The sequence below is a fragment of the Choloepus didactylus genome, chromosome 8 (assembly GCF_015220235.1).
Source record: "Choloepus didactylus isolate mChoDid1 chromosome 8, mChoDid1.pri, whole genome shotgun sequence".
In the NCBI taxonomy this organism is placed as follows: Eukaryota; Metazoa; Chordata; class Mammalia; order Pilosa; family Megalonychidae; genus Choloepus; species Choloepus didactylus.
The window spans coordinates 123,517,664-123,638,446 of NC_051314.1; the positions used below are offsets into that span (position 1 = coordinate 123,517,664).

Consider the following 120,783-nt stretch of genomic DNA (forward strand, 5'->3'; position numbering starts at 1 on the left):
GGAATCCTCCAATATTTCAGAGAGAGAGAGAGAGACTAAGAGTGAGTTGAAAGGACTTCATGCTTACCAAGAAAAGGAAACAAAAGCAAAAAACCCTAGATCTCAGTGAAAGAGCATCAAAGGTTAGGTGGGAAAAGTACTTAGAGAAGCATTAGTAAATGAATGGATTTACTCTCGAGGTCTAGGGGATAATCAAAGCTTATTCTATCTTTTTAAAAATTATTTTATTGCTATGAGCTCATCACTTATGACTGATAATTAATGCTCAATGTCTATCCTTTGCCTAATTTAACACTACTGTTATAGCAAGGAATTAATATTGAGGGGAGGAAAGAAAGAAGCAGGAAAAATGAGGTTGGGAATGGAAAAAAAAATCTCTCCACTGGCTTTAATTCAGGTTTCTGACTCAGGCCTCTGTTGTAATACTGCTACAGATAAGAAAAAGCCATAGATAAATTTTATTGTTGTGGAGTTAAAGAATTTGAAAACAGGGTCTCAAATTCTGCTTGTTTGCAACAAATTAAATATATAGTGTTTTAGTCACAGGTAATTAGATTTATTTATGTGTGCTGCTTATAGTGCCTAAATTAAAGTGAGTCATTAATAAATCCTTATTAATTGATTTATCATGATGAACAACTGGTGTCGGTCCATATACACTGCAACAAAAAGTTGATTTCACTGTGTTAAAAATTACTTCATGGATGAACCTTGAAGACATAATGCTGAACAAATAAGCCAGGCACAAAAAGAGAAATATTATATGCTACCACTAATGTGAACATTGAAAAATGTAAAAAAAAAATGGTTTATAATGTAGAATGTAGGGGAACTAGTGATAGAGAGCAATTAAGGAAGGAGGAATGATAACCCAACAAGAACAGATAAACTATCGAGGGTAAATTTAATGTTCTGGGAATGCCCAGGAATGATTATGGTCTGTTAATTTCTGATGGTATGGTAGGAACAAGTTCACAGAAATGTTGCTATATTAGGTTTCTTTCTTGGGGTAGAGTAGGAACATGTTGGAAGTAAAGTAGTTATCTTAGGTTAGTTGTCTTTTTCTTACATCCTTGTTATGGTTTGTTTTAAATGTTTTTTATTGTGGTTTTTTTTTAATTTTTTTTGATATAGTTGATTTAAAAAAAGAGTTAATTAAAAAAAAAAATGAAAAAAAAAAATGCAGAGCCCCCTTAAGGAGCTGGTGGAGAATGCAGGGGTGTTGGCCTGCCCCGCCTTGATGGTTGCTGATGTGCTCACAGACATAGGGGACTGTTGGTTTGATGGGTTGAGCCCTCAACCACAGGACTTGCCCTTGGGAAGACTGTTGCTGCAAAGTAGAGGTTAGACCTCCCTACAGTTGATCCTAAGAGCCTCCTCCTGAATGCCTATTTGTTGCTCAGATGTGGCCCTCTCTCTCTAGCTAAGCCAACTTGGCAGGTGAAATCACTGCCCTCCCCCCTACATGGGATCTGACACCCAGGGGAGTGAATCTCCCTGGCAACGTGGAATATGACTCCGGGGAGGAATGTAGACCCAGCATCATGAGATGGAGAACTTCTTCTTGACCAAAAGGGGGATGTGAAAGGAAATGAAATAAGCTTCAGTAGCAGAGAGATTCCAAAAGGAGCCAAGAGGTCACTCTGGTGGGCACTCTTATGCACAATATAGACAACCCTTTTTAGGTTCTAGTGAATTGGAGTAGCTAGCAGTAAATACCTGAAACTATCAAACTACAACCTAGAACCCATGAATCTTGAAGACGATTGTATAAAAATGCAACTTATGAGGGGTGACAATGTGATTGGGGAAGCCATATGAACCACACTCCCCTTTGCCTAGTTTATAGATGGATGAGTAGCATACATCAGAAGCACCCAGGTGATGAGATTGCTGAGCCCCACCCCTAGAGATTCTGATTCAACAGGCCTGGATGGGGCATAAGAATCTGCATTTGTAACAAGTTCCCAGGAGACACTGGGATTCCTGGGCTCAGCACCACTCTTGGAGAATCCTTGTTCTAAGACTGTGTCTAGGGCATCAAGGTTATTCAAAGCTCCCCAGGTCTTCTACTGTTGAACCAGGGTTAAAAGCTGCCTCTCCAGACCCTTGCTATTGCAAGTGTGTGGTTAGAAGGACCGCATCAGTCAGCCTCACTGGGAACTTGTTGGAAATGCAAAATGTCAGGCCCCACCCAAACCTACCAAACCAGAATCCACATGAAAGCAAGATCCTCAGATGATGCATGTGCATATGAAAATGTGTGAAGCACTTCTTAGCCCATGGAGAATTCTTTTAGGGAACTCTACCCATCTTACTATAATTGTTCTTTCTGGTCACTGAACTTTGAGAACTCTCAATTTCTCCTTACTGAGCCAAAGAATCATATTTCAGCATTTTTATCTTGCCCACAACTTCCTGTATTTCTAGTTTTCCCCCATTCTTCTGATACCACCCAATATTCAAAAGAAAATATCCCTTTCTGTGTTTGTGGTAGACACTGGTTGCTCACCCAAAAGGCTTCCTCCTTTTCTTAAATTATAGAAATTGTTTTTTGTTTGGACAACAAGCTGCTCTTGGATGAACTGTGATTTTTTAAGCTAATCACATTATCACATTCCACAGTGATTGGTTGTCTACAGATCAAGTTCCCTGGAGCACAGCTTCTCAGATGGAGATTAGTGTGTAGAAAGTTTACTGGGCAAGACACTCAACACTGATACCTGTGAGGGAAGAGGGAAACAGAACTGTAGGGACAGAATTGAACTCAAAATGTGTCAGAGGATCCTATGGGGAGCTCTGGTACTGGAATGGTTTTTCAGAGTTGTCCCATCTTAAGGCAAGAGAGCCAGACCTTTACATCACCACAGCAACCATTACTGGAAATCCAGCTGCCCAGGGGGAGGAGGTGGGACTTGGGGAAAAAAAAATCCTTTCTGATGCCAAGGGCAATTCCCAGAGCTGGATTCAGCTGAGATTCAACAGCCACCAACCCTCCCAGCAGCTAGGGTTATGAGTGCCTCTTCCATGAATGGGATATCGAGAGCACACACTGTGTATCCACTATTTGGGTCTAGCAGTGAGAGACAGGAACCAGGTATGGCTAAGGAGCTATATGGGGATATATCTTATATATTGTCTGGAATGATTTTGCTCTCCAATGAAAGAGAGAGACACAAAAGAAAATTCTTCTATTGCTGACTCCTTTCTTCCAGATTGGGATATTGTTAGGAAGAAATAATCTTTGGCACTTCAGGAGCCAGACTGTGTCCAATAAAGGGAAATAGTATGGGTACACTAAGGAAGCCGATAGAAAGGAGTGTAAGAAACAGCCTTCATGGCACTGGTGAGCTGCTGAACAAATCTGGGTACTACCATCCTCAGAAGTTGTGCTAAATAAGATGATAATTATCCAATTTTTTAAAGTCTCAGTTAGTACTTCCCTCTGTTACTTGCAGCTAATAAATGTGCTCTTGTCGTCTCACCATTCATTCCTTTTCCAATTTCTTTCCCTTTTTCGCCTATATTACCTTCATATAAAACCTCCCCTATCTCCTTTTCTGAAGTCGTCTTAGATGGCTAATTCCAGGAAAATCATTTTGGGGAGGGGCCAGGGCAAGTTCCCACTGTGTGATTGTCCTGTGAACAATCACCCATTGTCCACAGTAGTGTTCTTCATGACGTAAGACTTTGGTGTATATGTCTGTGTGTACATGGGTGTGTAATATTTTGTCTCTGTAGGGAATTATCCAATGCTTCCTATGTATCATGCACTGTGCTAATCACTTTAAATATACCAACTTATTTAATCCCCACAAGCTTATTAGCTGCTCTTTTTATGATTCCAGTCAATGACAAGGCAAGAGAAGCACAGGGAATTTAAGTGATGCATCCAAAGTCACATATCGGGTGAGCGGTAGAACCAGGATCTAAACTGTGGCTGGGGGATTCCAGGGCCTTTGCCCTTCTCTATAACTGCCTCTCAAGGAGAGTTCTACACACAAACCAAGTTTTTAGTATATAAATATCTACAGGAGAGAGTGAGCAAAGGTAGTATATTCTGATGGCTACAAGAAAAGCATAACATCTTTTAGGTAAAGGAGTTACATTTGCTACAAACTTTTCCCATCAGGGATGTGCTCATTCCCAATCCCACTCTGCCTGAAAGACAATGGTTCCCTCAGCCTGCAAAAGCATCCTGGAAATTTTTATAACTTGTGGCAACGTTGATGCTAAAACCAATGTAGATTTACAAATGCCTTATTATTTTTAGTAATGGTAATTCCTAAGAGAAAACTGTGAGCTCTACCCCTAACACAGCCCTTCCCTGTGTTTCTTCTCTGCACAGACACAGGTCTTGAGGGAGAAGACAGATGGGCACTGCTTAGCATCTGCTGCATGAAATATCCATCCGCTGAGGTTGCCAGGAGAGGTCTTGTCAAGAACAGTCTCTGCAGAAGGCAGAACAAGTTCCCACTTGTTACATGACTAAGGGCTAGTTCCTGGCACATTTCTCCCAATATCTTTAGTCTCCATCTAAGATGAAACAATACGTAACACTGAATATTACACAAAGTGGTTACCCTCAAAGGTTTCAAAATGTTTACAGTTCTTTCCAAAAGTTTTATGTTTTCATAATATGGAAAATTATAAATACCACTTAGGCAATGACTTTAAAGAAAATGAAGTGGGAAAGGGGAAAAGAAGCAGGACAGAATAGAAGTTAGACTCCAAAAATTGACTTTGGAACTGAGAAAATACTGTTTCACTAAGACTAGAATCATAATTTCCTTTTCCTTTCCTTTTTTCTTTTCTATGTTTTATTACGTATATGCTCTTCAATCATTTTGTATTATAGACAAAGGTGTCTGGATATTAAATGTCTTTGAATATTAAATACATAAATATTTGCTGGAAACAATAGCACATGCTACCTAGTGTAAATACTATTGCAAGATATTAACAAGGGTATCAGACTTGAACTTACGTATCAGTTATTTGTTTAATTTTATAATTACTGAGCTTATTTTCTTGATTTCATAAAGGGAATTGCTGCTTTCTTGAAAACTTTTTCCCTTAAAGGCTACCCTAAATGCGGCTTTGGCTAGAGTCATGATATTGAAATTAGTTGCACTGATTCATATCTGGTTTAGAACTCTTTTTTATGGTAATCCTAAGGAGGCCTTATTCCAAGATTGCACTGTTACAGTTTGTGATGAAATACCTTTCATTGTTTCTGCTTTACAAGATGAGGAAACGGACATTGGAATGCATGTGAGTAGAAAAAGGGGGATTTCCCATATGTTGGGAATGTTATGCCCATTTTGCCTCACAGAAAATTCAAACTGCCATTTTCTCCAATTTCAGTACAGCCTTAACTTTACTAGTAATATTGTTCCTTTCTTGTAAATGGTGAAATCTTTGTCCATAGCAGAAGAGTATTTCCTCATGCAGTGCACTGAGAATCAGAAACAACTGCTCTGCATTTTCTACAGGAATAGCAGTATCAGTCATTGGATTTATCCTCTAAAGGCTGTGTTTGTCTCTCTGTGTGTGCACGCATATTTTTATGTCTTTGATGTTTCAGTTTTAAACAGATTATTTTACCTAATGTAGAAGGTGTGTTTGTGTTATATATACATACACACACATACATATATATATGCAAAATATATTTTTGAGATCGTGGGAGGCATCTAAAAGCAATGAGCACTCACAGATGCAATTAACTTACTATCAGAGGCAGATGTGAATAACATTAAGAGAATCATTCCATAAATATTAGAATTCCAGGAAAGAGGAAATAAACCATAATTCCAAACATAAGCCCAAGATAGAAAGTTAAAAAGGAAGGTATCATAAATTTTAGTTGCCAATTGATAATCCAGAGGATTCTTAGGTGGGTGAGCCAATGTAGTGAGCCCAAAGGTGAACATATACTTACTTACCAGAAGGCTATACATTGAAATATTTAATAATTATGATTGTCTACACTAAATCAGGTAGACCAGATTGCATGTGTGTATAAATATAAATTTAATTCACCTTACAAAAGGGAAGTGTTCTAAAAGTTCCCCCTCCTACTTGGCAAATTTACATATTTTCAGTGATTCATTTTTTTTTATGGAATTTCCCACGTTAGCCTTCCTGTTCTTGATTATAGCTTTGGACTTCAAGATTAGATGATAGTCTTAGAAAGCATTTGACTTCTGCTCACTACACCTCCTTACTGGTGTGATTTATGTTCTGCATTTTAATTAATAAAGATGTTCTAAACATAAGCACATGATTGACTGTGCTCTTCAAATATTAAGATTCAGATTTTGCCTTGGAGTATTTTATGGCAAGGGGCATATAACTCCAAAGGATGAATAATGGACAAGTAAAGACAGGTAGGTTTTGCTCTGGCTTTCCATAAGGGACAGCATAAGTGATCACCAACCTGAGACTGTTTCCCATCTGTGACGTAAAGAAGAATTCATGGATTAAAGGCATAAAGTCCGTAACTTTAGTGAAGTGAATCTGATGAATTTTCTTTAGGCTTGGAGGTAAAGAAGCACACAATATCAAGCTGTCTTTTTAGAAAAGGTAGGTAAAAATATAATACAAAAATGTAAACTAATATGTCATTAAGTTGATCATCCCCTGGATACCAGATGATGACTTATTTAATCCTTTTTAATTTTCTCGAATATGCAGCAGTGGGAACCCAGCAAAAGAAAAGTTGAAAACATGCATCTGTTTTTTCCTGCATCAAAATATCAGAGTCTTCTCTTTGGACAAAAGGATAGCACTCCAATAATTTTTTTTTCCTTTATAATTCTGGGGGTCAAAAGGGTTTAATTACCCTTCATACCACAGGGAGGGTTTAGAGAATGGAGAGAAGCCCTCTTTTGTGCTGGGAGAGTTATTAAATATTTGAAATAGCACTAGCATTCATTAAGTGGCTATATAAGGGCCTATTTCAGCCATTGAGAAACAAACATTAATAAAACACACAAGCTGCATCTTTGAGGCTCTCGGAGAAGTGGCAGACATAGCATAAAAATAAATATTTGTAGTATAACATGACGTTGAGTAATAGAGACATATACTTGAGTTATGGAAGCTTAAAGCAGCAAAATTAATTTCAGATGGGGGTTCATGAAAGTTTGAGCTGAATCATGAAGAATAAGGAAGTGTTTCTATCTGGCAGAAAGGAGGGAGACAAACTAACCAGAGAATATAACACATAGACCACATAAATATGCATGGAGAGATGGAAGAGTGTAGCACTGGTAAGGAATTCCCAGTAGTTTCATTGACTAAAGCACAAAGCATCTGTAGGGAAATGGTAGGCACTGAAGTTGGAAAGGTAGGTAAGAAACTTCTGAAGAATAAACTTACTAAAGAGCAGGAAATGACTTTGTCATGCATGACGAAATCACAGCAATCTTGAGATTGCCTTCCAAGAGCTTCTGGTATAGAACAAACCCCAGAGGTAAAGAAAGACAAATACATGGCAGTATTCTAGGAACAGAGATAAGAAAATGCAATGCCATGCAAGCCAAAAATGAAGAAATAAAAACTGAAAATAATGCTTCAATAAACTTTTCTGCCAAGATGTCTTTATTTCACAGACCATTAGACTTTGATCAGGCTCACTTGCATCCCACTCAGTTTCATCTCAAGGAGTGTCCTTGACTATGAATATTAGGGAGATTTCTTTATCTCCCAGAAGTCCGTTGAAGTTTCTAGAGGCAAATTGCTCCACCACTTTCCTGAGCTCTGTTTATCAAGGCATAAAAAAGGGTGCAACCTTGGCAAAGTAATGGGGCAAGAGACATCACAGGAAGTAAGACAAAATGGCTAAAGAACATTTTGTTATTCCTTTCTCAGGAGCATTGGGTACTAGCTTGCCTTATGTTTACATAGGTGACTGTATCTCCATTTCAAGGTAACAGTCTAAGAATCTCTAAGATGGCAGCTTCCCATGACAAATAAATTAGTCAATAAGTACCATTTTGTTATACATCTTGCTATGTTTGTAAACCTTTTGGAGCAATAAACAGTAATTCTTACAATAATAAATGTTGTTAGTTATCTTCATTTTTTGTATCTTCAGTGTTATATTAAATAATTGAGATTTGGGATTAATTATTTTCTCTTGATTTAGAAAATTGCCAGGCATTTTTTTGGTGTGCAAAGAATACATCTTATGGAAAATACAACCTAAACAGCTACTAATAAAAGAGTACATGCAAATACTTGAATCTGTTTTTAAATGTGAGCTTCCTTAAGTCTTTTTTTTATCATTATTTATTATTTGTTTCCATCATAATTACTGTATGGAACTACTGTCAGTCAGAAATGAGTACTGAGTTTTCAACACAGTTTTAGCTCTCAAGCAGGAAACAATTGTTCAGTACAATACAAATTGATTTGCAGTAATTGAATTTCTTGAAATGAGGTTAATTTATGTTAACACAAACTTACTCAGAGGTTTGTATTTTAAGTCTGGGAAGTGCTGATGCAAGACTTTTCGTAAATGAGATGGTGATATTCAAACAACACACCTAATGACATGTAACAGACATGGGTACTGGAAGGTGACTATCATTAAAAGAAAGTATCCAATTGGTCTATGAATGACTCAGGAAATCATGACCAAAGCTACCACATGAATATATAGCTCAACAGTTGGCTTTCCTGGCCAGTGAGAATGTTGGAGCTCCCAGAACTCTGATCTGCACCTGGATCAAGGATCATAGTCTGTTGGCTTCTTTTTTATTTTGCGGATCATGGTGTGGAAGAGAATACTTCTGGGCATTTTTCTCTTTCATCTGTCTCTTTCTCAGTCTACTAATGTGTAAGTGATTACATAGAGTTTTATCGTTACATGTGGAAACCAAATAGAATTTGGTGATAAAAATTCAAACTTTATTACTATTTTATTGCAGTAGTTGGATTTTAGATAATATTACCATTTTACAAAATGATTCAAATTTGCTAATTTGTACAGCAAATTCCAAATTTGAATGGCACTGTTCACTTCTGCCTAGTAGATATCCAGAATGCTGGTTAAGAGTTATAACCACTATAAATACTATACTTGCATTGTGGAAGAGGCATCAGGCTGCTGCTGGGGAAGGAAGTCGGGAAAACAGTAGGCAAATATGAAATGAAATGTGCAGTTTCAATTCAGGAGCAAAAACATTGTGTGGGGACACTCACAAGGCTAATCTTTATAGAACTAATGACTTAAATTAATTGCTGCTCTGTGTAATTGAGATTTTCCTTTTGGGTCCAGAAAATTCAATGCATAGGCCAACATTTTCCTTTTCATACATTCTGTGCCCTCAGATTTGACTTTTGTTGTATTGCTAACATTAAAATGTAGCAGTTTTCTTAAACTCCAAGAAACTTCCGTTAACAAAATAATTGCTAAGTAACTAGATATTTCTCTCCACTTTCATTTTTAATACTCTTGCTTAATTTTTATAGGCAGTATGTTCTGTTGGTCCCTTCTGTTCTGCAAGAAGGCTCCCTGGGTAGAGCTTGTGTCCAGCTTTTTAATCTTACTGAATCTGTAGTTTTGACTGTCTCCCTCAACTATGGTGAGGTCCAGACCAAAATACTGGAACAAAATGTTGTAGAAGAGAATTTCTTCAAACGCATCAGCTTTGAGGTAAAGTACTTCATTCTTCTTTAATGAAAAAGAATATTGCAGACGCATGAAAGCTACCCACATCACCAACTTTATAAGAACAGAGACAAGACCATTTAGCTGTGTGTGTTAACTTCTTTTGATTTTTGAAAAAATAGTGTGGTCCTCAGTTTGAGATGATAAGTACAGTCTGAAGTGGTGATGAGGGAATAAGACAAACCATGTAGCTTTACAACAGAAATTGTTTGAATGGAATGAGATATGAGAAGAGAAAGACTCTTGTATGGAGAAGAAAAGTTTTTAAGAAAGATGAAGGAGAATTAATTTAAAAGGGTGAGATAAGAAAGTGGTCAAGCAAGAGAAAGAATCGAGGTCAGTTATTCAAGAAACAGATAAGGCAAATTATGGATTAAAACTTTTAGTAATACTTAACCACAGTTAGTGGTTGGGATGTCTTGACAAAACACCAGTCTCATAAAGTATTTAATTTGCTCTCTAGGTTCCTGAGGCTGGAACTGACCCACTGGCACTCATTACATTCTCTGCTAAAGGAGCCACTCTGGACCTGGCAGAGAAAAGGTCTGTGGCAATCCGACTCAGGGAAAATGTGGTCCTTGTGCAGACAGATAAACCTATCTACAAACCTGGACAGAAATGTGAGTGCACCTAAATTACCTTATCCTCAGCTAATATCATGTGACATATTTGAACTGATGGTAAGCAATACAAGCTCAGCAGACTGGTTGCATTAAAATCCATTAGAGAGCTCACTTAAAAATGCAGATCACATAATCTCAAGGCCAGAGATTCATTTTCCACAAGTCTGGTGATAAGGAGTTTTGAACACTGTATTTTTAAATGGCTCCCTAGGTGGTTCTGATACCATCCAGGTTTGGGGATTACTTTGTTTTAGTTAAAGCAAGCTTAGGAGCTCACAGTTGAATTGGAGGTAAAACAGTGGCCAAGGGGATCAAGAACATATTAGGAGACACCCCTAGGGACTAGAAAATTTCCCCAGGATAGAATGATCAGTATGACACTGAATTAAGCTGAAAGGCCTCCTCTCTTCCAACTGGGTCTGCAAGGAGTTAGTGGACACAGATATCTAGAGTCAAAAGAAAGACATTTTTGATGAGATGAATGACGCATGAGAAAGCACAGGGGTAGAATTAATCCAAAAACTGCCATAAGATGAAAAGTGACATATAGGAAGTGAAAGAAAAAAAATTTGAAGGGAGAAAAACAAGTTGAGGTGGATAAAATCGTTGAAGGGGGCAGAAAGGCCATTTGCATGCCAATAAGTAGGGCCCACTGAGAATCACTACAGGTTTGAAAAACAGACCATGATGGCAGCCATCTGAGGAAGATTATTCAGACCAGTGTGCAAATTTTGTTGAAGCACAAAGAGAGTGTCTCAACCCATTGATATCTCTCTGCAGTCTTTTGATGAGCAGTTCAACAAGGGCAGTAGGCATGAAAATGAGGAAAAAAATTAAGTATCTTTCTATATTCTTATTATTCATATAGGCCTATTTTGGAATAAAAACAAAATAAAAAGTTTTACTCTTTTTGATTGATGACATGGCCGATTTTTTCATTTAGCTTGCAATTATATTCAAAGATTCCTAATATATATGCAATATAAAAATTGTCACCTGGCCACCATACTCAGGTTTAAATATTTATTGATGTGAAAAGAATATAAAGCTGCATATTTTATTTTTGAGATATGTCTTGAAAAATCCCATGCATTTATACTTTTGAAGTTTAATAAATGCACACTAGCAAAGCTATCCTCGTATAAGTCAATTTTTACATTTATTTATTCATTTAAGCTGAAAGTATTTTTAATATTCATAGTATGTCTTCCTCAAAGCATTTTAACTGTCTGACAAAATATTAAGAAAAATAGTAGTATATCAATTTGTGTCCCCTGTGATATATTCACTCTTTCCCAAACACTTTTGCAGGATTACTAGCTCTAGTTTTGAAGCAAGAATGAGAATATATTTTTTAAAGTGATGGAGTCTTTTTAAAAACAAACACTTATTTTTCTTTCAACTACTTCTGCCTTATTTTTCTTTCAACTACTTCTGCCTAGTTGTTTCCTCCAAATATCACAAGGACTTGGGAAGCTACAAATAGTGGTTCTCAAACCCTGGTTAGCAAAATATTTACTTAGGAAGTATGTGAAAAGTCAAATTACTCTGAGGGTGAGCATCAAGAGTTGGACTTTTAAAAATAATTTTCATCGGTGGTTTTGATGCTGAGATTCAGTAGACACACTCTGAGAAATCCTGACAGGAAAAAAAAACTTTTTGATGTTTTGCCCACTGGCTGGCTGACTAGCACTCAACAAGTGAGGCAGGTATGGTGAGTTGGGGAATTATTATAATTAGAGCTGGCTTGGATACAAACATGCTGCAATCTCAGTACGTAACCTGAGGGAGTTGATGAAGGCATGTTGTATTTGGAGCCCTTCCCTTCACTTCTCCACCCTTCTAATCCACCTTTCCCTGCCCTCTGCCTCATGCCATCACTTCACGGCAGCCAGGAAAGGAAGCGTTCAGTTCAAGACTGAGGTACCAGAGGGGAAATGAAGGATGAGACAAGAGAACCAAGGAATGGCTCAGTTTTAAATTTGGGGGAGCATCAACAACTGTTGAGCAAAGATCATGAGTTTAGATAATGCAGGAGTTACCCAAGAAGAGGATTATGTATAGTTGATACATGGAGAATGCCCAAGTTCACCTACCCAGTCTACCCCAAGTACCAAATCTACCACGCAAAATGAAACCCATATGGCTGAATCTGATAGGCTAATCTCTTTGATAGGCTTTATTTCCTGATAAAGATATTTCAAGGACAGACAGGGCTGGGCATAACACAGAAGGTTTATAGGATTCTTGATAAGGAGAATTGGGGAAGCCAGGGGTTGGTAAACATGCTACTACTTCAAACAGCCCATTTTCTGTCTTGTACAGGACTTAATGTACAAAGAAATGGTTATAATATAGCATGGGATATGAATAATCAGCCTTAAACAACTGAGAGAATATCCAATTTCCAAACAATTGATCTTCAGTGATTGAAATTTAATGCTGCAAATAATCATTGTTTAACTAAGGTCATTCTCCACTTTTGCTAAAAAGTATATTGCCTTATTGACTATGACTTTATTTTAAAGCTTCAAAGCCCATTTAGAATGTTGTAGCTTCCTATGTGGCCACCATTTGCATTTTGATGTCTATATACATTCCTCTTTCCTTCTCTCCCTGAGAAATTGCAAGAGATATGACTCAATCCAGACCAAATATTCTATAGGAAGATAGTGATAGTTAAGTTATTGCAAATTTGGCCAATTAACCTTCTTAAAGAGAGGACCCATAAATTATCTAGGTATATATTTTTTAACTTTGTAATTTTCAGCTTCATATTTGGTAGCTATCATACTCAGAAATATACATTTGTAATTCATGAATTCATTGAAGTCCTGGTTTGCCTGGAATTATCTGCCAGGCTGAAAACTGCATACTTGCTTTCCAGCTTTTCTTGAATGTTGTCATCACTTCTGTCCAAACTTGCCCCAAGATCAAAGGAAAAACAAACTATATAATTTAACTCAGACATCAGAAACAAGGACAGGATAATCCCAGAAACAATCTATTCACCTGCTATTTTACAGGCAGTGCCTCTGGGAATGGCCTTAAGAAATTTTGAATTAGTCCTATATAGTATAATTTCAGCTTGCAAGAAGTCACACCCATAAAATAATTGCCACCAACTTCTTGATTCCTAAAATTGTATAGTAGAGTTTCATTGAATTGAATCATGGAATATAGTAAGAGTTTCATTGAATCATTGACTAGTTTTTATCCCTGCCAGAACATAAGATTTATAACAATAAGCTATTTTCTAATATTTAAACTTTAAATTCAATAAATTTTCATTCCTCCCTTGAAAATACACACTCAGAGGTAAATCTATAAAGACACTGGGCATATGACTTGGTGAAAAAAAAGGTTAACCAAAAATCTGAAAGATGCTTTAAGCCCCTAAAAGAAACATCTTAAACTTCGTAGAATTGAGAAGGGGCAGTTATTTGAGCTTACCTGCTAACCCAGAGAAAACCATAGCATTCCTACTCCCTAGAAAACAATACTGTACCTACACTGACAACCACTAACATTGCCTGAAGAAGTAGTTTTGTGTCATTTTAGCAATTTTGTAGTCTCATGGCCATTGTTTCACTAGAAATATCTGTGATGTACATGAACTTGAATTACATGTGAAGCGAAAATATATTTATATGCACAATTTTAATTAATGAAAATATCCTCCCCAATTTTTTTAATGGGCTATTTTTTATGGTTTTCATAGTTTTACAGCTGGCAAGTTGAATATTATAAGCTATTTAGCTATAGCTGCATAGGGGCTATACCTTAAATAGTACACAGAAATACATGTCACCATTTATCAAGATAAGTCCTGAATTAAATGAGCTTTGAATTGAGATTTTCAAGAAGACATCTCTCACAATAAGAATGCTCTCCCTATAAAATAAATAATAATAAAATTTATCTATATGTGATCTGTTATTATGTAGCTATCTCAAGTATTTTGTGGGTGGTTGATATAATCCTAAAATACTTATTGTGGCCTATGTTAATTTTAAAAAGAAGGGAAAATACAGTGTCATTAAAGAGACTCTACATGGAAAATACATGCATAGATGCAACACATAAGCCATATATAGAGTGTTTTGGGATATCATTTCTATAAGTAACTCATAGTTTAACTTGTTTCCATCTAAGGGGATTTTTCTTAATTTTCTCTCATGAACATGTATTATTTTGCATTAAACTATTTCCAGTAAAATTTAAATATCCCCTATACTATTGACCTTATGAGAATTTTTTTCTTAATTCCATGCAAATTTGTCCTTCAAATCAACAGTGAATGATGTGGTAGTAAAATACCTGGTAAAATCTTCATACTTTAATATGGTTGAAATAAATCAACTCAATCGACAAACGTTTATTGAACCACCCTTGCTGTGTGCTGGGTAATCTGAAAGACTATGTCCATACAAAGGTGAGCAACTAAACAAAATTCATAAGCAGGAAACTGTCTAGGGAGATCAACATCAGAAACATCTATAATGCAATGTGTAAACTGCCATGTGGTGGCCTGGACAAAGTATGGTGGAAAGACAGAGAAGAAAGTGACTAATACTTCAGGTAGTAAAAGAAGTGTGTCACTGGGTTGCAAAGGAATGCATTCAGAATGAAAAAGGGATAGGGCAACGCAGTCTTCAGCATAGTGGGCTCCAGTTTAGCTGGAGAGAATTTAAAAAGGAGTTATGCCAAGCTTCCAGTGGTGAGGCAAAACAGAGGTGCTACTCTTGATATGTTGGGGGGGGGGGGCGGGGGAAGTGCTAAAGTTATCATAGAAACAGCAATGGAGGAAGTGTGATTAATGCTTAGAATGGAATAACTACAGAAGAGACATGCCATGTGGCATGGAAGGGGTGGCTGGATAAAAGGCCAGGCAGGACTTTCACGAAAGTAAAGTGTGGGGCCTGTTTCACCACATTAAAACATATTAAGACATTAAGACACTGACTTCGTGCAATAGGAGGTTTTCCTCAGAGAAGAGACGTGACCAGATTTAGATTTGGGAAGGTAGCTCTGATAATCATAGAAGGATTAGCTAGAATAGGACAACACCAATGGCAGGGATCCAGCTGAGACTATTGCAAGAGTTTAAACAAAAGATGACTTCCTTGAAGTAAGGCAATGATAGTGGTGGAGTAAAGTTTTTGAATGACTGAACTGACAAAGTGGTGGAAAGATTAGGACTAGAGGGGAAAAAATGGTTTAAAATATTTGAGCAGAGACATGAATAAAGTGAGGGTGTGAACCACAGGTGGGTAAAATCATTCTGGACAAGAGAAATAGCAAGGGTAGATGCCGCGAGATGGCTTGGGAAGTTAGAGGAATGCAAGGTTGAGACTATTGCTTGAGTCATGAGGGAGAAAATAGAAGGAGAGAAGGTGAAAAAGGTTGTAATATATACATGTGGATGTAGCAGAGTATGGAAGGCCTAATTGGGCAATATAAAGTTCTACATGTTTTACTCTAAGTAAAGTGGAGAACTATTGAAGGTTTTTGAGCAGAATAAATATACAATCAGGGAGATAGGAGCATATTGGAAATCTGGGAAACCAACTGGAAGGCAAAAGTACAGGCAAAAGACAATGATGGTTTAGAACAAGATGTTGGGGTGAAGGTGGTGAGAAGTGGTTGCCTTCTGGATATACTTTGAAGGTATGTTTTGGTGTTCGGTATAAGATAAGGATGGAAGATAAGAATGACTTCATGGTTCATGGCCTGAATGACTGTGAGGACAAGATTGCTGCTTACTAAAATAGAGAGGAATAGGGCAGAGCAGTGTTTTACTTTCCTGACTGCTGAAGCAAATACCATGCAATGGGTTGGCTGAGACAGTGAGAATTTATTGGCTTATGATTTTGAGGCCAGGAGAAGTCCAACATCAAGGCATCATCAAGGAAAGTTTCTCTCCCAGAAGACTGGTGTTCTGGGGCTGGCTGCTGGTTATCCTTTATCCTTGGCTTTTCTGTCACACGGACTCTTCTGTATTCTCTTCTCTCTTCCAGATTCCATTGGCTTTCAGCTCTGGTTGCTCCTGGATCTCTCTCTCTCTCTCTCTCTCTCTCTCTCTGTCTCTTTCTCTCTGTGGCCTTCCCGATGAGGCCTTTAGTAATAAGGTGAAGGTCCATCCTGCATCAATTGGGCCACACCTTAACTGAATAACCTCATGAAAAGGTCCTATTTAAAATGGGTTCACACCCACAGGAATGGATCACGTTTAAGGACACGTTTTTCTGGGGGACATAGCTCCAAGCCACCACAAGCAAGCTTGTGAAAGGAAATTGAGAATTCTTTAAGTTCAGGCATACTAAGTATGAGATGTCTTTTTAAATATCCAGGCAGATGTATCAAGGAGGAAGCAAGATTTATGTGTCCCTAGATTAGAATGTTTTCTTACTTGGTGACATGAAAATGTGGGAAGTCATCTACAGAGAGATCATATTTAAAACCATGGAATTTGGTGAGATCAGCATTTCTCAGCTAGTCCTGTGACAGTCTCATTGTAGCCCAAGACTATATCTTTCATTTTCAGCATTTGACACCCACTTGTGCACATACACATACACACACATAACATAGGTTACCAATAAAGATTTTTTTAATAAATGTATGAATAAATGAATTGAAGCCAGGAGAGAGTCAATAGCCTGGAAGAATCAGGTTAAAGAAATTAAACTCTAAATGTGTCTGAAAAATACACTTAAAGGGTCTAAAGTATATGCAGAAAGATGACAAAATAGGATCTAATCATCAATGAGTGACTTTTTTGCAAAGTACAATAGCTCTGGTGGGATGAGGCATAGATTTTGACATGGTTCTTCATTTTCCTTAAAAAGAAAACTAAAGCATCCATGCATGTGCCACATTTTTCCTTGGAAACTTAGTTGGTGGGTAGGAAGACCATTAGCCAGGTGAAATCATATATATATAATGTAAAATAGGACAGCAACCAGAAAGTCATTAGATGACCTCAACAAGAATAAAAAGAGGTTTCTTAAAATTAATGGCTTCTAAACTAATAATTTCTCACTTTTGAATTAAAGTGCAAGGAAAAAATGTTTAGTGAGAGTTGTGAATTTAGGAAGTTACTCCTCTTTTCAAGTCACATGGACGGTGAGAGGTCTCCACTGGAGAGCTCTAGAGGAAAAGAGGTAAACTTGGAGCAGAAAAGAGATGGAGAGTGTGTTCTGTGAGAAAATAGGGGCAAAGGGAAACATCTTCAAAAGTGAAGGTATTTTATTGACAGCACAATGATGAGGATTTGATAAGGGCCACTGGGCTTTGAATTGACTTGGGGATGGGACATAGCCACATAGGGAATGAGAGTGTGGGAGAAAACAGGTGACTGCAGAGGCTTACACTGTGGATTGGTTTGTGAAAAATAGACAGAAAGGCATATTTGAATTAAGTAAGCACAAGATTTCTGTGGGGAATTGTATTAAGAATTAAACTGTCTGATCTGCCTCCTCTGTCTTTTGCTTCTCTAATGAAGTAATTACTTAGCTTGACCACATTTTATGATAATGCATAGGAGAAGAGAGGGAAAGAGGAGATGGAAATAAAAGAAAGACAGGAGGTTCTTTACTGAACTCCTTCTTGTTGGCAATATAATTTAACATATTCAACATGGCAAGCCCAGTATCTGCTCTATATTGCATAAAATGTGTGTGTATCTACTCAACACACATTGCAATATTATATCCCTTTCTGATTCACCTAAGTTAGTCAATTTAGTGTGAAGGCTGCTATGGCACAAAATATACTTTATTCACATTACCTTTATTTCCTTCTCTAGTGTTGTTTCGAGTTGTATCTCTGGATGATAATTTGAAGCCTGTTGACACATCGGTAAGTTGTAATTGGGAATAAGTAGATGTTTATGGATATTTTTGTTTCCCATGTCTTGAAATTAGTCAATGAAAATGAGAGAAGCGAGTCTAAATTATTGGTTCTGTGTTCCTAATGGCCCATTGTGCTCCTCCCTAAACCAAACTCTTTCCTTTTCTCTTTTTCCTCTTTCTCTCTCTCTCTCTGACCAACAAAATTAAATATATTTCCCAATTACATAAATGTCTGTAATATGCTGAACACTTACAAATTAGAGAGTCCTGTGCTAGGCAATGTGAGATCCAAAGATAGAGAAGAAATTCATTTTAGCCCTCCTCTTCCCTAGAGTGATTGCATTTGAATAGAGGTGGTTGGAGAAGTACATAAATGACCATAATAAAAGTGACATTAGAAAATTGTAAGCAAAACACATTACTGCATCCTGGACATCTGGAAAAATAGTATCTGCATATAGTAGGCTCTTAATATTAAGAATGAGTGAATGAATGAATGAAATCTTTATGACCTCTTCATATTGGAGTTATCAGGGGAGGTATAATCTTAGGTCAGGTTCCCCAGAATCAGGTCCTGAGACAGGGAATAATGAACAAAGGAATTAGTAAGAAAGAGCTGCCAAGAGAAACAAATAAGAGACTGGGGAAAGCAGGACTGGGAAGGGGAAGAAACCAAGCAAAAAGAGCAATAGAATTGGGATAAAGTTTCAACTTTTGCCTGATCTGGCAGGAAGTTGCAGAGGATAAATTACACTTGAAAGTGTGTCCTACTTCTAGGAAAGGAAGCTAAGCTTTCATACTCCAGCATCAGGCAGTTATTGGCCATGGGCGGCACCCAAGGTAGAAGTAAATTCACAGGAAATCACAAGATGATTAAGGACAGGTATCTCAAAAAATTCACAAGCTGTTAAAAGCAATGCACAATGAAGCTGAGGGTAAGTACAAACAACCAGGAACAATGATCTGAGGGATCTGAATGGAGCACTGGCCAGATCTGCTACAGGTGTCATGGAGTAGGTGAAATTAAAAAAAATTCTTAAAGAGAATAGGGAGGATGATTAAATGATTAAATTATGGATAGGACACTACTATAAACAGATAGAAAACATTAAGGCAGGCATGGGGTGGGGAATTAAGAAGATTTTGAGAATAGCAATAATCCAACCTTGCTGAAATATAATAAGCATAGAGAGTCGTGGAGAATACAACTGGAAAAGAGGATCAGTGCCATGTTGTGAAGGTATTTGAATTGCAGCTAGTTAGGAAGAGAAGTTTTGTGTTAAGAGCTCAGAAATATAGCAATTGGGTACACGTTCCAGGGCCTCTTCCAATTTCTTCAGAAAATACTCATTATTTACACTAAGGTTTTTTTTTCCTGTTGTTATCTTTATTGGATGATTATCCAATTCTGTCTTTAGAAATGACTGCATTTACATGGGCACAACAGTATTAATGAACTGTTCCTTCAAATGTGGGCCGTAGAAAAGATGATGACTTGACCCAATTGATTCTGGGGAGCAGTTTCTATGGCATGGCAAATTGAATCAGTTTATGTACAGCACTCAAAACTAATGTAGCTGTTCCAAAACAGTGGCAGTTAACAGATTACATGGTTATATATTTCCAGGCCAATATTTCTAAGTTCTACAGCTATTTCAATTTAACATTCCATTTAAGTAAATGTCAATGTATAGCTGGTCTTTTATGAGACCTGGGGAATTCATAGTAAATTTGACTGCAAAAAAAAACACAACTTAGTAAATTTGACTTGCAAGTGGACCAAGATATGGAGTATGTATGGAAAGTTTTGATTTTTGGTGGTTTTTTTTGGTCCAAACTAAACATCTTTCTTTTCTTTCAAATGTGCATAACTTCATTGCCAACTCTGTCTTCCTTCTCCCTTAAGTTAGTGTTTTATAGCACAGTCAAACATTCTATTTTTCCAGACAGCTCCCTTTATATCAGGAAGTTTCAGATCTAGAACTACTTCTGCTTTCAGGGATTTTGGATCTGATAATGGAGAGATTTATGAACCAAACTACAGAAGAGAATATAAAGGTGTTGTTTTCTAGGTCCTTGGCTGGTTGTGAAAGATTTAGCTATAGACAGAGTCATTAGTTACTAAAACATGATTAATCCCATTCTAGTCCTTGCTTTTGGAAAAAAATCAAGCAGTTTAGATCAATGATAATGTAATTATACTAGATTCTTGTACACCAGTCTTTTGAAGTGGCTCAAACTCAATAAAAACTAGAGGACAAATTTAAGTAGCAAATCCTCAATTTGTTGAATGCAGTGGAAGCCACCTGCATTGGAAGTATCACAACAGATACCAAAAAGAAACAGTACTCTAACTTCATTTATCATTATTGGATTTTTCTTCAATTGCTCCGCCTCTTCCATGGCACTTGTGGATAATATACTGTTTATTTCCCTCCTACGAGGTGATTTCATGAAGATCTCTCTATGATTGAGTTAATAACACAGTAACTCTATTCAGTGCCATCTCAATAGTTCATCAAGAAGATTCCATTTTCCTGAGTTTAGAACAACAGATAGGGCTTAGTCTAGCTGTCTTACTTTTAAGTTTCAAGAATTCTGGACAATGGTTAAGAATCCTGATCCTTGTATGTGTGTGTTTTATCAGTGAATGAATGTTGTGGTTACTGGGAAGGAGCACTTAGCAGCTTGAAGAGTGGGTAAAGGGCCCCTGGTAGGCATTTTTTAAATTCTAACCTTCCTGTTCACATGAGGCTTCTGGTCTAGGGTTCGATTCCAGACTTGCTGGTTTCAGGGTCTTAACAGAACGTGCTCAGAGACGAAAAGCAAACAGTTGGCTCTGTAGGTCTAGAGGGGAAAGGAGTGGTGGGCCCTGGTGAGAGCTGAGAGGATGCTCGAAAAGAAGTGGCAGGAAGAGGAAGAAGAAGAGGGAGAGAAGACTTAGGACAAGAGAAGCTGGGGCAAGTGCCTAAGCTAATTTACTTGTCTAATAAAGAAATGACAGGGTCCATGGGAATGGTCAAAAAGTGAAGACAATTGAATTAGTTCTGGATACAGAAAAAATCATAGATTGGAGTATTTCAAAGAGGGGCAACCAGCAGTGTAAAACATCACTGCTGCCAGATTGAAGACTGAGCACAAGCTCTGTCAATAAAGAGGTCATTAGTTGTCTTGGGGAATAATTTTTAATGTTGGAGAGACCTAAGGTTAAATATCTGAGTAAGGAGAACCAAGAGACAACAGTGGTAGTTCTTCTAAGATGTTTGGTAGTAAAAGAATGATGAGAAATATTGTCAACTTCTGGATTAGTTTGCTCTTCTGGATTCTTTCTCCTTTTTACCACCAACTCATAGCTCTCTGCTCCATTTCTTCATTACCTTTCCTCAAACTTCCCACCTTTCTCCCCACCCTTCTCTTTTCCTTCCCTCCTCCCTCCCTCCCTCTTCCTTCCTTCCTTCCCTCCTTCTTTCTCTTTCTCTTTTTCTTTCTGAATTAATTCTTTTTCCCTCCAGTGCATTTGTTTTGCTGCTCTTCACCTGGATGAAAAAGATATCCATTGTATCATGCACATTATTAAGCAGACTGATATGCAAATACAAAGGATATTATATGATAATGCCTCATAAATAATAAAACTGTACATTCTGAGGTGGAGGATTTCTCTGTGGAATGGAGCAGCACACTACAATGAGATCCTAAATTACATTTGCAGTCTAATATTTCATCAAAAATTTAAGGCTTGAGCTGAATATTCTTATCCTATTGACTTGCTCCCCACGCCTGCCTGTGAACAAATACCTTCTGAGAGAATGATTGGGTATCTTCCACCAGCAACAGATCTAGATTTACCCAGTTCCCCAAATGCACTACATTGACATGGCTAGACATTGATCACTTCATGCTATCCTCCTTCAGTTTTCACTGATTTGGGTTTTTTGTTTGTTTCATTTTATTTTCTTATAACGGTTCACTTTCATTAAGTAGTAACTATTTTCAAGGCAACTTTAAATCAACAAGTGTTTTTGACCTCCCAACTATGTGCATTACTTAATGTGAAGGGAAAGGTATGGTATTTCATCCCCATCCTCAGTTTCCCTAAACCTGTGTTGGGAAGACAAAAAAAAAAAAAAAAAAAAAAAAAAAACGCATCAGGGAGGTACAGTATAATGTTGTCCTTGATTAAGTCATACAGACCATAAATGCTACAGAAAGGCAGTGGAAGATAATGACTCAGAAAAGAGGGTATTAAGTAAAGGGTTGGAATGTGGTAAAAACCTTGAAAAAAAAAAAGGTAAATTAAAAGAAACTGGATGGTAAAAAGCAAGGCATTCTGGCGGGGGAGAAGTGAGAAGTATATGAAAAGTCTTGAACACCAGGCAGAAGTGTTTCAGCAAAAGCAATAGATACTCTGACTTTTAGTCATAATCAATATTTGTTTGAAATGTCCTAAATTATCTGCTCGTTTCTTTTTAATAACAGATTTTAATCAACCCCTTTGCTCAAAGAGGAAAAATCTTGAGTTCACATATTAACATTACTTTTATTTTTCTTTCAGTATCCAGTGATTTTCCTCATGGTAAGATAACCACTATTTTAACTATTGTTTTCTCATTTTTTAAAATATTTCCTCAAACCTCAAAATCAGAATGAAGTTTAAAGAGGAAGAAAAATTATTTAAATTGTCACAGAATTATTTATTTCATGTAGCCATCCTCAAGGGACCAGAAATATTTTTTCTGTACAGTTCACATTAACAACCTCCTGTTAATAACACTGACAATTAGACAGGTATGATTTCACTCCATCTAATGTTTATTTGTTGAACACATGTTAACATGCAGTTATTGTTTTATGCACTGGGGATAAAATGACTCACCCTTAGGAAATCAGAGATGAGTACAGAAACTAGAGTTAACTATCCTAAAATATGTATTACAATATGTATCTGTATGGACTCTGATGGGAGGGAAATCAATTTTCCTTGAGGAATCAGAGGACACACCCATGTTTTGAATGCGCAGGTTAGAATCTCAACAACTGGAAAGTTCCTTGCTGAAATTTTCAGATAAATGAGAAAAAAACTCCAGTGTGCAACAAAATACACTTTCTTCATTCTCAGGATCCATATGGCAATCGAATACAACAGTGGGTGAATGAGCAGTCTGTGAGGGGGATCGTGCAACTTTCCTTCCAGCTGATCCTGGAGCCCATCCTTGGCCGGTACAACATCATCGTGGAGACGCTCTCTGAAAAGAAAATATATCACTCCTTCTCCTTGGAAGAATATGGTAAATAAGAGCTATAAAGATATTACCTGCTAGTACTAAGAAAAATATTAAAATCTCTCTGGTTTTGGCATGGGCACTTTTATTAAATAGCATATTGTTAAGTGTGTATCTGTATATCTTCCATTCTGCCTTCCTTATACTCTGCTTATTATCCCAGGATCCTCCGCCTACTCTGATTGTTACCCCCTAGTTCATCCCATAATCCTCATGCAACTCTCTGCTAACCCAGGGCCCGACCTGCCTTTTGTGGCATCTGGAATTCAGTTTATATGATGGCTTCTGGTGTGCTGACTCTTGTTTTTTGCCACTGTTATGCCTCAAAGCACTTTTTGTGAAAGGGGATGAATTAAAATTAGTTATGTGAGGAGGTGCTCTCATTATCTCGTAAAAGCCTCATGCAAATTCTGTTGTGGTATCATTATTCCCATTCTACAGATGAAGCTCTTTAGGGACACTTTCCCTACGTCAACACCTGGGAAAATACAGATATAGAATCCAAATCTACATTGTTCTATCCAATTCCAAATCCAGCTCTTACATACTCTGAACCCTATTTATTGACAGAAAATATAAGCATAGAGCCATGATTTGTGAAAGGGATATATGAATGTACTTGTGTTAATAAGGTTTTTTTTTTCTTTTTACTGACAGTGTTACCCAAATTTCAAATGACTGTGGATGTACCAGCAAACATCTTAGTTGTGGATACTGAATTCAAAATAAATGTCTGTGCCTTGTAAGTTTGAGTCATGCACAATAAAATGATGTATTCATAGAAAGATACTAGGATGGAATGAAGAGAGCTAAAAAAAAAAAAGCTAAAATGGAAAAGTATAGAAAGCAAGGGGGAAAGGGTGAAAAGGATATCGTTGACTATGAATTCTTGTCATATTTCAGTAAATATTTTATTACATGTTATGACACATGGTTTTAGGTAATAGTTTTAAGACTACTGACTACTATCTTACATCCCAAGTTAACTCATGCTTTTGCATCATCCAAGTACAGTAGTCACTAACCACATGTGGATATTTTAATTAATTAAAATTAAGTAAAATTTAAAACTCAGTTTCTCAGTTGCACTAGTCACATTTCAAGGGCTCACTAGTCACATGTTGGTAGTGGTTATTGAATTCTGGAATGCACAGACATACAGCATTTCTGTCATCACAGGAAGTTCTATTGGACAATGTTGGGTGAGGAGGATGTATCCTGTTCCCTCTGACACTTAATTCAATCTTCATATATTACATGATCAAAGAAGAAACTCATAGTTCAAAAAGTATTGTAGAGAAAACTGCTATAAGTAACTTCTCGGTAATTCTGTTGCACTGAGTGTAAGGTTCAAGAGCAGACAGAGACTAGGGCAATACAGAGACATTTGGCAGCTGGGCATTTCAAGCTGCCTTCTACCTCCCTCCTCACTAAGTTAGGCAGTATTAGAGGAGCTTGGGTAACCAGGAGTGACAGCTAGAGAGCAATAAGAACACTGTCTCCTCAAACCTGACGTGAGAATTGATTCTTTCCCTGTCCACAGCTCGAATCTCATGGGCATTACATTACATTGCTTTTCTCTATCTTTTTGGAAAGGAATGAGGGAGGGAGGGGGGGAGGGAGGGGAGGAAGGAAGGAAGGAAGGACGGAAGGAAGGAAGGAAAATTCCACACTGAAAGTCAAGGTTAGAGGTCTGCCTCTTCCCCAGCATGTGCCTGCTTTAGACTGGGATTCTGTAAAGGAAAGAAAGGGCATGGCCAACTATTTGATGTCTCTAGCTTGTGCTTCACCCCCAAGGTTGGAGTGGGAGGAGGCAAAAGTGCCATTTTACTTGGACTGGAGAGGCAGGGAATTGCCAGGGTCGCCGGCAGCACCCTTGAGGAATGGAAAGCAGAAAGCTCCCATGACCAGGTACTACCGGACGACAGCTGGCTGTGTGTCAGCTCCAGTGTCGCACTCACTGGAGGAATTCTGCTGTAAGCAGAAGAGGCACTCTGGAACAAAACAGCTGGGAATCCCAAACACATAAACATGAATCATCAAACACTTGAAGACTCCAACAACTGAAACCAAAGTATTAAATTAAAAAAAAAAACAAAAACCCAGCACCTTATACCTAAGAAAACAATTGAAGATCAACCAGAATATGAATTTAGAAATAAGATGCATTTTAGACATTCAGTGAGTGAAAAGGGTATCTTTTAAGAAATAATCAAAGGTCATGGAATTCAGCATATTGATTATTAAAATAAAAAATATAGTCAGCCAACTAGAAGAATGGATAATTCTGAGGAGAGAATTAGTGAACTGGAAGACGAAATTGAGGAATTCTCATAGAATGTAGCCCAAAGTAAAAAAATACATAATGAAAGAAAAGTGCAAGCATGTGGCTAGGAGTCCCAGAAGGGAACTCTGAATCAGTCAGGGTTCTTAACTACCAGCAGTAGGAATCAAGTTTTTCGAATCTTTAAAGGAGAGGAATTTGCTGAAAGTTCTCACTGGAAAGGTTTGAGAACCAGCATCAGAAGATAGACCCCAAAAGGCAGTTCTAGGGTGTAGCAAGGACTCCTGTCAAAATTGTACCAGAATCTAACTGGCTAGTATACAGTTGCTGCTGCCATATTACAAACTGTGATATCATTTAGCAAAATGCACATAGAAATTAAAAATGTATAAATATTTGTATGTATTCATATCTATACCTATATCTATGTCTAAATATATATTTATCAATCAAGAGAGAGAGAAAGAGGAAACTAAGTTTTAACCTTTAGGTCAAAGGAGATTTTTAATTTTCTATTTGTTGTTTGAATTTTTTAACAATGAAAATATATTTATATACTTCTGTGCAATTAAAAATAAATACAACTTACCTTATAAAAGTAAAATTCATGCAAAATTAATATATGCTCATTATATGGCGTATTTTAAAAACAGAAATAAATATTATTTTTAAGGTAATATAAATATGCATTAAATAAATGCTAGCCTAACAAATTAGTCAATAACTGTTCTATTTATTTCCTTTTTTATTAAAACTGTGTTTTTTTACATTGTGATTTAGTGACATAAATGTGTGATTTCTTCATGTTTATTTTCAACCATTTTAATTAAAAGCTATTTTTGCTTAAAGCATTCACCTCAATTTTAGTCAGTCCCATTGTTTTAGATTTCCTCCAGAAAATACTATCTAAGGTAATTGGCTATTTAAATATAGTTTGCAGTAGTGGTTGCAGCCACTAAAGAAAAGTTTCAAAACAGCCCAGGCGGATTAATAACAACACTGACCTCTGTAATTTTGTTATTCTCTCCCATTAGGTATACCTATGGCAAACCTGTGGAAGGGAAAGTTCAACTTAGTGTATGCAGGGCCTCTACATATTTCGGTGTTTGTAGCCATCCTATCAACTCACTCTGTAAAAATTTTACCACTGAGGTAAGAGATGCATCTGCAAATTCATAAGTAAATTTTTGCATTACTTTTATCTTCACTTTCCACTTGCTCTCCTTTCCCTTGTTACCCTGTTTACACCAAAAAATTATACTTTTCTTCTACATTCCTATTCCCATTTGTAAATTCTCTAATTATTTTGTCTTGATACTTTCAGTGGTAAATTTCAATTCTTAATTATAAAATGATTCCAGATTAAAACCCCCATACTACCAGTGTAGAAATGTTCACATCCTCCACTTTACCTTGTGCTTGTGGCTTTAGTCAGGAAATAAGAAAATGTTCGTATGTGTCAAAGAATATTAAACAAGTGATTAAATTATTTTTTCTCTCAATCGATTCTCATTGGAAATAAATTTGGATAGAAGTTCCAGAAGGGACATGTATATGTCAGAGTTCTTAATTACTAGCAAGGAGACTCAACTTGTTCAGACTTTCAAAGGTGAGGAATTTATTGAAAGGACTCATTGGGAAGATTTTACAACCAGCAATAGAAAATGGACACAAAACGCAGTTTTAGTATATTGCAAGGACTCCAGTCAAACTCGTGCTAGAGGCTAACTGCCTAGTATGCAGTTGACATCACCATATTACAAACAGTGTGATACCATTTATCAACACACACACACACACACACACACAAAAACACACTCATATTTCTAGTCTTCCCAAAGGCTTTTGATTGATTAGAAATAATTAAGAATATTGTGGCTTTTAAATTTAAACTTTTTATTTGAACACGAATAAAAATAGTAATAATGATAATAATAGCTAACATTTAATAGATGTTTGAAGTAACAGGCACTGGGCTAATAATTCATATACATTTAATTTTCAAAGCAACCTTATGCTTTGAAAAATTTTTTTTATTACCACTCATTTATAGATGAGTAGATTGGAAGGAGAGGTTAAGTAAATTGCTCAATATCACATATTTAAGTAACTAGTGGGGCTGTATCCCCAGACATTTCATGGGATGGAAAATTTTCTCCATTTGTTCACTCAACAAATAAATATTGAGGTCCTTTAAGATGTAAACATTATTTTATTTAGGGGCTACAATGTTGAGCAAGACAGAATTTGTCCTGGTCCTCATGGAGTTTGCATTTTACAAAACAGTCATTATCTTTAAAATGTGCACATTCTAGAAGAAAAATGAACGATGCAAGCAAGTACACAGTGTAGCTAGATCCTGGAATGGATTATTAAAAAGGTTATATAACATAAATGGTCTCCAGGAGATTTGAGAACTCTGTCCGTTTAGAACACACACTGATGAGTGCAACAGAAGAATACACACTGATATGTAGAAAGCAAGAGTACAGGCTCAATGATTCATCCAGTTGTTCACTTTCAGGTTTAGTGAAATGGTTCTGGACTTCTCAGCTTGTGGAAATGGTGCTAGAGCATGGGGTAGTTTCAGGTACATTCTGAAATGGCCGTAGGTCTTGACAGGTCTTGATTTCCTCATCTCATCACAAAATGAAGGAGTTGGAAAAGAATTCAATCCCCTCCTCCCATTATAATAGTGTATGGATCTATGAACACATGTCATGACTGTACTGGATTCCTTTGCCATATTTACCAATTCTCTCTGCTTAACTCTGTTTATTAATTGTGAATTTTAAAATGTTCACTTAGTGAAGCATTTTAAATTGACCAAATCAATTTTGACTGGAATTCAGGAGAATTGAATAAAATAATAATAGTAGTAGTAACAATAATAATAATAATGCACCTATTATTTATTGAAAGCTTACTAAGTACCAGTCACTATGATAAACACTTTCTGGCCATTATCTTATGTAATACACACAACTCTTCGAGCTCCTTATTAACATCCCCGGTTTGTATGAGGGAATAAATGGCAATGAAGATTCAAATCCTGGTGTTTGACTCTGAAGCCTGTCTCCTTAACTGCTATGTAAATTCTAGTTCTATAAATATCCAAAGCATGGTGACTACAAAATAAAAATCAGTTTCAAAATTGAAAAAGAATGTGAAATAACAGACTTTCAAATTTTTGTGTGAATAAGGCAACTAGAGTTGATTCATTGTCTTGTGAAATAACAAAGCAATGGCACTATGAAGTTTTTTTTTTTTTGAGAGCTCAGTATTGTAAAAGTTAATACCTGTTAAAAAATCAAATGGGGTCATAAGTAAACACATGAACTGAAATTTTTAGTTAAAGTTATGTGATAGATTACTTTATGAAACTAGAATTTGGGTAATACCACATTCTTCAAGTTGCTCCCCAGAAGTTGCACCTTTTCCCTAAAACTGTTATTACGGTCTTTTCAAATTTAACTGTCTCTTGTTGTTATACTCCTTAACTTTTCAGTTAGGAAAAGATGGCTGCGTCTCCCAGGTTATTGACACAAACGGCTTTGAGTTAAATCGGGAAGGATACAGGAATTACTTTGAAGTGCACACTCTTGTCACAGAAACTGGAACAGGTAATAATTTCAAAGCAGTGAGACCCCAATGGCGTCACTGTCCAGTTTGCATTGCCAGCTGGTGACCAGCTGCACAAGGTTGATTTCATCATTTTCCTCCCCCCAGGGTTTGTCATCAGTTTCTCAGATCCAAAATCTGTATGTTTCTTATCCCAACCAAAATTCATTGGATTCCTGGTGATGCATGTTCAAATATTAGATTCAAATGAAACTAAACTAAACCAAAAGTCAGTATGCCAATTTATTGATTTGTACTGTGGTTATGTCTTTTCAGATATCAGCACACTCATTTCCTTTACTGATTCCACCTATTATTTGAGAAATTTGGTTGATGATATAAAATTAGAAATTTATAGAAATTGATGTAAAAATAGAATGAGAACAAAGATAGTGTAATAGTTTGGGGAAAGTATTTTACCATACCTCTAAAAAAATCCAATGAAGTATCTTTATCTCACAACCAAGAACATTTTTCCAATGACTAATTTCTTGTGTCTCCCTGACCTAGTGTTCCTCCCTCTCCCTTAAGTACAGAATGATAAATATGATTCCTTAAAATCCTTTTTCTGTGCTGACCACTTCCTTTCTGTTACTATTGCCTTTCTTAATGTATGCATATACAACATATTTCAGTGAAATTTCTGCATATGAGATATTAGACATTTTATATGTATATCCGTATTCAGAGTTTTAGAGGCATCTGTCACCATCCTCCTGAGGAAATTCAAGTATTAAATAAAACATTTAATAATCATTAATAATTAAATATTTTATTAATAATTAAATATGTTAATTAATAATTAAATATATTTGACACCTTGAATTAAATAAATAAAAAAGAATGCTTCCTAAATGATGATATATACATCCCTAAGAGGAATATTATGCAGCAGTTAAAAATTAAGTTTTCAGAAAGGCATCACAGGCTCACAATATAATGTTTAAAAAGATATAAACCTACATATGCATACATACTTATAAATACACATAAAAATATGCATGTATATATGTCATATATACAATTATATTAATACAAATATATCAGTTAAAACTGATAGGAAATAGCCTAAAATGTTCATTTTTGTTTTCTTTGGTATATCTGAAGTTTGGTAGTTTACACTCTTTAAACTTTTTAATTTCCAATAATGTACATATACTTCTACTATTAATAGATTAAACTGTATGTTTTAATGAAGCAAACAGCAAAAGAAACCTTGATAAACAATTGCTTAAGAATAATGAAGAATAGTGGGGAATCAGCAAAGTTACCCATCCAGAAGGAATGTGAGGGATTGGATGATTATCAGCGTGATGAAGAGCAGGACAATTAGTTGAGAATGACAAGCTATTTGGATTTTTTTCTGTTTTTGTTAATTTTCTTTTATAAAAGATATGTATTCAAACTGCTTAGGAAATGGAAACTACTAGAAAAAATGGTAGGTGTTTGTGGGGTTTTTTTTCTATAGTTTTGTTTGGCTATTGTTTGTTGATATTTTCCTAATATTCTTCTTTGACTGTAGGTGTGCAGCTTACAGACAACAAGTATATATTCATAGATTCATCACTGATAAAGATTACATTTGAGAATATGGATAGGGTCTACAAGCAGGGACTCCCTTATATGGGTCAGGTAAGAGATGCAATACTTTCTTTACATGTTCATCCATGTATTCACTCATCTTCTTTCATTCATTTGTTTATTCATTCAGTCATTCACTCATTCATTCATTCATTCATTCATCCGACAGCTATTTCCTGAGAAGTTACTATGTGAGAAGCTCTGTGCTAAGCATTGTAGGGTGATATATACTGTAGGTTTTCACAGGTCTGTCCAGGTTTATGAATTTCGTTAAGGTGTCATTATTATTAGTGTCCTTTTTCATTGTCAAAATGTTCAAGTTTGGGCAAAAAATTGTATAGTCCCTGTAAGTATTGGGGATATAATGGTGAGCTAGTCAGGCACTATCCCTGCCCTAATTCTCTCTGTTAAAAAAATAAACTTTACTTGCTACCGATGATTAAAAAGAATTCACTTTCAATAAACTGGAAATTATAGAAAAGTTCAAGAGAAAAACTATTGCCCATTATATGATTACCAGAAATAAACAATGTCAAAATTTGGTGAATTTCCTACACATGGTCTTTTTCCCTCAAACTGAGATCGCACTGAATAAAATTTTGTATCCATCCTTATTTCTCTTAAATAAATATATTGAAAAATTTCCCAATCATGAAATGTTTTGATAACATTCCCATGGCTTTATAATGTGCAATCAATAGGACATACCGTAATTTAATAAATAATAATTCAATAAATAATCTCTTCTTTTGACATAGGTTTTTTTCAAAATTTTCGAAGATTTTAAAACTAGCAACACAGTGTCAAATTGCTATACAGTTTAAAAAAATTAATTTACATTTACAGCTACATGTCAGCTTAATACAACTCAACAGGATTTAGCATTATCATATTATTGATATTTTCTCTGATGTTACAAAAAATTGCATCTCATGATTGTTTTTATTTATACTTCTTTTTATGTTAGTAAAACAACACAATTTCATGTGTTTATTATCTATTTGATTTCCTTTTGTAAATTCATGACTTTTCTCACTTTTCTTGTGGAACATAATAGGTTTAATTAATGATTTGTGCTTATTATCTATAAGGAAGTTTTTTTTTTGCTTGATTATACTTGATTTTTTCTTATATTTTAATTAGTCTCATAACTTTCAGTTATTTATAATAGTGCCATCTTTCAATTTCTCCATGGTTATGCTTTAATCCTGACCAACAGAAGAAAAAAATGAACAAATTATTTCCTTTTACTTTATAATTTGCTATATTTTTGAATGGGTAATACAATTACATAGTTCAAAATTCAAAATGGCTAGAAAAGCAACACAGTGAAAATTCTTTGTCACGGCCCTATTTCCCAGACACCTAGATTCCTTCCCTGCAGGCAGAAAAAGTTACCAATTTTATACATCATTTCAAATACATTTGTATATGCATATAAAAGAAAATGCATATTTATATATTCTTTCATATCTTCTTTTTTAGTGAAAAAAAAGTTTATCATGTTACGTACATTCTGAATCTTGTTTCCCCCCACCCTTAACAATGTAACTTGGAGATTGCTCCATATTAGTACATAAAGGGGTTATTCATTCTGTCTTACAATTCCATTGGAAGTATCGTAATATTTTAAACTATTCCCCTATTGATGAACATTTATGTGTGTTTTAAAAGTTTGCTGTTGCAACTGATGTTTCAATAAATCAGTCTGTAAAGCATCATCTCACACAAGTGCAAATACACTTAGAAATATAATTTCTCAGTCACAAAAAAAGGTATGTGCTTTTGCAATTTCAATAGATATTGCCAAATTACTGTAAAACCAAAGTCTTACCAATTTACCAATTGATGTTCTTTAATTGTTTATTCCAATGTCCTTTTTATGGACATTGGGTTGTTTCCAGTTTGGCACTACACTGAATGTCCTGTAAATGCATTGTTAAGTCATTTCATTTACATATGCTTTCATTTCTCTTGTGCCTAGAAATGCTGGGTCATAGGGTAGGTATATACTTAACATTACAAGAAACTGCTAGATAGATTTCTAAACCAGTTTTGCCATTTTTACACTCTCACCAGCAATGTGTGAGAATTCAGTTGTCCATTATCTGTGCTAAAATTTGGTGTTGTCAGTCTTTGTATTTTAACTATGGTTTCTGGCATATATTCTCCAAGGTGAGATTACTGGGCTGCTGTGTATATGCGTAGTAAATTTGACTAGATACTACCAGATTGCTCCCATGATAGCTGCACTGTCTTCAGCAGTAGATAAGAGGTTCCATATGCTAACAGTCCCAATTACACTTACCATCACCCGATTAATCATTTTTAAATAATCTATTGGAAATAAAGTGATTTCTCATTAGTGCTTTAATTTGCATTGATCCTATTACTAATGTGGTTGAGTATCTCTTCATATTACTTATTGAATCTTCTCTTCTGGGAATTACCTGCATTTCTATTGGTTTCAGCCTATTAATCATTTGCAGGAATTTCTTGTTTATTTTAGATATTAGACCACTTTTGCATTTTGGATATTGTTAATATCATTTTCCATTTGCCATCTATCTGATGACATTTTTATGGTGTCTTTTTTAAAGGCAAACTTTAATTTGATTGTAATTAAATCATTTAGTTTTTACCTGAAATTGTGCTTTCTGGGGCTGTTTTAACAAATCTTTCCTTATTCTAAGGTCTCAAGGATATCTGCCAATATTCTCTTCTATTATCTTTGTACATTTACATTTTCAAGAGACATTTTATTATAGACAATTTCAAATATATAAAAAATAAGAGAAAATATACATGAATCACCCCACCAAGCTTAAAAAATTATAAACTCATGGCTAAATTTGTTTCATCTGTATCGTAGCCACTTAACTTCTTCTACCCAGTTACTCTTTTCTCCCAAGTTATTATAGACATCACATCATGCCTTCAGTAAAATATTTCAATATGTGTCTCTAAAAGATACGGACTATTTAAAAGTATTGCCTCATTTCCATTATTCCATGTAAAAATTAAAAATAAGTCCTTAAAACAGTCAATTTTCAAATTCTCCAGTGGTAATTTTTAGATATATTTTCAGTTTGTTTATTCCAAGAAGATAGAAATAAGGTCCATACATTATATTGGTTGATATAGCTCTTAATCCTATTTAAAATATATAGAATCTTCTTCCTTCTCTCTTTTGTTACATTGAAATGTATTTATTGAAGAAATGGTATAATTTATTCTGCTGCATTTTCCTAAAGCTGGATTTTTCTGACTGCATTCCCATGGTATCATTTAACATTATCCTCTGTCCCCTGTATTCCGTGTAAACTGGTGTTCAGGTTTTGAGGCTTGATCAGATTGAAGTTCATTACTTTTTAGGGGTGGTGGTGGGCAAAAATACTTTATAGTGACATTGTGTAGTTTTCTCAGGAAGTACAGTTTCTGTGTTCACACCCACAGGAATGTGGATTAAGACTAGAACATTTCTCCTGTGGAGTGCATGACTCAATCTCCAACAGCAATGAATATGATCAATTGGAAACAGAAGATTTTAAAAAGATAAAATTGAGAGTAGTTTATCAACAGTTGAAAATGTGGGTGAAGGAAAAGAAAAGATCTAGGATGCCCCTGGATATTTGAGTTGGGTAGCTAAATGAATGGTTGAGCTATTCAATGAGACTGACGAGAGAAAGAAAAAAGAAAAGATTGGGTAGATTGATAAATAATTCAATTTTGAGGGTTTCTGTAGATCTTTGTGGGTGGGAGAAATAAAGTTTAGGGTCATTAAGATATTTATGGTATCTAACTGTGATATACTTGATAGAAATAGATGAAACTACCCAGAAAGTGCATACACATCAAGGAGAGAGGCGTGCCATCAATATTGATTTCTAACTTCACTAAATGCTTCATAAATTTATTTTCTTCCTCTTGCACAGATTAAATTGCTTCATCCAGACAACTCTCCCATTCCAAATGAAGTCATCCAGTTGCATCTGAAGGACAAAATTGTGGGCAACTATACCACAGATATAAATGGCACTGCTCAATTTTCCTTGGATACATCTAAGATTACATATCCAAATATCACTTTGATAGTAAGTAAGCCAATGGCAAGCAGAGAAGAAAACACTGCATTTGCTAGCTATGGGTCTATGTTAAATGATATTTATGGAACATAGATGGAAATGTACATCTTGGTATGAATCTAAAGTGTTGCAAAATGGTTAAATATTAAGGAAACAGATCCTATGGAAAGCAGATAAAAGAATTACTAATGAATCCTGGCCAAAAGGCAGAAAGATAGCATATATATTTAAGTGTAGGAAGGGGAATTAAGTGAAAATAAGAAACACTTCCCCACTTTCATGATAGAAATAGGAAGGCAATTGCATTTCAATAGAAGGAAATATTTGGGAAATCCTGCAACCTATCATGAAATAATGCAAAGAATTTCTGTAGATATTTTCAAGAAAGAAGAAACTTAATAATTGTAATAATTCAAAATCAGTCCTTTCTAGGCATTTTTTTTTCTATTGATTTTTTTTTATTGAGATATATTCACATACCACGCAGTCATACAAAACAAATCGTACTTTCGATTGTTTACAGTACCATTACATAGTTGTGCATTCATCACCTAAATCAATCCCTGTCACCTTCATTAGCACACACACAAAAATAACAAGAATAATAATTAGAGTGAAAAAGAGCAATTGAAGTAAAAAAGAACACTGGGAACCTTTGTCTGTTTGTTTCCTTCCCCTATTTTTCTACTCATCCATCCATAAACTAGACAAAGTGGAGTGTGGTCCTTATGGCTTTCCCAATCCCATTGTCACCATTCATAAGCTACATTTTTATACAACTGTCTTCGAGATTCATGGGTTCTGGGTTGTAGTTTGATAGTTTCAGGTATCCACCACCAGCTACCCCAATTCTTTAGAACCTAAAAAGGGTTGTCTAAAGTGTGCGTAAGAGTGCCCACCAGAGTGACCTCTCGGCTCCTTTTGGAATCTCTCTGCCACTGAAGCTTATTTCATTTCCTTTCCCATCCCCCTTTTGGTCAAGAAGATGTTCTCCGTCCCACGATGCCAGGTCTACATTCCTCCCCGGGAGTCGTATTCCACGTTGCCAGGGAGACTCACTCCCCTGGGTGTCTGATCCCACATAGGGGGGAGGGCAGTGATTTCACCTTTCAAGTTGGCTTAGCCAGAGAGAGAGGGCCACATCTGAGCAACAAAGAGGCATTCAGGAGGAGGCTCTTAGGCACAAATATAGGGAGGCCTAGCCTCTCCTTTGCAGCAACCGTCTTCCCAAGGGTAAAACTTATGGTAGAGGGCTCAACCCATCAAACCACCAGTCCCCTATGTCTGTGGTCATGTTAGCAACCATGGAGGTGGGGTAGGCGAATACCCCTGCACTCTCCACAGGCTCCTCAAGGGGGCACTACATCTTTTTTTTTTCCCCCTTGTTTTTCTTTCTTTTTTTTTTTTTTAACTTTCCCTTCTTTTTTAAATCAACTGTATGAAAAAAAAAGTTAAAAAGAAAACAAACATACAATAAAAGAACATTTCAAAGAGACCATAACAAGGGAGTAAGAAAAAGACAACTAACCTAAGATAACTGCTTAACTTCCAACATGTTCCTACTTTACCCCAAGAAAGTTACATAATATAGCGACATTTCTGTGAACTTGTTCCTACTATATCCATCAGAATTTAACAGACCATAGTCATTTCTGGGCATCCCCAGAACGTTAAATAGCTTATCTGTTCTTCTTGGATTATTGTTCCCCCTTCCTTAATTGCTCTCTACTGCTAGTTCCCCTACATTCTACATTATAAACCATTTGTTTTACATTTTTCAAAGTTCACATTAGTGGTAGCATATAATATTTCTCTTTTTGTGCCTGGCTTATTTCGCTCAGCATTATGTCTTCAAGGTTCATCCATGTTGTCATATGTTTCACGAGATCGTTCCTTCTTACTGCCGCGTAGTATTCCATCGTATGTATATACCACATTTTACTTATCCACTCATCTGTTGAAGGACATTTGGGTTGTTTCCATCTCTTGGCAATTGTGAATAATGCTGCTATGAACATTGGCGTGCAGATATCTGTTCGTGTCACTGCTTTCCGATCTTCCGGGTATATACCGAGAAGTGCAATCGCTGGATCGAATGGTAGCTCTATATCTAGTTTTCTAAGGAACTGCCAGACTGACTTCCAGAGTGGCTGAACCATTATACAGTCCCACCAACAATGAATAAGAGTTCCAATTTCTCCACATCCCCTCCAGCATTTGTAGTTTCCTGTTTGTTTAATGGCAGCCATTCTAACCGGTGTTAGATGGTATCTCATTGTGGTTTTAATTTGCATCTCTCTAATAGCTAGTGAAGCTGAACATTTTTTCATGTGTTTCTTGGCCATTTGTATTTCCTCTTCAGAGAACTGTCTTTTCATATCTTTTGCCCATTTTATAATTGGGCTGTCTGTACTATTGTCATTGAGTTGTAGGTCTAGGCATTTTTAAAGGACCCCCCAGACATTTCTATTGATAATGGTAAATGTCCATGGTTAATCTCCTTGCAATATTTCCTAGAAACTTTGCCGTCTTTTGGCAAAGCTCCATATTATCTTACTAGCAAAGGCAACTCCTGCATTCATAGGTTTCTCATATTGTAGTGAGAGAAATATATCCATAGACATACTAACAGAAATGTAATTGTAGGAGAGAATAGAGTAAAAATTTTAGAGAAATATTAATAAATCATAACTTGAAAAGAAGGTAAATTGCAAAAGTCATATAGTGGTCACTCTAGGGGACAACTGGAAACTAGGTTTGAGGAATTAGGTTAGCCTTAATGGAGAAGAGCCAGGAAATTTTCATGTACAGATAGAGCAGCATGATGATAAGTCATCTTATAAAATATTCTTTGACTTCTTTCCCTTTACTCTATAATGCCTGTAAATTTGACTCTTTATCTAGGCAACCTACAAGACCAATGAAAACTGCTATGCTGATGGCTGGGTGTTGCCTCATTACCCAGAGACAAAATACTTTGTACGTCGATTTTACTCCAAGACGAATAGCTTCCTAAAGATTGTCCCAGAGAGGAAAGAACTGAGATGCAACCAGCAGAAGCAGGTGATGGTGCACTACCTTCTCAATACGGAAAGCTTTGAAGACAAAACCTACACAGCGACCTTCAATTATCTGGTATGCACTAAAATATTCTTCCACAACCAAAATCATTTCTTAACTTTCAAACTTCTTTGAACCTGTTATAAACCTTCTTACTCTTATACCATGATAATGATAAATTTCAAAGTAATTTCAAAGTAAACTCAGAGAGTTCTGAAGTATATTGTATTTCTGGGAACTGAAAGTGCTTGGGTATATCTACAAGAAGTCATTGTATTTCTGGGAACTAAAAGTGCTTCAAGAAGTGTGAAAAGAGTACAACAAAATGTCTCCTGTTGTTCAAATTCAGAATCTTAGAATAAACTTTTGATACTTCTCTTTTCACCCTATTCATTGAATCACCATATTGTGCCAATTGTTCTTTATATTCTCTCTCACATTTTCCTTTTCATTCATCAATTCCATATATATTAAAATATTTCAAACACGTGAGATATGGGCACCAATCAAATGGAATAGACAGGTTATAACTCCATTAAAAGCACTTTGCTAAGCTAATAAGAGGTGGCTTATTTAGATTGGCGGTCTGGGGTGTCTGTTGGGGAGGACAGGACTCTGGGGAGTTCAGAGCAACAGTTCTTTGCCAACCATATGGAAATGCTTCACTATTTTAGCAACAATATTGCCCTAGTGGTGTGTGAGGAACATCAAACATCCTGGGGAGAGAAGTTGAACCTCTAAATAGTTTTATAAAGACGTCCAACATCCCCTGATTTGGGGTCCTCTCCTCCGCCCCCCATCTCACCCCTGCTCACCTCGGTACCCCATAACTGAGTTCAGCCACTCCTGAGTTCAGCCATTCTGCAGTTTTGTGGGGTGAACTGGCTTGTTTGTCATCAGCTTCCCTCCTGAAGTAGCTTAGGTTTATCCCTTCTCTTCTCTGATAAGGGCTTAGCAATTACTTCACCTAATTTCCATTTTAAATGATGGCTCAGGGTTACATGTTTCCTAAAATAATTAAAGGAGTTTGTCTTTCTATTCCTCTCCCTCTCCCTTCCTCTGTCCCCCTTCCTTCCTCATTCTCTCTTCTTCTCTCTCTTTCTTCTTTCTTTCTCCCCTCTTTCCTTCCTTCCTTTCAAATTTCAGTTTTCCTTGCTCTTTCCAAGGGCTTTTTTAGAAAAGAGAACATACAGCTCCTCAATCTAGAAGTCTAGAGTAATTTCTTTCCAAAGCAATTAGGATTATTCCACTCCCCTAATTGAAATCCTTTCTATTTCTATTAAAATAAATATCAAACTCCTTCCCCCTTGCCTCCAATATTTACCCCTCTATCTTTCGCAGATCTTGCCAATGCCATTTTTCATTGTTCTATCCAATGGCTCTTTTATTGCAGACACAGAGGGCTTACATTTTCTTGGACAGCCATGCTCTTTTCTGACTCAGGAGCTTCCCACATTCTTTTCCTTCTGCCCATCATAATCTTCTTTCCCAGCTGCTAACACCATGGCCCCAACTGCCTGCACTCTATTTGCTGAGATGATCCTTGTCATCATTCATTCTTAGCTTAAATGAAACTTCCTAAGGAAAACTTCTCTGATCACCCAGACAATTCAAGTCACGAGGCAATTCAATTGTACGCATCCTTTCATAACGAACTTAATGGCTTTATTTCTCCTCCTGTTTCTTATCAAAATCTGTGCTTATGTCTTTATTTATGTGACTGTTTGCAAATTGCCACCCACCCCACCCCCCCATTCTGTAACCTCCTTGAAGTCAAGGACTGTGTTTGGTTTGTCTACCATTGTATTCCTTCACCTAGTATGGTGCGTGTCACAGAGGAAGCACTCAGTAAAATAGCATAGCTGTGTGAACTTGGGTAAATGCCTGTACCTTTGTTCCTCCTCAGTTTACCCATCTATTATAATAGTTCCTATCTTACTATTTTGAGGAGCCAATGAATTAATATACATAATAGTACTCAGAATATTTCCTGAAAGGCTCATTAAGTATTGAGTCTTATGCTTTTTTGCAACTATTCTAGTACCAAATACAATATCTTGCAAATAGAAGACTCAGTTCTTCTTTTGGAATTAGTTACATAACCATGCACTCCAGAGAGTTAAAGCAATTTTAGAATTCAGTGAAATACAGACCAGAGTAGGATTACCAGCTCCAGCAGTTTCAGGCTGTATGATCTATGGTAGTTTAAATTTTCTCTAAGTCTCAGCATCTTTTTAAAAACAATTCTGAAATTTAAATGTGAAATTCAATGGTTTTCTTAACACAGTTCATGTCTCCAGCCTTTGCTTGCGCCTTTGAGATTACAATTAAAGTATGTTGATGTACCTTTGCACAAGGTAGCTGATAAAGGTAAAGTGAGAGAAGATTTCTTCTGGGACACACTTCCATTTTCTTTTATCTCTTAAAATTTTGAGTGGATATGGATGGGTATTTCTTGCTTATACCTTTTGCTTCAAACAAGTCCATCATCCAGAAAGATCTTACAACACTGGGAGACTCTGGATAATGCCTTTGTGCAACTATGTTTCATTACAGTAAATAAATTTAGTTATAATTCAACACTTTCAAATATGAGTGGAAATTTTTTCGCTGTGTCATAGGGATCTACCTGTTTTGGAATGTGGAACATTAAATTGCTTTAAAGTAAATGTATACATGACTCCTGATTTCTCTTGAATATAATTATTAGGGTTATAAGCTCATTTTTTGGTATTCTGATTTACTGGTGAACTTGTTCAATTTTATTGTTTAGAACCAGAAAAGAGGTAAATGATAGAAGTCTATAATTGGATGAAATCTGGATACTGTTCCCTAAACTTTATCATCGTATTTTCATTCTTCTAGGTAATTGCAAAAGGTATGATCATTCTTCATGGACAACAGAAAATCGAGATCAGTGATGATGGTGAGGCCCATGATTTTGGCATAGAATTGAATACAGATAGAATGTATTAATGGGGGGGTGTTTAAAACATTTTTTTAAAGTCACAGCCTACAATTTTAGGGTTTTTTACTGCGCAAAAAATAGGACTTTGAAGTTTGAAATGTTAAGCTATGTCCAATTATTGCTTTCTTTTATAATTTATGAAAGAGGTTGGTCAACCCCTCTCAGAAATGCTTCATAAATTAATTTGTCGGGTTCACTGGCAGTGGTTGAGATGGCTAGAAGTCCATGGAGACTTTCTGCTAGCTGAAAGAGTCAGCAGTTTCACCAAGGCATCTTACCAACTTTATCTTCTCTTTTCACAGTTGCAAAGGGAGTATTTTCCATTCCTATAGAAGTTAGCACCGAGTTGGCACCCTCTGCAATTATGTTTGTCTACACCTTACATCCTGAAGGAGAAATGGTCACTGACAGTACCAGACTCTACATTGAGAAATGCTTCAAAAATAAGGTGAGGAAAGAAGACAAAAAAATAATTCTCCTTCAGAATTGTTCAAGTTGTTGGAAAACTAAGAATTTGGAACATGTTGGCTTTAGAAAACTCCCAATTTCTCTCAGAGTTGAAACACGTAAAATGAAAGAAAACTAGTATGGTAGAGTTAAGACACTGGAGGGTTAAAAAATGCCAGGGTTATGGCATCCATTTTGGATGTTGTCCCCGTTCTTCTAAGTTGCAGATGCCATAGAGGGTAACTCGCTGAGAGGACACATCTACATCGTGCATGTGCTTGAAAAAACAGGGTAGTCTGAAAGATTTCTCAAATGACTTGCCATCCCCTTGCCTTTTGGTCTCTTTTCATTTTCAGGTCAACTTAAATTTCTCTGAAGAAAGGAGTTTACCAGGATCTGAGATCAGCCTTCAAGTCTCAGCTGCCTCAAATTCTCTTTGTGCCCTGTGGGCTGTAGATGAAAGCATATTGCTGCTGAGGAACTATGGTCAGCTGTCAGCACAAAGTGTAAGTGATTAAAACCACTTTTATTTACCATCAAGGGAATAGTTTTATGTCTTCAACTTAGATAAAAATGGGAAACCTTAAATAAACAAGGGAACCAAAAGATAGGCCAGAATCTACATGGAGTAAAAAATATTTTAGGTTAGAAATCACATGAAATGGACTACACAAATTCTTTTATGGTAAAAGGAAGTTAGACTTCAAAATAAATAATATTCACTGAATATCTAGTATTCAGTGGCCACTCTACTGACTATTCTGATATATATTATTTAATTTTATTCTCATATGAACCCTATGGAAAGAATTTTATATTTCCATTTTGACTAATGAATAATCTTAGGCTTTGGGAGATTCAATAACTTAACCAAGGGCATTGTCTGACAGTAACCTTGAATAAGTCATCAAAGAATGTTGTGTGTTCCTTTATCTAGAGGTTTTTAAGATCCAGTTAAGTCTCATCAACCTTTGTTGGTTTTAATGTAATTAAGCCCGTAATTGTTTAACTGATTACATAACATCTCAAATTGTTTAAAGGTCAATGATCCTGTTACTTTCCTAGTAAATATTTGGTATAAATATGGTAACAATTTTCCATAGGATTTTCATAGGATTGTAGATTGTATATATGTTTCTTGTGGGAAGAAGGATAAATTATTTTCTCTTAAAAATCCGTGGTTGATTTTCCTCTACCATTCAGGTATATAATGAGCTATATTATAAGGAACTGCATGGCTATTATTTCAAAGGACTTAATTTAGATGATGGCCGTAAAGAACCATGTCTCAATGATGAACAAATCCTTTACAATGGAATTTATTACACACCTGCATCAGCTGACTTTGGAGAAGATGCCTATGATCTTGTGAAGGTAAGACAACCATGTGTTGAAATGGTTAATGTGTGTGACAAAATATAAATAAGCAAACTGGAATGACAATAACAAAGAAATATTCATAGCATGCTTTCTTTAGGAATTCTCCAGGGATTAATTTATAATACAAAAGAAATAATATCTGAAAGAATTATCAGTTTTCCTGACACAATGTTGAATGCATTATGAACTAGGTATCTAATACAAATCCCCAAACACTTTGCTCCTACATCTGCCCCACAAATTGAAATTCTACCCTATTAACATATGTGTGTGTGTGTGTGTGTGTGTGTGTGTGTGTGTAAGTGTTTCTAAGTGGGCTATTCTTCCTAGTCCAACAAAAATGCCAAATTCAAGGTAGCAGGTGACAGTAGCGGAAGATACAAGGGTGTTTTGGTCCCCTCTCATTTAAAGATTTTCATCAACATCTGTTAATTAGGAAAAACAGAGCAAAAGTCACTAGAATTGGGGAAAATAGGGGGATTGAAAACATGAAATTTGGAAAATGGCTGTGAAGTATCTCTAAATATGTAACCATAGAAATGGTGAAATAAGTAAGAGAGGGGAATGAAAAATACATAGAGAACAAAAAAAAATGGTCTGTGTTGCTAGTCTATATTGTTACATGATCTAAAACTGATCTTATCTTGAAAGGCAATGGGATTAAAAGTCCTTACCAACTCTCATCTCCGGAAACCAGTACTGTGCAAGAATTTCGAATATCGTGACTTTGTTGAGCCAGGTTAGTCCTCTTATAATCTAGAGGGCAGACAACAGCTTACAATTTCTTACCTCTTATAAATTGATCTGGGAAAAGGGAAGAGGTTTTTTGTTTGCTTATTTTATTAATTCAATGCCCCCATGATATTGAATATTGGGAACATAGTGAGAATATAAAGTCTATTAGAGAATATATTGGGAATATGGCAGGTAAATCTTTATACTCAGGGAGTTCACATTGAAGTAGGATGCAGAAAATATATAAAAATATAAAAAATATACATAATTTCAGATGGTAATAAGTACTCTAATAGTTGATATTTAGTAAGTGGTTACTATGTGTCAAGCAATATTCCAAGCATTTTATATATATTAATCCACATATTGTTCACAGCCCACAGATTAGAAACTATTATTTCCAATTTACTGATGGTGAAAATTATGCACAAAGAGATTACATAACTTGCCCAATGCGAGAGAGAATTATTGGAAGAAACAGGATTGTAATTGAGGCACTCTGGCCCCAAAGTACAGGTTTTTCACCATTATATTGTACTATATCTCAAAGAATTACCATGAAGAAAATAAACAAGATAATGAAAAAAGAGTGGATCATGAGTATGCTATTTTATATAGAATAATCATAGAAAACCCCTGTGAAGAGGTGACTTTTGGTTAGAAATTTAGATGACATCAAGGAGTATACAAAGAAATTTCTGAAAAAAATTGAAAAATAGAAAATAATTATAAAGACATGATGCAATGAAGGGAAAACAGATAAGTAAAAACTGTATGAAGAGATATTTAATGTCACTAGTAACATCAGAAAAAAATTAAAGGAACATCAAAAAACCAGTTAACACATATACCAATGGCAAAATGTTTTAGTTTTCTAAATACTAAGCTACTAAAACAAATACCATCCAGTGGGGTGGTTTATCAATAGGAATTTATTGACTCATGGTTTCAGAAGCTAGAAGGTCTGCTTCTTCCTGGGGTTGGTTTCTTCTGGCTGGTTGGCTGGCAATCTTGGGGATTTCGTGGCTTTTCCACTACATGGCACTGTACATGGCTATATTTTCTCCTTTCTCCACTGGCTTCTTTTGACTCCTGGCTTCTGGCTGCTCCCAATGGCTTCTCTCTCCATCTGACTTTCACTCTGCCTGTAAAGGACTGCAACAATCTATATTAAATCCCACCCTGATTCAGTTGGGCCACACCTTAACTGAAGTAACATCTTGAAGAGATCTTATTTGCACTGGGCCCACACCCACTAGAATGTAGACTAAGACCAAGAACACGTCCAAGCTGGGGTGCACAATTCAGTCTAATACACACACACACACACACACACACACACACATACACACACAAGAAAGGAAAGAATGAAATAACACTAATTATATAAATGAGATAAATGGAATCACTCCACATACTGCTAGTGGGACTATATAATGGTACAATCACTCTGTGGGAGACGATAGTCCTTAAATTGTATATGCATATACCCTCTAACACAGCAATTAAATTCTGGGGCATAAACAAAAAAACATTTTTACTCAAGTCCACAAGAGGATGCGTATGTTATGGGGTATCCAGTACATTGTTATTTCTGCTAGCATGAAATGGAGACAAGCTAGACAGCTGTTACCAAAAGAATAGATTAAGTAATACATGGTAAATACAACCTATGGAATATTTTGCAGCACTAAGAAACAACATGAGTAAGATTTAAGTACATTTTTAAGTCGAAAAAGTAAGAAACAGTGAGATCTAAATTACAATGTCATTTATATGAATTTAAAATAAATGAACACACCAAACAAAATTATTACATATCTGTGAAGGACATATCCAGGATTTATACAAAATACATTAGTGTGTTAGACAATATGGTGTTTTAGGAAAAAGGGCAGAGACATTATTTTCATATCTATGTTACATGGAGATTAATACATATTATTTTATATTTGTTTATTAACAGACAAGTTTTTGTAATGCATTTAACAAAAACAACAAAAACCAATTATTAGAACATACATAAAATTCCTACTAATTAGTAAGAAAAGTTCTAACAATGCTATGGAGCAATGTACAAAGTAAATGAATAAATGGTGCACAGGAGAGAAAATACATATGGCTAGTAAACATAATAAAATATGTTCAAGCTTATTAGAAGTTCAGGAAATATAAATCAAATGTGGTACAATTTCAACCTCATAAATTTGGCAAAAAAGTTTTCTTTTTATTTCTGATAATGTGGAATAATAGATACTCTCATGCCATTTGTTGGTGAAGATACAAATTAGTCTTCAATAAGTTTTTTTTTAATTAAATTCAGTTTTATTGAAATATATTCACATACCATATAATCATCCATGGTATACAATCAACTGTTCACAGTACCATCATATAGTCATGCATTCATCACCCCAATCTCTTTTTGAACATTTCCCTTACATCAAAAAGAATCAGAATACGAATAAAAAATAAAAATAAAAAAGAATACCCAAATCATCCCCCCATCCCACACTATTTTTCATTCAGTTTTTGTCCCCGTTTTTCTACTCACCCATCCATACACTAGATAAAGGGAGTGCGATCCACAGGGTTTTCACAATCACAGTCACCCCTTGTAATCTACATTGTTATACAATCATCTTCAAGAGTCAAGACTACTAGGTTGGAGTTTGACAGTTTCAGGTATTTACCTCTAGCTATTCCAATACATTAAAACCTAAGAGGTGTTATCTGTATAGTGCATAAGAATGTCCACCAGAGTGACCTCTCAACTCCATTTGAAATCTCTCAGCCACTGAAACTATTTCGTTTCATTTCACATCCCCCTTTTGGTCAGGAAGATATTCTCAAACCCATGATGCCGGGTCCAGATTCATCCCTGGGAGTCATACCCTGTGTTGCCAAGGAGATTTACACCCCTGGGAGTCAGGTCCCACATAGTGGGGAGGGCAGTGAGTTCACCTGCTGAGGTGGCTTAGTTAGAGAGAGAGAGAGAGAGAGAGGGGGGGGGCCACATCTGAGCAACAAAGAGGTACTCCGGGGGAGACTCTTAGGCACAATTATATGCAAGTTTTAACCTCTCCCTTGCAGTAATGAGCTTCATAAGGGAAAGTCCCATGATAGAGGGCTCAGCACATCAAATTGCCAGTCCTCAATGTCTGTGACAACATCAGCATCAGTCCAGGTGAGGAAGTCCAACTCTTCTGCATTTTCCCCTAGTTCCTCAGGGGAACCCTGCAAATGTATTTTTATTCTCTGCCCAAATAACTTCAGGATGTGTCACTGCTTCACTCTAACCTATACAAATCTACCATATCTCACTTCCCATTCAAAGTGCCATCTAATTGTGGTATTTGTACAAACTAACTGTAGAGTTATACTGTTTAGAAAATATAGATCCTGCACCAAATAAACGTCTCTTCCCTTGGTCTCACATTGAAGTTGAAGTTTTAAAACACAGTCAGTTTCAACCTTTACCCTTTGGCCCAGTTTGCTCTAGTCTTAACCAGATCTGCTACATTCATATCTCTAATTGAAGTCTAGACTCTTTTTCAGCTGCTTTTTTTAACAGCTGCTGTATGTGCTAATACTGACATACATATCTGCCGAGCTCCAGCTCTGAGTCAGGTGTCACACAGATACCCAATGTTCCACAGACCAATCAGGTTATACACTAAGGGATCAGCATCTCAAAGTTTGGAGATAGCCATTACAATTCAGGAATAGATTTTACTGCTTTAAGAGTTTACAATCTAGGGACCATTACAATAATCATTCCCCTCTTAGGCTGCATTCTAAGATTCAATTCTGAGTTTACACATTGAAGTTAGTCCATACTGGTGTTTGCCTTTATTTCTGATTTACTTCACTCAAAATGCTGTGTACAGGATGCATTCACCTCCTTGCGTGTCTCACAGCTTCACTCCTTCTCATAGCGCTCAATATTCCATTATATGCATACACCACAGTTCACCATCCTGCTCCTAAGTGTACCCTTAGGCCACCTCCACCCATTGCAAATCATGAATACTGCCTCCATGAACACCAGTGTGCAAATGTCCATTCGTGTCTCTTCTCTCAGATCTTCCAATTACATACCCCATAATGAGGTTGCAGGACCTTATGGCCCCCACATACTTAGCTTTTTGTGGAAACACCACACTGACCTCCAGAAAGGCTAAACCATTCTGCCTGCTCATCAACAGTAGATAGGTACATCCCTATCTTCATGTTTTCTCCAACACTTTTACTCCTATTTATATTTTTTCCCATAATTTTATAGAGTTATATTCACATACCATACATTTATCCACAGTGTACAGTCAGTTGTTCATGGTATCATCATAAAGTTGTACATTTATCACCACAATCAGTGCTTGAACATATTGATTACTACAAAAAAAAGTTTTTTGCATGTTTTTTTAAGCAAATAATACAAAAGATGATAAAAAGAAAAATAATGTCATACAAAACAAAAAGGACAGAAAACAACACAACTACCAAGAATCTCGTATCCCTCTCTTATATCCCCCATCATACACACTTAGCTTTGGTATATTGCCTTTGTTTTATTTAATGGAAGCATATTACAATGTTACTGTTGACCATAGACTCCAGTTTGCTTTGATTATGTTTTTTCCCAAATATGCTCTCTTTTTCAACACTCTTCATGGTTGACATTCATTTGTTCCCCAATAAGCTTTTTGATGGTATTTATTGTAAAGAAAAAATGTGTATACCCAATGATCCAGAAAGTGTGCTTGTTAGTGTAGACTACAGAAAAATAGTCATACACGAGAATATCAGTAAACAAGGATATTGATAAAAACAGAAAATAACCCTGAAAATTTGCCCATCAGGAGAGGTATAAGTAGTACCATAAAATAAATTAAAATAATGAAGTAGATATATCCATGGAAACATTAGTATAGCTCAAAAATACAATGTTGAGAAAAAAATCAAGGTGCTGAATAATAAATATACTACCATTTTAAAATTAAAAGAGCATAGAAAACACTGACATATTTTCTATGGATACATCTTAGAGTACACACCAGTGGAGAGGTGAAAATCAAGGTTGGCGGTAGAGGTCAAAGGGGGCTTTGGCTTTATTTTTTGTGTTATTATTATTTTAGAATATGATGCATTCCCATATTACTGATGTAATGTGTTTATAAGTACAATATGTCAAAAAAGTCAATGATAGATGATCACAGGGATGAATAGTTAATATTGTCTACCCTTTACTAAGCATAAAATATCCATAAATTATTCACTGAATCTAAGGCATATAAAGAGGTAGGCTCTTAAAGCTTCGAAAAAGATTATTGTGAGACTAAGTGAGTTAAAATATGTAAAAAGCATTTTGAATAGTGACTGAAACATAGTAATAATTCAGTAAATAACTGCGATTGTTAAGCCTTGTGTGCAAAACGTAAGTTCATTTGCAGAGAAGTGAAATTTGAATTTTTCCATAGAAATAGTTTATTTTTTAATAATGTGTTTTGTCTTCTTCTAGAATTTAATGCAAAGTTGACTGCAGGTGATGAGACTTCATTCTCTGATAAATCTTACAGCGAGACTCTGAGGAAATCATTTCCTGAAACTTGGGTCTGGAATCTTATCACAACTGAGTGAGTTTTTCTCTTGTTTTTCTTAATTATTCTTTTCTTTTTACCTGAACAAGTGAGGAACAATATTCATAAGTATTTCTCAGCCTTATCAGAATAAATATGTACAAAAGCAAAAAAATTAATAAAGTGTGTCAAAAATTCTTCAGAGCCTCTGATAGTTACTACTAAGTCCTCTCTTTTCATTCTTTCACTTTATCATCTTTTCATTTTTCCTTATATCTTTTTCTTATTCTGATTTTGTTGGAAGAAAAGTTATATGAGGGACCATGAAACTGAAAGAAATTTTGTTTTCTGTTGTATGACATGGTGAACATAATAGTTACAAAATACATATGGCTGTAAGAGAGAAAGGAGAGAGAGGAAAGAAAATGTAAAGGAGGTAAGAAGAGATAATGAATGGAAGAAATAATGAAAAGGAGGAGGAAAGGAAAGGAGAGAGGTTGGGAAAAATGAGTTTCTAAGTAGGAACCATAATACATTCAAATATATGACTAAAGTGAACATTTTGAACTTAAAGACTTATTACAGAGCTTATATTTCTAAAGTTGTCAATTAAGTTGGATAAATGTGGCAAAAATAGCGTATAAGTAAATTAATCATTAATGTATGTATCCTAAGTAAATTAAATAAGTCATTAATTCATTTACTCCAACATTTCTAAATACTTTGCTGTTAAAGATCACATATCATGTCTATCAATAATGAAAAAGAGAAATACACAGAAAAAAGTATCTCTCCCAGTATTGTACAAGTGAGAAATCAATGCCTGTGTCAAGTATCTCAATAATTTATAATTTGGTGAGGATTATAAGAAAAGATAGATCATCAATAAAATTCAAAGGAAAAGATGGCTCAGAATTAAGAGACAGAGTAGAGTCTAATGTAAGTGTAAATGAATAGAAGCCAGTACGCTGAACACTGGGCTTGCTTTTGAGCTTCCTTATAGATAAGGCATAAAAAGAGCTAAACAGAGGAAGAACGGGATATATAAAAAAAATTTCCTGTTGTAGTTGTATTAAGGTCCTCTAGGGAAACAGAATCAACAAGAGATATCTTTAAATATAAGATTTTATAAAAGTGTCTCACACAATGTAGGTATGCACAAGTCCAAATTCTGTAGGGCAGGCAGCAAACTGGAAACTCCAATGAAGATGTTCGATGAACTCCTCAGGAACGAACTGGCAACTTCGATGAACTCCTCAGGAAATTCTTCGCTGGTTAGCTGAAGAAGAAGTGAAGGTCCTTTATCTGTCTTGCTTAAAAGTCTTCAACTGTTGGATTAAATACAGCTGACTGCCTTCTCTCGTTATGGAAGACACACCCTTCATTGATGTAATCAGTCACAGCTGCAGCCAACTAACCAATGATTTAATAAACCAGCCTTCTGGTTTATTAACCAGCCACAAATGTCCTTGCAGTAATGGTTAGGCCAGTGCTTGCTTGACCAGACACCTGGACACCATCACCTGGCCAAGTTGACACATGAACCTAACCAACACAGTAGTTTACCTGAATATTGAACAAAGAAAGGGATATAAGGCTCTGATTAAATGGAATGATCTAATTATTTCTTATAGGGTAGCAGATCTCTTCAACTCTTCTGTGTTGTCTCTATATCTTCTCCCTTAGCTCCACAGGGGTAGCCAAACTTCCTCTTACTGTTCCTGATACCATTACACAGTGGAAGGCCAATGGATTCTGTATGAATGATAAAGATGGATTTGGCGTCTCCGCAACCACCTCCCTGACTGCTTTTCAGCCCTTCTTTGTGGATCTCACTCTCCCCTATTCAGTTGTTCGAGGAGAAGAATTCACTGTGAAAGTCAATGTCTTCAATTATCTGAACAGATGTATTCAGGTACTTCCTTGAGTAAATAGCAATTTCTTCTGTAAATTATCTTCAAGTTTGAAGTTTACGGTGATAATTGAACTTTGGAGGTGCTTTGTTTTTCCTAAGTTTTACAGTTTCTTTTGAAGATGTCATATCAGTCAAGATTCACCAGAGAAAAAAATACCAAAAGGATATAGATTAGATAGTTAAGTAGGTAGGTAGAGGAGAGATAGATAGATAGATATTTATTTTTAGTAATTTGCTTACATGATTGTAGTGGCTAGTACATCCACAGTTTGTAGGCAGCCCAGCAATCTGGAAGCTCAGTCAGAAGTTGATGTTGCAGTCTTCAGTCCAAAATTCGTAGGCTGGCATCCTGGAAACCCAGGAAGAATTTTATGCCACAGAAGTGAAGCAGAAATTCTTTCTCTAGGAAACCTCATTTTTTTAAAATGAGGTTTTATTGAGATCTATTCACATACCATACAGTCATACACAGTATACAATCAACTGTTCATAGTACCATCATATAGTTGTACCTTGATCCCCCCTATCAATTTTTGAACATTTTCCTTACTCCAAATAGAATAAAAACAAGAGTAAGAATAAAAGTAAAAAAGAACATCCAAAGCATTTCATTCCGCACCCCATCCCACCCTATTTTTCATTTAGTTTTTGTCCCCATTTTTCCACTCATCTGCCCACACACTGGATAAAGGGAGTGTGAGCTGCAAGGTTTTCACAATCACACTGTCACATCACATAAGCTACACTGTTATGCAGCCGTCTTCAAGAATCAAGGCTACTGGGTTGCATTTCCACAGGAAAACCTCATGTTTTGCTCTTAAGGTCTTCAACTGATTGAGCAATGCCCACCAACATTATGAAGGGTAATCTCCTTTACTTAAAATCAACTAATTGTAGATGTTAACCACATTCCACAAGCTACTCTCACAGCAGCACTTAGATTAGTGTTTAATCAAAACAACTGGGTGCTACAGTCTAGCCAAGGTGACACAATGAAACTAATCATCACAGGTCTTGATTAGCTTTACCAGCCATTCAGTGTGGAGTTTAGAAAAATAAATTAGTATAACTGGGTGACTGGCTGGACATACTCTGAGGTATAAATTGTCTTGTCTCGTTGCATGTGTGGTGTGGGGAGGAATGATTGGATGAACAGATGTCTAGAACTTTCAATTCTTCAAGATAGCCAAGAATTTTATGTATAAGAGCCCTCCAAAGTAGAGGGATTTATTAAATAATTAAGCTGGATGTTATTAAATTAAAATTTAAATCTCTTTACATTTCACCTTTAAATTACCTGAGGATATGTAGAATTTACAAATGACAGCTTAGTGGTTTCATGGGCTCTTGACGGTTGGGCAATTACTGTGGAAAAGCAGCAATTTCATAGAAGAAAGAGCAAAGGCATTTAATCCTGACTTCACATCTTGGTTTTTGCACTTCCTGGCACAGTTGCTTTGAAAAAAATATTTAACCTCTCTAAACCTCAGTTTACCGCTGTGTAAAATAGTGTCAATAACACATATCTGACTGAGTTCTTATGAGAATTGAAAAAGATAATATAAATGAAAAACCTTACATAACATATTGCAAGTCATAAGCATTTGGATTATTTCCTTTCTCTTTAGCCTTTACCCAAATAACAAACTTTAGTAATGGCTGTTATAATAATATGGCCTTTCTAAACTTCTATTTCAATATGAATTTCAATATGGCAGGATGCTCAAACCCAACCCTTTATTGGCATCCAATTATTTGATCAACCTCAGTAAACAGTAAGTAGTTAACAGAATTATATAACCAAAATACCAAGTAAGATACTTGACCAACATATTCTTGATTTAAGTGGAAGTGTTTACTGAAAAAAAAAAAAAATCAGCTGTGTAAAACATATGTAGCTTATTCGGAGACAGAATTCATAGTAGCTATTTTCTAGGGAAAAAAAATCATTTCTCACATTAAAGGAAGCTTTGTTCATTTGCTTTCTTGCTTGTTAATAAAGATTTTATCTGTAAGCCTGAGATGGAATGCACTGTTCTAGATATTTTATATACATACATAACATCTGTGAGAATAGATAACAATGGCCTTAATTTATAGATAAGTGAGAGGAAACGAGGCTTACAGTATGAGAACTTGATCAATCCAGATTGAACAAAACACCTACTTATTTTGTGGTAGTTTTCTAAAGTAATATATTGTTCTATAAGAGCTAAGTATTGCTTTTTCAAAACAATAAGGCATAAATCAGATTATAATAATTGTGTAGCAGGACTTTGAAGGTTTCCCCATGGCTAGGAAGCTGTTTTTCCCATAGCAGAAAATACAAAGGGTGAGGAATTTCCTTTATAACCTCTTGGACACGCCTTGCTGTATTATGTATATGTATGAAAGGACTGAATCCTTTCTCCCTCTTCTTATCTGGCTCTCACAGATTAGTACTGTACTGAAAGCATCTAGTGCGTACCAAGCCAGACTTCTCTCAACTGAAGATGAAAATGTTTGTATATGTGGCAATGAGAAAAAATCCTCTGTTTGGCTGGTTACCCCTCATACACTGGGTGAGATTGTCATTTACTACATATTTTCACATTCCTTTGTAAATCTTCCTCAGCATTTACATTAGGCTATTTCTCTTCTATAGTTAATTCATACATTGCTTGGGGCCATGTGTCCATCTTCTCTTCCTACTCTATAGTCTTTTAACAACTCAAGACCACTTTGACTGCAGACAAGGGTCAGGGGTTGGAATCGAGTGTTAACTTCAAGAGCTCATATTTTCCATGCCAAATTCTTCTCTTTCTTCTGTAAAATTTCACTTTTATATATAATTTAATTTAGAGCCCAGAATGACCTCTGCCTCCTTGAATCTTATTCGTTGGAAGCAACCCACAGTAACTCTGACATTTGTATTTCCTGCCATAGGTACGGTCAACCTCACTGTCACTGCTGAAACCCTGCAGAAGAGCATCTGTGGGAATGGCTCATCCACGGCCTTGGATATTGGCTGGAGGGATACACTGATCAAACCATTGCTGGTAGAGGTATGGCCTCAAAATAAAACTATGGGCCTTGAAAATCTGTCTGTATTTCATAGCAGACAGAAATAGGAGTGAGCCACTTATCCAAAGAGACAGGACAATATTTCAATCAAATATTTGGGAAGGAAGACAAGGAATAGATATTTAGTCGCTCTCTGCAGAGGACCTTTACAGCCGAAGGTATAATATTCTTGAAAGGGAGTGATAGAATGTTGTAGCCTGAAGGATTTTTAAGAAAATCCTTGCCTTTAATTTTAGAAAGATCAAGTTATTCTGTTACCACATGCAAAATCAAATGGTCCATTTCTGTATTGTCTTGGGCTTAAGAGTTCATGTACTCATTATCTGGGATAGTATTTTATGGCTGATTTGTTCTTTTCAAACATTATTATTAATTTATGAATATTCTAATTTACTTCATATATGAAATTGATCACAACTTCTCTCTTTTCTTCTTCCAATGATTAGCCTGAAGGTATTGAAAGAGAAATGACACAGGGCTCCCTTATTTGCACAAATAGTAAGTAGACACTTTTACATGGGCTTGCTAATATGGCACTAGTGAATGAAAGACTTTTGGAATTAACTCTTTTATTATTGATCTTCTTAGGAAAATGGCTACTGGGAAAGTTTAAACTACTTTCATGTAATAAAATTTAAATATTCCATAAGCAAAAGCAAACTAAAAACTCTAAGTTCCTCTTATTCTCTCCTCTCCAATTTGAAAGTACAAGTACACAGGCTTTCATTCAACTCTTAATCTCTACCCTTTGGTTCCTCTTCATCCAAGCTTTGATTTCTTCATTCAGAAATAATTACTATGATTATAAAAGTTCTATCTCTAACCAAAGTAGAGTTGTCTCTCTCTACCTAGCATATTTCAATTCAGTAGGGCTTTCTCTTGTCACTCCACCTGGGTGCCAAATTCTTGCAAGTCTTTCTTCTGATTACCAACATTCAGAGTCCACTCCCTATCCAGGGCTTTGACCCATAGCCATTGCCTAAAAATCTTTCTATTCCTACAACTGCAACAATTAGATTGCCCTATATATAGTACCAAGCCACAACTGGATTTTTCCATTATCTAAAGTATTTTGTAATTACTGCCATCTCTAGTTTTGTTTTTTGTTTTTTTTGTTTTTTTTTTTTTTCATTCTAAAATTCCAGAGCCCTATAGTTGGAGAAGCCAAAGATCTCATTTCATTTTCCAATGTATTATCACCTTAAGGAGTACATTCAGATAGTGGGGTACTTCAACACCAGTGTGGAAATTATACTGACCTTGAATTTAAAAAACCAGGGTCCAGAGTCTGTGCTTCATTATGGTTAGTTATGTGATCTTCCAAATCTCTTATTTTCTTTTGGCTTGAGCATTTTTTTCTGTGCCAGGGAGGGCAATATATCTGGCCTATCCATCCATTAAGTTATTTTGTGAAAATTCCAATAAATAATATGCATGCATGCAGGCAGTACATTTTAATGTAATCTCTAAAGTTAAGGTTTTGTCATGTGTTAAACAGCAAAAATTTTAAAGTAAATCTTATTAATTTTAATTGTAGGAATCCCTTTAGCCTTTTTTTTCTGATTATTTTACAGGTGGGAGTGGTTAATAAGGAGATATTAACGGTTTTACTAATCAAGAGGATCAATTACAATCACAGTTAGAACCCTGGTCTTTAAAATAAATGAGAGTTCTGAATTAATAAATTCACTTTACTATTTCCTAGGATCCACAGTGTCTCAGCCAGTAGTGCTAACTCTACCTGACAATCTTGTGAAAGATTCATCTAGAGCTTATTGGTCTGTCCTTGGTAAGTCTGCAATACAGTGCAATACTGGGGAGTTATACAAAGGCTCAGAGAAAAAAGAAAAATTATACCTATATCTGCTAGGGTCGTACTTGTGGGTTTTGTCATCTGTTTGGTGCTCCATTTCTATCATTAGAATTTGAAGATTGAGGTGTAGTGAACTAAACACAAAGCCATACTAAGAAAATAAATGCCAGCGCCACAAAGGCACACACCTTGTGGCTCTTTTTCCCTAAATACCATTTTAACTCTGGCTCATAAAAATCAAGTCCCAGCATTAGCCCTCCTGGCTGGTATCTCATTTCAGACCTCCTCTGTAAAGAAAAATTCTGCTATTTTCTCATAAACCAGTGATTTTTAGAGCATGGCATCCTGAACCGGTTAACTGCCAAATTTCACTCTTTCATGCACAGGAATTGTAACACCCAGGTAGGCGCATACACTAAACAAAGGTCCTGGTTCCTGTGGGTCAATGACCAGAGCAAGACAAAGCTTTTTGCTCTTCACTTGCAGGCCGTATAAACCTAGAACCTCAGTAACCCACTAAAAACTGAAAAGGCTAAAAGTTAATCAACAGCAACTACAGAACACTTTCTAACACAGAAAGGAACATAGAATATAGATGCTAAAATTAAAGTCAATATATACCTATCATTGTTCCCTGTTGCGAACGAGAAAACTGCTTTCTTGGTCCACTCAAGATTTCAAAGACAGTTTCCTTCTTTTTTTAAATCCTGGACTGTTTATCCCCTATCCTTTACTTACCACCTACATATAACCCATAGTAAATGTTTACAATAGAGATTCAAAGAATACAGTGGAAGAGATTCTGTACTCTGGGTGGGATCATAGTCAAACCCTAAATTGTTGCAGCAGGAAAAGTGAGACAAATGCTCCTCAGGAATAAAACGGAAGACATTTCATATCATTTCATATCAAAAACAATTCCCAGGTTCAAAACCAAAAACAAAAAAAACACCTGAGCTTTTAATTTTAAGCAAATCAGTCCCATCCATGTATCACCAAAATGATGCCCTATAAATACAAGTCTTAGACACTACACAATTTCATGACAGTCATTGGAAGCTGTTCTTATTTTTTGCAATCTTATTTCCAAATGCTTCAATTTCCATCCAGACTACAGAGGTATTTACAGTGGTTAAGCCTCGTGGATAAGAGAACTAGGTCTACAAGCAGACTTAGCTTTGAATCCCGGATTCACCCCTTGCTGTATCGATCTGGGCAAATTGCCCTCTGCCTCCTTTCCTGCCCTTTAAATAAGGATAATAATATTATTTATTGCATATGGTTGTTATAAAAATTAAATGAATTAAGATGCTTAGAACACTTCCAGATACATAGTAAGTGCTATACGGGTATTAAACATTGGCAGAAAGTGAGTACAGAAGTGGTTAAGTCAGGCACTCTGAAGCCATATTGTCTGTGCTCAATTCCTGACTCTTTACCTTTATTGGCCGATGTTGGGAAAATTATTTAACCTCTCTGTGCCTCAGTTTCCTCATCCCATAAGGTTGAAATAATCATATACCAATGTACATTATTGTTGTAAGGGTTGAGTAAATTAATGTAAATTAAGTACTCAGAACAGTATCTGGTACATGGTAAACATTTCAGAAATGTTTATTTTATTTTTTGTCCTAATTCTGTCCTTTCACATTGATGACTGACCTTGAGTTCTCTAGCTTTATCCTGGCATTCATCCAGGAATTTTGATTCCTACAAACTTGTTACCTCTTCTACTGTTGGCTGCTTTGGGTAACACACCTCCACCTTAGTCCTGGAAACAAATTAATTCTATGATGTGGGTCCAACAAGTAGGAAAGGGAGGAAGATTCAGCTAATGTAGAAAAACAAGTAAAATTATTTTGAATATTTGTAACAGAGATCTTGAACACAAAGTAATATTACTTATCCTATCAATTTTGAAAAAGTACTTCATATTGCCTTGATTGAATTTTCAGGAGACATTCTCGGTTCTGCCATGCAAAACTTACAGAATCTTCTCCAAATGCCTTTTGGTTGTGGAGAGCAGAATATGGCCCTCTTCACTCCCAATATTTACATCTTGGACTATCTGACTCAGACTCAACAACTGACAGAAGAAATAAAATCCAAGGGTATTGGATACCTGACCACAGGTAAAGCATTTAAAAGTCTTCTTTTATCTCAGTTAAATCCCTGAATTCCACCTGGCTTGTTTATGAAGTATGTGAGTTTATTTGTGTATATGTATATTTCTACCTATAATTAGCATAAATATTCAATTTATACAATTTTCTTGACAGATTATTACTTTAAATTTAAAAATAATATCACCTTTCCTGTTCTAGGATATCAGAGGCAACTATCCTATAAACACTACGATGGATCTTATAGTACCTTCAGACGTGAAGATCAACAAGGAAACACATGGTTTGAATTGCTTTATAATTTATATCAAGAGTTATTAGAGATTTCAAAACATTTCACCCTTTTTCAAGTAGAATTTTGAGAATTTTATGGAAACTATGGACATTCTCCCCCAAACTATTTATATACAAGTCTCCACACTCATATACAGAAATTGGATTTAATAGGATTCTTGCACTTTTAGATAAAAGACCCATGGTGTATGGCTTAGACTTTCTTTCCATTCTTTACTTATGAAAGAAATGCATGCTCAGTAAACAATCATTAGGGGGAAAAAAGGCAACTCAAATGGGCAGGATGAGTGATGTGAAATCACAATTATTATCAAGGAAATTATTGCAATTGAAACATTAATATTATCCCAATTCAACTTCAAAGATAACTTCAACATCACTTATACTCATTGGTGGCACTGCTCAGCATCATGCTGTGCAGATATGAATTCTCTTGATGAGATGTTAAAAGCCCATATTTGAACAAAATGGTACTTCCTATAAATAGTGAAATAAGTACTAAAACAATTTAAATTAAGCATAGATTGTTATCACTGAAAGCCTAAAAGATTAGGTAATTAGTGAGAAGCAAGTGAAGTTTTAAAAATTATTCCTTATATTCTTTTTTTTTTTTTACTATCAATAACCAAAAATTTTTTATTTATTTTTCAATAATGTGAAAAAAAATCAAAACATTTTACATTTGATCATCTTCCAAGTTTTGAACAAACAAGAACTTTTGCAGCACTTAAAAAAAAGCTTTCCAATTGCATTAAAAAAAAAAATGCTTTCTAATACTATGGGATTTCTTCCACCCAATACAACTCTTTGGTATAAAATACTTATGTCTTCCACATATATATATATATATATATATACATATATATATATATTTTTTTTTTTTTTGCGGTTTTTTTTTATCTTCATTTTATTGAGATATATTCACATACCATGCAGTCATACAAAACAAATCGTACTTTCGATTGTTTACAGTACCATTACATAGTTGTACATTCATCACCTAAATCAATCCCTGACACCTTCATTAGCACACACACAAAAATAACAAGAATAATAATTAGAGTGAAAAAGAGCAGTTGAAGTAAAAAAGAACACTGGGTACCTTTGTCTGTTTGTTTCCTTCCCCTATTTTTCTACTCATCCATCCATAAACTAGACAAAGTGGAGTGTGGTCCTTATGGCTTTCCCAATCCCATTGTCACCCCTCATAAGCTACATTTTTATACAACTGTCTTCGAGATTCATGGGTTCTGGGTTGTAGTTTGATAGTTTCAGGTATCCACCACCAGCTACCCCAATTCTTTAGAACCTAAAAAGGGTTGTCTAAATTGTGCGTAAGAGTGCCCACCAGAGTGACCTCTCGGCTCCTTTTGGAATCTCTCTGCCACTGAAGCTTATTTCATTTCCTTTCACATCCCCCTTCTGGTCAAGAAGATGTTCTCCGTCCCATGATGCCGGGTCTACATTCCTCCCCAGGAGTCATATTCCACGTTGCCAGGGAGATTCACTCCCCTGGGTGTCTGATCCCACGTAGGGGGGAGGGCAGTGATTTCACCTTTCAAGTTGGCTTAGCCAGAGAGAGAGGGCCACATCTGAGCAACAAAGAGGCATTCGGGAGGAGGCTCTTAGGCACAACCATAGGGAGGCCTAGCCTCTCCTTTGCAGCAACCGTCTTCCCAAGGGTAAAACCTGGGGTAGAGGGCTCAACCCAACAAACCACCAGTCCCCTATGTCTGTGGTCATGTTAGCAACCATGGAGGTGGGGTAGGCGAATACCCCTGCATTCTCCACAGGCTCCTCAAGGGGGCACTACATCTTTTTTTTTTCTTGTTTTCCTTTTTTTTTTTTAAATTTCCCTTCTTTTTTAAATCAACTGTATGAAAAAAAAGTTAAAAAGAAAACAAACATATAATAAAAGAACATTTCAAAGAGACCATAACAAGGGAGTAAGAAAAAGACAACTAACCTAAGATAACTGCTTAACTTCCAACATGTTCCTACTTTACCCCAAGAAAGTTACATAATATAGCGACATTTCTGTGAACTTGTTCCTACTATATCCATCAGAAATTAACAGACCATAGTCATTCCTGGGCATCCCCAGAACGTTAAATACCTTATCTGTTCTTCTTGGATTATTGTTCCCCCTTCCTTAATTGCTCTCTATTGCTAGTTCCCCTACGGTCTACATTATAAACCATTTGTTTTACATTTTTCAAAGTTCACATTAGTGGTAGCATATAATATTTCTCTTTTTGTGCCTGGCTTATTTCGCTCAGCATTATATCTTCAAGGTTCATCCATGTTGTCATATGTTTCACGAGATCGTTCCTTCTTACTGCCGCGTAGTATTCCATCGTGTGTATATACCACATTTTATTTATCCACTCATCTGTTGAAGGACATTTGGGTTGTTTCCATCTCTTGGCAATTGTGAATAATGCTGCTATGAACATTGGCGTGCAGATATCTGTTTGTGTCACTGCTTTCCGATCTTCCGGGTATATACCGAGAAGTGCAATCGCTGGATCAAATGGTAACTCTGTATCTAGTTTTCTAAGGAACTGCCAGACTGACTTCCAGAGTGGCTGAACCATTATACAGTCCCACCAACAATGAATAAGAGTTCCAATTTCTCCACATCCCCTCCAGCATTTGTAGTTTCCTATTTGTTTAATGGCAGCCATTCTAATTGCTGTGAGATGGTATCTCATTGTGGTCTTAATTTGCATCTCTCTAATAGCTAGTGAAGCTGAACATTTTTTCATGTGTTTCTTGGCCATTTGTATTTCCTCTTCAGAGAACTGTCTTTTCATATCTTTTGCCCATTTTATAATTGGGCTGTCTGTACTATTGTCATTGAGTTGTAGGATTTCTTTATATATGCAAGATATCAGTCTTTTGTCAGATACATGGTTTCCAAAAATTTTTTCTCATTGAGTTGGCTGCCTATTTACCTTTTTGAGAAATTCCTTTGAGGTACAGAAACTTCTAAGCTTGAGGAGTTCCCATTTATCTATTTTCTCTTTTGTTGCTTGTGCTTTGGGTGTAAAGTCTAGGAAGTGGCCACCTAATACAAGGTCTTGAAGATGTTTTCCTACATTATCTTCTAGGAGTTTTATGGTACTTTCTTTTATATTGAGATCTTTGGTCCATTTTGAGTTAATTTTTGTGTAGGGGGTGAGGTAGGGGTCCTCTTTCATTCTTTTGGATATGGATATCCAACTCTCCCAGCCCCATTTGTTGAAAAGACCATTATGACTCAGTTCAGTGACTTTGGGGGCCTTATCAAAGATCGGCCATAGATCTGAGGGTCTATCTCTGAATTCTCAATTCGATTCCATTGATCTATATGTCTATCTTTGTGCCAGTACCATGCTGTTTTGGCAACTGTGGCTTTATAATAAGCTTCAAAGTCAGGGAGTGTAAGTCCTCCCACTTCGTTTTTCTTTTTTAGAGTGTCTTTAGCAATTCGAGGCATCTTCCCTTTCCAAATAAATTTGATAACTAGCTTTTCCAAGTCTGCAAAGTAGGTTATTCGAATTTTGATTGGGATTGCATTGAATCTGTAGATGAGTTTGGGTAGAATTGACATCTTAATGACATTTAGCCTTCCTATCCATGAACATGGAATATTTTTCCATCTTTTAAGGTCCCCTTCTATTTCTTTTAGTAGAGTTATGTAGTTTTCTTTGTATAGGTCTTTTACATCTTTGGTTAAGTTTATTCCTAGGTACTTGATTTTTTTAGTTGCTATTGAAAATGGTATCTTTTTCTTGAGTGTCTCTTCAGTTTGTTCATTTCTAGCATATAGAAACATTACTGACTTATGTGCATTAACCTTGTATCCCGCTGCTTTGCTAAATTTGTTTATTAGCTCTAGTAGCTGTATCGTTGATTTCTCAGGGTTTTCTAGATATAAGATCATATCATCTGCAAACAATGACAGTTTTACTTCTTCTTTTCCAATTTGGATGCCTTTTATTTCTTTGTCTTGCCGGATTGCCCTGGCTAGCACTTCCAGCACAATGTTGAATAACAGTGGTGACAGCGGGCATCCTTGTCTTGTTCCTGATCTTAGAGGGAAGGCTTTCAGTTTCTAACCATTGAGTACTATGCTGGCTGTGGGTTTTTCATATATGCTCTTTATCATGTTGAGGAAGTTTCCTTCAATTCCTGCCTTTTGAAGTGTTTTTATCAAAAATGGATGTTGGATTTTGTCAAATGCTTTTTCAGCATCTATTGAGATGATCAATTGATTTTTCCCTTTTGACTTCTTAATTTGTTGTAATACATTGATTGATTTTCCTATGTTGAACCATCCTTGCATGCCTGGAATGAACCCCACTTGGTCATGGTGTATGATTTTTTTAATGTGTCTTTGGATTCGATTTGCAAGTATTTTGTTGAGGATTTTTGCATCTATATTCATTAGGGAGATTGGCCGGTAGTTTTCCTTTTTTGTAGCATCTTTGCCTGGTTTTGGTATTAGATTGATGTTAGCTTCATAAAATGAGTTAGGTAGTGTTCCATTTTCTTCAATGTTTTGAAAGAGTTTAAGTAAGATTGGTGTCAGTTCTTTCTGGAAAGTTTGGTAGAATTCCCCTGTGAAGCCATCTGGCCCTGGGCATTTATTTGTGGGAAGATTTTTGATGACTGATTGGATCTCTTTGCTTGTGATGGGTTGGTTGAGGTCTTCTATTTCTTCTCTGGTCAGTCTAGGTTGTTCATATGTTTCCAGGAAATTGTCCATTTCTTCTACATTATCCAGTTTGTTGCCATACAGTTGTTCATAATATCCTGTTATAATTTTTTTAATTTCTTCAGGATCTGCAGTTATGTCACCTTTTTCATTCATTATTTTGTTTATATGGGTCTTCTCCCTTTTTGATTTTGTCAGTCTAGCTAGGGGCTTGTCAATCTTGTTGATCTTCTCAAAGAACCAACTTTTGGTGATATTTATCCTCTCTATTGTTTTTTTGTTCTCTATGTCATTTATTTCTGCTTTAATCCTTGTTATTTCTTTTCTTCTACTTGGTTTAGGATTGGTTTGCTGTTCATTTTCTAGCTTCTTCAGTTGATCCATTAGTTCTTTGATTTTGGCTCTTTCTTCCTTTTTAATATATGCGTTTAGTGCTATAAATTTCCCCCTTAGCACTGCTTTTGCTGCATCCCATAGGTTTTGGTACGTTGTGTTCTCATTTTCATTCGTCTCTATATATTTAGCAATTTCTCTTGCTATTTCTTCTTTAACCCACTGATTGTTTAGGAGTGTGTTGTTTAACCTCCAGGTATTTGTGAATTTTCTAAGTCTCTGATGGTTATTGACTTCTAATTGTATTCCATTGTGGTCAGAGAATGTGCTTTGAATAATTTCAATCTTTTTAAATTTATTGAGGTTTGTTTTATGTCCCAGCATATGATCTATTCTGGAGAAAGTTCCGTGAGCACTAGAAAAGTATGTGTATCCTGGTGATTTGGGATGTAATGTCCTGTATATGTCTGTTAAATCTAATTCATTTATCAGATTGTTTAGGTTTTCAATTTCCTTATTGGTCTTCTGTCTGGTTGATCTATCTATAGGAGAGAGTGATGTGTTGAAGTCTCCCACAATTATTGTGGAAGCATCAGTTGCTTCCTTTAGTTTTGCCAATGTTTCTCTCATGTATTTTGTGGCACCTTGATTGGGTGCATAGACATTTACGATTGTTATTTCTTCTTGCTGAATTGCCCCTTTTATTAGTATGTAGTGGCCTTCTTTGTCTCTCAAAACATCCCTGCATTTGAAGTCTATTTTATCTGAGATTAATATTGCTACACCTGCTTTCTTTTGGCTGTAGCTTGCATGAAATATTTTTTTCCATCCTTTCACTTTCAGTTTCTTTGTGTCCCTGTGTCTAAGATGAGTCTCTTGTATGCAACATATTGATGGTTCATTTTTCTTGATCCATCTGTGAATCTATATCTTTTAATTGGGGAGTTTAATCCATTTACATTCAACGTTATAACCGTGAAGGCATTTCTTGAATCAGCCATCTTATCCTTTGGTTTATGTTTGTCATATTTTTCCCCTCTGTCTATTAATATCCTTTATTGTACCCATACCGAATCTCTTTAGCACTGAACCTTTCTCCAAGTCTCTCTGTCCTTTCTTTGTTTCTCTGTGTGTAGGGCTCCCTTTAGTATCTCCAGTAGGGCAGGTCTCTTGTTAGCAAATTCTCTCAGCATTTGTTTGTCTGTGAAAAATTTAAGCTCTCCCTCAAATTTGAAGGAGAGCTTTGCTGGATAAAGTATTCTTGGCTGGAAATTTTTCTCACTCAGAATTTTAAATATATCTTGCCACTGCCTTCTCACCTCCATGGTGGCTGCTGAGTAGTCACTACTTAGTCTTATGCTGTTTCCTTTGTATGTGGTGAATTGCTTTTCTCTTGCTGCTTTCAGAACTTGCTCCTTCTCTTCTGTGTTTGACAGTGTGATCAGTATATGTCTCGGAGTGGGTTTATTTGGATTTATTCTATTTGGGGTTCGCTGAGCATTTATGATTTGTGTATTTATGTTGTTTAGAAGATTTGGGAAGTTTTCCCCAACAATTTCTTTGAATACTCTTCCTAGACCTTTACCCTTTTCTTCCCCTTCTGGGACACCAATGAGTCTTATATTAGGACGTTTTATATTATCTATCATATCCCTGAGGTCCATTTCGATTTTTTCAATTTTTTTCCCCATTCTTTCTTTTATGCTTTCATTTTCCATTCTGTCATCTTCGAGGTCACTGATTCATTGTTCAACTTCCTCTAGTCTTGTACTATGAGTGTCCAGAATCTTTTTAATTTGGTCAACAGTTTCTTTAATTTCCATAAGATCATCCATTTTTTTATTTAGTCTTGCAATGTCTTCTTTATGCTCTTCTAGGGTCTTCTTGATTTCCTTTGTATCCCGTATTAGGGTCTCATTGTTCATCTTTAGTTCTTTGAGTAGCTGCTCTAGGTGCTGTGTCTCTTCTGATATTTTGATTTGGGTGCTTGGGCTTGGGTTATCCATATCATCTGGTTTTTTCATATGTTTTATAATTTTCTGTTGTTTTTGGCCTTGTGGCATTTGCTGAACTTGATAGGGTTCTTTTAGGATGTGTAGACCAATTTAAGTCCTTATCTCTGATTTATCAGATCTACAGCTTCATGGAGTACACTTTCTCTAACTAACCAGCAGGTGGCGTCCACGAGCCACCTGTTCTCCACAAGTCAGTTCTCCCCTATTTAGCCTTTTTGGTGAGTGGGGGAGTGAGTCTTGTGGGGTCCAATTGGTGTACCAAGCTTGCGTGTGTAGTTGGTGTTCCCTGCCCTGTATATGGGGCGTGTTTCTGGGCAGTCAGGGATGGGGGGTGGCTCTAACAATCAAATCTCCCTGGTGATCCTAGAGTTTTAAAGCTGCTGCAATAGTCTAATCCTTCAGTTCAGTCCTGCCACAGTTTGTCTCTGCCACTGACCCACAAGTCCTTGGTATTGACGTATGGCTCCTGAGACTTGCAAGTGGGCCCCTCTTCCAGGCTGTGCACCCTGGGTCCTCTGTTGAGGGATGACTGTGCTATGTCACAGGTGAGTGCCATCCCCCCAGGGAAGTTCTGGGCTGCTGGGCTGTGTAGGGAGGCTCCCAGTCTGCTGAAATGATGGCTGAATGGGGCTTTGTTAATTCACACTGCTCCACCTTCCCAACTCTGGGACAATCAGCTGAGGTTGCAGGGAAGGCTAATGTCCACGCCCAGTTTTGTGGTGTGTGCCTGTTATTTGAAGCACTTCCATCACACTGGGTTGTCTAGGGCAGCTCTGGTCTATGGGGCTGGCAATGGGCAGGAGTGTTTCCTGTCCACCAGGATGATGGCTGTGAGCGGACACCCCCCTTTTCTTGGGAAGTTGTGGTGTTTAGTGAATTTTCTCAGCCACTGGATTATTGCCTTTTGTCTCAGAGCTCTCTTAGTTCTGCTCTTGACTTGACCTGCCCAAATTGCAAGTCTTTGAAGCTTTCTGTATTGGGCTTCTTAGAGTAATTATTTTAGAAAAAGAAAAAAGGATTAAAAAAAAAAAAAAAAAAAAAAAAAAAGGGCCCTCCTCAGAGATCTAATGGGTTATTAAAATGCTAAGAGACAAAGCAACCAGGGCCATTAAGGAAAGGTCCACAGGGCAGAGAGATCAGCTTTTCTTCGGGATTTGCATATGCGCCTCAGGGCCTGAGCTCTGCCCTTCCCCTTTCTATGTTCACCAGAACTCCAAAAATCCTCCGTTTTTATTTTGGAGTTTTTCGTGTTGTTTTTTTTCTATGCCTGTCTCCTCTCTGCTGGGCTGGCTGCTCTCAGATTCTCTGGTGTCTGGTCTCAGTCTATCTATGGCTGGAGTTTGGATCAGTAGAATGAGTTTCCGATAAGGGCTGCCACTGCAGTTCTCCCTTCTCTTTCCCGGAGCTGACAGCCCTTCCTCCCACGGGACTGAGCCTGGAAGGGAGGGGCGTGGGTCCCCTGGCTGCAAAAACTTACAGATTTTGCTGATCTCAGCAGTTCCACGTTTTCATGAGTGTTGTATGAAGTATGCCCAAAGTCAGATTGCTCTGTGGTGTCCAGTCCACGCAGTTCCTGGCTTTCTACCTACTTTCCTGGAGGAGTAACTAAAACTTACAGCTCACCAGTCCGCCATCTTGCCCCGCCTCCGACTCCTTATATTCTTAACATTTATTTACAGACACATATGCATCCCTGAAAACACTAATAAGCCCTTAACATACAAAAAGACAAATGCTAATTATAACAATCATTTTTGCATCCCCATGACAACCCTATGAAGCAGATAGCACTACAATACCCATTTTACAGATAAAGAAACAAAGACACAGAGAGGTTACGTAATTTGTCCAAAACCACACTACTAATGATGTGACAGAGATTTTATCCACCATATGATTTTCCTTCTCGATAACACATGATCCTTGATCTTAGAAAGTTCAGGATATGGTGGGGAAAGACAAGTAAGAAAAATATTATAATACAAAGTGATAGATGTAGTAAAAATATGTAGATGACACTATGGGAGCTCACAGGAGGAACCGTTTTTCAGAAACTGTAAGACGACATCTTTGAACTAAATGCAATGCATATTGCACGCACTGGTGAGTTTGACCTAATGTTTGTCTGCAGGAAATGTCAGTCTACAAGGGAGAAGGGTACATATACAAGTGTACCTCCGACTCATGGTTGGATGAACCATTTAAAAGCTCTAGACTTCAGTTTAGCATCTGTGAAAATGAGACACATGTGTCTCATCTTGGCCTCTAAGATACTTTTCTAGTTAGCAATGTTCTGTAACACCTCAATAAACTCTCAGGTGTGTGGAGAGATAAATGCAAGTATTATACTTTCATTTGAGTGGAGGGAAAAGAATTCAGGAAGACATCATAGAAGAAGTAATACTTCATTTAGGACTTGAATGATTAATAGGGAGAAGGAGGGGAAGGAAGTACATAAACCAAGTCAGTGGAGAGTTGGAAGGGACAGGTGAGTTGACACATTAGTCTGTAATTTGGGGAAGGGATGTTCCTGAAACTCCAAAATCTGTACCAAGGCACAAGTTTTAAAGACCATTCCATCTGCTTCTCAACATTTGCTAAACATATTCATTGTGTATTATTTTTTCCAGGCTCACTGCATTTGTTTACAAGTCATTTGCACAAGCTAAACGCTACATTTATATTGATGACAAAGTTCAGTCCCAAACCCTTATTTGGCTCTTAAATACTCAGAAATCAGATGGCTGCTTCTTAAATTTGGGCAAAGTCTTCAACAATGCTTTGAAGGTACTTATGAACTCCTACCTTACAATTTTCTATTCTTTCATCATGATCAGTTAATGAATCCCAAAGTACTACTGCAAAATTTAGTGGAAATCATTGAACTGGAATTCTTACCAACATAAATTAATTATCTTGAAAAACCAATAAAAACTTTCTTCCTAACAAATGGAGCATTTTCTTTCCTTCAATCAGATTAAAAACTTTAAAAGTTCAGATTTTCTAACGGCAGTTTGTTGATGGTGGTGGTGGTTAGGGGAAGAGAGCAGGACAGTGGCAGTAATACAAGTATATGAGAGTTAGACTTAAAACAGAACCAGAATATTTACTAATATTTTAAAGGTTTAGCATTTAAGAAAAGTCTTATGAGATCTAACAAAGGAGGAAAAAGGTTCAACAGGACATTATTGGAGCATATGAAAAAATGTAATATAAACTGTAAGCTTTACATCAACATTACAATTCTTGAACTGGTTAACTGCATTTCAAGTGGTTATATAAATGAATATCCTTGGTCTGAGGAAATGTACATGGCAGTATTATGTGTTCAGGGAGCATGTTGTATACACTCTACACTCAAGTATTCAGAAAATGGAATGACAGAGAGACAGAAAGATAGATGTATAGGTAGAATGGCAAGGCAAATGTGACAAAATGTTATAATTGGTGGATCCAGTTAACTGGGAAATTAAGAGTATTTGGAGTTCTCTGTGTGGAGTGTGCATTATTTTTGTTACTGTCCTATAAGTTTGAAATGATTTCTAAAGAAAAAGTTAAAGAAAATTCAAGGTCCACTCAGAAAAGGAATAAAATTGAATGAATTTGTGCAAATTTCTAATAAAATATTTTTGATGTTCAAAAAAAAAAAGAAATTCTTTGTTAATATTGTTTCTTTATTAGAATTTAATTCAATTAGCTTTTACTTGCCCATATCCCCAACATAAGTGTTGATGAATGAATTTGTCAATTATTTCTTGGTTTTTCCTGAGCTTACATTTGCTTCCTAATTAATATGGTAATACTCATTTATTGAAAGTAACTTGGAGAACTTAACATAAGGAATTAACCAAAATGTTATTCCTATGTCAACAATTCAATGATAACCACCATTAATATTTTGACATATTTTTATTGAGTCTTTTTTCCTGATATATAAACATGTTTTCCAAAGCTAGGATTATTACACTAAGGTGTTAGTCTGATTTTTATGAAATCTAATATGATATACCTAATATTATATACCTTGCCATGTCATTAAAATAATTTAAAAACATAAGTTTAAAAGTTTTGTAATCCTCCATCATGTGGATAAACCATAGATGTTTATTATTCTTTTGTTGAACTTTCAATATTATATAAACTCAAAGTAATGTATAGATATTCTAACATAAATATTTGTTGCTAGGTCATTATCAACTTAGAATAGATATCTAAAAGTGGATTTTTTTTTAAGTTTCTAAGAAAATATAACCAGGTTATTTTTTAATAAAATTATGGCAATTTACAATCTCACCACAGAATAGAGTATCTATTTGATAAAATTATCACTAGCATTGAATAATACAGTATTAAAAACAAAACTCTTCACACATGTAGAGCAAAACTATGGTGCTTTCATGTCTATTTTTGTTTACAGGACAGTAGGTTTTGAAGATAAATGTTTTTCAGATGTTTATTTTCAATTTGTATTTTCTCCCTTTTAATTGCACTTTTGTCTTTCTGTGTTAGCTTGAATTTATTAGTAGTTAGTATTACTGACCTGCTACAATATTTTCAGTATATTGTATAATCTATATATGATCTATTTCTGTATTCTAAATAGGTCATTACTTATAGCAGCTCTTGTTAATTAATGCTGTATGTCCCTGCTGATTTTTAAGGCCAATTGTAATACATTGCTTTCTATACTTGTTAGAATTTCTTTCTGCTTTACCTGTTCTGTTCCATTGACAGCCTTTCTATTTTATACTACACTCTTTTAATTATTGTAATATTATAGAATGTATTCCCTATGTACTTTTCTATACTATTTCTAGGATTATTTGCCTCCTTTGATTCCAAATACTCTCTTAGGCCACACAAGTTTGTTTGTTTAATTAGAGAAGCTATGGGTTTACAGAACAATCATGCACAAGATACAGGATTGCCATATACATATTATTTACATCTTATAATGATGTGGCACATTTATTACAATTGATGAAAGCACATTTTTATCATTGTACTATTAACTATAGTCCGTGGTCTAATTTAGGGTCCACTGTTTGTGTAGTGCAGTTCCATGGATTTTTTTTTAAATGTTTATTCTCTTCCCATATATACAACCTAACGTTTCCCCTTTTGACCACATTCAGATACATATATTTCAGTACTGTTAATTATATTCACAATGTTGTGCTACCATCACCACCATCCATTACCAAAACATTTCCATCATTCCACCATGGGTTATTTTAATAAGTGAGGTTTCTTTACTGTAAATTCCCTGGATTTTCATTCACTACTTCCTGATTTTACAAACAATGCCTTTTGAGGAAATGAAAACTCCACCCCAAAACACAAAAAGAAAACAACGTATCTGGATTTTCACAATATAATAAATGTATCCCTCCCTCTGAATTCCATGCGACTGACATATTACCCTTTGTTTTATTCAGGGAGAAGAAGATGATGAGATTTCTCTCACTGCATATGTTACTATTGCACTGATTGAAGCTGGTCACCCCATCTCAGTATGTAGCCCATTGGTGATACCCCAACTTGCCTCTTATGAACGCAAAACATTTGATGCCAAAAATACATTATTAGGAACTAGAACTTTATGTTTGTAGCTACCACAAAATAATACTGAATCAATGTCCTTCTTAATAGTCAAATCACACCTTGCAGGTAGAACTACACTGAAATTAAAACACATGTGGCATTTGCCCCTTCAACATTTTGGCACAGATAAGATTCAGCCCTGATTTTTCCTGTGATGAGCACCTCTGCATCTGTCTTTGCACATATGTGTTTGAGTGCACAAATGATATTTTTTCCTTTTCTTACCCTTGCAGATGGTGGCTGTTCAAAAGGGTCTCCAGTGCCTAGAGGCTGCTTCTAAGAAGAGAGCTCCCACCACCTATGACCAAGCTCTCCTGGCCTACACTTTCGGTGTAGCGGGCCAGGAAGACAAAAGGGAATTCTTCTTCAATGAGCTAAAGAAAAAGGCAAAGAAAGTAGGTGAGTGCACATGACCTTTCCTGGAACCACATCTCAAATAACTATAATGGTTAGAGGCGGTGTGATTATCATGCCCTCATGTTTCTTTATTTCCCACTGTCCCCCATCTGACCCCATATATATCCTGTGCATTGACACCATGGAACTCCTTTCACTTTTTGGTCAGATGGCGTCATATACTGGGAATTAGAAGAGAACCTCTCTAGGGAAGGACCAACTCTCTACCACCCTCGGGCTTCATCTGCACAGATAGAGATGACCTCATATGGCCTCCTGACTCTTATCTCCAAGCCGATGCTAACCTCAAAAGAGCTGTCCTATGCGTCTCAGATTGTACAGTGGGTAGCAAAGCAGCAGAACTCCTATGGAGGTTTCTCATCCACGAAGGTAATGCTATATCTCTTTTAAAATTCCTCAGAACAAGAAATTCGAGCACCTGCCTTGTATTGGTGGTACTGGTCTTTGTGTTCATATGTTACATTATTCCAATTAAATGGGTTCGTCATCAATATTAAACTTGCTGTCACTTTTAAATTTGCTGTCTTTTAGGTTTTTGAAGAGTGTAGCGTTCTGTCTAGTAGCAATTTCTGCTTGTTTGAAAGCTAATTTCTTTTGATTTTTAAAACACGGACTTAAATACCCAACCTGCTAATATTGCTGTGTAAAAGAATTGTCAAAATGAAAAGTTATGGTACATACTGGTGAACTTTTTACCAGGAAAGTTGCATCAACGTGCATTGTCATCAGGAGGTTGTAAGTCCCTTTGTATGACTTCAAAATAACTTGTAAAATTCTTTTTAAATCTGATACTATTAACATTCTGTATACAAATAATCGTTCATGGTTTCTACTTAGATGGAACATGCCTTCATTTTTAAAAGTCCTCCTTTTTCTCGTGCATTATGAATCACATGTTCATACCATCTGCACATTTCTGAATGGGGATGTTAATCCTTTTCTTGATAAGATTTTTGAATAACGATATTATTCTTTGAATATATGTATAACATACTCTTGCCAAATTTTCATTTTCCTTTTAATTTTTATCATCTTTTAAATATACAGATTATTTTATTTTCATTTTCACTGTGTGTAATCTCTCTCTTCAAGATTTCTCCCTTTAATGCCATAACAGAAGCATGCAATACAAAAATATTATATGAATATATAGCCATACGTTCATGTACTATTATGGTTTAATTTATTACTTTTCAATTATTAATCCATCTGGGATTATTTTTATATAGCTATGTGGTAGAGACCTAACTTGACTTTTTAAATGGTCAGCCAGTTATCCCAATGTCATTTACTTAATAATTAATTTCCTCAATAATATGAAATACCACTCTTATTGTATAATAAAATGATAGATATTTTTGGTGTTTTTTTAGGCTTTCTATTCTTTTCTAGTGGTCCTTTGGCTTTGTGGTATGTTTTAATCCCTGGTAGAACAACGTCTAACACAGTAGGCATTTTAAAAGTTTCCTTGGCTCTTTTCACATTTTATTCTATTAGATGCTTTTTTGTCTGTGTTAATTTAAAGAGTTGAACTTAAAAATGGAAATGTTGCCATAAATCCCATGCTCTAGATCCAATAGTTCATAAAAGAATGGTTGTTGCATTTTAAATCACTTTTAAGTGACTCATAGCTATAGTTGGCTTAAGATTTCTAAATCTTGTAGATTTAAAATAACAGTGATGTTATTATTTTAGGATACCATTGTGGCTCTCCAAGCTCTGACCCTATTCCAAAGGCTCACTTTCACTAAAAACAGACAAAACTCAGTGCAGATTTTCAATGATCAAACATTCAATACAGCCTTCAGAGTGAATGATGAGAACCGTTTGCTGCTACAACGAATTCTATTACCAACAACTAAGGGGAAATATACTGTGGAAGTGAATGGCAATGGCTGTGTATATGTACAGGTAAATCAGGATTTTTTTTAACCTAACATCAAAATGTTCAAACTTACATAAAATTAGAAATAAAGTATAATGAACACATGCATTCAACAGTTCACATTTTGTCATTTTTGCTTCACCTTTTGTGTGTGTGTGAATTTTAAAGTAAATTGGAGGCATCATGGCACTCCTAAATGTATCATAACACACCTCCCCCAAGAAGTACATGCCATCGTGAAACTGCAGTGTCATTATCACAGCTAACAAAAATAAGAATAGTTTTATAATGTAATTTTATCAACCTCTGCCCCAAAATACATTTTATAGTTGTTTTTTCAAACCAGGATTTAATCAAGGACCATGCCATGCAATTGGTTGCTATGCTTCTTAAGTCTCTTTTAACCTAGGAGTTTTATCAGTTTTTTTTGTTTTGTTTTTGTTATGAAATTAATTTTTTGAAGACTCCAGGCCAAGTGTTTTGTAGAATGCTCCTCATTCTGCAATTAACAAATTGTTTTTTCTTTAATGCCTTTTAATTTGTTTTCCCATCTCCTATATGTTCTGAAACTAAAAGTTAGACCTATACTCATATGTCACCACATCAAGAGGCTCATGACTGTTAGGCAACTTTGCTCATTGAATTAAGGCAGTGATAGCCATGGTTCTCCATTAAAGGTGCTGTTTTATAGTCTTGGAATTAGCAATTAACATATGAAGCAACACACTGCAACTGTGCAGATATCTAGCCTACAGCAATTTTCACTGAGAAATTTTAGCATGCAATAATGATCTTTTCCTGAATTGACTATTTCATTAAGGATTGCAAAGTTGTGGTTTTCTAATTCTATCATGCTTCCTATTTTTATTAGCTAGTGTTCTTCTACAAAGAAAAGCTCCTCTACGCAATTTGGGGATATTAAATTGCCCTTTTGAAATAGCAGGATAATTTTTTTCCTTTTAATTACCAATTAACAGAAAATAATCAGTGTGATTATCACCTCCAATGGTAGCAAATGAGTTCTGAGTTTAGGGCATTTTTCCTTTTTGAGTATCATGGAGATGATGTTATAGTAATTACAGCCCATTAGTCTTGCTGATGATCAAATTGTTCCAAATTTGGCCGGTGAGAACCCCCTCAGGGTATCTCCTGTGATCTTTTAACAAAACTTTTAACACAACTGTGATATTTTAACATTAACAGTCTATGGATGCTTCCTTGCTCTCTGGGGAAGGAAGGAAAGGATGGACGTAGTTTCATCTTGCACTTTATCTGTCCCATACCCTGGAATCATATTTGACCAACGCGTGTTCATCTTTTCAGAGGAGTATGTTATTTCTCACTGCAGCCTGTGTGCTGGGGTCCCCATTGCTACTGAGATGCTCCTGCTGTGGGTTCTTGCCATGGGCAGAGCTCAGGAACATAGTTTTTATTTTTGAATTCTTACTAACATGCCTACTCAAATTTAATAGTTCAGTGTTGTTCCAGTTTGCTAAGGCTGCTGTAACTCAAAATACCAGAAATCAATTGGCTTTTATAAAGGAGACTTATTAGGTTACAAATTTGCATTTCTGTGGCCATACAAGTGTCCAAACTAAGGCATCAACAAGACGATACCTTCACTGAAGGAAGGCCAATGGCGTCCAGAACACCTCTGTCTGTTGAGAAGGCACGTGGCTGACATCTGCTGGTCCTTTGCTCCTAGGTTGTGTTTCTAAATGGCTTTCTACAAAATGTCTCTGGGCTTTTATCTTAGCTCCTCTGTCTTAGCAACGTTACATCCTTGCTTTTTTCTCCCAGGACATGTCTCTCTAAGTATCTGGGGTCCTCTCTTAGCTTCTCCAGGGCAAACTCTGGGCTTCATCTCTTAGCTTAGCATCTCCAAATGTCGGTCTCTGTGCCTCTCCAAGCATCTCCAAGCATCTCCAAGCATCACGGTCTGTGTTGGCTCTTAGTTTCTCTCCAAAATGTCTCTTGCAGCTTTTCTTTAAAGGACTCTAGTGACCTAATTAAGAACACCTGGAATGGGGGGGCTGGTAACACCTCCATAAAGATAATATAATCAAAGGTCACACCTACAGTTGGGTGGGTCACATTTCCATGGAAACCACCTAATCAAAAGTCCCACCCTAATCAAAAGACTAATAAATCTGCCCCCACAAGACTGCATTAAAGAATGTGGCTTTTGCAGAGGACGTAATAGATTCAAACCAGCACAGGTAGCATTCTAGATAAATATTTAATATAAACGATTTCTACACTATATGGGTATACCAGAGTTTATTCAATAAGTTAAATACTGATGGACATTTGATTTGTTTCCTTTCTTTGGCTATTACATAGAGGGCTGTAATGAATAATGTTGTGCACAGATTATTTCATACTTGGACAGGTACATATGCAGGACAAATTTCTCGAAGTGAGGCGATTAGTTCAAGCTAAATCTTTGAGCATATTTACAAGTTGTATTATTCTGGATTTAAAGTCTACAATTTCCCTTTTAATTATTTTATTGTAATCCTGCTATCTACCCTGATTCTTGCTGCTCTGATGTTATCTATAGTAATTTTATCATTTCTTAAGGCAGAAATCAGATAATTTTAATTATTATCCAAGAAACTATAGAGATGCCATCTGGCTTTGCTGTTTATTTATTAGCTATATAAGATTTGACATGTTATTTTACCTTGAAGAGTTATTTACCCCCCTGTACCTCAGTTCCCTCATCTGTAAAATGGGGGCTAAAAATAGTCTACACCACAGGGTTGTTGGAAAGATTAAAGGATTTATTTCATAAAAAGCACTTAAAAGTAAGTACATAGTGTGTGCTCAATAAATGTTAGCTTATCACTAGTATTGTTACCAGTGGTATGGAAAATGGGAAACACAGAGGTAAAACTTGACCTGTACTTTAAGTTGAAATGTTTATGTGAAGGTAATAAATTTAAAAGTAATCTTTTGGTTAATAAAGAATATATTCTGTATCTATTCTAGTCAACTCTGAAATATAACATCCTGCTACCCAAGAAGTCATCTGGGTTTTCTCTTTCTGTGAATACAGCCAATGCTTCCTGCAGAGGATTATTTGAAACAAGATTTGACCTTGTCATTTCAGCCAGGTAATAACTTTCTTTCTTAACCTAGACATGTCCCTAGCTCTAATGCAGGTATACTAGTGATTCTCTCTATCTTCATGTGAAACCAGATCCCAATCATTTTATGTAAGCGGTTGACCTGTCTCAATTCCCTAGGGGGTCTCCATTTCATTACATTAAAATTACCTAAACCATATAAGATACTACTACTTGGGAGAAAAAAGAATGTGACTTCAAAATATGGAATAGGAGGGAGAGTAGGAGGTTGTAGATGAAAAAAATTTCCACAAATTCCTCAAGAGGTACATTTCCATAAAGTTTTTAGTTTGTAAAACACCATATTGCCATGTCTTCATTCTGGAACTCAAAGTTGCAAAACAAGAATATCAGTCAGGTTCAACACTCTTGGTCCAGTTAGATTGAAATTTATGTTCCTTCATTTTGGAGCACCATTTTTTTCAGTTTATTAGTAAATTGATCCGATCTCAACAATGAAGACTATAAAGGTTGTTGTTCTGGTTTGCTGAAGCTGCTGGAAATGCAACATACGAAAATTGGATTGGCTTTTTATAAAGGGGATTTATTAGGTTACAAATTTACAGTTCACAGGCCATAAGTGTCCAAACTAAGGCATCAATAAGAGGATACCTTCACGATAGAAAGGCTGATGGCTTCTGGAACTCTTCTGTTAGCTGGGAAAGCACTTGACTGGCATCTGCTGGTCCTTTGTTCCCGGGTTTTGGTTTCAAACTGGCTTTCTCCAAAATGTCTCTGGGCTTCTGTCTCTCTTAGCTTCTCTCAGCTCTCTGCTTGGTTCTCTTGGGGTGTTTCTCTCTAAGTGCCTGGGAGTCCTTTTTTAGCTTCTCCAGGACAAACTCTGAGCCATCCTTCTGTCTGCATCTCCCTGCATTGCCAAGCATCTGGGTCTCTGCTGGCTCTTAGCTTTTCTCCAAAATGTCTCTCTCAACTTCTCTGAGCTCCTTCTCTCCATGAGGTCTCTTAAAGGATTCCAATGATCTAATTAAAACCCACCTTGAGTGGGCGGGGTCCACAATTTCATGGAAATGATCTAATTGGAAGGTCTCACCCACAGTTGGGTGAGTCACATCTCCTTGTAAACATTCAATCAAAAGATTCCACCCAAAAAGATTGGATTAAAAGATCATGGCTCTTCTGGGTTCCATAAATTTCAAACCAGCACAGTTATGATAGAATAGACAATTAACAACGAGCACAACTGAGTTTTACCTTTGCTTCAGACCAAAAATTGTGCATTGACTCCCGTTTAACCATGCCTATATACCACCAAAATTTCCAGTCCAGTAAAAATATTCATGTTTTTTAAACCTATATAGAAAAAAATAACTGAAGTGAAGGCTTCATTTTTCACATGGAAATTTGAGACTCTAGGGATCATAAAAATATACAGAAATTAAAGCAAAAAGCATAAGTTGGAATCTGCTTGTTATATTTCATGAAATTTTTCCATTATACAGAGGTCATTTGTTCAATTTTAGCCTTGGGAATATGGCAGAGTACAAAACCCTGTTCAAGTTTGTAGCATAACTAAACAGTTTTGCATGCAAATATATTTTTGTTGGTTATCTGTTTTTGTAAACAGCATCTAAAATTTATTTGTTTTTAAAATTCTGTACTTTTTATAAAAAGTTACTATGGAAGGCGCAACTCTTCCAACATGGCAATCATTGATGTGAAGATGCTTTCAGGCTTTGTACCTAATAAATCATCTATTGAGAAGGTAAATAATTAAATGCTTTTAATTAAAATAATTTCAAAGATAGTATTATGTGTCAGGTCCAGTGTTACACATTGGCCACAGGTTAGGTTGATGAAAAAAGAAGCATTTTCTATTTTCAAGAAATGAAATTTCAATCTCATTATTTATCTAATAGTACAATATTGTTTGAGTTGTTCTAATTTATTCATATTCTTATATTGTCTAGATAATAAATCATTAAAAAATAAAACAGGTAGATGTTTGGTGTTTAGTTGTTATTATTCTATTCTACCACTCTATTCACTGAAAATTTAGGAACTAATATTGTACAGACAGATCTCTCAAAAATTTGAATAAATGAGTTTCAAAGATTAATATTTGTTGTTGAGGCTATATGGAAACATTGGAGGTATTTATAAAGAAGCAGAGAAACCACCAAATTGAATATTTTCATTTTTTGAATAGACATTTGTATTACAAGGTCCCTAAGTTTTCAGCACAATTTTTTGCTCTTCATTTTTAGCTTCAGGAAGACGGCAAAGTACAACGAGTAGAAGTCAAAAGCACCCACATCTTTTTCTATCTGGAGAATGTAAGTTTATTCTCATAATTTGATTTTTGTCTTAGTGCTTATGCCAGAGGTACATTGTGGTTTTGTTTGTTTGTTTGTTATGTTTTTTATTTTCGTTAGGATGCAAATACCAAAAGAGCATTGCTAAATAATTCTGAATGTTTGAAATGGAGAGAAATTGGGGAAATAAATTCAATATGCTTAACAATATTGGTTTGTTCCCAGGTTACTCAAAAGGAAATTCAATTCTTATTCTCTGTTGAACAAGAGGCACTTGTATCCAACATCAAGCCAGCATCAGTTCAGCTCTATGATTACTATGAAACCGGTAAGAGTTTTACTGGTTTTAGTGTTTTATATTCTACATGAAATTAAACATAGGAATACTAATTTTCATATTCTCTTCTGGTGCTACGGTTCCTACTTTTGAAATCATCTTCCCTTACTTGGCATCTTTTAACTTGAAGTGCCATCTAAACCAAACAGTTTCAGAATTTTAAAAGCAAAACAGTGTTTGCGATCTATCTCTCTATATATGGGCATAGCCGGGGCTGTTGAAAAGGACACAACTGGCATGATTTCTCTTAACCAGTATTTTCACTAAAATGTTTAATTAAATTACTGGAAAATAAATATGAATTAGGTTACATAAATTGTGGATTCAGGCAAATAAATTGTAGATTCAGGCAAAATAGTGGCTGCAAATGTTGTCATATGGCTTATTTAAGCATAAGTTTTGGATTGGAGAAACCAGACATTATGTGTTTATCTGATTAGAGAAGGAAATTTACATACTAGCAGAGATAGAAGTGCCTTAGTAAAAATAGTTTGGGGACGGGTATTCTTTTAAAGCCACAATTATTCATTATGCCTCACAATGGTATGGATTGGCCCAGCTTGCTGGCCTGGCCTGGCGCTGCTGTTCTCTGCCCAGATTTCTCCCATGGCTGTGGTCAACTGGTGGGTCACTGCTATATAATCCAGAGTGGCCCCACTGAGAGGTTAGGGGTTGGCAGCTCCTGGGTGGGCGGCTGGCTGGCTGTAGCCAATCGACTGGATCTGGCCTCTCATCCTTCAGCAGACTGTTTTGGGCATCTGTATCTTTATCTAGTTAACAATCTTCTATCCATTTATTGCCTAGTACAATGACATTTTTAAATTAAAAAAATATACATTTGTGTAATGTAAGAGCTACTCTGTCAGGTAATTGTGGGTTTCTGTTTTATTTTGTTTAACCACATTTTATAGCTGTGTTGTTGTTTTAACCAATGCTCAGGAAAGTTAAATTCTTACTTACATCACAAAGCAAATAGGTGATATATAAGGACTATAAACTGGGTCTTTCAACTCTAATTGAGGCTTGCTTGAGCTGTGGCACTCTGCATTCTTTAGATTAAAATGTTATGTCTTTTAATTAATTAAAATGTAGAGATAATAACTTTACTAACCAAAATAAGAAAATATTCAATTATTTTCAAGTCTTATGTCAGCCAATAAATGACTTGCAGTCTTTTAATTAAAAAAAGAGAGACGGTTCTGTTCATGATAGATTGATAAACATTTCAACCAAAGAAGGGAATATTTAACCATTAAACAGTGTCTTACAAACTTTTGGTACCTAAGCATTCGGTAAGCACATCTTTACCTGTTGCAAAAGACCTCATTGATTAAGCTAAGTTTTCACTGTCCTTCCAGCTCTTCTGAAAATATGGACCCTCTAACCTGTCAGGTTTTAATATGCATCATATACAAAATGTAGTACCTGAAACACTTAAGAATGCGTATATATGTATGCATGTAATATAATTTGGAGGAATAAAAAATATATGCTTGAAAGTTGTAGAGCAAAGAAACTATTTTAGTAGCATAGATTATTTAGCACAGATCTTGTTTCTGAACAGAGATAAGCAGTAAAGATGCTTTTTCATGAACAATATTGTGAGACTGTTCTCATAACAATTACTCTCTTCCAGATGAATTTGCACTTGCAGAATACAACACACCATGCAATCAGATGTCTTTTGAGACCTCCTTATTCTAGGATAAGGGAAGTGAGCTGGAAAAGAAGACAACTTGGAACAGGGATATATACTGAGTAACCACATCCATGGTTTCAAACAAATAAAAGCATCCAGAATATTCATATGAAGCAGATATTCAAGTTCATCTTCCACCAACAACATCTTCCCTTACGTGCACCACCAAGGGTTTTTGCTTTCTCCCCAAGGCCTTCTCTGGAACCCTGGAATCTAACTTGACCTGTGTACAAATGCAACTGAGAAGGGCAGGTTTAATGCCTCCAGGGGCAATCTCCAACCAAGGAGTGGACAGTGCTCCTGCCTCCTGCCTTGGTCAGAAAATTCTGGGAGGCTTTCCAAGAGCTTGCCTGAAGTCCCCTTGAACAGAGCTCCCTGTTTCTCACAGAGGCAGCCTCAATAACAAATTCTTGAATTAGCCTCTTTCCTTCCCCGTCACAAACTCCCTGCTCCCTCACTCCTGCTTCCTGGATCACCTCCAAAATAAATTATTTTCACCCAAGTCCTTGCCTCAGAGTTGCTTCCAGAGCAAGCTAAGCAAAGACAATGTAACACATTGTTCCAGTTTGCTAATGCTGCCATTTTGCAGAACACCAGAAATGGATGGACTTTTATAAAGACGGTTTATTTGGTTACAAAGTTACAGTCTTAACGCCATAAGGTATCCAAGATAAGGTATCAACGATAGGGTATCTTAACTGAAGAAAGGCTGTTGGTATCTGGAAAGCCTGTTAGCTGGGAAGACACATGGCTGGCATCTGCTTACTCACAGGCTGCATTTCGAAATGGCATTCTCCAAAATGTTGTTCTTGGGCATTTTGTCCTCTCTTAGCTGCAGCTCCTCTTCAATATGTCACTCTCAGTGGCTCTCCAAAATGTCACTCTCAGTGGCTCTCCAAAATGTCACTCACAGCTGCTCTGCATCTGGGCATGTGTGGCTCTTTTTCAAGTTCTCCAGTGATCCAATAAAGACCCACCCTGAATGGGTGGGGCAACACCTCCATAGAAATAGTCTAATGAAAGGTGTCACCCACAGTTGATTGAGTCACATCTTCATGAAAACAATGAACCAATAGGTTCCAACCTAATCAACACTAATATGTCTGCCCCCACAAGACTGCATTAAAGAATATGTTTTTTTCTGGAGGGACATAATATATACAAACCAGCATACACATCAATTAATGTATAACTACTAAAATGTTTTATTAGATATGGATTATTCTAACATGTTGATAATTTAGTTCAGGCGTATGTTTTATAATAATTTCTCTGGGAACTGTGAAAAAGTAGAATTTTCATAATAAATTGTCCTTGGGAACAATTTTTTTAGTGAAACCAAACAAAAATCTATGTATTTTAACTTCCATTTCAAAGGGATATTTTCTTTCTCAGAATTTGCCTGGCCTGGAACACACACACACCCACACACACACACACACACACACAATCACTTGGAGGAACACTTTTGAAAATATATCTGCAGTATTTCCTTGGATATAAAATATTCTGAAGAGCCTTAAACGCTTGATTTAATTATAAGATTGAACATTCATTAGCATATTATTGTACACACCCACATATATCTATAATTCCAAAAATGATTTTAAAATATATGCCTACAGTGTTTACCTTTACGAAACTATTAAGGTAAAAGAGTCAATCTGTGTTGTTTTTAACCCATTTGTTGCAGCAGCAATAGAAAACTAATTCAATATCTCACAAGTATCTCAAACTTAATACATTCAAATGTCTCTTGTGATTCTTAACCAACCCTCCCCCACCTCAAATACATACAATCAGTCTCAGCCCATATACGGTGTTCCAGTTTGCTAAAGCTGACTATGTAAAATACCAGAAATGGATTGGCTTTTATGAAGGGAATTTATTTGGTTACAAATTTACAGTTCTAAGGCCATAAAAGTTTCCAAACTTAGGCATCAACTTGAGGATACCTTCACTGAAGAAAGGCCGACGGCGTCCAGAACACCTGTCAGCTGGGAAGGCACGTGGCTGGTGTCTGCTGGTCTTTTGCTCCTTTGCTCCCAGGTTTTGCTTTCAAAATCACTTTCTCCAAAATGTCTCTGGGCTTCTGTCTCTCTCAGTTTCTCTATCTCAGCTTCTGTGCACCCTGCTTGTTATCCCAGGGCATTTCTCTCTAAGCATCTGGGGGTCCTCTCTCAACTTCTCTGGGGCAAACTTTGGGCTTCATCTCTTAGCTTAGCATCTCCAAATGTCTTTTTGCCTGCATCTCAAAGCCTCTGGGTCTGTGTCAGCCCCTGAGCTCTCTTAAGGATTCCAGTAAACTAATCAAGACCCACCTTGAATGGGCAGGGTCACACCTCCAAGGAAATAATCTAATCAAAAGATCTCACTTAGTTGGGTGGGTCGTATCTCCATGGAAACAACCTAATCAAAAGATCCCACCCATAATAGGTCTGTGCCCACAAGGGTGTTTTAAAAGAATATAGGCTTTCCTGGGGGTACACAACAGCCTCAAACTGGCACATCTGGTCAGCCATCAGACTTCAGTAATGGCAACAGCTTCCACTCAGATGCTTTGATTTAGTCTGAGTCCTGGGTATTTTGGTTTATTTTTCCCTTTCTCATACCCATTACATCCATCAGTATGATCTGTCATTTCTACCCCCAAAGTCTACTTTATGAAGAGAGAGTATATTTTTAACTTGTCTAATTTGTTTGGATCTCTTCAGTAGCTTCCTGTTATACTTCAAACAGCAAATGAATGCTTTACCTTGGTAGAAAAGGGTTTTCCTGAAGCAGCCCCTGTCTGTCTCTCAAATATCATCTTTTTTCACTTTTCCACCCTAATCACTTTGACCTCTTTCAGTTCTGGCAACACTCAGGTAGAGAAAAGATGAAAAGTAAGCAGGACTACACTCACTATTATCAAGTAGTGTACAAAATAATGTGAAGGATAAATATGTTCAGAGATAAAGAAAAAAGGCAAATTTCCTTTATCAGGGTAATCATTGTTTAATAACAATGGTTTAAAAGATGGAATGATAATTATTATCAATCTCCTACCTATTAATAGATATTTCAAAGTACATAGATACATAGAGAGTATGAATTAATCCCTGCTATATGTATTTGGTAACCATGTGAGAAAAAAAAACCTGTCATATTTTTGCTCTTTCTCTGAAAAAAAGCATACTAAAAAGATATTAGGGGTATATATTAGCTTATATAGTATATTAGTCAGCTAATATTGTAATAACAATGATCTCAAAACCCAACCAGAAACTCAGTGGACTCCAACAACAAATATTTATTCCTCTTTCATGGATCGGTGGGTCAGATGTGGCTGTTAGGCTTATTTAGGATTGGCTAAGCTTGCACCCAAGTTGAAGGTTGGGTTCAATTCTAATCTGTAGGTATCGCCTCCTGAGAAATTACTTGGGGGCATGTTCCTTTTATGAAGGATGGCAGAAAAGCAAGAGAGTCAAGCAGAAAAATGAAATACATCTTAAGATCTCAGCTCATATGCTGCACAGTGTCACATTCACCCACCTTCCATTAATCAAAGGAAGTCATGCAGCCCAGGCCAACATCAGTGAGTGAAAAAATAGATCCCATTGATCTAGTAGGAAGTATTGCAAGGTCACCTGTCAAAGGATGTGGGTATATAATTCTATAACAGGGAGGGATTGAATAATTGTGCACAATAATCCAATATACTACAATCTACTCTCATCACTTATACTTCTTGAACAGACGCACTACCATTTTTCTTTTTTGAAAAAAACAGGGTTATACAACAACTGCATCAATATGGCTCTATCAAAAACTGTAGATATTTTATTAATTAACTCCAGTAAAACTCACATGCCAAAAGCCAAAAGCTACACCCATGATTCTTTTCGAGATGTGCTTTTCCCACTTGATTTAATTACAGCTATCTTGGGAGTATCCAGGTTCCTAGTAGATCAATCTCAGTTTCCTTTCTAAAGAGGCAACTGAAAGGCAAAACCATAATCCTTTCAGATTCACACAGAGTAGGAAAGCCACGCCTCTGATTCACTCCTGACCCTGAAGTTATGCCTTCACGGCCAAAGCTTTGATTTGGTCTGAAACAGCACTTCAACCTGGAAAGGCCTTGAATTTCTCTATATAGCCTCTCAGTTATGTCTGCAAATATATTTCCTGGCTTGGTGCACCAAGGCTCTGGGAAGACTTGATTTGTTCTGTGTCTAGAAGGGGGTAGATACATCGGCATTGAGTAGTGGACATACATATCACAGAGGGAAACCACTTAAGTCAATCTTAAGATTTCTTTTCTTTTGTTTCCTGAATATTGCATACAGTTCCTAAACTCAGTTTCTAAAATCACAAACAATTGTGCTACCTAAACATTCCTCTGTAGCCATCTTCGTAACTTATTTTTTCTTAAGTCTCTTCAGCATCTTTCCAGGATTTTCAAATGAATTAAAAGAAGGGATGATGATCCAGGGAGTGAACTCCGTTTACAAAAAGTTTTTACAAGAGAAATCCATGACTGAATGGTATTTCTGAGTATTGATATCTTCAACCTGTCACCTATACCTGCTGACACTTCTTCATTTGGGAATTCAACAGAAAAGGGTCACTACTCAAGGGACAGTTCTAGGACTGATCATTTTCACGGAAGGTCAGCTTTCTGTATAAAAGAGGAGAGACTTGGAGAAAATTGGCCAACTGAGAAAAAGGGATTGTTTGAGGTCTTGAAGAGGTGGAGGGATTTACTACAGAACTGCATAGAAATAAATCATACATTGACGTCAAAGTCCAAAAAACAAAAGACACACATCTTACATTTCTACTTTTTGAGTAAGCATGGCAAGAGTCATGTGATAACACAGATAATTAAAGAAATAAAATTTAAGTGAATAACCCTCCTGAAACAAAGTACTTTTAAGAACTATTCTTAGCATGATCTCTCATCCTTACCAATAATTTTAACCTGTTCAAACTTATATTTTGATTCTGAATCATTAGAAAACATTCACACTGTTTTTAAAGGAAATGCCGAAGTCCTCTCAAAAATGTAGAACCCTTAAGAATTGTGGTGATTAAATTAAACCCATACCTTAGGCCACTGTCTGAGCTAATCACTGAGGGGAGAAGGAAGTGGTTAGGCTAACTCTCCTTAAACACTTCGGATCCCACTCAGGGTTAGTCCCACAAAACTTCTCCAACTCCTACACAAGGGAAAGAAACGAACAAGTGGATGCTTCGGAAGCATCCAGGCTACACATTTTGAGAAAGAAATATCTTGGGAAAAAAAAGAGATTGGGGAGAGTTTGGTGCCTTTACCAAATTGGGGGAGGGGTGTGAGAAGGGGCACTTGCCATTCCAAGCCAAATTGTACGTTAAAATTGTCATTTCAATGACATAGAAATTTAATGGCAGCAAAAGAAAAAAAAAAGTCAAAATATTTTCCACAATCTTATTTTGCCACGTAAATACACACAAAAAATTCTGCTATGATTGGGATTAGAACGGCTTTCAAATCTACAAAAAGATGGAAAATTTTGAGTATTCAACCAATCCTCAGGCAAGGGGATACTGCTCTTTCTACTGGCAGGAATTTTCAGGACTACCTAAACTTCAAACCTCTGAAGGACCTTTAGCCGATTATCCTCAAGAAAAGTAATGTCTTGCAATGAGAAAGAAAAACTATCATTTGACTGAGTGAAAAAAATCTTAGGGTTGCTTCTGGATTGCTCATTCTGCACTTAGGCAAAATATCAGGAATGGAATGTCTTTGTAAAACAGATTTATTTGGCTACAAATTGAATGTCTTATGCCATAGAAGTGTCCAAACTAGGGCATGAACAAGAGGTGACTTCACTACAGAACAGCTGATGGCTTCCGGAACACCTCTGTCAGCTGGGAAGGCACGTGAGTGGTGCCTGCTGGTCCTTTGCTCCTGGGATGTGTTTCAAAATGGCTTTCTACAAAATGTTGCTAGGCTTCCCTCCTTGAGCTTCTTTGGCTCCTGTGCATCTAAGTCTCAGGGATGCTCTCTTAAGTTGCCTCTCTCAGCTCCTGTGCATCTCCAAATTTCTCCAAGCCTCTCAAAAAAAAAAAAAATCTCTGTCAGCTTCAAGTGTAAGGCGCCTGTGTTATCTCAGCTCTTTCAAGAAGTCCAGTGAACTAATCGAGGCCCACCCTAAGTGGGTGGGTCCACACCTCCCTGTAAATAATGCAATCAGTGTTATCAGCCACAGTTGGGTGAGTCACATCTCCATGGAAACACTCAATCAAAACGTCTCCACCCAACAAGTCTGGATTAAAGATCATGGCTTTTGCTAGGGACATAATATATCCAAACTAGCACTGGGTTTAATCAAAAAAATTGCAACCAGCACCAGGTGGTCAACTGGTTTAACCACAATGCCAAAGTTATATTTTCTTTCTGAAATACAAACAATAGAAATGAAAAATATGTTATTTGACAAAAACAGCTGGTACCTAGCCAGCCTCTCAATGTAATAGTACTTAATCTTATATGACACCACTACAAATCTTCCTAAATTTTAGGTGCTGGATAATTATGACTCTGATTGGACATTAAACCCTCAAAAGAAAATTGGATACTTCAGGGAATCAAAACATATGTGTTCCATGAAGGATCTTCAGGGATTATGAAGGCCCCAAGAAACTTCATATGCTAATACATATGAAAGTGAGAATATCAGTCTTCATGGTTAAACAATCTAGACATTAGATTAGATTAGCAGGGGGTGGGACTCATGCTGATCCAATCACTCAATTTGCATTGATCTCATTTCCTTTTCCTTATAAAGCTAACCCTCCTGGTGAAGTTTGCTGCTTTTGATTTCAGACATGGAGCGATTGTCATCCCAGGTAAGTGATCATTCATCTCTCCCAAAATAGAGGTAAATTGGAATACGGAGAAATATTATCAAGCAAGTAGAACTCTTCAAGAGAAAAAAATATAGTTGAGGGGCTGGGAGAAGGATTTGCTTTGCACACTGGAAAGTGCTTGTAACTCCAGATTCAGGGCACTCTCCAGATGGAGGAAATGCTGCGTGAGGGAAGGAGCAGTGGCTTGAACTACTTCATCACCTCTTAGCTCTCTGAGTCTTGAAAATTCCATGTAACTGTAGATGGGCTTGTTGTGATTCACTGGTAATACAAACAGGGGAACATGAGTTCACTGCAGTTATATATTTTTTTTAAATTGGGTTTGTCATGAATGGTCAAATAACCTTGGGGCTCAGAACACCTCTGGCATTGGAGCAAAGCCACAGGCCACCGAACTGTCCCCAATTGGTTTCAATGATCTCATTGCCTGTGAACCTTCTCACTGAGACCCAGTGCACATCTTTTACACATAGAGGGATCACCTTGGCCTTAGTTTCACTTTACATGCTGGAGGCAATGTTTAGCGAAAAGAGGCACATACAAAGGCCAGTTTAGTTGCCTTCCACGTCCAATAAGTGAAAATTACTCCCTGAGACTCAAAGCTCTCATCTTAATACAAATCTTTCCTTGGGTTTTTCAGAACCATTCACTGGAGTTTCCTTCGAACATGCTCCAGGAACAGGGCATCTCCCAAACAGGTATGCTTTTGTCAACATCGTACCTCCTGTCAGAATTTGTGTGCATCTATCTTTTACGTGTTGCCTTCTGATATTTACCTTTTGATGTTTGCAGCACCTTTCTATCCAGGTGAAGGTAAGGAAATATCAAAGCTGGAAGCAATCCTAGTCCTTCTATTTCACCAGCTTAGTGAAGCTTGTGAATTTGGATTCTTTCTACTTCTGTTTTACTCTGAGACCCAAACACCGTATGTCACTTTCAATCTCTTAATTTGCGTTTCGCAATACCTCTCTCTCACTCACTCCCTCTCTCTCTCTCTCTCTCCTCACTCTCTGGATCTCTCTCCTTTTTCTCTAACTGAAATCACACTTTCGTTCTCCATCATAACCACTGGTGTCCAATCTTAATCAATGAAGTGGGGTATTACTGCATATTGCATAGGAGGATTACTCTGGTGAAATAATCTTTATTGAAAGATCACATTTTCAGCAATTTTTTCTATAATTTCAGGGAAACCCGTTGTTGGCGATAAATTTCTCAAAGAGTTTTTACAAAACTATGAAATGGACGATGACTTTAAAATGCTGTTGGAGACACCAGCAAACAGCAAGGAAGAAATTGCAGGAAGGAATGATGAGCCCCCAGGTACCTTCCCAGGTTTGTCTCTATAAGTAGTTTTGAAAGATAATGGGGTGGGGAAAGGGGTAGAGACGGTTCATGGGTGACAAGATACGTTCTTCTTTTTGCTTTTGTTTGCTGACCTAATTCAGGGATTCTCTTGCTTCTGTCATTTACATGCACATATTCATCTTTATCGTATATATATTCCTATATGTGTGGGACACTAGGACTAACACTGAGTCAGAAGACACTGACATCTGGCACTTTCCCCACAGGGCCTGTTTTGTTTGAAGAACCAAATTTGAAACAGGATGATCAGAAAGAAATAAAGAAATCCTTGATGTATGAGTGTGAACAAGATGGGGTGAGCAAGTCGAGAAGAGAGAAGATACTAAGGAAAAGTTACCACCGTGCTAGCAAAAAGGTAAGGCTAATGATGACCCTGTGAATCAGGTTCATCTTTCCAATAGACGTCTGTTTTTATGTCAGTGGCATCTTGAAAGGAAACTTGTCTCAAACTTGTTAACTTTTGGATGTCAAAGGTAGTAGCTCCAAATACTAGAAGTTGCCCCCAAGTTTTAGTAGTTTGGAGGACTTATAAACATGCAAATTTCACAGGAAAAAAGAACCAAAATTGTGATAAAGCAGTTTTCTTGTTTTGAAGTTAATTATAATTAAATAATGTGATTTAATTATGTTTTTATTAAGGTTGTCCTGGGTCGGAAGAACAAGAGAAGATTTCTCCAAATAGTGCAGGGACTCATGGAAGAAGTGATGAGCTGTGTGAGTACTTTTCCCCATCTGGCCCCATAATCACTGCATAATTCTCTTTTTCCCACTCCTTCATTTATTTCTTTGTAATGTTTATTTGGCTTGACCAGCAGCTGTGTCCTTGGTTTTCCATTGATATTCAAACTCTAGAGAAATGGTGGGCTTAGCCCTGGCCAGAGTTGACTTTCTGTTGAAAAATAAACAGGACAGACAAAAACAGAGCATCTTCTCAAACAGCCCAGAATAATTCTCCCAGAGTGACTTTCTGATAGCCCCACATCATGCACCATATGGGACACTTGTGGTTATGTGGGTGTATCACTTCTGGGTCGTAAAGCTTTTATGCCTTATTAGTGGTGCAGCCTGCCCCTCCCCACCATGCCCCTTTCCCAGGCCTGTGTGACCAGCCCTCATTCTTAGGTGCAGCTGCACCATCAGCACAGGATGCTCTTTACTCAGGAAACCTGACAATGCGTTTCAGGTGCTGATTCCATGTTTGAGTCACCTCATGTAGATTCTCATTAACTTAGAAATCATGTGGTTATAAATTCTTGAGTTAGTGTTTCAAGCTGGATTTGACCAAACATCAAACCCCATGGGCATCCATGAGTTTGTAGAAAAGGTCATAACCAGCTCTTTTTCCTCCCTCCACCTTTTACTTTTCCTCCTGCTTCTACTGCTTTACCTCCTTCTTGTCCTCCTTCTCACTCCATCGCTCTCCTCCCCTCTCTCGCTTTCTCTTTCTCTCTCTGTTTCTTTGAATTGTGATGGGAAAGTCTTGTAGCATGAGTTATTCTTTGAATTATAGTCAGGATGACAAGAGCATATTTGAAAACCAAATTTTGAAAATATAAAATGCCATGCCTTGTCCCAAAACTATCTATACTGGCTGCCCCAAGACACCCTGATTGTACAATTAATTTGGACTTTTGCTTTTATTTTCTTTCAGGAAGAAATTGTTTCAAACATGCTGAACTCCCTGAAATAACCTCTGCTTTTAGAAGATCACTCAAGGGATAGCTCAGCAAGTTTTGTTCCGGTGACTCATGATTCCTGCACCATTAATACATTTATTTTTCTCTTCAAATTCTGAAACATTTTGTATATACATTATAGCTTTCCACAATGGATCCTGTGCCTACTTGCAACAGGCACAATTAGAAATCCGAGAGCAACACCAAAGTTTGAGAAATGCCTTTGTCAAGGCATTTGTAAAGCTTGATAATTAAATCCAATGGGAACCCATTGATAATGTAATAAATTAAATTATCTGGATATAAGCCATTCTTATAGTATGTAAATAAACCATACTTTTGATCTATTACTGGATTGATTTGCTGATAGTTTGCTTAGAATTTTCAAATCTGTACTCATAAGTGATTGGTGTACAATTTTCTGTTTTGGAACTACCTTTCGGCATTATACTTAGGCTGCCTTCATAAAATTAATGAAGATCTTAGAAGAGTTTAACTACTACTGTAATTCATCTAGCTTCTAAAAGTTGAATGAAACTCAGCTATGACGCTGTATCTCAGGACTTTTCTTAAGAACAGTACTTTAGTAACCTTTCAAATATTTCGCAAGCTATTTCATTTTCTCAAGCTTTCCTATTCCTCTTGGGTCAAATAGAGTCATTTATGTTGTGCTAGGAAAACTGTCTACGGTCCTGCTTGAGTTCAAATTTATCTTCATATCCATTATAATAATCCCTTTTAATTAAGGTCTGTACATAATGGACAGTCCAAGCTAAATCTGATAGTGGCCGAAGTCGCTAGTCCTTCTCAAGTGAGAGAGCTGGGGAGAGAAGTCGGGGTCAGTCTCTAGCGGGAACTTTGTTCGTGGCCCGAGGACTTGGGACTAGGGGTGGGAAAGGGGGAAGTGCCCGGGGACATGCAGGGTGGCCTGGGCGCGGGACTGCGAGTCCCTGCGCGCGCGCTCAGGGCTCCAACTCCACATCGCCCCAGTGTCCAGGAAAAAATGCCTCGTCACCGCCACGGGGAGGCCCTGGGACTCCTGCGGGACCCGCTTCAGCTCCACCTCCCGCCACCCAGGGCCGAATCAGACAGCCTGGGGGAAGGACCCTCCTGGCCCGTCGGGATCAGAGATTTCGCGTCGGGTCACCCGGGAAGGGCCGCCCAGAAAAAGACCTCTGCGCGCTCCGTGGGGGCCTCTATCCACCGCACAGTCCTGCCTGGCACCGCTTCACGTTTTTGCCAATGTTCGTACCCTTCTCGTTTGTCTGAGTGTGCGATCTCGCATCTAAAAACACAAGTGGGAATTTTGAGCAAAAAAGTTGTCAAAGAATAACCTGGGACTAACTCAGTTTTTGATAATCTTTATAATTATACATTAATTGCTTATCCAAGACCACGTAGCTCTCCCAGATATAATTTTCCCTCATCCTTCTAATACCCTACACAAGTCCTAGAATAACCATAAATGTCGAGACCATTCTTGCGGCTGAATCTTAGAGGTGACTTCAGCGGCTTGCTCCACCTTTGTTCCTTCCCTAGAGTAATGGTCATAATGTCTGTCTCCTTAGATAAAACTTCTTGTAATAATAATAATGATGATGATGATGATGATGTCATCTGTATTGTCCTTCCAATTTTTGAAAAGGGCTAGAGAAGACCAAATTTAACATTCCACAAAGGCATTACAATAGGGTTCTATTTGCTATGAATCGTAAACTTTGTGTGTGTGTGTGTGTGCGTGTGTGTGTGTGTGTGTGTGTGTGTGTGAAAGAGAGTGAGGGAGAGGGAAAGGATTTAATTTCTTTTTGACTGAGCTACAGAAAAAACTGGGTAGGCTAAGGCATTAGGTCACTTTTCTTTTTTTTTACTTTTAAGATGAGTGCCTAACACAACCTAGGTTTCCTTACTAAAGAGGTAAATTGGCTCAAATGAAAGGGCAAATCCCAGACCTCTGAGATTCACACAGAATATGAAAGCCACGCTTCTAATTCAGTCCTGACTCTGAGGTTATGCTTTAGAAGCCAAATCTTTGACTTGGTCTGAAGCAGCTTTCCAACCTGGAAAGGGCTTGAATTTCTCTCTATAGACCTCAATTATGTCTGCAAACACATTTTCTGGCTTGGTGCACCAAGGCTCTGGGAAGACTTGATTTGTTCTATGTCTAGAGGAAGGCAGATATGTCTGGCATTGAGTTGTGGACATACGTATCACAAAGGGAAACCACTTAAGCCAATCTTAAGATTTCTTTTCTTTTGTTACCTGAATATTGCATACAGTTCCTAAACTCAGTTTCTAAACATGACAAACAATTGTGCCACCTAAACATTCCTTCTCTAGCCAGCTTCTTAATGTTTTTATCAAGTCTCTTTGGCGTCACAACAGATCTTTCCATGATTGTCCGATGAAATGAAAGAAGGGATGGGCCACAGAGTGAACTCCTTTAGAAAAATCTGTTAAAAGAGAAACACATGACTCAATAGTATTTCTGAGTATTGATATCTTCAACCTGACACTTCTCCATTTGGGAACTCAACAGAAAAGGGTCACTGCTCAAGGGGCAGTTCTAGGACTGATCGTATTCATGGAAGGTCATCTTTCCGTATAAAAGAGGAGAGAATTGGAGGAAGTTCACAAACTGAGAAAAAGGGATTGTTTGAGGTCTTGAAGAAGTGGAGGGATTTACTGCAGACCAGCATAGAAATAAATCATACATTGAAGTGAAAGTCCAAAAAACAAAAGACACATATCTTAAGTTTCTACTTTTTGAGTAAGCATGGCAAGGGTCATGTGATAACACAGATAATTAAAGAAATAAAATTTAAGTGAATAACCCTCCTGAAACAAAGTACTTTTAAGAGCTATTCTTAGCATGATCTCTCATCCTTACCAATAATTTTAACCTGCCCAAACTTATATTTCAATATATTTCCATTCTGAATCGTTAGAAAACATTCACACTGTTTTTAAAGGAAATGCCAAAGTCCTCTCAAAAATGTAGAACCCTTAAGAATTGTGGTGATTAAATTAGCCCCATACCTTAGGCCACTGTCTGAGCTAATCACTGAGGGGAGAAGGAAGTGGTTAGGCCAACTCTCCTTAAACACTTCGGATCCCACTCAGAGTTAGTCCCACCAAACCTCTCCAGCTGCTACACAAGGGAAAGAAACGAACAAGTGGATGCTTCGGCATCCAGGCTACACATTTTGAGAAAGAAATATCTTGGAAGGCAAAAGAGGTTGGGGAGAGTTTGGTGTCTTTACCAAATTGGGGGAGGGGTGTGAGAAGGGGGCACTTGCCATTCCATGCCAAATTGTAGGTTAAAATTGGCATTTCAATGGCACAGAAATTTAAAGGCAGCAAAAGAAAAAAAAAGTCAAAATATTTTACACAATCTTATTTTGCCATGTAAATACACACAAAAAACTTTTGCTATGATTGGGATTAGAACTGCTTTCAAATCTGCAAAAAGATGGAAAATTTTGAGTATTCAACCAATCCTCAGGCAAAGGGATATTGCTCTTTCCACTGGCAGGAATTTTCGGGATTACCTAAACTTCAAACCGCTGAAGGACCTTTAGCCAATTATCCTCAAGAAAAGTAATGTCTTGCAATGAGAAAGAAAAACTATCACTTGACTGAGTGAAAAAAATCTTAGGGTTTCTTTTGGGTTGCTCATACTGCACTTAGGCAAACTATCAGGAATGGATTGTCTTTTGTAAAGCAGATTTATTTGGCTACAAATTGAATGTCCTAGGCCATAGAAGTGTCCAAAGTAGGGCATGAGCAAGAGGTGACTTCACTTCAGAACAGCTGATGGCTTCCGGAACACCTCTGTCAGCTGGGAAGGCAGGTGGGTGGCATCTGCTGGTCTTTTGCTCCTGGGATGTGTTTCAAAATGGCTTTCTACAAAATGTTGCTGGGCTTCTCTCATTCAGCTTCTTCGGCTCCTATGCATGTAAGTGTCAGGGGTGCTGTCTTAAGTTGCCTCTCTCAGCTCCTGTGCCTCTCCAAATTTCTCCAACCATCTCAAAAAAAAAAACAAAAAAAAAACAAAAATCTCTGTCAGTTTCAAGTGTTAGGCGCCTGTGTTGTCTCAGCTCTTTCAAGAAGTCCAGTAAACTTATCAAGGCCCACCCTAAGTGGGTGGGGTCCACACCTCCCTGGAAATAATTCAATCAGTATTATCAGCCACAGTTGGGTGAGTCACATCTCCATGGAGACAGTCAATCAAAACATCTCCACCCAACAAGTCTGGATTAAAGATCATGGCTTTTGCTAGGGGCATAATATATCCAAACCAGCACTGGGTTTAATCAAAAAAATTGCAACCAGCACCAGGTGGTCAACTGGCTTAACCACAATGCCAAAGTTATATTTTCTTTCTGAAATACAAACAATAGAAATGAAAAATATGTTATTTGACAAAAACAGTTCGTACCTAGCCAGCCTCTCAATAATATAATACTTAATCTTATATGACACCACCACAAATTGCTTAAATTTTAGGTGCTGGATAATTATGACTCTGATTGGACATTAAACCCTCAAAGGAAATTGGATACTTCGGGGAATCAAAACATCTGTGTTCCATAAAGGATCTTCAGGGATTATGAAGGCTCCAAGAAACTTCACATGCTAATACACATGAAACTGAGAATATCAGTCTTCATGGTTAAAGAGTCTAGAGATTAGATTAGATTAGCAGGGGGTGGGACTCATGCTGATCTAATCACTCAATTTGCATTGATCTCATTTCCTTTTCCTTATAAAGGTAACCCTCCTGGTGAAGTTTGCTGCCTTTGATTTCAGACATGCAGCGTTTCTCATCCCAGGTAAGTGATCAGTCATCTGTCCCAAAATAGAGGTAAATTGGAATACAGAGAAATATTATCAAGAAAGTAGAATTCTTCAAGAGAAAAAATATAGTTGAGGGGCTGGGAGAAAGGTTTGCTTTGCACACTGGAAAGTGCTTCTAACTCCAGATTCAGGGCACTCTCCAGATGGAGGAAATGTTGCATGAGGGAAGTAGCAGTGGCTTGAACTACTTCATCACCTCTTACCTCTCTGAGTCTTGAAAATTCCATGTAACTATAAATGTGCTTGTTGTGATTCACTGGTAATACAACAATGGAACATGAGTTCACTGCAGTTATTTTTTTTTTAAATTGGGTTTGTCATGAACGGTCAAATAACCTTGGGGCTCAGAACACCTCTGGCATTGGAGCAAAGCCACAGGCCACGGAACTCTCCCCAATTGGTTTTAATGATCTCATTGCCTGTGAACCTTCTCACTGAAACCCAATGCACATCTTTTACACATAGAGGGATCACCTTGGCCTTAGTTTCACTTTATATTCTGGGAGAAAATATTTAGTGAAAAGAGGCACACAAAAGTCCAGTTTAGTTGCCTTCCACGTCCAATAAGTGAAAATTACTCCCTTAGACTCAAAGACCACATCTTAATATAAATCTTTCCTTGAATTTTTCAGAACCATTCACTGGAGTTTCCTTCGAACATGCTCCAAGAAGAGGACATCCCCCAAACAGGTAAGCTTTTGTGGATATTGTACCTCCTGTCAGAATTTGTGTGCATCTGTCTTTTATGTGTTGCCTTCTGATATTTACCTTTTGATGTTTTCAGCACTCTTCTATCCAGGTGAAGGTAAAGAATATCAAAGCTGAGAACAATCCTATATCCTTCTATTTCACCACCTTAGTGAAACTTGTGAATTTGGATCCTTTCTACTTCTGTTTTACTCTAAGACCGAAACACCATGTGTCACTTTCCATCTCTCAATTTGCATGTGGCAATACCTCTCTGTCTCTCTGTCTCCCTGTCTCTCTCTCTCTCTCTCTCTATCTATCTCTGGCTCTCACTATCACTTGCTCTCCTTCTCTAGCTCTCTCTCTCTTTTTCATCAAACTGAAATCACGCTTTTGTTCTCCATCATAACCACTGGTGTCCTAATCTTAGTCAATCAAGTGGGGGTATTACTGCATATTGCATAGGAGGATTACTCTGGTGAAATAATCTTTATTGAAAGATCAAATTTTCAGCAATTTTTGCTATAATTTCAGGGAAACCTGTTGTTGGCGATAAATTTCTCAAAGAGTTTTTACAAAACTTTGAAATGGACGATGACTTTAAAATGCTGTTGGAGATGCCAGCAAACAGCAAGGAAGAAATTGCAGGAAGGAATGATGAGCCCCCAGCTACCTTCCCAGGTTTGTTTCTATAAGTAGTTTTGAAAGATAATTGGGGTGGGGAAAGGGGGTAGAGACGGTTCATGGGTGACAAGATACTCTCTTCTTTTTGCTTGTATTTGCTAACCTAATTCAGGGATTCTCTTGCTTCTATCATTTAGATGCACATATTCATCTTTATCATATACATATTCCTATATGTATGGGACACTAGGACTAACACTGAGTCAGAAGACACTGACATCTGGCACTTTCCCCACAGGGCCTGTTTTGTTTGAAGAACCAAATTTGAAACCAGATGATCAGGAAGAAATAAAGAAATCCTTGGTGTATGAGTGTGAACAGGATGGGGTGAGCAAGTCGAGAAGAGAGAAGATACTAAGGAAAAGTTACCACCGTGCTAGCAAAAAGGTAAGGCTAATGATGACCCAGTGAATCAGGTTCATCTTTCCAATAGATGTCTGTTTTTACATCAGTGCCATCTTGGAGACTTGTCTCAAACTTGTTAACTTTTGGATGTCAAAGGTAGTAGCTCCAAACACTAGAAGTTGCCCCCAAGTTTTAGTAGTTTGGAGGACTTAGAGACATGCAAATTTCACAGGAAAAAAGAACCAAAATTGTGATAAAGCAGTTTTCTTGTTTTGAAGTTAATTATAATTAAATAATGTGATTTAATTATGTTTTTATTAAGGTTGTCCTGGGTCGGAAGAACGAGAGAAGATTTCTCCAAATAGTGCAGGAACTCATGGAAGAAGTGATGAGCTGTGTGAGTACTTTTCCCCATCTAGCCCCATAATCACTGCATAATTCACTTTTTCCCACTCCTTCATTTATTTCTTTGTAATGTTTATATGGCTTGACCAGCAGCTGTGTCCTTGGTTTCCCATTGATATTCAAACTCTTGAGAAATGGTGGGCTTAACCCTGGCCAGATTTCACTTTCTTTTCGAAAACACACAGGACAGGCAAAAACAGAGCATCTTTTCAAACAGCACAGAATAATTCTCCCAGAGTGACTTTCTGATAGCCCACATCATGCACCATTTGGGACACTTGTGGTTATGTGGGTGTATCACTTCTGGGTCTTGAAGCTTTTATGCCTTATTAGTGGTGCAGCCTGCCCTGCCCCACCATGTCCCTTTCCCAGGCCTGTCTGACCAGCCCTCATTCTTACGTGCAGCTGCACCATCAGCACAGGATGCTCTTTACTCAGGAAACCTGACAATGCGTTTCACGTGCTGATTCCATGTTTGAGTCACCTCATGTAGATTCTCATTAACTTAGATCTCACGGAGTTATAAATTCTTGAGTTAGTGTTTCATGTTGGATTTGACCAAACATCAAACCCCATGGGCATCCATGAGTTTGTCGAAAAGGTCATAACCAGCTCTTTTTCCTCCCTCCACCTTTTACTTTTCCTCCTGCTTCTACTGCTTTACCTCCTTCTTGTCCTCCTTCTCACTCCATCTCTCTCCTCCCCTCTCTCGCTTTCTCTTTCTCTCTCTGTTTCTTTGAATTGTGATGGGAAAGTCTTGTAGCATGAGTTATTCATTGCATTATAGTCAGGATGACAAGAGCATATTTGAAAACCAAATTTTGAAAATATAAAATGCCATGCCTTGTCCCAAAAATATCTATATTGGCTGCCCCAAGACACCCTGATTGTACAATTAATTTGGACTTTTGCTTTTATTTTCTTTCAGGAAGCAATTGTTTCAAACATGCTGAACTCCCTGAAATAACCTCTGCTTTTAGAAGATCACTCAATGGATAGCTCAGCAAGTTTTGTTCCGGTGACTGATGATTCCTGCACCATTAATACATTTATTTTTCTTTTCAAATTCTGAAACATTTTGTATATACATTGTAGCTTTCCACAATGGATCCTGTGCCTACTTGCAACAGGCACAATTAGAAATCTGAGAGCAACACCAAAGTTTGAGAAATGCCTTTGTCAAGGCATTTGTAAAGCTTGATAATTAAATCCAACGGGAACCCATTGATAATGTAATAAATTAAATTATCTGGATATAAGCCATTCTTATAGTATGTAAATAAACCATACTTTTGATCTATTACTGGATTGATTTGCTGATAGTTTACTTAGAATTTTCAAATCTGTACTCATAAGTGATTGGTGTACAATATTCTGTTTTGGAACTACCTTTTGGCATTGTATTTAGGCTGCCTTCATAAAATTAATGAAGATCTTAGAAGAGTTTAACTACTACTGTAATTCATCTAGCTTCTAAAAGTTGAATGAAACTCAGCTATGACGCTGTATCTCAGGACTTTTCTTAAGAACAGTACTTTAATAACCTTTCAAATATTTCGCAAGTTATTTCGTTTTCTCAAGCTTTCCTATTCCTCTTGGGTCAAATAGAGTCATTTATGTTGTGCTAGGAAAACTGTCTACGGTCCTGCTTGAGTTCAAATTTATCTTCATATCCATTATAATAATCCCTTTTAATTAAGATCTCTACATAATGGACAGTCCAAGCTAAATCTGATAGTGGCCGAAGTCGCTAGTCCTTCTCAAGTGAGAGAGCTGGGGAGGGAAGTCGGGGTCAGTCTCTAGCGGGAACTTTGTTCGTGGCCCGAGGACTTGGGACTAGGGGTGGGAAAGGGGGAAGTGCCCGGGGACATGCAGGGTGGCCTGGGCGCGGGACTGCGAGTCCCCGCGCGCGCGCTCAGGGCTCCAACTCCACATCGCCCCAGTGTCCAGGAAAAAATGCCTCGTCACCGCCACGGGGAGGCCCTGGGACTCCTGCGGGACCCGCTTCAGCTCCACCTCCCGCCACCCAGGGCCGAATCAGACAGCCTGGGGGAAGGACCCTCCTGGCCCGTCGGGATCAGAGATTTCGCGTCGGGTCACCCGGGAAGGGCCGCTCAGAAAAAGACCTCTGCGCCCTCCGGGGAGGCCTCTATCCACCGCACAGTCCTGCCTGGCACCGCTTCACGTTTTTGCCAATGTTCGTACCCTTCTCGTTTGTCTGAGTGTGCGATCTCGCATCTAAACAAGCAAGTGGGAATTTTGAGCAAAAAAGTTGTCAAAGAATAACCTGGGACTAACTCAGTTTTTGATAATCTTTATAATTATACATTAATTCCTTATCCAAGACCGCGTAGCTTTCCCAGATATGATTTTCCCTCATCCTTCTAATACCCTACACAAGTCCTAGAATAACCACAAATGTCGAGACCATTCTTGGCGCTGAATCTTAGAGGTGACTTCAGTGGCTTGCTCCGCCTTTGTTCCTTCCCTAGAGTAATGGTCATAACGTATTTCTCCTTAGATAAAACTTCTTATAGTAATAATAATAATGATGATGATGATGATGTCATCTCTATTGTCCTTCCAATTTTTGAAAAGGGCTAGAGAAGACCAAATTTAACATTCCATAAAGGCATTACAATGGGGTTCTATTTGCTATGGTTCTTAAACTTTGTGTGTGTGTGTGTGTGTGTGTGTGTGTGTGTGTGTGAAAAAGAGTGAGGGAGAGGGAAAGGGTTTAATTTCTTTTAGACTGAGCTACAGAAAAAAGTGGGTAGGCTAAGGCATTAGGTCACTTTTCTTTTTTTTACTTTTAAGATGAGTGCCTAACACAACCTGGGTTTCCTTACTAAAGACATAAATTGGCTCAAATGAAAGGGCAAATCCTAATCCTTTGAGATTCACACAGAGTATGAAAGCCACGCTTCTAATTCGGTCCTGACTCTGAGGTTATGCCTTAGAAGCCAAATCTTTGACTTGGTCTGAAGCAGCTTTCCAACCTGGAAAGGGCTTGAATTTCTCTCTATAGACCTCAGTTATGTCTGCAAACACCTTTTCTGGCTTGGTGCACCAAGGCTCTGAGAAGACTTGATTTGTTCTATGCCTAGAGGAAGGCAGATACGTCTGGCATTGAGTTGTGGACATACGTATCACAAAGGGAAACCACTTAAGACAATCTTAAGATTTCTTTTCTTTTGTTTCCTGAATATTGCATACAGTTCCTAAACTCAGTTTGTAAACATGACAAACAATTGTGCCACCTAAACATTCCTTCTCTAGCCAGCTTCTTAATGTTTTTATCAAGTCTCTTTGGCATCACAACAGATCTTTCCATGATTTTCTGATGAAATGAAAGAAGGGATGGGCCAGAGTGATCTCCTTTAGAAAAATTTATTAAAAGAGAAACACATGACTGAATAGTATTTCTGAGTATTGGTATCTTCAGCCTGACACTTCTCCATTTGGGAATTCAACAGAAAAGGGTCACTACTTGAGGAGCAGTTCTAGAACTGATCACTTTCACGGAAGGTCATCTTTTTGTATAAAAGAGGAGAGACTTGGAGGAAGTTCACAAACTGAGAAAAAGGGATTGTTTGAGGTCTTGAAGAAGTGGAGGGATTTACTGCAGACCAGCATAGAAATAAATCATACATTGAAGTGAAAGTCCAAAAAACAAAAGACACACATCTTAAATTTCTGCTTTTTCAGTAAGCATGGCAAGAGTCATGTGGTAACACAGATAATTAAAGAAATAAAATTTAAGTGAGTAAACCCTCCTGAAACAAAGTACTTTAAAGAGCTATTCTTAGCATGATCTCTCATCCTTACCAATAATTTTAACCTGCCCAAACTTATATTTCCATATATTTCGATTCTGAATCATTAGAAAACATTCACACTGTTTTTAAAGGAATTGCCAAAGTCCTCTCAAAAATGTAGAACCCTTAAGAATTGTGGTGATTAAATTAACCCCATACCTTAGGCCACTGTCTGAGCTAATCACTGGGGGGAGAAGGAAGTGGTTAGGCTAACTCTCATTAAACACTTCGGATCGCACTCAGAGTTAGTCCCACCAAACTTCTCCAGCTGCTACACAAGGGAAAGAAACGAACAAGTGGATGCTTCGGAGGCATCCAGGCTACACATTTTGAGAAAGAAATATCTTGGAAGGCAAAAGAGGTTGGGGAGAGTTTGGTGTCTTTACCAAATTGGGGGAGGGGTGTGAGAAGGGGGCACTTGCCATTCCAAGCCAAATTGTAGGTTAAAATTGGCATTTAAATGGCACAGAAATTTAAAGGCAGCAAAAGAAAAAAAAAGTCAAAATATTTTACACAATCTTATCCTGCCATGTAAATACACACAAAAAACTTTTGCTATGATTGGGATTAGAACTGCTTTCAAATCTGCAAAAAGATGGAAAATTTTGAGTATTCAACCAATCCTCAGGCAAAGGGATATTGCTCTTTCTACTGGCAGGAATTTTCGGGATTACCTAAACTTCAAACCTCTGAAGGACCTTTAGCCAATTATCCTCAAGAAAAGTAATGTCTTGCAATGAGAAAGGAAAACTATCACTTGACTGAGTGAAAAAACTCTTAGGGTTGCTTCTGGGTTGCTAATTCTGCACTTAGGCAAAATATCAGGAATGGATTGTCTTTTGTAAAGCAGATTTATTTGGCTACAAATTGAATGTCCTAGGCCATAGAAGTGTCCAAAGTAGGGCACGAACAAGAGGTGACTTCACTACAGAACAGCTGGTGGCTTCCGGAACACCTCTGTCAGCTGGGAAGGCACGTGGGTGGCATCTGCTGGTCCTTTGCTCCTGGGATGTGTTTCAAAATGGCTTTCTACAAAATGTTGCTGGGCTTCTCTCCTTGAGCTTCTTGGGCTCCTATGCATCTAAGTGTCAGGGGTGCTGTCTTAAGTTGCCTCTCTCAGCTCCTGTGCCTCTCCAAATTTCTCCAAGCATCTCAAAAAAAAAAAAAAAAAAAAAAAAAATTCTCTGTCAGCTTCAAGTGTAAGGCGCCTGTGTTGTCTCAGCTCTTTCAAGAAGTCCAGTGAACTAATGGAGGCCCACCCTAAGTGGGTGGGGTCCACACCTCCCTGGAAATAATTCAATCAGTATTATCAGCCACAGTTGGGTGAGTCACATCTCCATGGAGACAGTCAATCAAAACATCTCCACCCAACAAGTCTGGATTAAAGATCATGGCTTTTGCTAGGGGCATAATATATCCAAACCAGCACTGGGTTTAATCAAAAAAATTGCAACCAGCACCAGGTGGTCAACTGGCTTAACCACAATGCCAAAGTTATATTTTCTGTCTGAAATACAAACAATAGAAATGAAAAATATGTTATTTGACAAAAACAGTTCATACCTAGCCAGCCTCTCAATGTAATAATACTTAATCTTATATGACACCACCACAAATCTTCCTAAATTTTAGGTGCTGGATAATTATGACTCTGATTGGACATTAAACCCTCAAAGGAAATTGGATACTTCAGGGAATCAAAACATCTGTGTTCCATGAAGGATCTTCAGGGATTATGAAGGCCCCAAGAAACTTCATATGCTAATACACATGAAAGTGAGAATATCGGTCTTCATGGTTAAAGAGTCTAGAGATTAGATTAGATTAGCAGGGGGTGGGACTCATGCTGATCTAATCACTCAATTTGCATTGATCTCATTTCCTTTTCCTTATAAAGGTAACCCTCCTGGTGAAGTTTGCTGCCTTTGATTTCAGACATGCAGCGTTTGTCATCCCAGGTAAGTGATCAGTCATCTCTCCCAAAATAGAGGTAAATTGGAATACAGAGAAATATTATCAAGAAAGTAGAATTCTTCAAGAGAAAAAATATAGTTGAGGGGCTGGGAGAAAGGTTTGCTTTGCACACTGGAAAGTGCTTCTAACTCCAGATTCAGGGCACTCTCCAGATGGAGGAAATGTTGCGTGAGGGAAGTAGCAGTGGCTTGAACTACTTCATCACCTCTTACCTCTCTGAGTCTTGAAAATTCCATGTAACGATAAATGTGCTTGTTGTGATTCACTGGTAATACAACAATGGAACATGAGTTCACTGCAGTTATTTTTTTTTAAATTGGGTTTGTCATGAACGGTCAAATAACCTTGGGGCTCAGAACACCTCTGGCATTGGAGCAAAGCCACAGGCCACGGAATTCTCCCCAATTGGTTTTAATGATCTCATTGCCTGTGAACCTTCTCACTGAAACCCAATGCACATCTTTTACACATAGAGGGATCACCTTGGCCTTAGTTTCACTTTATATTCTGGGAGAAAATATTTAGTGAAAAGAGGCACACAAAAGTCCAGTTTAGTTGCCTTCCACGTCCAATAAGTGAAAATTACTCCCTTAGACTCAAAGACCACATCTTAATATAAATCTTTCCTTGAATTTTTCAGAACCATTCACTGGAGTTTCCTTCGAACATGCTCCAAGAAGGGGACATCCCCCAAACAGGTAAGCTTTTGTGGATATTGTACCTCCTGTCAGAATTTGTGTGCATCTGTCTTTTATGTGTTGCCTTCTGATATTTACCTTTTGATGTTTTCAGCACTTTTCTATCCAGGTGAAGATAAAGAATATCAAAGCTGAGAACAATCCTATATCCTTCTATTTCACCACCTTAGTGAAACTTGTGAATTTGGATCCTTTCTACTTCTGTTTTACTCTAAGACCCAAACACCGTGTGTCACTTTCCATCTCTCAATTTGCATGTGGCAATACCCCTCTGTCTCTCTGTCTCTCTGTCTCACTCTCTATCTATCTATCTATCTCTGGCTCTCACTATCACTTGCTCTCCTTCTCTAGCTCTCTCTCTCCTTTTCCTCAAACTGAAATCACGCTTTTCTTCTCCATCATAACCACTGGTGTCCTAATCTTAGTCAATCAAGTGGGGGTATTACTGCATATTGCATAGGAGGATTACTCTGGTGAAATAATCTTTATTGAAAGATCACATTTTCAGCAATTTTTTCTATAATTTCAGGGAAACCCGTTGTTGGCGATAAATTTCTCAAAGAGTTTTTACAAAACTATGAAATGGACGATGACTTTAAAATGCTGTTGGAGACACCAGCAAACAGCAAGGAAGAAATTGCACGAAGGAGTGATGAGCCCCCAGCTACCTTCCCAGGTTTGTCTCTATAAGTAGTTTTGAAAGATAATTGGGGTGGGGAAAGGGGGTAGAGATGGTTCATGGGTGACAAGATACTCTCTTCCTTTTGCTTGTATTTGCTAACCTAATTCAGGGATTCTCTTGCTTCTATCATTTATATGCACATATTCATCTTTATCATATACATATTCCTATATGTGTGGGACACTAGGACTAACACTGAGTCAGAAGACACTGACATTTGGGACTTTCCCCACAGGGCCTGTTTTGTTTGAAGAACCAAATTTGAAACCAGATGATCAGAAAGAAATAAAGAAATCCTTGGTGTATGAGTGTGAACAGGATGGGGTGAGCAAGTCGAGAAGAGAGAAGATACTAAGGAAAAGTTACCACCGTGCTAGCAAAAAGGTAAGGCTAACGATGACCCGGTGAATCAGGTTCATCTTCCCAATACATGTCTGTTTTTATGTCAGTGGCATCTTGAAAGGAGACTTGTCCCAAACTTGTTAACTTTTGGATGTCAAAGGTAGTAGCTCCAAATACTAGAAGTTGCCCCCAAATTTTATTAGTTTGGAGGACTTAGAGACATGCAAATTTTACAGGAAAAAAGAACCAAAATTGTGATAAAGCAGTTTTCTTGTTTTTAAGTTAATTATAATTAAATAATGTGATTTAATTATGTTTTTATTAAGGTTGTCCTGGGTCGGAAGAACAAGAGAAGATTTCTCCAAATAGTGCAGGAACTCATGGAAGAAGTGATGAGCTGTGTGAGTACTTTTCCCCATCTGGCCCCACAATCACTGCATAATTTTCTTTTTCCCACTCCTTCATTGATTTCTTTGTAATGTTTATTTGGCTTGACCAGCAGCTGTGTCCTTGGTTTCCCATTGATATTCAAACTCTTGAGAAATGGTGGGCTTAGCCCTGGCCAGAGTTGACTTTCTGTTGAAAAATAAACAGGACAGACAAAAACAGAGCATCTTCTCAAACAGCACAGAATAATTCTCCCAGAGTGACTTTCTGATAGCCCCACATCATGCCCCATACGGGACACTTGTGGTTCTGTGGGTGTATCACTTCTGGGTCTTGAAGCTTTTATGCCTTATTAGTGGTTCAGCCTGCCCTGCCCCACCACGCCCCTTTCCCAGGCCTGTGTGACCAGCCCTCATTCTTACGTGCAGCTGCACCATCAGCGCAGGATGCTCTTTACTCAGGAAACCTGACAATGCGTTTCACGTGCTGATTCCATGTTTGAGTCACCTCATGTAGATTCTCATTAACTTAGAGCTCATGGAGTTATAAATTCTTGAGTTAGTGTTTCAAGTTGGATTTGACCAAACATCAAACCCCATGGGCATCCATGAGTTCGTAGAAAAGGTCATAACCAGCTCTTTTTCCTCCCTCCACCTTTTACTTTTCCTCCTGCTTCTACTGCTTTACCCCCTTCTTGTCTTCCTTCTCACTCCATCTCTCTCCTCCCCTCTCTCACTTTCTCTTTCTCTGTCTGTTTCTTTGAATTGTGATGGGAAAGTCTTGTAGCATGAGTTATTCATTGCATTATAGTCAGGATGACAAGAGCATATTTGAAAACCCAATTTTGAAAATATAAAATGCCATGCCTTGTCCCAAAAATATCTATACTAGCTGCCCCAAGACACCCTGATTGTACAATTAATTTGAACTTTTGCTTTTATTTTCTTTCAGGAAGAAATTGTTTCAAACATGCTGAACTCCCTGAAATAACCTCTGCTTTTAGAAGATCACTCAATGGATAGCTCAGCAAGTTTTGTTCCAGTGACTCATGATTCCTGCACCATTAATACATTTCTTTTCAAATTCTGAAACATTTTGTATATACATTATAGCTTTCCACAATGGATCCTGTGCCTACTTGCAACAGGCACAATTAGAAATCCGAGAGCAACACCAAAGTTTGAGAAATGCCTTTGTCAAGGCATTTGTAAAGCTTGATAATTAAATCCAACGGGAACCCATTGATAATGTAAGAAATTAAATTATCTAGATATAAGCCATTCTTATATTATGTAAATAAACCATACTTTTGATCTATTACTGGATTGATTTGCTGATATTTTACTTAGAATTTTCAAATCTGTACTCATAAGTGATTGGTGTACAATTTTCTGTTTTGGAACTACCTTTTGGCATTATACTTAGGCGGCCTTCATAAAATTAATGAAGATCTTAGAAGGGTTTAACTACTACTGTAATTCATCTAGCTTCTAAAAGTTGAATGAAACTCAGCTATGAAACCGTATCTCAGGACTTTTCTTAAGAACAGTACTTTAGTAACCTTTCAAATCTTTCGCAAGCTATTTAGTTTTCTCGAGCTTTCCTATTCTTCCTGGGTCAAATAGAGTCATTTATGTTGTGCTAGGAAAACTATCTACAGTCCTGCTTGAGTTCAAATTTATCTTTATATCCTTTGCAATAATCCCTTTTAGTTAAGGTCTCTACATAATGGACAGTCCAAGCTAAATCTTCTGATAGTGGCCGAAGTCGTTAGTCCATCTCAAGTGAGAGAGCTGGGGAGGGAAGTCGGGCTCAGTCTATAGCAGGAAATTTGTTCGTGGCCGGAGGACTTGGGACTCGGGGAGGGAAAGGGGGTAACTGCCCGAGGACATGCAGGGTGGCCTGGGCGCGGGACTGCGAGTCCCAACGCGCGCGCTCAGGGCTCCAACTCCACATCGCCCCAGTGTCCAGGAAAAAATGCCTCGTCACCGCCACGGGGAGGCCCTGGGACTCCTGCGGGACCCGCTTCAGCTCCACCTCCCGCCACCCAGGGCCGAATCAGACAGCCTGGGGGAAGGACCCTCCTGGCCCGTCGGGATCAGAGATTTCCTGTCGGGTCACCCGGGAAGGGCCGCTCAGAAAAAGACCTCTGCGCGCTTCGGGGAGGCCTCTATCCACCGCACAGTCCTGCCTGGCACCGCTTCACGTTTTTGCCAATGTTTGTACCCTTCTCATTTGTCTGAGTGTGCGATCTCGCATCTAAACAAGCAAGTGGAAACTTTGAGCACAAAAATTGTCTAAGAATAACCTAGGACTAACTGAGTTTTGATAATCTTTATAATTATACATTAATTGCTTATCCAAGACCACGTAGCTCTCCCAGATATGATTTTCCCTCATCCTTCTAATACCCTACACAAGTCCTAGAATAACCATAAATGTCGAGACCATTCTTGCGGCTGAATCTTAGAGGTGACTTCAGTGGCTTGCTCCGCCTTTGTTCCTTCCCTAGAGTAATGGTCATAACGTATTTCTCCTTAGATAAAACTTTGTATAATAATAATAGTAGTAATAATAATAATAATAATAATAATAATGTCATCTCTATTGTCCTTCCAATTTTTGAAAAGGGCTAGAGAAGACCAAATTTAACATTCCATAAAGGCATTACAATATTACAATAGGGTTCTATTTGCTATGAATCTTAATTTTTTTATGTGTGTCTGTGTGTGTGTATGTGTGTGTGTGTGTGTGAGAAAGAGAGTGAGGGAGAGGGAAAGGATTTAATTTCTTTTAGACTGAGCTATAGAAAAACGTGGGTAGGCTAAGGCATTAGGTCACTTTTTTTTTTTTTTTTATTTTACTTTTAAGATGATTGCCTAACACAACCTGATTTTCCTTACTAAAGAGGTAAATTGGCTCAAATGAAAGGGCAAATCCTAATCCTCTGAGATTCACACAGAGTATGAAAGCCACGTTTCTAATTCAGTCCTGACTCTGAGGTTATGCTTTAGAAGCCAAATCTTTGACTTGGTCTGAAGCAGCTTTCCAACCTGGAAAGGTCTTGAATTTCTCTATATAGACCTCAATTATGTCTGCAAACATCTTTTCTGGCTTGGTGCACCAAGGCTCTGGGAAGACTTGATTTGTTCTATGTCTAGAGGAAGGCAGATACATCTGGAATTCAGTCATGGACATACATATCACAGACGAAAACCACTTAGTCAATCTTAAGATTTCTTTCCTTTTGTTTCCTGAATATTGCATACAGTTCCTAAACTCAGTTTGTAAACATGACAAACAATTGTGCCACCTAAACATTCCTTCTCTAGCCAGCTTCTTAATGTTTTTATCAAGTCTCTTTGGCATCACAACAGATCTTTCCATGATTTTCCGATGAAATCAAAGAAGGGATGGGCCAGAGTGATCTCCTTTAGAAAAATTTATTAAAAGAGAAACACATGACTGAATAGTATTTCTGAGTATTGGTATCTTCAGCCTGACACTTCTCCATTTGGGAATTCAACAGAAAAGGGTCACTACTTGAGGGGCAGTTCTAGGACTGATCAATTTCACGGAAGGTCATCTTTCTGTATAAAAGAGGAGAGACTTGGAGGAAGTTCACAAACTGAGAAAAAGGGATTGTTTGAGGTCTTGAAGAAGTGGAGGGATTTACTGCAGACCAGCATAGAAATAAATCATACATTGAAGTGAAAGTCCAAAAAACAAAAGACACACATCTTAAATTTCTGCTTTGTCAGTAAGCATGGCAAGAGTCATGTGATAACACAGATAATTAAAGAAAAAAAATTTAAGTGAGTAAACCCTCCTGAAACAAAGTACTTTTAAGAGCTATTCTTAGCATGATCTCTCATCCTTACCAATAATTTTAACCTTGTCCAAACTTATATTTTGATTCTGAATTGCTAGAAAACATTCACACTATTTTTAAAAGAAATGCCAAAGTCCTCTCAAAAATGTAGAACCGTTAAAAGTTGTGGTGATTAAATTAACCCCATACCTTAGGCCACTGTCTGAGCTAATTACTGAGGGGAGAAGGAAGTGGTTAGGCTAACTCTCCTTAAATAGTTCGGATCCCACTCAGGGTTAGTCCCACCAAACTTCTCCAACTGCTACACAAGGGAAAGAAATGAACAAGTGGATGCTTCAGAGGCACCCAGGCTACACATTTTGAGAAAGAAATATCTTGGAAGGCAAAAGAGGTTGGGGAGAGTTTGGTGTCTTTACCAAATTGGGGGAGGGGTGTGAGAAGGGGCACTTGCCATCCCAAGCCAAATTGTGGGCTACAATTGTCATTTAAATGACATGGAAAGTTAATGGCAGCAAAAGAAAAAAAAAAGTCAAAATATTTTACACAATCTTATTTTGCCATGTAAATACACACAAAAAAAATTTGTTATGATTGGGATTAGAACTGCTTTTGAATCTACAAAAAGATGGAAAATTTTGAGTATTCAACCAATCCTCAGGCAAAGGGATATTGCTCTTTCTACTGGCAGGAATTTTCGGGATTACCTAAACTTCAAACCTCTGAAGGACCTTTAGCCAATTATCCTCAAGAAAAGTAATGTCTTGCAATGAGAAAGAAAAACTATCACTTGACTGAGTGAAAAAAATCTTAGGGTTTCTTCTGGGTTGCTCATTCTGCACTTAGGCAAACTATCAGGAATGGATTGTCTTTTGTAAAGCAGATTTATTTGCCTACAAATTGAATATCCTAGACCATAGAAGTGTCCAAGGCATGAACAAGAGGTGACTTCACTACAGAACAGCTGATGGCTTCCGGAACACCTCTGTCAGCTGGGAAGGCACGTAGGTGGCATCTGCTGGTCCTTTGCTCCTGGGATGTGTTTCAAAATGGCTTTCTACAAAATGTTGCTGGGCTTCTCTCCTTGAGCTCCTTCGGCTCCTATGCATCTAAGTGTCAGGGGTGCTCTCTTAAGTTGCCTCTCTCAGCTCCTGTGCATCTCCTAATTTCTCCAAGCAACTCAAAAAAAAAAAAAAAAAACCTCTGTCAGCTTCAAGTGTAAGGCGCCTGTGTTATCTCAACTCTTTAAAGAAGTCCAGTGAACTAATGGAGGCCCACCCTAAGTGGGTGGAGTTCACACCTCCCTGGGAATAATTCAATCAGTATTATCAGCCACAGTTGGGTGAGTCACATCTCCATGGAGACAGTCAATCAAAACATCTCCACCCAACAAGTCTGGATTAAAGATCATGGCTTTTGCTAGGGACATAATATATCCAAACCAGCACTGGGTTTAATCAAAAAAATGGCAACCAGCACCAGGTGGTCCACTGGTTTAACCACAATGCCAAAGTTATATTTTCTGTCTGAAATACAAACAATAGAAATGAAAAATATGTTATTTGACAAAAACAGTTCGTACCTAGCCAGCCTCTCAATGTAATAATACTTAATCTTATATGACACCACTACAAATCTTCCTAAATTTTAGGTGCTGGATAATTATGACTCTGATTGGACATTAAACCCTCAAAGGAAATTGGATACTTCAGGGAATCAAAACATATGTGTTCCATGAAGGATCTTCAGGGATTATGAAGGCCCCAAGAAACTTCATATGCTAATACACATGAAAGTGAGAATATCGGTCTTCATGGTTAAAGAGTCTAGAGATTAGATTAGATTAGCAGGGGGTGGGACTCATGCTGATCTAATCACTCAATTTGAATTGATCTCATTTCCTTTTCCTTATAAAGCTAACCCTCCTGGTGAAGTTTGCTGCCTTTGATTTCAGACATGCAGCATTTGTCATCTCAGGTAAGTGATTATTCATCTCTCCCAAAATAGAGGTAAATTGGAATACAGAGAAATATTATCAAGCAAGTAGAATTCTTCAAGAGAAAAAAACATAGTTGAGGGGCTGGGAGAAGGATTTGCTTTGCACACTGGAAAGTGCTTCTAACTCCAGATTCAGGGCACTCTCCAGATGGAGGAAATGTTGCGTGAGGGAAGTAGCAGTGGCTTGAACTACTTCATCACCTCTTAGCTCTCTGAGTCTTGAAAATTCCATGTAACTGTAGATGGGCTTGTTGTGATTCACTGGTAATACAAACAGGGGAACATGAGTTCACTGCAGTTATATTTTTTAAAAAATTGGGTTTGTCATGAATGGTCAAATAACCTTTGGCTCAGAACACCTCTGGCATTGGTGCAAACCCACAGGCCACAGAACTCTCCCCAATTGGTTTCAATGATCTCATTGCCTGTGAACTTTCTCACTGAGACCCAGTGCACATCTTTTACTCGTAGAGGGATCACCTTGGCCTTAGTTTCACTTTATATTCTGGGAGAAAATATTTAGTGAAAAGAGGCACATACAAAGGCCAGTTTAGTTGCCCTCCACGTCCAATAAGTGAAAATTACTCCCTGAGACTCAAAGCTCTCATCTTAATACAAATCTTTCCTTGGGTTTTTCAGAACCATTCACTGGAGTTTCCTTCGAACATGCTCCAGGAACAGGGCATCTCCCAAACAGGTATGCTTTTGTGGACATTGTACCTCCTGTCAGAATTTGTGTGCATCTATCTCTTACGTGTTGCCTTCTGATATTTACCTTTTGATGTTTTCAGCACCTTTCTATCCAGGTGAAGGTAAGGAAATATCAAAGCTGGAAGCAATCCTATTCCTTCTATTTCACCAGCTTAGTGAAGTTTGTGAATTTGGATTCTTTCTACTTCTGTTTTACTCTGAGACCCAAACACCATATGTCACTTTCCATCTCTCAATTTACGTTTCGCAATACCTCTCTCTCACTCACTACCTCTCTCTCTCTCTCTCTCTCTCTGTCTATCTCTCTCTCTCTCCTTACTCTCTGGCTCTCTCTCTCCTTTTTATCTAACTGAAATCACGCTTTTGTTCTCCATCATAACCACTGGGGTCCAACCTTAATCAATGAAGTGGGGGTATTACTGTATATTGCATAGGAGGATTACTCTGGTGAAATAATCTTTATTGAAAGATCACATTTTCAGCATTTTTTTCTATAATTTCAGGGAAACCTGTTGTTGTTGATAAATTTCTCAAAGAGTGTTTACAAAACTATGAAATGGACGATGACTTTAAAATGCTGTTGGAGACACCAGCAAACAGTAAGGAAGAAATTGCACAAAGGAATGATGAGCCCCCAGCTACCTTCCCAGGTTTGTCTCTATAAGTAGTTTTGAAAGATAATTGGGGTGGGGAAAAGGGGTAGAGACAGTTCATGGGTGACAAGATACTTTCTTCTTTTGCTTGTATTTGCTGACCTAATTCAGGGATTCTCTTGCTTCTGTCATTTTTATGCACATATTCATCTTTATCGTATATATATTCCTATATGTGTGGGACACTAGGACTAACACTGAGTCAGAAGACACTGACATCTGGCACTTTCCCCACAGGGCCTGTTTTGTTTGAAGAACCAAATTTGAAACCAGATGATCAGAAAGAAATAAAGAAATCCTTGGTGTATGAGTGTGAACAGGATGGGGTGAGCAAGTCGAGAAGAGAGAAGATACTAAGGAAAAGTTACCACCGTGCTAGCAAAAAGGTAAGGCTAACGATGACCCGGTGAATCAGGTTCATCTTCCCAATAGACGTCTGTTTTTATGTCAGTGGCATCTTGAAAGGACACTTGTCTCAAACTTGTTAACTTTTGGATGTCAAAGGTAGTAGCTCCAAATACTAGAAGTTGCCCCCAAGTTTTATTAGTTTGGAGGACTTAGAGACATGCAAATTTCACAGGAAAAAAGAACCAAAATTGTGATAAAGCAGTTTTCCTGTTTTTAAGTTAAGTATAATTAAATAATGTGATTTAATTATGTTTTTATTAAGGTTGTCCTGGGTCAGAAGAACAAGAGAAGATTTCTCCAAATAGTGCAGGAACTCATGGAAGAAGTGATGAGCTGTGTGAGTACTTTTCCCCATCTGGCCCCACAATCACTGCATAATTCTCTTTTTCCCACTCCTTCATTGATTTCTTTGTAATGTTTATTTGGCTTGACCAGCAGCTGTGTCCTTGGTTTCCCACTGATATTCAAACTCTTGAGAAATGGTGGGCTTAGCCCTGGCCAGAGTTGACTTTCTGTTGGAAAATACACAGGACAGGCAAAAACAGCATCTTCTCAAACAGCCCAGAATAATTCTCCCAGAGTGACTTTCTGATAGCCCCACATCATGCCCCATACTGGACACTTGTGGTTCTGTGGGTGTATCACTTCTGGGTCTTGAAGCTTTTATGCCTTATTAGTGGTGCAGCCTGCCCTGCCCCACCACGCCCCTTTCCCAGGCCTGTGTGACCAGCCCTCATTCTTAGGTGCAGCTGCACCATCCGCATGGGATACTCTTCATCAGTAAAACTGACAATGCGTTTCAGGTGCTGATTCCACATTTGAGACACCTCATCTAGATTCTCGTTAACTTAGATCTGATGGAGTTATAAATTCTCGAGTTAGTGTTTCAAGTTGGATTCCAACAAGTATCAAATGCCACGGGCATCCCTGAATTTGTAGAAAAGGTCATAACCAGCTCTTTTTCCTCCCTCCACCTTTTACTTTTCCTCCTGCTTCTGCTGCTTTGCCTCCTCTTGTCTTCCTTCTCACTGAATCCCTCTCCTCCCCTCTCTCTTTCTGTCCTTTTCTTGGAATTGTGATGCGTAACTCCTCTAGCATGAGTTGTTCTTTGAATTATGCTCAGTGTGACAAGAGGATATTTGTCAAACCTATTATAATTTAAATTTCCATGCCTTGTTCCAAAAATATCTGTATTAAATGCCCCCAAACACCCTGAATTGTACAATTAGTTTGAACTTTTGTTTTTTATTTTCTCTCAGGAAGAAATCCTTTCAAATCTGCTGCAACCTCTGAAATAACTACTACTGTTAGAAGATCACTCAACAGATACTCAGCAAGTTTTGTTCCCGTGACTTATGATCCTGCACTATTAATACATTTATTTTTGTTTTCAAATTCTGAAATATTCTGTATGTACATTATAGCTTTCCACAATGGATCTTGTGCTTACTTGCAACAGGCACAATTAGAAATCCGAGAGCAACACCAAAGTTTGAGAAATGCCTTTTTCAAGGCATTTGAAAAGCTTGATAATTAAATACAATGGGAACACATTGGTAATGTCATAAATTATATTAAATTATCTGGATATTAACCATTCCTGTATTATGTAAATAAACCATACTTTTGATCTATTACTGGATTGATTTGCTGAATATTTTATTTAGAATTTTCAAATCTGTACTCATAAGTGATTGGTGTATACTTTCCTGTTTTGGAATTACCTTTTGGCATTATGATTTGGCTGCCTTCATAAAATTAAGAGAAGATCTTAGAAGAGTTTAAATACTATTGCTATTCATCCAGCCTCTAAAAGTTAAATTGAACTCAGCTATGGAGTGCTATCTCAGGTCTTTTATTAAGAATAGTACTTTAATAACCTTCCTAATCTTTTGCAGGGTACCTCCTTTAGTAAGCTTTCCTGTTCCTCTTGGGTCAAGTATAGTCTTTTATCTTGCGGTAGGAAAACTGTAAGGTCCTGCCTGATTTCAAATTCATCTTCATCTTCATTGTAATAATCCCTTTTAATTAAGGTCACTACGTAATTGATGGGTCAAGCTAAATCTTCTGAGAGCGGCAGAGGTCGCTGCTCTGTCTCAAGTGGGAGAGGTGGGGTGGATTTCTGGGGAAGGAAGTCGGGCTCAGTCTCGAGCGCGTAGTTAGTTCGTGGCCCGAGGAGTTGGGACCAGGGGCCGGCAAGGGGGTAACTGCCCGGGGACATGCAGGGTGGCCTGGGCGCGGGACTGCGAGTCCCCGCGCGCGCGCTCAGGGCTCCAACTCCACATCGCCCCAGTGTCCAGGAAAAAATGCCTCGTCACCGCCACGGGGAGGCCCTGGGACTCCTGCGGGACCCGCTTCAGCTCCACCTCCCGCCACCCAGGGCCGAATCAGACAGCCTGGGGGAAGGACCCTCCTGGCCCGTCGGGATCAGAGATTTCGCGTCGGGTCACCCGGGAAGGGCCGCTCAGAAAAAGACCTCTGCGCGCTCCGTGGGGACCTCTATCCACCGCACAGTCCTGCCTGGCTCCGCTTCACGTTTTTGCCAATGTTCGTACCCTTCTCGTTTGTCTGAGTGTGCGATCTCGCATCTAAACAAGCAAGTGGGAACTTTGAGCAAAAAAACTATCGAGGACTAACTCACCTCTTTGATAATCTTTATAATTGTAAATTAAGTGCTTTTCCAAGACCCAGTAGCTCTCCCAAACATTATTTTCCGTCATCCTGCTAATAAACCTACACAAGCCCTATTTAATTACTTTAAATATCGAGACCATTCTCGTGGCTGAATCTTAGACGTGACTTCAGTGGTTTGTTCTGCCTGTCATCCTGCCCTAGGAAATGGTGTTACTTTTTGTCTCCTTAGAAAAACTTCGTAGAATAATAATAATAATAATAATAATAATAATACATTTCATTTTTCCTTCCAATTTTTAAAAAAGAAGACCAGAGAAGACCAACCTTTAACATTTATAGTCATTATAATAGTGCTCCAACTTTCCTTTTGCTATGAACCTTAATTTTTGTTTTTGTTTTTGTTTTTGGGGGGCATTTGTGTGTGTAAAAGAGAGGGAGATAGGGAGAGTTTAACGTGTTTTAGAAGGAGCTATAGGGAAATGTGGGTAGGAAAGGCAATGGTTTAAAATTTCATGCACCAGCTAAAGAAAATCATGTGAAAAGCTTTCAGTTTAGTTTTGTAGAGAAATTTTGGGAGAGGAAGGAGAGAAGAGAGGTAGGCAAAAACATTAGGTCACTTTTTTTTTTTTTTTCCTGAGCTTTAAGATTAGTGCCTAACACATCTCAGCTCAGTTTGGACTAAGAATGCTCCTTTCGATTTCTACATCACCTCCAAATGTGGTCTGACTTCAAGTTTCCTCACAGAATTAATTAATAGCAGAACTCAAAAGGTTGTAGTTCCATTTGGTATTTGCCACTCCTTGAAAACAAAACCTTCTGCAATGTCAATCACAGAATTTGGAAGGATGAGAGCAGATTGTGGAATCAAATGTTATTCCCCTGCCACCTGACTCCAGTTGTCTTTAGTCATCTCAGATTTCTTCAGTATGTTTCCCATTACAACCCTCAAATCACCATCAACTTAATTTTGGAGGTCACTTATTTATTGAATTACATCTGGATAAGAAGTACAGATATTAAAAGGGCTCGAAATTCCTAAAGCAGCTTTAATCTTTCTGTTGGACTTCTGGTTCCCAGGCCCATCTCCCTCCATGGGCCCCTACGCTCCAGATTACTGAACTGGACATGGGTCTTGGTCCTCTCCCTCAGGGAGAGAATCACGCTAAGTTAGGAGAGGAAGATTTCAGGACCAACTTGGAAGCTTCTGTCACACCACCTCCTCCAACTCCTTCCATCCTCTAGAACAGAGATCCCCAAACTTGGCTAATCATCAAAACCATCTAGACCTGATGATTAAAATGCAAATTTGGGGGTCTCACTCCTGACCCTGGAAGTTACAACTCCAGAGGAAATGCCTGAGAATGTGGATATTTTACAAATTTCCCTGGAGATGATAATGACCACATTTTGGATACACTACCAGAGAACAGTTCTGTCCCCAAAGGACTGTGGCTTAGAACATTCAGGAAGTTTGGAAAACATTGCCATACATTCGATTTGAATGATGTTAAATCAATCAATGTGTTTTAGATGGAGCGTTTGTTTCTGGTGTCTGTGTGTGTGGAGGGGGGGGGAGTAAAAGGAGTAAATTATTATTTTGTGATGATTACTCTCCCTATGAACAAGCATTGTATCTATACATTCAAATATTTGTATTTGTCCATAAAGTTTTTAGTCATCATACAAATATGTTATTCTCAGTAACATTATTATTAATTTTTCAAAAATGATGTGGTAAACTGGATTTATCTTAATTTTTACCTTTACCTGGTTATTTGTTATCTTAGGAACTATTGATTTTGGTTCATTTATCTTTTCTCAGACAACATTACTGAATTATTATATTAACTCTAATATTTCTTTTTGCATTGGTGAGTTTGACTTTGTCTTTTAATGTAACACAGGGACTAACAACATGAATTCAGCTAATCTATCCATTCCTGAGTTTCCTTTCCTGTAAAATTGAGATAATAATAGTAACTACTTCATTGGGTTGTTGCAAAAATTAAATAAATTAACAAATGTAACATATTTAGTTGTTAAATGTAACACCTATCATATGGTAAGCACTCAGCAAATTATCCAGGTATCCTCGCTCTGTAGCGAGTTGCTCCATGGTGCATCCTGGGAACACAGGCTCAGGGACAACAGAACGTTTTGGCAAATGACCGCTTTATAATTGCACAGCACCAAGAACAGGGGAAGAGATCGCAGCACAGTCGGTCTGGTGGGGAGTCCAACTGCTTGGGTCACGTGGGTGAATGGCAGCGCCACACACCCCACGTTGCCTCAGAGAGAAGGGACAAATCTGTGCTGCCTGAGAGTGGGGTATTTGTACACCCCAGGGGGGAGAGTTCCCTGGCCCGGAGAATTCCCGCCCTGAGAAACAGCTGGGTCTTCTTGTTCCCAGTTTTTAGGTTTAAGGTGAGGTCAGACCGCTGCTCCATTCGACCTAACATCTCTCCCCTTCCCCAGCTGCGGGATGGAAATGGATTGAAACATCTGCACACAACAGAACAGGAGAGGTGGTAGACAAGGGCTGAGGGATAGCTGCTGTGTCCACTTCCCCAGCACATGCTGTGTCCAACTAATGATTTTATTTCTTCTGTGTTATTTTTCCAAACAAAAATCAGATACATTATTTGAGAAAATGTCTCTTCAACTACTTCTCTTTTAACACAGCTCAGCTCTAATAAGAGTTAGCTGGATGGACATGCGTAACAGAAGCTACTTATTTGCCCTGTGACCCCCCAGACCTGCAAATCAAGTAATTTTATCTTCTGTAGGATTCTTTTGTATGTTTGTTTTTCTCTTTTAAATGGTATCTAATGTTTTCATGAGATCTTTTTGGGTATGGTAGATTAGATCTCAGAGCATAAACTATTTTTAGAATATTTCCATCCACCCTGCTTTCTCAGTGGCTCCACAGATCATTCGAAGACCACACTAAAGTAGAAAAAAAAAAAACAAACAAACTCAAAAACTGTTGATTTACGAGCAGGGCAATCAGATTCTCATGCAGAGCCAAATTCTTCTCTCCCAATATCTCAATAAAAATGGATACACTAGGACAACCTGTCCTGTTTGTCCAAGACTGTCTAAGTTTGGGTATTAGAACTACTATATACCAGGAAAACACTTCCAAGAAGCAGAAAGTCCCAGTTGTCGGAGTTGGGTGGGAAAGGTTGTGAGAAAAGTACAGAAAAGTACAGAACCCATTCTGACCCAAAATATAGGGGCAGAAAGCAGCACTGTTTTGTGCAAAATGGATATGGAAGAGATTACCAGCCCTTATAGCTGTTGCTGTTTCTTCTCCCCAAAATGGTTCATCTATTATTGCATCACTCCTACTGATGTGGCTTAAATGTGCAACTTAAGTGCATTAACAATACATCTTTAACTTTGCCTGTGAATAAACTGTTATGCTCGTTATTGAGATAGTGTTCTGGTTTGCTAGAGCTGCCGTTATGCTAAATACCAGAAATGGATTGGCTTTTATAAGTGGGATTTATTAGGTTACAAATTCTAAGGCCATAAAAGAGCCCATACTAAGACATCAGCAAGAGGATACCTTCATTGAAGAAAGGCTGATGGCGTCCAGAACACCTCTGTCAGCTGGGAAGGCACACGGCTCATGTCTGCTGGTCAGTCCTTTGCTCCCGGGTTGTGTTTCAAAATGGCTTTCTTCAAAAGGTCTTTGGGCTTCTGTCTTTGCTCCTCTCTCTCTTGGATCATGTGCATCTTTGCTTCTTTCTCCCAGGGCATTTCTTTCTAAGCATCTCGGGATCCTCTCTTAGCTTCTCCAGGGCAGACACTGGTCTTCATCTCTTAGCTTAACATCTCCAAATGTCCTTCTGTCTGCATTGCCAAGCATCTCTAAGCATCTCTGTAAGCTCCCTTCTCTCTTCTTGAGCCTCTTAAAGGACTCCAGTGATCTAACTATGACCTATTCTGAATGGGCAGGGCCATACCTCCATGGAAACAACCTAATCAAAAAGTGACACACTAATAATAAAGATTAATAAGTCTTCCCCCACAAGGTTGCATTAAAGAACATGGCTTTTCTGGGGACATAAGAGATCCACACTGGCACAGATAGTTTAATTTTTAACATTTTGAATTTTGTGTTTATATTTTCCAAGAATTCAGATAATGAAAATGAAAATGATTACAATACCAACACCAGCATCACCCAGACATCAAAGGAAAGGAAAAAAGGGCTAAATGACTGGTATTTTAATGAGAGATGAAAAGACACATTCAGCTGGATTAAGGAATCCAAAACTAAATGTGCAGCCTGCACAATATTCAAGAAAGAATTTGGGATTGAGAATGGTACAGAATAAGATATAAAAACACATATGGGGAGGCGGGGCAAGATGGCAGACTGGTGAGCTGTAGGTTTTAGTTACTCCTCCAGGAAAGTAGGTAGAAAGCCAGGAACTGCGTGGACTGGACACCACAGAGCAATCTGTCTTTGGGCATACTTCATACAACACTCATGAAAATGTCGAACTGCTGAGATCAGAGAAATCTGTAAGTTTTTGCAGCCAGGGGACCCGCGCCCCTCCCTGCCAGGCTCAGTCCCGTGGGAGGAGGGGCTGTCAGCTCCGGGAAGAAGAAGGGAGAAATGCAGTGGCAGCCCTTATCGGAAACTCATTCTACTGATCCAAACTCCAACCATAGATAGACTGAGACCAGACACCAGAGAATCTGAGAGCAGCCAGCCCAGCAGACAGGAGACAGGCATAGAAAAAAAAAACAACACGAAAAACTCCAAAATAAAAGCAGAGGATTTTTGGAGTTCTGGTGAACATAGAAAGGGGAAGGGCGGAGCTCAGACCTTGAGGCGCATATGCAAATCCCACAGAAAAGCTGATCTCTCTGCCCTTTCCTTAATGGCCCTGGTTGCTTTGTCTATAAGCATTTCAATAACCCATTAGATC

General features: G+C 37.4%; 1 protein-coding gene across 1 annotated transcript; it reads left to right on the plus strand.

Moving 5' to 3' along the window:
* The first annotated feature begins 26,793 nt into the window (after window positions 1–26,793).
* On the plus strand, window positions 26,794–81,289 carry LOC119542910 (ovostatin-like). The gene is made up of 28 exons (XM_037847500.1): window positions 26,794–26,879; window positions 29,236–29,350; window positions 30,871–30,980; window positions 34,865–35,023; window positions 37,919–38,149; window positions 40,940–41,000; window positions 41,345–41,490; window positions 41,846–41,995; window positions 42,693–42,863; window positions 43,521–43,608; window positions 49,126–49,240; window positions 50,870–51,098; window positions 53,533–53,659; window positions 54,024–54,142; window positions 54,608–54,659; window positions 55,867–55,950; window positions 57,930–58,106; window positions 58,299–58,380; window positions 68,072–68,228; window positions 70,880–70,954; window positions 71,279–71,444; window positions 71,611–71,831; window positions 73,158–73,373; window positions 76,342–76,466; window positions 78,111–78,201; window positions 78,704–78,772; window positions 78,977–79,079; window positions 80,725–81,289. Exons 3-28 carry the CDS (start codon window positions 30,939–30,941, stop codon window positions 80,790–80,792), a joined length of 3,324 nt encoding a protein of 1,107 aa, XP_037703428.1. The 5' UTR covers window positions 26,794–26,879; window positions 29,236–29,350; window positions 30,871–30,938; the 3' UTR covers window positions 80,793–81,289.
* Window positions 81,290–120,783: the final 39,494 nt, after the last annotated feature.

Coding starts and splice junctions, on each gene's coding strand:
- LOC119542910 (XM_037847500.1), top strand. CDS start 30,939: ATGGATAGGGTCTACAAGCAGGGACTCCCTTATATGGGTCAG. Junction 35,024..37,918: donor ATCCAAATATCACTTTGATA/GTAAGTAAGCCA, acceptor CTCTTTATCTAG/GCAACCTACAAGACCAATGA. Junction 70,955..71,278: donor AAGCTGGTCACCCCATCTCA/GTATGTAGCCCA, acceptor TTACCCTTGCAG/ATGGTGGCTGTTCAAAAGGG.